The sequence below is a fragment of the Helianthus annuus genome, chromosome 10 (genome assembly GCF_002127325.2).
Source record: "Helianthus annuus cultivar XRQ/B chromosome 10, HanXRQr2.0-SUNRISE, whole genome shotgun sequence".
Classification (NCBI taxonomy): domain Eukaryota; kingdom Viridiplantae; phylum Streptophyta; class Magnoliopsida; order Asterales; family Asteraceae; genus Helianthus; species Helianthus annuus.
In genome coordinates this window covers 158,814,785-158,958,963 of record NC_035442.2, presented here as the reverse complement: position 1 = coordinate 158,958,963, position 144,179 = coordinate 158,814,785, and the positions used below count along the sequence as shown (strand labels likewise).

Below are 144,179 nucleotides of genomic sequence, written 5' to 3'. Positions count from 1 at the left end.
TGTGAAGAACATCAAGAAGACTAAAGAACATAAAGATGAAACTGAAACATAAGCTTTAAATATAAAGAAATCATGTTGTTATAGTGTTAATATACTTATTGATTATTGTTTACTTGTAGAAATAATGTTGACCATCATGTAATCTTGCTAGACTATGATTAAAAACATAATCTAGCAAGATGAGAGGATGAATATGTTAGAGGTTATGGATCATCCTCACAAAAAGTCATGAACTTAAAGAAATATGATGTTTTCTTGTAAAATCATGAACAAGTAAATTTAAAGTCTTGTAAATCTAAATGTTTCAAGTATGATTTACCAAGAAACCAAGTTAAAAATACAAGGTTACTAAATCTTGGTTCTTACATAAATAAACATCATTTTTGGTGGTTAACAAAGTAAAGAAACACATGTGTAACAAGAAAAGTACATGAAGAAATATTTTTAGAAAATATGAACATAAATTGTAAAGAATCATATTCTTTAAGAATGAAGTTTTTATAGAACTAATCACATTTTTAAAGGTAACAAGACTCACTAAGTATGCTAGTAAGTTACTACATACTTTTATAAACTTTCAATTTTATGAGTTTATGGTTTATGCTTGTTTTTGACAAGTTTGGTAAATAGAGATTGTATGTTGATGATTGAGAATTGTTTGAATGAATTTTTGAAAAAGAAAATGATATGCTAGTAAGCATGGACACCTCCATTTACAAAGGAAACTCTGGCGAAATTTTCTAAAATCCCAACACTTAGAAATATTTTTCTAAAACAAGTATTACGAGTATATTTTATAACTTGCATTTCGAATATAAACTTCGCCATAATTTTTGTAACAAAACACCAAGTATCGGAGGTTGACTTTCGTAAATAAAATTTGATAATATATATTTAAAATATATATTGTATACTAAAACTCTTGTGTGAATATTTGTTTATTTTACCGTTATATTATTTTAGGGTAAAATAATATATAACTTAACAAAGTGCGTTGACGTTTAAATTGTGTGATATGTGATAAAAGTAATGGGTAGATAAACCATGCGTGTTGTGCATGAGAAATTGATTGTTATCTGTACCTTATTATGACGTGCTTGATTTCCTGATTATTAGAGTAACTAATCTAACCGAGCAAACCGAGGTGAGTTCACACTTTTCTACAAAGCATGGAAATTCCCGGTGGGAATGGGAATGGGTTCAGGAATAGGGATTCCTCGTCCTTGGGACGTGTTCAGGAATGAGAATTCCTCGTCCTGTTGGGACGGAATTAGACTTACTGGACTAGAACTCTATCAGCGAAGTCCCTCCCTTTATATCGACTTAATCGCCGAGGCTATGGCGAGGGGGTCATTAGTTAATAGCGCTATTAGGTTTAATAAACCTCACACCGTGCCAGACGGACGGGCGTGTACTAATGGACTATGGTACGTCGGTGATGATAGACACCGACGCTAGGGCACAAGAAATTTTCGTTAGTAGTCGATATGATAAACAAGTCTGGTAGTTTAAATAATGGGGTAGCCCCCATGGCCGGAGTGCCGGGCTAGATAGCCAGGGAAGGTGGACATGGGATGGTTAACTGATAAACGTTTTCGAACTATGGGGTAACCCCCACGGTTAGATAACTGATTAAGATTAAACTACGTTTTTTGGAAACACCTCTAAAATGGACAACCAACCGTGAACTCACTCAACTTTGTTGTTGACTCGTTGTTACATGCTTTGCAGGTCGCTAGATGCTATGGGGCTTGCACATGGAGAAGGTCGTTGTGGAATGCGAACTCTTATGTCCCGTACTTAATAAATAAACTTTATGAACTTATGAAACTTATGTTTTGGGTCTTTAAACTTATGAACTACGAACTTATGTTTTGGTTTAACGTCTTATGCTTCCGCTGTTTAAATTGAACTTGGGTAACTCCCTTTTGGTCACCAATTGAATTGTGGTGGGGTTTATTTACTTAAATACGTTGTTCAGTATGATTGGTGGCTCGATCCTGGTCATGTCACGCCTCCAAGCGGTGATACTCTACATGGTGGATTTTGGGGGTGTGACAGCCGTGACTATTTTTTAACTATCAGTGGATAGCCAACAGTGATTGAAACACAGATGTTTGGTCAGTGAGTGGTCAACATGAAGAATGAAGAAACGGAGGTTGACCATCAAACAAATCCTTGACACTATTAAACCTCTGTTGACTTACCAAACAGATGTTCGGACACAATTCAACATCAACATAATCTAAATATTACTGAAACACTAAATAATAAGTAAAAATAAAACGCAACATAGATTCATAAATTTATTCATTTATTCATGACCTTAAAACTAAAAGTCCAATAATTACATCACATACTGAACAATATTAAAGTTCAAATCTAAGAATAACAGCAAGAATTAAGAAACTTTAGTTTCAACTCCATCGATTGCTGAACCTCTCGATGTATGTCCTTCAGCATCGCCATGAACTGCACGTCTCTATCACCGCACTCTATATTACTGACAACACAAATAAGAAATAAACCTAAAATGCAAAGGTCTCTTCTCAACTGTTGTAGCACATCTGAGTTTTCACGATATTGCACGAATCTATATTTTCTATAAAAGAAGAAAATCTTCCTAGCGCAAGAAAACATGACTTTCGATTTAACGAAAATCAAACAATGCAACTCTCCCATCAAAGAAGATAGCACATGCAACTTTTCAAGATAGAAGATACATATCGTCCGTTCAAGCTGCAACTCTGCCATCAAAGAAGGTAGCACATGCAACTTTTCACGATGTTGCAACAATGATACTGCAGCATCGATATTGAAAGGTTAATGTGGGATGCGAATTTTCATTGAAACGACGATGTTGGAACAATGATACTGGAACGATAACATGTAAACATAATCAACAAACATTTGAACAAAGAAGTGTAATCGGAGATTAGCGGGTGAATCAAGAGAAAGATGCATTTGAGAGAGAAAGATACGCTCACATATATGAGCGAGCGAGATTTGAATGTGAAACCAGATAATTATATCTTATTTATAGGATAAGAATATATGGTTTGAATTTTGAATTTCAAAATTACTGATATTATCAGTAATTACTGATCTGATTCGAAAGCAATTGTCATGATGTTTATTGGGAACTGATGTTTATTGGGAACTGAAAGGTAAGTAGTGTATATCCTTATATCCTGCTTTATTAAACTAATTAAATATTAGAAATGATATGCAAAGTAGGAAAAAAAAAGAGAACGTCAATTTTAAATTACCATTTTGCATATTTTGAATTTCAAAATTACTGATATTATCAGAAATTACTGATCTAATTTGAAAACAATTGTCATGATAACTTTTCTAATTTTTATTTTAACTTTAATTAAGAGATAATAACCGTCAGTTTGAAATTCACATTTTGCATATTTTAAATGTCCAAAGCTCAAGAAATTAACATTAATTACTGATTTTATTTGCAACAAATAGTCATGAAGAATTTTTTTTTATTTTTTAGTTTAACTTTAAATTTTATCACGAAAACAATGTTGGAGGAACTCTTATCTCATTGGAATGTAACGATTAAGTAAAATGGTAATTTCATTGTAATTCTAGTTTTTATTTGATAATTTCAATCTATCACTAATTAACACCATCAATAATAAAAATGTGAGCAGTGGCTGTTTTTTAGGAAAAACGCTGATGGTCAATATCAATGGATGTCAACAATAAAAAAGTGAGCAGTGGCTATTTTTTCCTATCAGTGGATACCCAACAGTTTTTTAAACATTGATGTTTGGTAAGTCAGTGGTCAACACAAAGATTGAAGAAACAGAGGTTGTATTTCAGCAGTGGATAACTTTTAACATTCAAGTCTTTCAAGCAACACAGTGGTTGTAACAGGCTTTTAAACAGATGTTGGGGCTTAAACAAATGTTTCGCCTTATATATCAGTTGTCTGGACTTAAAAAAAGGTTTGAACTTAAACAGATGATTGCCCATAACCAGAAATTTGGCCATAAACAGATGTTTGGCCTTAAACAAATGTTCGAGCTTAAACAAATGTTTGCCCATAAACATCTGTTTGCAAAAAAAGACCAATTTGAAGAATACTATACCCAAACAATCAAGATGAGGAGCTTAATAATCATCCAAGTGTACTTGATTTTTATTTATTAGTATAAAAATGAAACAACTGTTCAATTTATAGTACAGATCAAACCAATGAAGTGACGTGATAAATACTGTTACATATAAACATTGTTGCGATAAACACTGTTACATATAAATGCTGATGTCATTAAAATTGTTACATATAAAACACTGAGGTGATGACATCTAACAACCTAACAGACTATAAAACACTGTTACATATAAACACTGTTAACATAAACAAAGGTCTGAGCTTAAACAAATGTTTGCCCATAAACAGAAGTTTGGCCATAAACTGATGTTTGCCCATAAACATCTGTTTGCAAAAAAAGATCAATTTCAAGAATATTATACCCAAACAATCAAAATGAGGAGTTTAATAATAATCCAAGTGTACTTGATTTTTATTTATTAGTATAAACATGAAACAACAATGTCTTCAAATCACCGGATTAGATCATGAACCCATATTAGAGGTCAAACAAAACCACAACAGGACCACATGAATAATATCATTTCCACTTTTACTTCAATGCACTTAAATAATAGGGTGATTTGGGATTTTGTACTTGTTTAAGAAATAAGATGTTGACCAAAATTAAAACAGATGTTGACCAAAAGTCAATCAAATGTTGGCCAATAGTGAAATAGATGTTGACCTTAAACAGATGTTTGGTTTAAGGCCAAACATCTGTTTATGGCCAAACATCTATTTAAGGTCAAACATCTGTTTAAGTCCAAATATCTGATACAGAAGGCGAAACATCTATTTAAGGTAAAACATATGTTTAAGGTCAAACATCTGTTTATGGCCAAACATCTGTTTAAGGTCAAACAACTGTTTAAGTCCAAACCTCTGATATAAAAGGCCAAACATCTGTTTAACCCTGAACAAATGTTTAACTTAATATGATCTACTGTCTTCTCACATTGTTTTCCTCTTAAAAACACTGTTTAACCTAACATGGGTTTCCATTATCTATTGACCAAAATGCAAACAAATGTTCAAACCACTGTTTGTTATTGTACTTCTTTACAAATTTACATAGAATTCAAGAAAATGAAACTAAGAAATTTATGAATCTAAAAGCAACAATTTAAAATCTAAGAACAACACCAATAAATTCACGAACCTAACAGCAAAAATTTAGTGCTTTTAGCTTAAAATTTAGTGCTTTTAGCTTTAAACTCCATCAAAGTATATCTTCGACAATCGCCATGAACTCCACGGAAGTACTCAATGCATCAACAGCAGGATTTATAGAAATCTAATCTCTCGTGAACAGACCAAGATGCAGTACATGAAAACACTTCTCCAGCTGTTGAAGAGTAGCCCTATCCTCATATACTTAATCCTTAACTTTGTTCATAAAGAGCTGCTTTAAACCAAACTTTATGCTTCTTTTAATACAAAAAAGGCAGGAAAGACCATTACTCTAGTAAAATAAAATCTTATCTTACAGCAATAGCAGATGCTTTCTTGCGTTTCGTAAGAACTACTACGGCTTCTACATCATCATCATCTGCCCAGAGTCATATATAATCATCATTTAGTCACCAGCAAAAGTTATTTTAAATGCAGATTTAAAAATATTTCTTTGTGTTTAATTTAACTTTATGCTTCTTTTAATACAAACCTATAATAACCCGCAACAGACTGTATGAATTTCAAACAATTGTGATTAGACTGAAATATAAAGCGAGAATTAGAGTATATCACTTCAAAATAAAAAACTAAAAAATTCAAAATTGGTGTAGCAAAACACACATACTTTAAATGATGTTGGAACAATGATACTGGAAACAACCGTAGAACAATCATCATCATCATCATCATCATCTGCAGCAGATCATTCACAATCATCATTTAGTCACAACTCAGATAACAAAACTTCAGTAAAAATAAAAAACAAATGGCCATACCATTATCAAGGGAAACCACATATCAACAAATTTTTTTTCTAAAAATGGGTTAGAGAGAGCTTCAGTTTTCTATTATCCTTTATGAACAAATGCCGAGTATTGAAAAGAAGAGATTTGAGGGATAGATACATATCGTCCATTCAACTTACAACTCTCCCATCAAAGAAGGTAGCACATGCAACTTTTCACGATGTTGCAACAATTATACTGCAACATCGATATTGAAAGGTTGATGTGTGATGGGAAGCTTCATTGAAACGACGATGTTGGAACAATGATACTGGAACGATGATTATATAAGGAGCAGTGGTTAGTTATAACAGTCCTTAGCACATGGAACTTTAACAGGGGTTTGTCTTCAACAGTGGATAGGCCTCATCAGTCTTTATAAGGAGCAGCGGTTAGTTATAACAGTCCTTAGCATGATCAGTTGTTATAACCATTCCATAACACTTTGAGAGGAAGCAAGGGTTGGTCTATTTGATTGAGAGGAATAATTTCATTACATCCCTGTTGAAAAATAGAATTGATAAATTTAGGGAAAGTGAGGTTGAAAGATGATAACCCAACAGTGGAGGATCTCATTCTACAGCTTCGATAAATTAAGGGTATTCTCATATAATGGTTCCTGGATGCTTCCAAAGAATCCGCACTTTGGACATCTGTTGTTCTTCAAACATCTATTATCTATTATCTATTCTATCTATTATATATAATAAATTAAAGTTATTTGGTCCACATCGCCCAAATAACTTTCATTTATTATATATAATAGATAGAATAGATAATAGATAATAGATGTTTGAAGACAACAGATGTCCAAAGTGCCGCTTCATTGGAAGCATCTAGGAAGAATTATATGAGAATACCCTTAATTTATTGAAATTGTAAAATGAGATCTCCACTATTGGGTTAACATCTTTCAACCTCATTTTCCCTAAATTTATCAATTCTATTTTCCAACAGGGATGTAATGCAATTATTAGCTTATTTAAGATAGCTTCAACTGCATCTTCTGATAAATCAACATTCATTTCACTCAAATGATCCCTTCAATTGCATCTTCAATCATGAACTATCTAAAGAAATGGATGAACTCATCCAAAAATACCCAAAATAAAACTAAGTAAACCATCCAATATTCTTGAGTACTCACCATTAATGTGATGACCAATATAAAATCAAACCCTAAAAGCATACAAATCATAATGAAATATGAAAGAAACAAACCAAAAAACTTGTTGGGCGATTAAAATTAAAAGGATATCATACGCAATATTCAGGTAATTAGAATGGCCATTTTTACCTTACTTGACAACAATAGCAAACAACATCAAACAATAATAGCAAACAACATCAAACAACAATAGCAAACAACATCAAACAATAATAGCAAACACCTGATGTTGAATCCACTGTAGATGTTGAATCCACTGTAGATGCTGAACCACTGCTGTTACAAACAGATAATACCTTGGGAACTGGAAATTTAAAAGGATCGGCTTCAAAGGCTTCAACAATCGGAAGATTCAAATCTCAAGCAAATGAAACCCTAATTTCAAAAAGAATAATCGGTGAACATATTCAAAGATCAATAATCAACAGATGTTGTACTCATATCATCACCGTTAAGAAAAAAAACCCTTAGTTTCTGAACATATTCAAACATACCAGTTCATGGCGGAAATCTATCCGCAGGTAAGCGGATTTCAAATTTGATGACCATCGATGACAACAACCATGGAACCATATGATGAGATTACGAGAAGAAATTAGGGTTTAATTAAAACTTTGTATGAAAATAAGAAGAAATAAACACAGATCTATAAACATACAAATCAAACCTCAAATGGAAGAACCTTGACGACGAAGAAGATGAAAGAATCTTCACAACTATAGCTCGGGATGACAATTACAAAAGCCAGATATTACCTCTTCATGGTATAATCAGACATGAAAATTACAAAGGTTGAATGATTGATGATGAGATGATTTGGTTTGATCTTTGATTAAGAAGGGAGAAGAGTACAGGAGAAGGAGAAGGAGAAGAAGATTCAGATCTAGGGTTTTGAAAAGTAAAAAAAGGATATGGAAGGAGTATAAAAGGGATGGAAGTGTGGTACTGTTGGGCGGGAAAACAGAACTGAGGATGTCCTAATTAAGTGACACGTGACCCAAATCACTTTCATTTATTATATATAATAGATGTCTACACTAGGAAACAAAATAATATGTCAAGTTTTCAGTTATTAAAGAACATTAGAATAGGTTTAAAAGAAAATCAAACCCTTTTTATACTTAAGTGTGTCCACGTTCACACATAAGTGTTTTGATTAAGGAAGATGGTCCAGGTTCATAAATATACGTATAGGGAAAGGGTGATGAAAATAAAACTAGAAGTTATTTAATGATACTTAGGTGTTTGCTTTTTAAAAGATAAAATGTCTGCAGTCTGCGGACCACATCTGCAAACATTTGTAGAAGTAGAGATGGACAAAACCTCTGCACTTTGCAAGAAGAAGACTGTTGTTTTTTTAACGTATGTAGACTTCTAAAATAAACTAGTGGCGGACGGTAGTGGACGGGTGGTTGTGGTAGACGGTGGTGGTGGGTGGTGGACGGTGGTGGTGGTGGTGATGGTGATGGACGGTGGTGGTGGTGGTGGTGGAATGTGGTGGTGGACGGTGGTGGTGGTAGTGGTGATGGTGATGGACGATTGTGGTGGTGGACGATGGTGGTGGGTGGTGGTGCTTAACCCTCTGTAGACCTTATAAGATCTTAGAAGTGGTTGGGCCAAGTCTGCACCAAAAAGAGCTCGCGCAGACGTTTTTTAATGAAACATCATCAGAAAAACAAACAGTCTGCAAATGACAATGTTTGCGCGTGGTCTGCGCGGCGCAGACATAAGAGGCTGCACATATCTTTAAAAAAACAAACACCACCTTAAAGATGTAAGGGTGAAGGGAGTGGTTATCTAATGGAATAGGTAAACTCCCAATTCACCCAATCACATAGTGTCATGTCAATTGTTTACCTAATGCTCAAAAACGTTGGCGGTGGTTTACCTAATGGGGTTTAGGTAAACTATTTAAAAAAAAAATGTGTGATTGGTTGAGAAGGAATAGACCCCACCACACACCCATCTCTCTCCCCCCTTCCCTCCCTCTCTTTCCCATCAGTAAACCTTCACCGAAATTGGCCAACAAATCGGTAACATGTGATCGGTATAAATGTTGGCGGTGGTCACCGAGCGGTGCCGAGTGGGTTTACCGCCCCCACTTCGCTCACCCTAACAACACAAAGTTATCACATATGTCTTGTTATCGCTACAATGATTTTAAATTATACACTCTAGCATATCAACTTAAACTTTATATCTTATCGATATCTGCATCTTGTTCGGAAGCATGTTAGCACCTAGCTAATTGTCTTGTTTTATAGTTGATATTATGGTTATGGTTTCTATAATTGATTTTTAGTAGTTTGATCATGCTTGCTTGCGTAAAAAAAAAATCAAAATAAGTAAAACGAAATGTCATTTAAATTCAACCTTTATATTTAATAAACTATAGATTATATGTAAAAAAAACATTGTTACATAACATTATTATTGTAAACAATTATCATTAACCTTATCCTTCTTCAAGCTTTTGTTTAAATTGCTTCAAAACCTAATTGACACAACTAAAATCATCGATTAACCGGGTTAACCGTGTTAACTTTTCCAGTCTAGTAATAAAACAACTTGAATGAATAGTGTTTATGATCGTGTTATGCTGTGATTGGGCAACATAGGTGGTTCTTCACACATGTCGCCTTCTCTTTCCCAATCCACCTCCCATTTAAACCAGATCAAGAGCTTTTTCACCAGGTTTTCTCCCCCACCTCTTGCTTCCCACCTCCTACCTCACAACTTCCGAATCCGCCTGATCAACCATAAACTGAATGGCAAACTAACTTGCACCTAAATACTCTTATTAACCACTGATACATGAACCTTACAAAGATTTAAACACTCCACCTCGAGGATAGAGGAGAGGCACCATATCACTAGACGACAAGGCAATGGGTATGTAATAAGTAAATAAATTATACTATGTACTAAATATTAAAAACCAAAGTCGGTGGTGAATGCACATCCCCGCTTTGGTCCTTTTTTTTGGCATATTTGATCATTTTAGCTAATTATATAAATCTTGAAGCAAGAGGTGCAAACAATTAAAGCATGTTTTGGAAGTTACACATCATACCCATCTATAAATTACAAGATGAACCCTCAACTTTCCCATATGTTACTTTGCTTTTAATTAAGCAACCATGCGTTGACATGTGGCACACTCATAACCTTCTCTCTCTTTTTTCGGTTGTTTGGTTATAACTTTTTAAATATTACTAGTGGATTATCACCCGTGCTCCACGACGGGTTTGAAATGTAGATAAAAATAGATAAATCGTGACGGGACAATCTACGCGATGATAAAACATGTCATTATAGAAATCGGGGGGGCCAAAGTGTAACGAAAAGACAAATCTTATTAAAGTTGAACGACTAAACATGTTTTACCAAAATTGAGGGCTAAAGTTGTTTTGATCAAAGTTGAGGGGCTAAAGTTGTCTTGATGTGACAACTTAGCCTTTTAAGTATATATAGAATAGAATGTTTTATAAAACACTAAATATACCATTGGCGTTGTGACATGCTTATTTTTATCTATGTTTCGATATAGGTTTCGTTCAAACCTAAGTTTTGCGTGATAACGTACGAGTTAGCAAAAAACAGACGTATAAGTAGTTAAAAAGAATTTTTAAAATGCTATTTTTTTCTTTCTTGTTTACGCCTACATTTTTATTTTTATGGGTGCGTTTCTTTCTTCTTATTTGTCGGCTGTAGACCAAACGTTGTGGAGTAGTTCGCTTTGATTAGGACTTCTATAGTGTTGTCATGATTTTAACCGTCTCCTTACATTGCTTAATAAGTACATTTGACTGTAGGGTGTGCCAGCTCAGCCATTAACAAGCAGCACACCGCCCCGTGCCGTTAATGGAGGCCATTAATGGCTTCCTTGTTAACCCAATAACATAGTTAATGAGAGGAAGAAGAAGGTGATGATGGTGGGGCCCACCCTAATTAAAACCAATCACAAGTCTTACTTTATTTTCTTTTGTTTTAGTTACTGGTATTGGGTGTCTAGTTAATCTAAGACACATTGTAAATAAGTATTTAGTTACTGCTTGCGTTCTTATGTGATAGTGACAAGATGGTGATATGGCAATGAGTTCGTTAATCCACAACACATAGCCCTACACCGTCGTAATACGAAATGAAAAAAAACTAGTTATCATTAATTAAGTAATAAATTAATTAAAAAAACAAGAATTAGTATTATATTATATTATACTACATGTACATTTAGAGGGGGGGGGGATAGTGTCACTTCCCTATTGGTCTAATCAAATTTTATCCTGTTTTAAAATTACTTTTTGGCCACATTTCAAAATAAAATTATGTTTTTGTCCCTAGCTCCAAATTACGATTTTTGCCCTCAGCTCAAAATTATGTTTTTGTCTCTAGTTCAAAATAAAATTATGTTTTCCCCTACCTCAAAATTACGAGTTTGCCCTCAGTTCAAAATTATGATTTCGCCCGTTCAAAATAAAATTATGATTTTACCCCCAACATAAAATTACAATTTTGCCCCAATTTCAAAATTACATTTTCTTCCTCCTGTTAAAAATTGTGATCTTGCCATCGTTTTACTTTTTTTGTTTTTTTTTTGTTTTTTGTTTTTTGTTTTTTGTTTTTTGCAAAACTACAGTAGTGTTTTATTTTACTTCATTGACTCAATGTAACTTTTATTATGTCAAGCAGTTGTCTAGCACTCGCTCATTGATCCTGACAAATCAGTATTTTACCCCCAGCTCAAAATTACATACCTGTCATCGTTTTAGTTTTTTTCATAGCAAAACTATGGCAGTGTTTTGGTTTAATTGGTTGTTTTGATGTTTTTTTTTGAGATCGTGTTATAAGTAGTATGCACAAGTAACCTAAATACATGCATACATGTTATGAAACTAAAAGATATTCGATTTAACGCCCCGCAACACTGACGGGCATAAGTGTAATTTTTATTTGTCTAGGCATGCCTGACACATGCTCATTTGTCATAAAAATTACACTTTTGCTCTTACTTTAAAATTATAGTCTTTCCATCATTTTAGTTTTTTTAGCAAAAGTATGGTAGTGTTTTGTTTTAATTGGTTGACTCGATCTAATGTTTTTTTAGATCATGTTATGAGTAGTATGTACACGTAACTGAAACACAGACATACATGTTATGGGAGAGAAATATTCGATTTTGTGACCGGGGAGAAAAACAAGTTAGTCGACAAAAGAAATGTCCTATTTTGTCCAAGACTAACTCAAAAAAAAGAAGCAAAGTGTTTAAACAACACTAACATGTCACTCCACACCCAAAATGGCAACAACATTAACTAGAGCCCCACACAAAACACTCCCAATCATCTTCCTACTCCTAGTATTCCTCGTAACCCTTCTCCTCTTCAGCAAACGATCTATCGATCCCCATTTACCCATTTACACATCAACAGATCCATACAACCCACTTCCAGATCCTCAAATCCCCCACCCCGATTCCATTTCCACTGAAAAACCCCCAATTCTTGAACCCAAATCAACCGATCTAGAACTCCTTAACAACGACTCAATTTTGAAAAACGAAACTGGGTTTGTTGAATCTGAGTCTGTAGACCAAAACCCATTTGTGGAATCCAATTCTGATGAGTCTGAATCGGTTAAAGATGATGACTTGATTGTGGAGAAAAGTAGTGTTCTTGATGATGAATGGGTTAAGAAGAGTGTGGATTGGGGGAGGGGGTGTAATATGTATTCTGGGAAATGGGTGAGAGATGATGAGTACCCGATTTATAAACCCGGGTCTTGCCCGTTTGTTGATGAAGCTTTTGATTGTCAGGCTAATGGGAGAGCTGATGAAGATTATATGAAGTGGAGGTGGCAGCCTGATCAATGTGAGCTTCCAAGGTTGGGATTTTAATGATTGTTAGCATTCTTTAATGATTATTAGTAATTAGAAATAGTAATTATATATCATGGAGGTGGGTAATACTTAAAAGTAGTAATTATGGAGTAATTAAAGGTTTGGTAACACATTTAATGCATAATTTTATTTCTTGTAATTTTATTTGTTGTAAGTGTAAACAGTGGCGAAGCTTGAAATTTCCGACCGGGCCGTAAGTCACCGGACCTAAAAAATTCTATAAAACTGGGGGGTTGAAAACGTATATATCCAAAAATTTCTGTACAAAAACTATATAGGAGCGAAAAGTTCGGGGGTCGGCCGCCCCCTCCCGCCCCTTAAAAGCTTCGCCAATGTGTGTAAATTGTTATGTAGAAAGGTTGCATTATGCCAATGAGGTGGTGATGAAGTGGTAAGGGAGAGACTTGGTGTTCTAAGGGACTCAGGTTCGATTCCTGCACTCCCCATTATTATCTGCGGCACCTGGTGATGATGGAATACTAGGCGAATAGGTGGAGATCGCTAGTTCGATCCTTGAACTGAGCGGGTTTTACCTCACCGCACTGTCGTGCCTTTGGGCGAGTGTTCACGGGCTTCGGCCCTAGGTGAGGGTTTTCCCCGATTCGGAGGCGAGTGTATCTCGATGTGGTGAATTTCGCCAGTAGCCCATTTGGAGGATTCGTTGGCCGTTCAAAAAAAGAAAAAAAAAAAGGAAAGGTTGCATTATGTTATAATAACACTAGCGGATCTAGGATTTGAACTCAGTCGGGGCTGAAAATGGGTCAAAATAGGTCAGGTTACAACAGGTATAAAAATACTTTAAACTATAGCCAAAAAAGTTATGACACAACTTTAAGTAATAATAACAATGAAGGCAATCAACCCACAATAATAAATATTTTAACTGCACATAAGTTTGAGGTTCCTAAGCTATAACTTCATAAGGTATAACCCAAGATGTTTTGTTTGCTAAGGTGTACCATTTTTTTCAACATAAAAATTTGCAACGTATGACTGAGTAATATTGTTTAGTTCGGAGACTCGAAGTGTCTTGACTTGTATTGGACAATATAACATGGGAGATGTCAGATGATCTATGCACTACTGTAATTACTTTGCACACAATGCCACTTTGTACAATTTTATCTCGCAAGAAAATGGTTGCGGTATGCAAGGTAATTATAACTAACGCCTAATCTTAGATACCTACTAAGGGTAAGGATAGTGTAAAAAGGGCCTAAAGTGCTCAAAGTGTGAGAAGTGTATTATAACACTATATATAATACTATATAACACCATATAAACACCGTATAACAGTATAACAATATGTAACACCATATAATACCATATAACACTATGTAACACTATATATCATTATATAACAAATATAACACTATAGTTTGTCTGATAGCATGTCTATGATAGATGTATAGTGTTATATTTGTTATATAGTGTTACATAGTGTTTATGGTATTATATGGTGTTACATATTGTTATACGGTGTTTATATGGTGTTATATAGTATTATATATAGTGTTATAATACACTTCTCACACTTTGAGCACATTTTACAGGATCCTCTACCTACCTACTAATATCAAGAAAATAATATAAGAAAGTCAATATCAGCATGTTTACTTGTATTTAAGAAGTAAGCTTTAGCTTGAAACTTTGAGAAAGAAAGAAAGAGAGACTTTGGATTTATTGTGGACTATAATGTGACTACTTATGAGTTATGGATGTTTATGTATTTAGGTTCAATGCAACGGATTTCTTGGTGAGGCTAAGAGGAAAGAGATTATTGCTTGTGGGGGACTCCATGAACAGGAATCAGTTCGAGTCACTTCTTTGCATGTTATACGAAAGCCTTCCTAATAAGAGCAAAATGTATGAAATTAATGGAAACAAAATAACCAAAGGAAGAGGCTATTTTGTCTTCAAATTTGAGGTAATAATAAGGTTTAAACAAGCATCGTTATATCTGTAATTCTTTTCTTCCCGAATTAACCTTGTTGTCGAAATGCTGAGTTAGCATTGTGACGTACTCAGGGCCGGCCCTTGAGAATTCGTATACCCTGTTCGAGCTCGAAAAAACGTGCCTTTAGGCCTTAACGAAGTTGGGTATTGGGCTCACTAAAGGTCTAAACCTAATGCCAATGGACTAGTAACTAATCTAAACCATAAGAATAGTTTTGTAAGTGGGCCTATGTCGGTGTTTGTATGGGTATACCCTGTTAATTTTTTTTTACATATACATATCGGTTTTTTTTAAATAACGTGCCCTTCGAAATATCGGGCCATGGCCGGTGGTCCTCCCCGCCCACCCCCAGGGCCGCCCCTGGACATATCCAAAAGTATTAAAAGATTTTAGGAAATAGGATGTATATTTACCAGCCAAAGATTCTTAATGTTGATTTTATTGATGTGTTGTTTTACATTTTTTGGCCATTAGATTTGTCACTGAAATTCCCTTTATATAACAAGGACAAACCATCTTTCGACAGGATTATAACTGCACGGTTGAATTTGTGCGGTCCCATTTTCTTGTACGGGAGGGAACTCGGATTAATGGTCAAGGAAATTCGAATCCAACATTATCAATGGACGTAATTGATAAATCAGCTAGACGTTGGAAACGGGCTGACATACTTGTCTTCAATACCGGACATTGGTGGGTTCATGGAAAAACTAGTAGAGGGTACGTATGCCATTTCTGTATAAGCCCTATTCCATATTTTGATTAATTTTTATTAGAGGTGGCAATTCCGACCCATTTATTTTGAACGTGTGAAAGGAGTCAAATCAGAAAGTTTTTAGCTAAAACGGGAATGGGTTAATGGGCCAAAATTGACCCAAAGTCTATTTTTAATTCATACAACCTCCTAAATCTATATATATATATATATAGAGAGAGAGAGAGAGAGAGAGAGAAAGGTTAACGTACAAAACTGCTTAACGTACATTACGTACGCGACGAAATTACAACATGCGTGATTAAGTTTAGAACGTGCGTTATTATATTTTGAACACTTTTGCCATGCGTGATTATGCAGCTTATGCGTGATTATGTACAAAACGTTATTAGGGTTTTAACTTCATAACCTGCGTGATTTTCAAATGCACTAGCGTAATTTCGTCGCGTACGTGAAGTACGATAAGGCGTTTTGTACATTATACTTTCTCTCTCTCTCTATATATATATAGGGTGAGATTCTAGAGTGAACACTAGTGTATTTGCGAACTGAGTGAACAAATCCTGGCCATTGATCTACACACGTGTATGGTCAGGATCTCATCATCAAATCGTAAAATACACTAGTGTATTTCAACATCAAATCCTGGTCATTGATCTACACACGTGTATGGCGAGGATTAGTTCACTCAGTTCGCAAGCTACACTAGTGTTCACTCTTGAACCTAATCGGGTGAGGTTCTAGAGTGAACACTAGTGTCATTTTATGTTATTAATGTAATAATATTGTTTTTGTGATCATAATTAACGTACTTATCCAAATGTCATTTTCGTCCATAAGGTTTTGCCAATTTTGTGACTTTCATCCAAAGGTTTGTTTTTCCGCATTTGGATTCAAAAGGTTTGAAATCTTGCCATTTTCATCCAGCTCGTTAACTCCATCCATTTTTCTCCGTTAAGTTTGCGATATTTCCGTTTTTTTTTTGTTAACTTAAAGGGCAATTCGGCCTTTTTCAGGGGTGTTCAGTCTTTTTACATAAAGTGAAAAAGACCGAATTGCCCTTTAAGTTAGCAAAAAAAGATGGAAATACCTCTGACTTAACGGAGAAAAATGGATGGAGTTAACGAGCTGGATGAAAATGGCAAGATTTCAAACCTTTTGGATCCAGATGCGGAAAAACAAGCCCTTGGACGAAAGTTGCAAAACTGGCCAAACCTCAGGGGGGACGAAAACGGCATTTTACTCTTACCTATATAAAAGATAAAGAATACACTAATTGTGTTGTGGGTCAACTGGATTCTTATGTTTCGATCTATACATAAAAACGTTGTCAATGCAGGAAAAATTATTTTAAAGAAGGGGATTACATATATCCAAAGTTTGATGCCGTGGAAGCTTTTAGGAGGGCTTTAAAGACGTGGGGAAAATGGATTGATAAGAATATGAATCAAAATAAGTTGGTGTTCTATCGCGGTTACTCATCTGCCCATTTCAGGTATTGTTTTTCTTGTTACTCTATTGTTGAAATTTGAATGACAGATGTTTGACTTTTGGGGTCAAACCGGTTTCTATTCATGTATAGGATCCTCACGGTCTATATCACAATTTTAGCACCAATTATTCCGGTTCGGTAATATTTGACACTAAGTACAATGTGGTTATCAATGTTCTATTAAATATCTATCATAGCTTTATCACTTCGTTTGTTGAAAAATTACCTATTTGACCCCAGAAGTCAAACTTTTGGTTTTTGCCTTAGTTGTAGCATAAGCATAATGAGTTTCTACTTTCACTTTTTTTAGCTTCTATCATACTTCTTAAATTAAGGAGAGTAAAGTACACGGATGGTCCCTATGGTTAACCAAAATTTTGGATTTGGTCCCTAACTTTTCAGAAGTACACGGATGGTCCCTGTGGTTTGCACTTTGTAACGTATTTAGTCCCCAACGTTTTCCAAAAGTACATGGATGGTCCCTGTGGTTTGTACTCCGTAACAAATATAGTCCCCAACGTTAAGTGATTAAATGCGTTACAAGGTGAATACCACAGGGACCATCCATGTACTTTTGGGAAAAGTTGGGGACCAAATGCGTCACAAAGTGCAAACCACAGGGACCATCCGTGTACGTTTAAAAACAAGGGGACTAAATTCGAAACTTAGGTTAATCACAGGGACCATCGGTGTACTTTACTCTAAGTTAAGAAAACATAACGGTTAGAAATGGCGATTTAGTCTCATTTATGTAAAACACAAAAGATCGACTAAAATGGAAGCCTGTCGACAATCAGCCAAATTGTATTTTTAATGCATAAATAATAACCCGTTGATTTTTCCTTTATTTTTTTAATGGAAACAGAGGCGGAGAATGGGATTCAGGAGGGACATGCCACGGAGAAACCGACCCCATAAAAACTGGACGAATCATCGAAACCTACCCACCAAAAATGAAGATAATAGAAGAAGTGATCCAAGAAATGCGATTCCCGGTTGTACTTTTAAACGTAACGAGGTCAACTAACTTCCGTAAAGACGGTCACCCATCGGTTTATGGCAAGAATGTGACCGGATTGAAAAAGGTATCAACTAAAAAGGAAGATTGCAGTCATTGGTGTCTTCCAGGAGTCCCTGACGCTTGGAACGAACTCATTTATGCCACGCTAGCAGCAGCTCAAACAAATTAATTGTCAAACTTCATCATGTGTTGACTTTATCCGGTCAATGTACATTGGGTTTGGTTTCTTGTAGAAAGGAAGGAACAATTGTATTTGTGATTTTATTATTTATTAGATAAGCAAGATGATAGTTTCAAGTTTCGAGAATAGTTTAAGAAGCAAGCGTTCTGGTAAGAATCAAATATACGTTGAGAACTGTGAGAACTGCATGAAATATTGTACCTGTTGTTTTATTCGTGATACATGAGTGAAATAGAAACCCAACGAGTTTTGAATGCTTCGAAGTCCGTTTATTATTAAGTTCTAAAATCCGATTGTAGTCAATTAGTTTTGTCAAATTTAGGTTTAGATATCATGTGGTGTTTGTTTGTGTGGGGGTTAATCAAAGATGGGTAGTTGTAACTTGTAACCGACTCTTTAAGGTGGGCGATGGAGGTTTGACTAGTGCTATAAAGTTGAATAATGGTGGTTTAATTGATGGTCTAAGGCAATTTAACGGTCAAAAGCCAACATGATAAAGAGGCTCACCATTTTAAGATGATACATTGATACTTTTGGAAATTTGGAATTTTCAAGCGCGATGCGGCGGGAATTTGATATACGTACAAACTTGTTTGGTACCAGCAATTCAAATATATTGAAACGATCTTTTTTTGAAAATTTACTGAAAAGATCTAAAATAATTCGTATTGAAATTGCAGACCATAAAATGAATACCGGTTTAGTAAGGTATAAGTACAACACTGGTAGTGATACGGTATAGTAGCGGTACTCGATATAGTTTATAATACAAAAAAAAAAAAAAAACTTTATTTTGGATAAAATTTCGTTTTTAATAAATTTTATATCGAAATGTTGACAAAAATAATTAAATGTAATTAAATGTAACCGTATATTTATATTTCTTTGAAAAGTTAACGAACAAAATTTATTAAAGAGAAAATCAGATTAAATCGTAAATGTATTATCATTAAAACATAAAAATCTACATGACACGTGACAAGTAAACACTATTCATCTTTCTATACTAATAAACAAAAATCATTTTTGGACACGTGTCATTCTCTGGTAATTTCTCACCCTTATTTTTTATTTATCTCTTTTATTAAATAATAATAATAATAATAATAATAATAATAATAATAATAATAATAATAATAATAAACATCAATTTAACTATATCTATTTATCTCTTTTGTTTTTTATACTCTAAAATTGATTTCTTTTTTAACTCTAAAGTTTCAATATTTGGCAATTTAAGTCTAAAGTTTCAATCTTTGGTATTTTAACCCCTTTGATTTATTTGATTTTTCACTTCTAATTCAAAAGTTTTCATCTTTTGCAATTTAACCCATTTAGTTTTTTTTTTTTACTTTCAACCCAAAGCTTTTCATCTTTTGCAATTTAATCTCAACACTTTTTTACTTTCAATTTTAGTCTCTTATATACTTTTCATCTTTCATAAGTTCTCCGTTTAACGTGTTGTTCTAAATTTCCGAGTTAACACGCCGCAACGTGCGTGTGAGGTTCAACGTTTTTTCATCTATTTTTTTACTGTTTGACATGTCCGTTGCATCGCGTCTCTTTTTCCCTGTTCGATAGGTCTGTTGCAATGTGCGAGTTAGAGATCGACTTAGTTATTTTTTTTCTCGGTTTTACACACAGGCTCGTGGTCATGTGAGAAACATTTATCTTTCATCTAACATGATATATAACTAATGAATCCCGCCGCATTGCGGCGGGTGGTAATTCTAGTTTATTATAAAAAGAATATAAAAATCTAGATAGACTTAGATGTTGTGTCACATTGGTAAGTTTGGATTGACAGGTCGTATTTTTTCAAGTCAGCGAAGTTAATCGTGACTTGTAAACATTTAAAATCATTTAATCCAAACATCGTTATACCTGATTTACCATTTGAATTTGAATGATTGAGTTGATAATTTATAAATGAATCGTAAGCAAATTATAATACTAAACATGGTTAGTTGTTCTTGTTCTATTTTTAATATATATTAAACGGGTGGTATTAGACTATTAGTGCATTACGATTCAAATCGTGTCACTTGATACTAATACCAAACTTTAGTTATTTAATTATATTAAAGCCTAATAAGAAATATTATTAAGTTAGAATATGAATATAATAAAGTCGTGACTCCTGGCAACCACTTTGGCATCCACTTGCTTCTGAAAGTCAAACGGATCCTCTTTAATTTGCACATGATGACGACGACGTCACAAGTGGTTGCAAAAGTCGCATCAAAAGAATAACCTAATCAAAATAACAATCCATCGGACTTCCTTCCTTTACATACTTTTATTCGTCAATGAGGTGGTGGTGAAGTAATAAAGGAGAGATTTGATTTTCTAAGAGACTCAGGTTCGATTCCTGCTCTCTCCATTATTTTCTGTGACACCTGGTGATGATGGAAGACTAGGCGAATAGGTGAAGATCACTAATTCGATTCTTGAACTGAGCTGGTTTTACCTCATCGCACTGTCATGCCTTCGGGCGAGTGTTCACGGGCTTCAGCCCTAGGTAAGGGTTTTTGCAGGTTCGAAGACAAGTGTATCTCGATGTGTCCATTTGAAGGATTCGTTGAACGTTAAAAAAACATATTTTTTTTTTATTTATTTTGCTTTTAACAATGTTTTTAAGCACTTACATCGAAGCTTCTATAGATATTTTCATTAACCATTTAATTCTTTAATCCCAATGATCAATTTTCCCTTTTTTTCATTCTTGATTGATTTTTGTAATCTCGAGCTACATTATTGATTATTTGATTATACACCCACTCAAGTGTATTATATAAAAAGAAAAATAATTAATAAAAACAACTACAACTACAACGAAAATGTTAAGCGGACCTTAATTTAAAATATTTTCGATCTAAGATTTATATCTCGTGAAATTTCATTATTCGTTGTAAATTTAAAAGCGAGAATTTCTAAAATATAACAAGAGCACGACATTAATTTAAATGTATAAGGGTAAAAGTTGATGTCTTAAATACATATAAATTCATAGATTGTTGTATGTCTCATCAGTTTAATTCTAAAACGATTAACACCTTTAACACTGAACTTTAAGTTTGTGAAATGAAGCATAAGTTGATTAATATTAACTAATAGTTTTCTAACTATGATTTATGGTGGCGATGTGGGAGATGTGGAAGGATTGCCCTATGGACGAATATGCAAGCATACGTTTCATGCTTGTTTGAGTAATAGCAATGAGATTCCCCAATATCATGCTAAGAATAGGTAGGATTTCCAGAAGAATATGCCATTCGTTTGATGAGAAATAAAAAGGAATATCGAAAATTCGAGTGACTAAAGCTGAAGCAAGCTACTTTCGAAGTAACAGAAAGAAAAGCAACGACTCAAAATGAGAAGACTTTTAATAATTATCACATTCATTTTATAGGAACAACAAGGTTAATTAAGGAAAATTTGTTTCTTTGGATCACAGGTAGAGCAAAGTTGTGGAATGTTATGTATAGATGGGTTAATTTTAACATCCGTGATGTAATTTTGTAACTTAAGGTTTCAGTTTCTTGTTAGTCTGGTTTTGAGGTTAAAAAATATTATTTTGAGACATTATTTCAAAGGAATTATGCAATGATTTGTTTAGAAGAATAAAGTGGATGTACGCATTTGTATGCTATCCGATAAAGCAACCTAAATCCATTGACTTTTGTCATCCCAACAAACACCTTTTTCTTTTTATATTTATTTTCGGAGAATATAATCCAATAAAAAAAGAAGAAACTAAAAACTCTCAACAAAATCGAATCTTTTTAGATCTGGACCTTCTTCTCCCTTTTCTTTACACTTTACCCCCTTCTACTTTCCCTAACTACACATCACACCCTCAATATTTCACATCTCAAACAATTTATCACAAAGTTGTCAATAGCGACAGTCACCGGAGCCTTTAGTGACGGTGTTCTCTGTCGTATGTTACAATAAGCATCTTTGAATCTGTTAACGATAACTCTACACGCTTTCTCGCCGGACATCCTTCACCGGAGTTGCACTTGTAGTATACTCTGCAGATCATTATCACTTATCAGTCTCCGTCGTAATTAGGTTAACAGAAAGTCGTCGCCGGAGTAAATTTTCTGGTGAAAATGACAATAATATTTACCGTGGAAAAGGTGATCCGGTGACCTTCTTCTCGCCGTATTTCTTCCATGAGTAATCGTCTGCCGGTATACTTTCTACTTTTGATCCGATTATCGGAATTCTTCTTATTTTCCGTTTTGATCCGGTTTTCCTGAAAAGAAATAACTGTGTTATTAGATACAGTTTGAAACAGACTGCGCGCTGCTAACGTGCGCTATGTAACTTAGAAATAGAAGGGGTTGCTAACGTGTGCCGGAAGAGAAATAACTGTATTATAGATAAATTTCGAAACAGAAGCTGTGTCACTAACGTGCGCTTTGTAACTTTGAAACAGAATACGTGTTGCTAATGTGCGCTATGTACTTTGTTCATACCTTCTCTTGCAACAGTGACAACCGGTGCCGGAAACATTCTCTCTTCCAGATCCGTGTAAGGAAGCTGACGTCATCTCAGTGCTATGCCTTTTCCGATGATTTAACGGAAGCGGCGGTTTCCTCGACGAGAACGACGGTGCCGGAGCTACTATACCTAACGAAGAAACCTGCCTACCGTTCGAAACGCTTCCTTCAACACTTCCTCCAGCAAACGAAGACGCGAACGAAGAAGACGTCGGCGATTGAAACGACGCCGTTGCATCCGTAACAAATTTCTTCAACAAACCGTCCTTAACCACCGCAGCAGTTGATTCTACCGGCAGTTTCTGTTCAGATCTCGAAGAAACGGAAGGTACTCGCGGATTATCCAACAGTTTCTCTTCGGATCTGGACGAAACGGAAGGTGTTTGCGGATTATTCGACGAAACCGGTGGTCCACGGCGGAAGCGAGCGTGACCGCTGCGTTTTAAAGCGGAAACAGCTTGCTTGAAATCGGAGGAAACGGAGAACTCGTGGTTGTTCAACTGGAAGATGCGATTGAGGTGTTCAACGGTCTGAATTCCTACAAAATCAACCGCCATTGTTATAGCAGAAAGAGGTTAGGGTTTGTAGATCAGACTCTGGAAGATGAGAGTGAAGAAGATTGGGGATGGAGACTGGGGTTATAAAGATGGTGAAGTCAAAAGATGTGGAGATGATCGGACGGCGGAGATATGTTTGACTTTCTGAAAAGGTATTAATAAAACGGACAAATGAGCAGAAGGTATCTGTTCAGAAAGTCTATCAAGGACTAAAATAGTAGACACATAAATGATAAAAATTTATTAAAGTAAACAGTTTGGAATAAAATAAGATAATATTATTATTTTAATCTTGATATGATTCGGTTCATCTTCATGGTACCGACTTGCTATAGCTTACGGTTATAAAGAATAATCTATTGCAAATACAATTCTTTTTCAACGAATTTTATACCGTCATATAGACAAAGCCATAGAATTGAATATGATACCGATGTTTGTTTCAATGGTATCGGTTCGATTTGTTACAATAAAGGAGAACACATCAATTATATCTAACATGTTCGACTAAAACTTTTATCAAATCGTACAAAAAAATAAGAAGATCGGAAATGTATATTCAAAATTTTAAAAAGAGAATTAACAAAGTTGTTTTGATTGCCTGCACCAGATGCTTAAAGGGTTGCACCCATTAATAGCGTTGATGTGAGGATATTGTATTGGCGGAGGCAATGAACAAGGAGGGTGGTCCGTAGTGGCGGAACTAGAAAAAATATCTAGGGGTATCCCAATTTTTTACTGTATATTTATAGAACGAATTTTTTTACTTACATTACAGGATAGGGTCGATCCAGTAAATTCAAGTGCCCTAGGCGAGCAAAAAAATCCTTAGGCCTTGCCGATTTAAATTTTATAAACTAGTTTTTTTCATGTTATTAGTATTTATGTTAACGAGTTAATATTGAGCATTTCACATTTGGGCTGTGATTTATGAATTAATATTGGCAATAAGTTTTTAGGTATTAGATTGGGCTAGGTTTATTTTTAATTTTTAGAGCGGACTTGCATCTTCAGAGTTGTTTCATTCGGAATTGTATCATCATCACCAAAATTTTGAATAACGTAACAAAAATTCAAAATATCGAAGCACAAACTAACCAAGAAATCAAACTATCAAAGCACAAGGAGAAAAGAATACTCGCAAATAATCTAGAATCTTAACATAAAAAAATATATGAAATAATATACTTTAATCAGATAAAATTATGAATAAATTTAACAAAGCATACCGTAATTAACATAATAAACATTGAACGGCTTATATTTTACTAAGGGGTTGTTTGGCAACTTCTGAATGGTTAAGTGCTGAACCAGTAAGAAGTCTGAATCATTAAGTGTTGAACCAGTAAGATGTCTGAACTATTAAGAGCCAGTATAATGCTTAACAGTTCAATGCAAATGTCTGACTAATTCAGAGTAGAGGTCTTAACCATTCAGACTCTATATAATGTTTAAGCATTCAGAGGTAAATGTCTGAACCATTCAGACATCTGCTCCCGAAACAAACAGTCTGAACCATTAGGTGCTGAACCAGTAAGAGGTCTGAAACATTAAGAGCTAAACAAATAGCCCCTAATAAAAGTTAGAAATCGTACAAGATAAGCATGTGTTGTCATTTCAATATTGAGGCATGTCACCTATTATGTACAAATAAAAAGAAAAACTAATAAATATTTTAAAATATAGGTTTTAACTTTTCATATAGACCCCTGTCTAGAAGTGCTTTAGTTAAAATATTCAATATTAATCGTCTTCTTCCTTAAAACCCTAAACGATACATAGTGTTACAGGCAACTAATAAGCACCATGATGTCTCTATTTCCAGCTTTTTTTATCAGTTCTCTCTTCTCATTCTCTTTACTTACACTGCAAGACTCAAACTTCAATAACATGCCTCCATTGACTCTCCTGTAGTTCTGTCACTGTACACTACCGATACGAAGTTGAGCCGTAGCCCGTGGTACTGGTCTGGGCACCCCTCAACTTTGTCTTCCTAGTGTAAAAATACCCTTCAATTCCGCCTACGTAGTTTAAAAATTTTATCTTTTTATACAAAAAATATCCTAATCTCCAAAAAAAACGGGATACCCCAGAATTTTTGAACTAGTCTCGTTAGTGGGATATTGTAAAGTTTAAGTAATATAAACCTTATATAAATGCTGAAAATAGTTTTAAAAATAGCTTATGATAAAATGGATGTAAATAATCTCAAATTTAAGAAAAAACAATAATTGAAGTGGTTTGCAATCAAATCTAAGCTTCATTTAATAACCGGTGAGGATGTTAAACTAAAAGTGTAAGAAATATTTATAGTATTTTAATATTAGGTGGTTTCGTTGATGACATAATTATATTCCAGTAATTCATCAGTGATTTAAAATCATCGTTCAAAAAAAGTATTTTAGATAAATACATAGAAGTAGTTTGGAATTTTTTGGATAACAATACATACTCTCTAATTTTACATCACTAAAAATTAATCTAAATACATCTATACATATAATAAAGTAAACCAATGTGTGACACGTGTCATTCATTGGAGGCGTCTATTTTTTGGTTTTCTCGCCTTTCTTTCATATTTATCTTCTAACAATTTATCTTTTAATTTGTAGATAATCTATACATATAATAAAGTAAACCAATGTGTGACACGTGTCATTCATTGGAGGCTTCTATTTTTTGGTTTTCTCGCCTTTCTTTCATATTTATCTTCTAACAATTTATCTTTTAATTTGTAGATAATATTAAATAGAAAAATATTTTAATAATTGTAAATAATATATTAAATAGAAAAATGTTTATCTGATAACTATAACCCTTTTATTGAAGTTTTAAAGGGTTTCACGCTTTTTTACACCTGGTCTTTTGTGTTTTAAATCTTAGGATTTGGCTAAAACACACTTTGCCATTAATCACATAATTTTTTTGGATTTATTAAAAATTCATGACTATATTATATACTTATAAGCTTGAATATATATGTCAAACTTAAAAATTATTCTTCAAAAATTCAGTAACATCTATACTCAATATATAGTGACACGTGTCAGTTATTGAAGACACATATTTTTTAAGTTTTCCCGCTTTTCTTTCATATATATCTTCTAATAATTGTAAATAATACTAAATAGAAAAATATTAATTGAATACAAAAAATATAGGATAACATCAAATGTATATCGATTACTTAAATGAGTATACACATGTATGAGATTTTTTTACTATTATTATTAGTTTCGTTATTTATCAAATATATATAAGTGTTTCCGTCTTTGATTTGCATTTACAAGAAATATTAATTATACAGGGTCGGCTCAACCATTTTAGAGGCCTAAAGCAAGTTTCAAAATCGGGGCCCTTCTTGCCTATTTTTTTTCTTATCCAAAAAGAATAAACAACGGTCGATTGGCCTAAAGGAGATTCAAACCCACCCCCTTAAGGTACACAGATGACATGCGCGCCAACTGGGCTACAACCTTTTAATAACAAGGCTCATACCCATATAGTATATAATTTTTTTTTTAATCTTGAGGCCCTATACATTTGGTGGCCTGAGGCCCAAGCCTCAAAATACTTGGGTTTGGGCCGACCCTGTTATTATACAGTTTAAATTGTTCAACCCGTGTAACACACGGGGAACTAACCTAGTATAATATAGTTTAAACCCTCAGCACTTCGTCCTTTGGCTGAAAGAAATTCACCAAAACAAAATAATAAATCAGATCGACATAAATTAGATGTCTATGTTTTAATTGAATTTACATGAAATTCATATATAAAATAGCAGTTGGTACGATCTTACAACCCATATAATACACATTTTAAATTTCTCTACCCATGTGTTGCTTTAAATGTAACATTAATAATGCGGATGTTCGTAGGTGACTATCGACTCTCCCTCACCTCACCTCCAAGTCTCCAACAAAAACCTCAAACTCACCCCCCCTCCCACCTCAAACTCACCCCCCCCCCCTCCCAAACTCAAGTGTTTAAAAGGTTTTGTTCTTGCCAACGGATCTGTTTGAGGTGGATTTGTTTCCGGATGATTGAATCTATCCTCGGATGGATGGATGGTTGATTGGTGATGATCAATTCTTGATGAAGAAAGTAAGGGTATTTTGGTAACGTGTGAACATTATGTTGGAATGTAACGAATTCCATTAAGCAGTCAAAGGAATTTAACTTTTGTCAAATGCGGGAATACAATAGAATTAATTCCGATTTAAATTCCATCGTGGACCAACCAAACACGTTTTTATACCGAAGCTAGCTATTAGGTGTTTCTAATCATAGTTGATAAGCCTGTGATTAGGATTTAGTTTTATTACAATTGTAATTAGTTGTAACAAATAGTTTGATCTAATCATAATTATCTCTTGTAGTTATGATATATTTCGAATGGTTGTCGACCAATTATAATAAATAATTATACGGTAGTTTGAAGATATTTCTTAGATAATTATAATTAATATGTATACGGTAGTTATGATATACTAGATTTTTAATTATATATTCATTTATAGTGGTTGGCTGTGGCAATAGGTGGTGGTTGACGGTGGTGATGTATGGTGGACGATGGTGGTGTATTCTAGAACACGAATTCAAATGAAATTTTTAACTGTCATTAAAAGTTCTAGAACAAGAATTCAAATGAAATTTATAACTGTCATATGTCATAAGAGATAAACTTAGGAATGATATTAGAATACCCATTGGCTAAAGTTAGCAAAAATGAGCACCAGGATTCAACCTGTAATATTGTTTTATTTGGCGTTGACTAGGCACTGGTTAAAGCCACTGCTGAAGCTTTATCACTCTGTTGTGGTCCAGGTGAGCAGTGGCTTGAGCGAATATTTTTTATTTTTTGTTTATTTTTCTAAATTTGTAAACTAATATTAAAAAAATAGAAAACTAATTTTTATAAAATATCACACAAAAATAAATAAAAGACTACAAGTAACAAATAATACTAGTCTAATACAAGATCATCGGGTCGTCTAGCCCATAAATGCTCGACCAACTCATGGCAAAGGTTTCCGTGTGTCTCACGGTTCTTGATATTGTTTATGTTTTGGAGTTTTTGAACATCAGTGATTGTCGATTCACCACGTTGAAAATCACCTTGGTAGTTTATATAGTTTTTTTAAAAAATAAATCTGGATTTTTTTTTATTTAATGCCTTCCACGAATCTAATTCAAACCCCAAAGCCCCAACGTTCAAAAATTCTCTCGTGACCATGCTCACCTTTCGTCCTTGCGGTGGCAGTCGCGACGACATGTTGTGGTGTTTGCCACTGCAAACTGCCAGCGTAGCTCGCGGTGGCCTTGCTCGCGTTAGGGGTGTTCAGGATTCGTTTCGATTCGAAAAATTCGAAATTCGTTTAAATTCGATTCGATTATCAAGAATTCGTTTTGATTATAAGAATTCGAATTCCATTCAATTCGAGTCAAGTAAATCGAATACGAATTTATAACTGCAAATTCGATTCGAAATTCGAATAAAATTATACATTTTTATTTATTATGTTTATATATAATACATATATAACTTTTATTAAGCTATACTATAAATTATTTTCTAAGTTTTTTCCAAGTATTAAAATTACCCATTACCAAACCCATTACATGACCCATAAGTAAAACCTAATTAACAAATCTATCAATAAATTTCTAAACATAAAAATATTAACTTGTAATGTGGAGTGATTATTCCCGACTTCTCGTGTTGAATTTTAGACTTGTGGTACTTTATTTGAAACTTTTAAATATGATATCGTGCTTTATGGCTGCTTTGAAATATATGTTTCATTTTGATAGTTTTTTACATGTTTTAAAGAATCAGAATTACATCAAATTTATTCGAATTCGAAATTTTAATCGAATACGAATCGAATACGAATTGGGTTTTTTATTCGAATACGAATTCGAATCGAATTCGATAGGTTTTAATCGAATTTGAATCGAATACGAATTCAAGGAAAAAATAAAAATTATTCGAACAATTCGATTCAAATAATTTGAAAATTCGATATTCGATTCGATGAACACCCCTAGCTCTTGCGTACTGCAACGTACACTTTTATAAATAAAGTTACTTCACATGAAAACTTAGCCGAAAGAGACTTCGGGTGGTACATCATTTCTAGATTCTTATGGGTACGGTACTTTAAATAAAATATGCATATAATATAAAGTCAAAAGACGGTGACCAAATATCCACAACAAGGTGTTGTAGTTCCAACATGGAGAAGTGGATGACCAAATAATGCAATTTGTGTTGTTGGCCATTGCATTGCATGACACACTTGATTTAAACTATGATTGACCCCCCACCACCCCATTTCTAATTTTGACTTTTAAATATTAAAGTCCACCATCAACGTTTGACTTTATGTCTTTATTTTCATTTATATTAAAGAAGAGTTTTTAGAATACTATGATGTTTGAATTTTATAAAAGACTTATACGATATTTGATTATTTATACTTCATCAATATTATTTAAAACCACATTTAGTGTGTTAGTGTGTGATCAATATTACTTGAAACCACTTTTAGTGGATGTGTGGTTATACACATGCATGTGTATACCGTATCACATATGTATGCAGTGGTGGACCCAGAATTTTTTTTCTTGGGGTGCAGATGAAGGGTTCAACCATATTTCCAAGGGGTGCGATTGGGCTTTTTGCCTAAAAAATATACTAAATTTTTTTTCAAGGGGTGCGCCCGCCCACCCATCGTTAAAGGTAGGTCCGCCAATGTGTGTATGTATGTATGTATGTATGTGTAATGGCCTTTCATTTTGATTCAAAATAACTAGAATGATAATTTTCGTAACAAGAATGATAACTTTCGTAAACACAAATATACAATTTGACAATTTCCCTTCCTTTCAACCTTTTTGGTAAACTATAGAACTTAGAAGTTAGAAGTGCAATCAATGGGTGTTGGTTCATTGGCAAAGACAAAACCTTTAAATATGTAGGTTTGAGAAGAGGTGTTGGATTCAAGTCTCATCGACGATAGGGGTTTAAAAAACTGTTCAAAAAAAAAGAGTTAAATGTCATTCTAGTCACTGTGATTTGGGTCATTTTGCCAGTTTAGTCCATATGTTTGAAACGTTGCCATTTTAGTCCAAATAGTTTCAAACGTTGCCATTTTAGTCCACTGGGTTAACTCCGTCCATTTTTTCTATTAGCTAGAAGCGTAATCCGATCATTTTATATGGTCGAATTGCCCTTCTAGTTAACAGAATTACATATAAAATGACCGAAATGCCCTTCTAATCTATACTATATAATAAAAGAAACCACTTTGAGGACACGTGTCACTCATTCGAGCCATCTATTTTTTAGATTATTAAAATTAAATAATTATTTAAAATTAAATAATTATTTATGAGATATACGTAGAGATATACTATTTAATATATATATAATTATGAGATATACGTAGAGATATAGTATAGATTAAAAACTTATTTAGAAAACATACCATTAATGTTAAATTATTATTTTTATAATATATTTCCTTAGATATAGCAATAGGTTACATTATAGTTTTATTATATCGTAGAAAGATTTTATTTTAATATTTACGTTTATACTTTTACATCCAAATTTAGGTAACATATTTAAATTGTCTATGACTCTTCATAATCAGTAATATGTTTTAAATATATTTAACTCTTTATAATCAGTAAATATTTTAAATATATTTATTTTAAATAAAATATTATATATTTTTTAAATATGTTTTATAAAAATAAGAATATGACTTAGGATGTAATTTTAAGGAGAGAAAAAATATTATTATTTATATATAAAATTTGATTTATTCAACCCGTATAACACACGGGGTTTTTTAAATATATAAATAATTTATTATTTAGTATTTTTTTTTTCATTATTTGATGTATAAAATTATATTTATTCAACCTGTTTGATGTATAAAATTATATTTATTCAACCTGTACAACAATACAAGGGGTTTTTAAATATATAACTTTTTATTTTTTAGTATATAAAATTATATGTATTCAATCCATGTAATAAACAAAGTTTTTAAAGATATATTATTTTATTATTTAGTATATAAATTCACATTTATTCAGCCCGTGTAATACACGGGGTTCTAATCTAGTTAACAGAATAAAGGGATTGAGTTAACCTAGTGGACTAAAATGGCAACGCTTGAAACTATTTTGACTAAAATGACAACGTTTCAAACCTTTGAACTAAATTGACAAATGGCCCAAACCATAGATACTAAAATAGCATTTAACATCAGTTGAATGTGATCAATTACAGTCTTCCGTTATCGTTGGATCTTTGTTAACCAACTTAACAGTTGTTGCGGTTAAACCTACAAAAAGCAGGCCATGAATTGGCAACATAAAAAAATGAAAAAAATACAGTTTGTTTTGATTCAGTTCAAGTCCGACCTCAACTGATTCCTATCGGTACAAATTATTTTTATTCAAAACCAATTTGGATCCGAACCGGTTTGGATTTAAACCGGTCTTGACTTTGTTTTTATTCAAAACCGGCCCAAACGACATCTCAGGACTCAGACTACCTTTCTCTAACTATTTTGGTGAGTGATCACACAAATAATTCTTCAAGTCTTGACATCTCATGGGCCAAAAGTTTGAGGCCTAAATTCCTTCTCCGTGTACACACAACTTCAATTCCAACATTCCAACAATCCTTTTAATTAAAAAAAGCTCATTTCTCTTTTTCCACTTTTTTATCAGTAGTTAATTACACATATAGTTCTTTTGATTGCTTAAGTTGAAAAAATTAAGCCATTAATCTATGAGTAAGCTTTAATCAAGTTTAAAAAATATTTATACATTTTTTTTCCATTTTAGTTAGGGAGAATTGCATATTTCCCCTTAGAAAACCCTCCTAATTGCATATTTACCCAAGCCCAATTTGAAATTGCGTATTTCCCCTGGTTATTTAAAATGACTAAATTACCCTTTTCAAAACCAAAAGCTACTTAACATTCAGGGGGAAATCTAGCTTCAAAATACTCTCAACTACTCACGATTCTTTGGTGTATTCTCTATCGTCTATGTCACGCTTTTCCACGACCGGCGAATCAACAACTGGCGGTTCCGTCTCTCTCAGCAATTCTGACCCCGTCTCTCTCGGCGATTCCGACGGCCGTTTCTATCAAGCGATTTCGACGGCCGTCTTTCTCAGGTGATTCCATTCAATGACAATGACGATTAAAGGCCCTTTGTAAATATATTGCGACAGAGGATAATTCGAGTCCACTCCATATTACCAAATATTTATCAAATATATTGTTGTAACTCTCTGTTTGTTTTGATTTATTATCTATACTAGGTTAGAGCCCACGTGTACACGTGGTTTAACAAATGAAAATACTTTGAATTTGTTTGGTTTTAATTAAAATAATAAAAATAATTTTAATATAAATAAAATAAACTTAAAAACCCATATGATAGGTAAAAAAATACAAAGAATAATTCAGATTTCACTAAAAAAAATTAATACACCACATTGGTTGTCTTATTTGTAATATTCTCATTGTTATCTAATTTGAATGTTTAATGGTCTTGATTGAAACTAAAATTAAACGTGCATAAAAGAAAGTTGCATATACATACTACATAAGTTTAATGACAAAGTGAAAGTATCTCAGCTCGTTTGTTGCTCGGTTGTCGCATCCCCTTACCATATGGAAGTATACGATCTTGCCTATAAAAGCAACCAATTAAAAATGATTAATTTGTAAAAATAACTAACAATAAAAAAATCCAAAAAAAATCTAAACAAAATAATCTCATATGGATTACGCCTACCAACTTTAGTTCTTATATATTTATTTTATCATTACTTATATTTTATTGATATTTTTACATTAAAAGTCTAAAATGTTAGTAAAGCCATTAGTTATTTACATGTTTATTTTATTGTAATTGAATTTTATTAATCTCTACTATAAAGCAAAGTTATGATAAATATAAATGGAAAATGAAATAGTAAAAGATAAAGTTTATGGATTAAAATAATATATTTTTTATTTGAGATATAATCTATATCTATTTATTTAGGGTAAAGGATAAAAGGATAAAATTTATGTATTAAAATAATATTTCTTTTATTTGAATCTTATTAAAAAAATATTATCTATTTCTATTTATTTAGGAGGGAAAAACTAATTGAGATCAACTCATAAAATGCCATGTGTCCTCCTATGATTTACTTTATTATATGTATAGATATGGTGTAATTTTTCAAATGGTTTGCTTAATCAAAATAGAAAAAAATACCAATCATTACAAATGGTTTGGTTAATAGCTCTGTTTGTTTAGATGTTTATGTTTCGATTAGTTTGTGTTTTTAACTCCTGTCATTGTCACTGTTTATCGATAGATCTTATTATCATGTCTTATGTGGATTTTGGTGGTTGGTTTTTTAGGACGATTATTTTGGTACCGTAATGGATTAAAGTTTTATAGAAGATTGTCACTCATAGTTTTTATGATTGTTACAGTAGCTCGTGACAGAAAATTAATAAAAAACAAAAGATATTAGTACAGACCCAAGAAACATATAAAAATAAAACTAACTAGCGAACTTAACAAAAGTTAATACAAAAAAAATTGAGAAAAAGACACAAAAACTAGTAAAAATTGGGTAAATATGTAATTTTTCCAATTTTTAAGGTTTAGTAAAAGTTAGGGTAAAATAGTCATTATATAATCTAATTGTAATAAAATAAATCAAAATGGATAAATTTACAACTTTATTAGTTAATGAAGGGGAAATATGCAATTTTAGTTTAGGCTTGGGTAAATATGCAATTAAAAAGTTTTATAAGGGGAAATATGCAAATCACCCTTTTAGTTACATTAGGTTTAGCCTTTTACAATAATTACTAAAATAGAGTAGTTTAAACACTACCACAATAGTTGATAGTTTATAAATAAACGGTTACATAAGTCCTTAAAATATTGAGTTATCTATACAAATTTTGATAAAGAAAATTCTTAAGTTGAAAAACAACAATTAGACGATATTTTACATTCAAACGTTATTAAAGCTAGCTTTAAATAACTAGAACTATACAATTTTTTTAAAATTTATTACTTTTTCACCATTTTAAAAATTGTTTGGTTAAATAATTGAATAAAACTTATTTAAAAAATAGAAAAAAGTAAAAATTGTGATTTAAATATTATGAGAGTTAATTGAAGGGACAATCACTGTGGTTTTTTCAAAGTAACAAAGTTAGGTACTAAGTTCTGAAATGACGAAAAATACTTTTACTCTAAGTTCTCAGTTAGTATTTAACAACGGTTAACCTTATGACCCTAGAATGTTACAAAATCAAAAGTTAAAATCTCAACTTGTTACTTTAAACTATTAGTACCTGAGCTTGTTACTTTTCACAAACCATAGGAACTAACGATGTAATTAACTTTTTTATTTATAAATATGACTTTTGAGTAATGTGTACCCTATGAAACATTTTATAAATATTAAAAATATATTTTAAAACTAAATAAATTTAAATATAAATATTAATAATATAATAAATGAGCATACACCTTAAGATATTAATAAACGAGAAGAAATATTACTTTTACACTAATGAAATAAAAATCTTAAGTAAAATAAAAACTAAGGACTCTACTCACTCTAGTGAGCATCTTCTTCTATCAAAATCGTACGGAGAGTTTTCCGGTCCGTCAACTAGAGGGTTTTCTAGTGTGTCAATCGGATGGTCTTCATGTTCATCTACAGGAGGGTTTTTCAGTTGGTCAATCGTAGGTGGTTTCAGATAAACAAGTATACCGATTTATGCAAAAAACACAAACACGAGTACAAATATATAACTAGTTCGTTATCAAATCATTCTGCATCAAACTGAAACTTCAAAGAATAGTTACTCTCGTTGTAAATTTGGGATCACACCTTATTTTTGCATCTCATGAATTGCAAATAATAATAAAGTTATATAAAAATGTTTTGTGAAATATTAAGTCACAATGAATACTATTATAAGGCATATTAAGTCAAAATATATTTTAAAACTAAATAAATTTAAATATAAATATAAATATTAAGTTATATAACATTATAAGGCCTTTGGGTATACTTTAACCTAACTTAACTCCACCTAAGTGACACATCAACTTTTTTTTCCTCATTTCACTTTGTCTCACTCTAAGGAAATGGTTTAACATGTTAACACATAACTCATTTAATGCACTTTACAATTGGGTTTTTGTCTAAAAAAGAAAATAATAATTAATTTAATCTCTTAAAATTGGGTTAACATGTTAACACATAACTCATTTAATGCACTTTAACACAAGGAGGAAGGAAAACAAACCTGGAGTGGAATAATTGGCTTAGGTTCGAATTTGGTTAGGAAAGGAAAGGTCTGTTTTGATCTCTAATTGTTTTCTTTTATATGTAATTTAGTGAGTTTTGTTCTTTAGGTGGTTGGCTAGTTTCTTACTAACCATTTGAAAATTTTCTGATGTAATTTTGGTGTGGAATAAAAGTATCCTTTGCCGTTCAAAAAAAAAAAAGTTAACATGTCATGTCATTGTTAACACTCTAAATATTAGAGTACACCCCATGGCCTAACATTTACGGTTTTTTAACAACATTTATAGCATTTATCATCATGTATGTCTTAAACATTTACTTGCGTGCACCAATTTAATGCCTTACAAATTGTATTTTTTAGACAACATAATATATATTTATGTTATTGTATATTGTGTGGTTTAAAAAAGAAAAATTCTTCTAAGAAGAAAAGAAAAGAAATTTCGACTAATAAAAAATGCTTAATTTTGCTTCATTAATATTTATATAATGTTATTGTAAGGCTATATTGGTTAACTTACATAAATCATTAATTTGTAGTCTTCTTTTAATACCTAACTATATTAAATTCGGAATTTATTTTTAAAATATATATTTATAAATAATAATTTATAGTGTAGGATAAATTACGAGCTACGTAGGATAAATTTCGATATGTGTAGAATAAATTTCGAAATGAAATATTGGATTTTAATAATCTCAAGTATTCGTCGTTGGCCGCCAACAGTCCCAACTTTAAAAAATAATCACTGGCAGTCCTAATTTTTAACAAATTGGTCTCCAATGGACCCTAACAGAACCCTAACACCGTTAGTCTCCGGTTACTAACGGCGTTAGGGTTCTGTTAGTCAGGGTCCATTGGTGGTAGGGGTGTTCAAAACCGGATATCCGAAAATTCGGATATCCGAATTTCGGATATCCGAAATTTTCGGATACTAGATTTCACTATCCGAATCCGTATCCGAAATTTCGGATATCCGAAATTCGGATATCCGAAATTTCGGATACGGATTCGGATAGTGAATCGGATATCCGAAAATCCAACTTTTTATTTAATTTTTATTTTTTTATTATTTTTTTCATATTTGGAAACGGATATTCTGGATAGTTTCGGATATCCGAATATAAATTTTCGGATATTTCGGATATTTTTCGGATACTTCGGATATTTTTCGGATATTTCGGATATTTTTCGGATATTTCGGATATTTTCGGATACTTCGGATATTCGGATATCCAAAAAAAATGAAAATTAAATTTTTCGGATATTTCGGATATCCGAAATATCCGAAAATTTTGAAAATCACTATCCGAATCCGAATCCGAAAAATTCGGATATCCGAATTTCGGATATCCGAAATTTCGGATATCCGATTTTTCGGATATTTCGGATTCGGATATCGGATATTTCGGATCGGATTTTCGGATACGGATACTTTTGAACACCCCTAATTGGTGGCCAATATGTCAATAATTGGGACTGACAGTGGTTATTTTTGAAGTTGGGACTGTTGGTGGCCAACGGTGAATAGTTGAGATTATTAAAATCCAATATTCCTTTCGAAATGTATAGGATCAATCTTGATGTGTGTAGGAAAAAAGTTTTAGTGTGGATGATGATAGTCTTTATGACTATTTAATTAATCAGATATAATAATAAATAAATGAGATTAGAGAAAAACTATTTAATATTTTACAATTGTATCCTTTGTTCTTTTTCTTCTCAGTTAATTTTTCTTATCAAATGACACACACACACACACACACATATATATAGTTCCATTCATGTGGTTGACTCCCGATCGCACATTCAGTCCCTAAGTGCCAAAATTGACCATTCCCGTCCCTGTGGTTGTCGATTTGAATCAATAACATACTTCTTGATTTTTGTCGTTACCCCAACGTTACAGAAATGCTGAAATGACCTTAATACCCCAGGGACCAAAACTGCAAATGAGAACCTTCTTCTTCATTATATACCGTGTTTGAAACCCTAGCCCCTTCTTCCACCACCACCTCCCATCTCCACCATCTCCGGGCATACCCCTGACCCCATTTCGCCTAAAAGACAATAATGGTTGTCAAGGAATCATCTCAAAAATTGAATTGTTGTTTATAGAAATCTTCGATGATGATCCTTTACTGTTCTCATTCGAAGCTTCGCCATGAACAACATTATTTTCAATGAAAAACACAGGCTCTAATGGTACTTGGAGATTCAGGGATGAGCTATTGAGCATAAAAACAACCTCAGACATTGTTGGCCTATCTGTGGCATCTTTTTAAACACATAAAAACGATATATGAATGCTTTTGACAATGTCGGTTGACGAACTTGATCCTTTACTTTACTTGCATTCGCATCCTTTGTTCTTCGATTCTGGATTTCATTACTTTGTTTTTTAGGTTGCTTTTGTACTATTGAATTTTAATTGAGAGCTTCAAATTGAATGACTGGTGGGTTTTGTTTATTTCTTCAATTTTATTCAACCCCCAATTCATAATTTCATATCATGCGATTAAAGCTCCAAGATTTGGATATTACTAGCTTATTAGGGCTTTAAGAAAGTTTGTAGTTTACATCTGAAATTAAGTTGATTTTGTCAATGGGTAGCTTGCTGATGTGCGTAAAATATAACATATAAATTATATCAAATAAGGCAGAAAATCAACCATTTTTCAGTACTAATGTTGGAAAAAGCGTGTTTCTTTGTTCCTTTTTAATTTACAAGTCAAAAGAGCTTAAACGCACAAAGGAAGCAAATTAAGAATAGAAACCAACATAAATACAAAGAAGGAGGATTGACACGACTCGCCAAGCCCCCATCCACATCCAAACCAACAAAATAACAAGATCAAAAGCTCTGGCACGGGGCCGCGCCCAGTGAAGATTCTCTACAGAAGAAAAGACAACAGCAAAAGACAAACCAGACACCTCAACACGGGGCCGTGCTAAGGAAACACGGGGCATGGTCAACTCTAAGATTCGCAGAATCTGAGATAGTACAACAAGTACAATGGCCACGGGTCGTGCCGTTGACACACAGGGCTGTGTTAGTACAAGGTCGGACACTGCAGTTAATAAAGATGAGAGAGAAGGAAGGACACCGGGCCGTGCCAGGTGGGCACAGGTGTAACGCCCTAACACGTTTTAACCTAAGATTTGCAGCGGAAAATACATACCTAAAATTTCCTTCATGATATTCTTTCTTTCATTAAAATACATTAATCTCTTTTTATAAATTAATCCAAAACTAACATACATGTCTCAATTTAAGTGACTACGTACACACCCACATACAATCCATGTCTTGACTCGATCTTTAACCGCGTACACTTCATGATGAAACATCCAAACATGTATAACCTGCAATCACCACATTCAATCACATTATTAGCAACCGATGACATAATGCAAAATCTTAACACGTGCATAATAGCGCGTCAACATATCATGCTTTCTCTTATACTAGCCCCTTCATCCATCCATTCGATTACTCTCATCGGATTATGGAGTCAACCTTCTCTTCTTTTGTTAACATGCCTATACTTCACATTAATTCTCAATAGAAAACGATTAGTACATTAGCTTCCATTTATATGAACATGTCCTCAAATACAAACAACTCATCTTATTTATTCAATCATAATTTCATTATGTAAGTTCCATTCTTACCCAAACTTAACCGAATCTCTTTCTTAACCACTTCCAACCCATTCCATTAAAACTTAAATTAGTAATAGCATTGACCCATATCTTCTTACATTACATTCAACAATTAACATATATCATAAATACATTACCAAACAAAAGGGTAAGTTCGGAGTTCACTTACTTTGCGCGCCCGTATTTGCGTTCGCTTATTTGATTGAGTATTCGTAGCCCGTTAGCCTTCAACGCTCCCATCCATCTTGACATGATTCCTATACACTCATGTCATTACATTCACATTCTTATTAGCATATATGCTTATACTTATGAACAACCATAACAAATTCACATCTAACATACGACCTACATAAAGCATACTCAACATCATCAATCCATTTAAACAAGCATAAAGCATACTCGACATCATCCCTACATAATCTTCACATGAACTATATATGTTTACCCATTACTTGCATACAATTTCACTTATTATTGTCTTTTAGACATTTTATCAAACACTTGGCGTGCGTACTACTTCCTAAGCATAATGTACAAGTTCTTTAAGCATGTTCTTCATTATTTCATCTTATGAACTATCACATTCAAACAAAATCTCATAATCATAAATTTCACTTCAAGTTTAACTATCTTAGTCATGCAACACCTTATACAACACAAGATTACACTATAGCATCTTCAAGTTCATCATGATCATCATCTTCACACTCATGCAATGGGTTTCATTCTAAATCACCCATTTACTTGAAATTATTCATAACACAAGTTCTATTTGGTGTTTCTAACACCTCTACATGCTTAATTTCATACAATTTCATGGATTGATTATAACCCACTTCAAACAAGGTCACCAAATCTAAGTTTTAAGACATACCTTATGATCCCCTTGTGAAGGTGATCGTTAATTCACGTTCGGTTGTGAATTTGGGCTTCGTTTAGCCTTTCAATTTGGAGATTTTTATGAAGTTTAGGGTTTTGGCTCCATGGGAGCTTTCCCTGCTCGTTCATGAACACACACGATGTGTGTGTATGTGTGTGTGTTGTTTTCTTTTAACACAACAACTTTCAAGTTATCCCACTTTGGTCCCTCATGTTTCGTTTTAATTAAATAAGGCTTCAACTCTTCGCTTACTACTAACGAGACCAATAATCAACAAGGTTAATTATTCCTAGTAAATCCTCATTTTTCAGGTTAACTTTTCTCATTAACGGTACCTTACCCGTTTCTTAATAGTAACCGGGTCTAAATTACCAAACCCGTTTTTGGGGTGTTACAACAGGGCCATGGTGATGCTCTGTTTCCAGCTATAAATAGGGGTGCTTGGTTTCATTCCAATCCATCCCTTGGCAAAGCACTTCTCTCACACTTGTCACCACTCCACCACCACTACAACACCAACATCCACCACCATCATCCATCTTCCATCTTTTAGAATGTGTAGTAGTTTCGGGATCCAAGATCGATCGTAAGATTTCTTGTCAAACAAAGGCAATGCTTGGCTAAACTCTTACATCACTTGGTGAAGATAAATCTTTTATGTATTACTTTTGGGTTATTGGATTTTAATTATCCTAAGTTTCACCTGTTGGCTGATAATAATCCCAACTTTAAAAATTCCCTCCAATAATTAGGGGTGTTCATGATCCGATCCGATCGAGGGTATGCTCATGCTTGGATTGAATTACAACCGATCTGATCCGATCGGATCGAATTTGCAAAACCGAGCACAAAAGTGATGCTCATGCTCGGATTGAATTTGAATCGATCGGATCGTTTTCGCTCGGTTTTTATCAAATCCTAACTAAAATCGAGCAGATCGTTTTCGCTCGATTGAATTATAAGGTTGTGTTCAACAAAAACAAATCCTAACTTAATTAAAACATGTCCAACACTTTACTAACAAAAGCAATACACTTTACTAACTAGCAGCGGCGATATGCAGATCTTCAAAGTTCGAACAATCAGTTTATGAGTATTGTTTTAGGAATTAAGGATTTCGGGTTAGATAACTATTAAGTTGGGCTAGTATATATTTTGGGCTTTTAATTTTTTTGGGCTTTTAATCTATAAAATCTATATATATAAATAATTCGAGCGAAACCGAACGATCGACGAGCGAGCGGATCTTTGCTCATGCTTGGATTGAATCTGAATCGTACCGATCCGAGCGGCTCATTTACAAACTGAGCGGGAATCGAACGAGCATTTTTCGAGCATTTTTCGAGCGATCGTCGAGCAGTTTGGACAGCCCTAAAGGGGTTAACTAGGGGGATTTTGGGTAGGTTAAAAGAAAAAGAAAAATAATGGTGTTGAAAGGAAAATGGGTTAGTCCTAATGCCTCCGTCATTTACTTACTTGGGTTTAAGTTGGTAAGGAATGGGAATGTATTGTCGTGGCGAGTTCTAGAGTCGTAAGAAACCAAGCGGCTATTCACATAAGAAACGAAAAATGAGCATTTAGTTTAAAGATGTATGCTTGTATGCTCAATAAAGGCTCAAAACTCACTTTTTGTGGGAATGGGTTTTAATGTGATCAAGTATATATAATCAAATTTTAACTAGATTTGTCATGCCGTTTCATAATTTTCTTATGTTGGTTCTTTTTATCACGACGCTATCGGTTGTAAATTTGTAAAAATATAACCTTTTTAGAACTTGGTTCTTTTTACCAAGTGATGTAAGAGACTTAGGCAAACATGGCCCTTGATTGTCAAGAACTCTTATTATCAATCTTGGATCCCGAGACTACTACACACACTCTAAGATGGATGATGGATGATGGTGGTGGATGTGGGTGTTGTAGTGGTGGTGGTGGAGTGGTGGTGAAGTAGAAGAGAGGTGGTTTGCCAACGGATGCCTTTGAAGTGAACCAAGCACCCCTATTTATAGCCTGCACAGAAGCCCGGACACGGCCCCGTGTCCATTGGACACGACCCCATGTCCATCCTCTTTCTCTTTCTCCATTAATTGCAATTGTCTGTATTAGGCTCCACACGCCCCCGTGTTCGCTGGGCACGACCCCGTGTGCAGAAGTGTATCTGTACTATCAAGATTTGCAAGATTCTGCGAATCTTAGCGTTGACCACGACCCGTGTTGAGCTGGGCACACCCCCATGCTGGGAATAGAAGCTTCTATAGATTTGTCTTTTCTGAAGGCACCTGGCCACGCCCCCGTGTCCGCTGGGCACGAGGCCATGGTCAGCCTTCTGTTTCTTTGTTTTTGCTTGGGAATATGCTGTCGAGGGGTCGGGCATGCCACGTTTATTTCTTTTCTTGTATTTATGTTAGTTTTTGCTGCATATTTGTTCCTTTTGTTCATTTAACCTAAATTGGCCCTGAAAATACAAAAGGAAGACAAAAGCATACTTTTTCCAACATTAGTACTAAAAAATGGTTAGTTTTATGCCTCATTTGATGTAATTTATATGTTGCATTTTACACACATCAGGGTCTTGGCGAGTCGTGTCAATCACCCTTCTTTGTATTTATGTTGGTTTCTGCTGTTAATTTGCTTCTTTTGTGTGTTTAAGCTCTTTTGACCCTGTAAATTAAAAAGGAACAAAGAAACATGTTTTTTCCAACATTAGTACTGAAAAAGGGTTGATTTTACGCCGTATTTGATATAATTTATATGTTGTATTTTACACACATCAAATACCCCCACACTTGAATCTTTGCTTGTCCTCAAGCAAAACTCTATAATGTGGCTTAGACACCCAAACGGAATAGGTAGAAGAGAAAGTTTTTAGACTTATTGTCACACCCTCAAAATCCACATGCGGAGTATTACCACGAGGCGTGTGACTGACCAGGATCATACCACCAATCATAATAAACATTAAGTAAAGTAAAGTAAAACCATTGCAACTAAACGTTAAAGTTCACCAAACCAAAGTCCAAAACCAAATTTAAAAAGTCATCGGAAGCATAAGTTCAAAAGCCAAAATACAAGTTAAACGTTTTATAAGTTTATCATGAACACACATCGGTTCATGTCCCACAACGACTCCTTCCCCATGCAAGCTCCAACAAATAACCTAACGACCAGCAAAGCATGTGGTAACGTGTCAACAAAAAGGTTGGCGAGTTCACAGTTGGGTTGTCTGTTTTAATGTTGTTCCAAAAAGCCATAAGTTGTTAAGTTGTTTCAAAAACCAAAAGTTATCCAGTTCCATGTTCCCATAACCATATACTGTGGGGGCTACCCCATGGTGTAAACCACTAGACCCGTTACCATATCGACTACTGACTTAAGTCATGTTTATGTGCCCCGCGTCAATGTCTATCATCATTGACAAGTGCCCAAGTACATTAGTCCACTCCCGTCCTCTGCGGCACAGTGTGAGGCTTGTCAGACCTAATAGCGTTATTTAACTAATGACCTGTTCGCCAATGGCCGGGCGATTAAGTCAATATTAAAATGAGGGACTTCATGATAGAGTTTTGTCTAGTAAGTTTAAGGTTGTCCTACCCAAGGAGGAGCGAGGTACGTATTCTACCCAAGGAGAATACGCAGGTTGCATCCCACCTAAGGGGGATTGTGGTTAATTAACCCATTCCTAAACCACCGGGATATCCTTATTTAACTCATTCCCAAACCACCGGGAATCCTTATTTAACTTATTCCCAAACCACTGGGAATCCCATGCTTTATAGAAAGTGTGAACTCACCTTTGGTTGCTCGGTTGGACTCCTAAAAATAGCTAACAGTCAGGGTTGGTCAATCACGTCCTAGTATGATTACCATTTAGTCCATTAATGGTTTCAAATAGAGCACAAAGTTTCTTCACGCATCTACCACATTACATTACTTTGACAGTTCACGCCCATATATACAATCCACCTATAACTACTCAAGAGCAAGCATACGATATTTCACATAACACTTTCATTGACATATAACAAGTTGGATCATTATCAGATAACATAACCGACATTTAGACACGCAAATCACTACTTATATTGTTTCAGCTTTAACATCCAAAACTGGGCTGTTTTTGGGTATTTTAAGAAAATAGTTAACTTGTTCCAAAAATTCCCAAATATTTACAGAATGTTATAAATAGCCAAATATCTTTGTATAAGAATTTCGGGATCTACTTCATTACCAATTATTTTATAAAAATCATTTACTGGGTTGCAATCAGATTCGTCACTTTCTAACTACAGTCCACGGAAAAATTCATTTAAAATTCATTGTAAATCCGATTAACGAAATTACAGTTGGAGAATTACAACGACACCCGTAGCCACCTATTGTATGAATTTCATGACCCAACTCTATCCAGATTTCAATTTATGATGAAAAACATAACACACATTTTCTGCAGAAAAAACGCAGCTTTGCTGCTGTACAAAACGGACCTTTAAAAATAGCAAACGACCTCAAAAAAAATATGATTCCAGTGCCATTTGAGTCGTTTTTCAAAAACATACAATTTAGACTTCAGAAAATCAATTTTTCAATTTATAATGGTCTGTTTACAGCAAACTGAAGTTGGCTGTTTTCATCAATCAGCATGCAGTTTTGCATTTAAACGACACCAAAACGCGTGTAAACGACCCCGACTCTTCCTAATAACAACTAACAGCAGGCTAATCATCAATTACCATCTAACCATATCAATAATCACAAAACCCTAATTATAAACATCATGATTTTCACCCAAAAACACAGCCAACAATCATTTACGCATACATATCATCGACTAGTTAAAGAAATCACATACTCAACCGAAATAAATCATGCAATATCAAAACCCTAGCATGTTAACTAAAAATCACAGCCATGTTTCTACAAAATCACACCAAGAATTACAATCCAAACCAAGAATACTAACATTGGAGCAAGAGAAGGGATTACACGGAAGTGAAAGGCAAATCAAAAAGCTGAACTAGGGTTTGATTTTCGCAGGGGGGGTCTCTTCTGGTCGACGAACACAAGTGTGTTTAGGGTTTTTGATTTCTAATTCTTGATCCATGCATACGTATATATTGAAACACAAGGGAATTGGGCTTAATGGGTTGCAAGGAATAAGAGATGTGGGTTGGGCTTAAATTTTCGCACCAAGGGGTAAGGGAGTGGGGTTTGGGCTTGTTTGTGGTGCAAGGAAAGGGTAGGGGTGGGTTTTAATAGGTAACGGTTACGCACTAAGCGACGGTTTCGCAAGATTCACGAAATAACTAACTAAAACGATTCGTATCGCAAAGCAATATATTACAACGCTTCGTTTCACAAAATAATGTATTCCAATATTTCAGTTTCGGGTTTCGGTTTCACATAATTCACATTACACATTTCCAAGCACACAATCATTCAAATAAAATAAATCACTAATTCAATTCATTTAACGTACATGAAATTACACAGTAAAACGAAACGTTCAGGAATTTGCACGAGTTGTCACGTCATCCCCAAGTTGAAAGAAACTTCGTCCCGAAATTTAGCACATAGCCACCGGAGAAGCTAGTTGTGTTGTGCGTTTTCCTGGGGTATCACATCATCCCCCTGTTGGTTTGGAATTTCGTCGCGAAATTCCGAAGTAGCTTCAGTACTGGACTCACCTTTCTGGAACAACTGGGGTACTGACGTTTCATCTGGTCCTTTCGCTCCTAAGTGAACTCTGGGCCCCAACGGGAGTTCCAACGAGCTCGAACAATAGGTATCTTGGTTCGTTTAAGAGTCTTGATTTCTCGGTCCATAATTTCCACCGGTTCCTCGACGAAGCGCAACTGGTCGTCGATAGTGAGTTCCTTGAAAGGAACGATGAGGGTCTCGTCTGACAGCCACTTCTTCAGATTCAACACGTGAAAGACGTTGTGAACACCACTGAGCTCTTCGGGCAGATTAAATCTGTACGCCACCTTGCCGATTTTCTCAGTGACTTCAAAAGGTCCGATAGATCGCGGATTAAGTTTGCCCCGTTTACCAAAACGGACCACACCTTTCCAAGGTGAGACTTTAAGTAGCACTCACCCCAACCTGGAACTCGAGCGGTTTCCCACGTTTATCAGCGTAGCTTTTCTGACGGTCACGGGCTACCGCATTCGTTGTCGGATTTGGGCAATCTTTTCCTTTGCGTCGAGAACGAGTTCTGGGCCAGTAATTTGGCTGTCGCCAACTTCTGCCCAGCATAGAGGTGATCGGCGTTTCCGCCCGTACAAGGCCTCGAATGGAGCAGCTTTGATGCTGGTGTGGTAACTGTTATTGTATGAGAACTCTACTAAAGGTAGGTGTCTTTCCCAACCGTTACCAAAATCGATAACACACGCTCGAAGCATGTCTTTTAGGGTCTGGATGGTGCGTTCAGTCTGCCCATCCGTCTGAGGGTGATACGCTGTGCTCATGTCTAGACGTGAGCCAAAGGATTTGTGTATCGCCTGCCACAAATCAGATGCAAAGCGCGGGTCACGATCGGAAATGATAGAGGTTGGCACCCCGTGCCTAGCAACCACTTCTTTCTAGTAGATGTCTGCGAGTGTAGAAAACTTATCAGTTTCCTTGATTGCCGGAAAGCATGCAGACTTGGTCCGTCGATTCACGATCACCCAGATGTTATCGTTTCCTCGCTTTGATCTAGGTAAGCCAATGACAAAATCCATGGAAATCTGCTTCCATTTCTATGTAGGAATCTCGAGTTGTTGCAGTAATCCTAATGGCTGCTGGTATTCCACCTTAACCCTAGCACATGTCAAGCATTTACTAACATAGGTCGCGATGTTAGCTTTCATGTGGGGTCACCAGTTGATGTGCACAAAATGCAACATATAAATTACATCAATTGTGGCATAAAACTAACCCTTTTTAGTACTAGTATTTTCAGGATTAAATGAGCTCAAATAAACAAAAGAAGCAAAAAGGCAGCTAAATCTAACATAAATACAAGAAAAGGAACAAACGTGGCATGCCCGGCCTCCCCGACAGCATCTTCCCAAGCAAAACAAGAGAACAGAATGCTGAACCCCCGTGCTCAATGAGCACCGGGGCGTGCCCAAGTGTCAGCAGAAAAGACAAAGTTGTAGAAGCTTCTATCAACCACCACGGGGGCGTGCCTAACGGACACGGGGCCGTGGTAAACTCTAAGATTCGCAGAATCTGGGGAAATCTTGATAGTACAGACACGCTTCTGCACACGGGGTCGTGCCCAGCGGACACGGGGGCGTGGTCAACTAATGCAGACAAACTGCAATTAATGAAGAAAGAGAAGGAGGATGGACACGGGGCCGTGCCCGAGCTTCTGTTCAGCCTATAAATAGGAGTGCTTGGATCACTTGCAACTCATCCTTTGGCACACCACCTCTCTCACACTTCACCCACCACCCACCACCATCACAACACCATCATCCACCACCATCATCCATTGTCCATCATAGAGTGTGTAAGTCGTCTTGGGATCCAAGATTGATTGTAAGAGTTCTTGACAATCAAAGGCCATATTTGCCTAAGTCTCTTACATCACTTGGTGAAGACAAGTGTTTAGTGTAATACTTTTTATTTTTAATCTTTTCGCACTTTTTATTTAGCTATGTATTAATGACTTTAATAACTAGTTTCTTATGTTGAAGGTGATTCTTCCTTATCGTTTGTCCGTGGTGTCTTGGCATTATTTTACTGTCTATATAAAATAAAAGATTTTCACCATTCATATCTCCACGGTCTATATGGAGATATGTTGGCTACCTGGTCGGGGGTTAAGGGAACAGTTTGGTAAGAGTCTTGCCATTGTTCAGTGTATAGATCCTGCAAAGGACCTGGGTCAAATTTAGTAGGATCTCCTTCAATACCCACCAGTATTGGATGGCGGGGGTCCAAACTCTTTGATCCCCTCATAAGTTAAACTACTATTAAAACTTTAACCTGGCTACTTAGGACTGCATCCCTGCTGACTCAGACTACTTAGCCGAGGGTAACGTCACCTTCAAAAGAGGGGCCTACCACATTATGCATTAATAACTTAATTAATTATCTTTCAATAATCCGACCCTTTAGGATTGTATCCTTGCTGACTCAAACTACTGGGTTGAGGGTAACGTCACCTTCAAAAGAGGGTCATACTACAATAACTAAGATAATCTCTTAAAAAATGAAAAAGTGCGGAAATAATCAAAGGTTACACTACACACGAGTCGGATCCAAGTGATTCATCTTGTCTATCTGTTTTTACTTTTATTTTATTTTTCAGCATTTTAGTTAGTTTTATTTTTCTAGTTTAAAACCTTTTTCTAACTTTTTGATTTGATTAGACATTGAGGATAAACCGGTACTAAAAGCTCTTGTGTCCTTGGACGACCTCGGTATCTTACCAACACTATACTACGTCCACGATGGGTGCACTTGCCCATATGTGTGTTTAGTGTTAGTAAATATCGTGTTTTATTAATTTAAAACTTGGCTAAAAAGTGTAAAAGAGCTTAAAAATATACACCTAAAATATATTACACTTCACGCACATCACCAATACAAAGTTTTGAGATCTTGGTACATCTTGTCAGAACCAGGATGCACCGAGTAACGAGACTTATGCGCTTCGTCCTTCACAAGCTCTCATAAGTTCCCATAGAATGGGACCCATACACGATCTACAAAATTGTAAGTTCCGTCTTCCTTGAGTTCAAGTCGCCTTTCCATACCCCGCAGGGACTCAGCTTTAAGGTTCTCATCCTCCAATGCTTTAATCTGAGCATCACGGATTTGGGTAGGAAGACTAGAGTTGATAGTAAGCTGTAACGCACGTACACGCTTAGGTTTGGTTTCCTTACGACTGAGGGCATGAGCCACAACGTTGGCCTTGTCTGGATGATACTTGATTGCGCACTCGTAGTCATTGAGGAGTTTGACCCATCGATGCTATCGCATTTCAACTCCTTCTGATCCAAGATATGCTGGAGACTCTTGTGATCGGTGTAGATGGTGCATTTGGTACCGTACCGGTAATGTCTCCATATCTTGAGCGCAAACACTACTGTTCCCAGCTCCAAATCATGGGTAGTGTAGTTCTTTTCGTGGACCTTGAGCTGGCGTGATGCGTAAGCAATGACCTTTTCATGTTGCACCAACACTCAACTAAGTCCTTGGATTGACGCGTCACAACACACAACAACGTCTTACGGGCCTTCAGGTAATGAAAGAATGGGGGTGCTGCAAAGTTTCACCTTCAGTTGTTGAAACGCGGATTCCTGAGCAATCTTTTGAGTTAGAGTTGTGAGGGTTTGTGCATACGATCAAGAAAAGCGGGCTTCGCAACCTCAAAAGTCTTTCGTTGGAAACTAAACATAAGGTTGTTTGTGTTGTAGGGGCTCCATGGAAAGGTGTAGGTATCGTTCGGATTTCTACTAGTTCTTGGAGTAGTCTTGGATATCATCGGAGAGAACAAGTGGTATACCCGTCAAGGTAGGCTAAATTCGAACGTCGTGACTGAGAATCTATATCAGTCGTACCGAGTTCCAAGGTCAGTGCTTGTGATATCATCATATCTGTTATATTCATGGCCCATTGCTCCTCGAGTAACGTTCGTAGAGAGTAACTCTTCCAAGCGAGAGTTCGCGGAGAATGTTGTTAGGATGAGGATCATAGGATTTGAGAAGTTTATCGCGACTGGATGTGGATACACACAAAAAGGGTAGTCACAATCGATGCGTAGGCGTTTAAGAATCCGTAGTAGGGGTTTACCTGTTGTCGAGGGTATAGCTGGTCGTACACAAGTTGCATAAGGTTAAAATGAAGAACGTCGTTTGCCGAATAGAGGTGCCACGTTGATATATTAAGCCTAACAAGAATTAACCAGAGAAGAATGATTGTCGCACAAGTTTGTAGTGTTAAGGTTCGCTGAAACTTTCGTGAAAGTTGTTGGGCTCGCCCACATGTGAAGGAAGAATAATTCACCTTGGTCCATGATCTTTGATGAGTTTGCGGTTTATCGAGTCGGTAAGCAACCAAATTCGGAGGAGTTTCCTTAGGTCGTGTGAATGAATCTGAAATATGCATGCGTAGTCAAGAGGTTTCAAAGGAAGAACGCGAAAACATGCTCAAGAGGGTATGATCGTATCAATAAAACATCACCATCCACAGGTTTCAAGATGTGATCACCAATGATCGAGGGTCGAGCCTTCCAAATTCTCTAAACTAGAGTGAGTTCGTCTTAGTGTCTCGGCATGGAGAAGCGAGGACGTAGTGTCACTTTGGTAAGGGAATGATGGTTTGGTCTAAGTCAACAGTAGGATTTAGGCATTGCATTAATCAACAAACACAGGTCGATGCAAAGGCTAGCGAAAAGGTTTCACATAATTAAGATAAACTATCGTAGAATCAAAATGCGACTCTTGTAGTGTAAGGGGAAAAGTGGTAAGGTAACAACTCAACACGAGAAATATCTTTAAAACAATAAAATAAAAGAAATCCTTTCAAATTAAACCATAAAAGTCACTACTACGAATATTCGCCAAACTTTTAATCCCCACGATTGTTTATACGAAACAAAAGAAAGAAATAATTAGATCAACAAGTGAAAGACGGGTCAGTCGTCCACGTCTCCATCCCCGAGGTCATCACCATCATCATCGTCTCCGTCACTATCTAGGACCTCCTCCGGCTCTTCTTACTCCTCTTCTGGCTCTTCCTCCTCTGGCTCGGGAGGTGCCGGTGTCACACCCCAACCAATGGCAGAATCATCGGGGCATGGCACTGAGCGAAACAGATTGTCCAGAAGTTTCCATAACAATTATTATCACTATTCAGTTTAAATAACACGTCCCATACCGTGTCCCAAATAACAAACAAATTATTACAGATAACAACTAGTCAAATATTCTGTTCCGACAACTCAGATTTAAATAAGACAAATAAATATTGTTCAAACGCTCCTAAAGACCCAGCCTGACAAGATCTACAGACAACTATGCTCTAGTTGTTTTTTCCTGACAGACAACTATTTGTTGGTGGCCTCTAGAGCTTTATTCTAGCCTCGCATTCCTAGCAAGCAAACATCTTATACACCTGTCACATACGTTTAAATAAAGTCAATACATATAATGTAAAGGTGAGCATACAAGTTTGATAATAGCATATGGAGTTCGGAATAGTTTACGCATAACCAGCACGTACACAGGGGAAAACGAAGCATGTTAATTATCGACATGGACCCATCGATACCAATGACTGCGGGTTGACCATCCGAGACAGTTCGCAATACATGATTACCACCGTAATCCATGCAAGTAATTATCCTTAACAACCCCCGTGTGAACGGGTGCTGAGTCCAAACTATAGAACTACGTCGTTAAGGCAGGTAGACAACATTCCACGCGTAAACACAATCAACAAGCATTCATTTAGTCACGTAATACATGCATAACGGTTAGCGTTCAAATAGTTGAGTAGTGTGTTCGATCATGATTTTGATAGGTAACGTATGTAACACCCAAAAGTGCTAAAAGCAAAAAGGGATCGAGTATACTCACAGCGATTGATTGATGGATTGAAGGGAGCGCTTGAGAGTAGGGTTAGCCTGAATAGTTCGATAGCATAACGATGAGTAACACGTAGAACGGGATCAAGTGTAAGTGGGTCGAACAGCCTGGTCGATCGAACAACAGGTTCGATCGAACGGGTCGCTCGTTCGGCTAGACAATCCGTTCGGACAGTCTGTTCGATCGGCTGGACCGTTCGAGTGGTTTGTTTCTTCCTTTGAGTAAGATGTGTTTGTGTATGATGGTTTCAGCTTTTGAAGTTTTCGTTGTAGTATTTGAGAACACTGAAGTGTTCTTACCTTTCAGGTCGATCGATCGAACGGTCTGTTCGATCGACCGGCTTAACCGATCGGTTAGGAACTTCAGTAGTAGTCCTCAGAAGGATGTCACTCAATCGAACAGCATACTCGATCGAACAGCATGCTCGATCGGGTGGCATTCCTATACGTCAAACGAATTGGAAATCGATTAAGTGTTGAAGCATAATATCTCATGATCCGAGGAGTAATGTTGACAAACGGCTGTTCGATCGAACAATACCTCGTTCAATACCATACTTCATGAAATTGTTAAGGTGTGGGGCCACATGCTAGCCGATCGGCTGGCCTGGTCGATCGGCTGGCATGTCCGATCGGTTGGGCTGTTCGTTTGAACAGCCTAACCGTTCGACCAGCATCCTGACCTGGTCGGTCTGTTCGTCTAACACTTGGCTGTTCCGATTATTTGACGTTATACTGAGGTAGTTTGACAACGAGCTGAACCAGGGAACCTTCGTCCTTACTTGTTTCTCCTGCTCGGACAGGAATCACCCAAGTTCGGCCGGTGAACGGTTCGGGATGGCAGTTTGACGTTTAACCTGAAGTCGGTGAACCTCGTAGATAGAATCTGAATCTTGAACCACTCATCCACTAGAATGTTTTGGTGAGTTGACTCAAGCTCCGTTTCTACCGGTTTGAATGCATTGAGTGTAAAAGAGTTGAAAGAAAGTTGGAAATCCTCCTTTCAATCCTTTACATCATGTAAATGTTTAGATTTCTGATAGATCTTGACTTGTTTATGTGGAAATCGGTTAGATCCGAGCGATTCATGGTGGATTGAAGCCAAAACATGATGTTCTTGAAGAACACCATGATAACATCATCCAAGAATGCTTAGATCTTGGTGATTTCACGGTTAGAAATCAAGATTTGAAAGATAGAAAGGTGTAGGAGCATGTTTTGATCAAGAAAGTACAAGATTTAGGATGAAAACTTACCGGAATCGGAAGAAATATGAGAAAAGGTGAGGAGCACGAGCTGGTCGGTCAGAGAGTTTCCAAAAGTGGAAAGAATGACAATGACAGCCCTATTTATAGGCTCCAAAAGAGGAAAGGGCTGGCCGATCGGCCAGGCATCCCGATCGGACAGCCTGCTCGATCGGACAGTCCGTCCGATCGGCTGGGCTGTTCGATCGGCTGACAGCCTGATTCGAGTGTTCGGTGCGACGAATTTCGATATTTCGATTTCGATTGAAGATGATACGGATACGATAGAGTTTCCTTTTCAAATTACTTTTAATCCCAACTACTATATCTAACATACAATCATCTATATTTCACCCTATCCTTACGTTACCATTCGTCATAATTCGATTCCGATTGCATTCGAGTTGAGATTCGAGTTTCGATTTGAGTTTCAATTAATTCGATTGAATACCACACAGAACATAAAGTAAGCACGCACAGGTAACACTGTCACACCCCTAATTTCCACGTGTCACCGGTGGGCCCGGTGTATCGTGACGTAGTTGATATCATCATAGTCAAACAACACAAATATATATAAATGCACAACGGAAGCAAAAAGATAGATTTATTTCAACCAACATGTTGTAATATCCAAGTATCACAAGTAGTCGAAACAAATCCACAGGCGGATCAAAATAAAAAGGAGAATTGTTCAACAGATGCATCCAAGCTTGCGAGATTCTAAACGATGCTAAGGAGAGGCCAGCCTATTACGTGTAGAACCTGCCCTTAATCTTTTTGGGGAAAATACGTCAGTTTACACTGGTAAATACAATTTAACTGACTCATTTTGAAAACATTTTAAAAATTGATTTGAATGCACATGGCACAAAACTTTTTATAACTTGGGATAATTAATCAAATCTAAACTTGTAAAAGAATTACATGTTTGTTATGCGTTCAGTCGCCCGGTTCGTGCCGGGTTTAAGATTAATAGACACACCACATAGTATAAATCCGCGACGGGAAACCAACGGTTATACATTAATAAATATGGACACATTGTCGGGTGTACGCCTACACCTGCGTGTCAAGGTCGTGGCCATTTCATGAATGATGTCAAGGATATCCAGGACATGGTCATTAAACTCCCAAAGGCGTAAAACAAAACAAAACCAATTTTCAAATGGGTCACATTGATAATACTTAACTACTAATGAGTTAAGGTCAATTGCCCGACCAAGCGGTATTTTATATACCGTACCCCAAGCCCGTATAAGGGAAAATAAGTTAAAAGTATTTACCTGAGCAAGTATAACCACAACAAGCAAGTGCACGTTTCTTTTACTGGATCTCCTATTCTGGAACGAAGGTTTATAATAACCTATTAGAATCCTAACGGGTCTTTTACTTAGCCTAAGCTTAGACCGGTTAGTTTTAAAGAATAATTACGGTTTAATCGCATGAGAGGCGAAAAACCGGAATGGAATGTGATTTAGACCCAACAAGTTTGGAGACTTGTATAAGATGGCTAAACTAAACACATTCTGGATTTTGAGACAAAGATGATATGGTTTGACCCGTTTCGGCTAATATGCGTAAACTAGTTACATAAGCCGATCCGAACGCGAAAGTGCGTAACGGGTAACCATATAAATCATATACAAGTTTTCTGAGATTATATGCACTAAATATGTTGGGATATCAGCAAGGTATCTACTATTATGTCCAAAGTAATTTTAAACTCACATTATGCCTCAAAAGGGCATTTTGGTCATTTTAAAGGGTATAAATGAGTTAAACTAGTAACCTGAGTTACATATCTGAATAAATCAGTAAATATGCTTAATTTACTATGTTATAACAGTATAGTACCATATATATGTGAATTTTATTAATTATAACCATCTTATGTACCGAAAGGGCATTTTGGTAATTTCACATAAGTCTAAAAGGTTAAAACTGGAAACCTGAGTTTGGAACTTTAGTTTACTGTTATAATATAGAAATTTACTGAATATATATAAGTAGGTATCAACTCATATATATATATATATATAAACTAGTTTTGATACATACTATATCGTAAAAATGCCTAAAAAGGCGATTTGGAGCCATTTCCGGGTTTTGAAAGAAAAGCTGATATTTTTATAATTCCAGAAGGCTCAAAATATTATATTTAACATAATAAATCAGTAGAAAAAGGTTTGAGGTCAAAAAGATTTATAAAACTCATTTTATAGCCTAAAAGGGCATAACCGGCAATAACCGAATTAAGCTTAGAACTCTAAGTTATGCTCAGCCTAAAAATAAATAAAAATCCCTAAAAATCCCAAAATATTATTATATATCAGTGGGTATAAAGTTTTATATAAAAATTTGGGTTTAGATAGGCTACATGCTAATTATGCTATTTAATTACTAAGAAAGCTTCTAATTACGCTAATGAGCATAACTCTTAACTTATACCTCAAACTGATCTCAAATTTTAGGTGCAAGCTTATAAATCAGTAGCTAAAGTGTCTACCCTTTTACATTTTCAAAAATCATATTTTAAGGTCATTTGGGCATAATGGTCAACATATGGGCATTTAACGGAAACTCGCATAATAATTAGACAACTAGTAAACCAAGCCGTATAATCACAGAGGGTTAAACTAACATGTAACTAGGTCCAAAAGAAGCTTTAAGGCAATCCTAAACTTGGCTTAAACTGTTCAGAACTGAAAGTCAAAGCGAAAGTCAAACTATGCGACTTTCGGTTCCAAACCGGGTCTAAACTGAAAATTGTCGAGTTGAACATGTTGGGACATGTTCTTACATTAGTTACCAAGTTATATTAATGACCAAACAGGTTGCATGTATCCTACATTGCTAATTATGAGTTAATTTGGATTTAAGCATTCTGTTGACTTTTTAAAGTAAGCTTTGACTCGACAATTATCATGGTTAGAGTGGGAATCTGGAAATACCATTTTAAGGGTTTGTTACCCACATAATTACCTACTTATAGGTATTTTTAATTCGAGATTTGACTGACTAATTATTCCTTAATCTCGAAGTCAAACCTTAATTACGACGGTTTGACTTTTAGCTAATTAACTAAGCTAAGCTGAAATGTAGAGGATTAAGGACACTTACAAGAGTCCTAAAAGTAATTAGGGACCTAAGAGAAAGTGGTTGCTGATCAGAGGAGCTCCAGGAAGCCTTGAACAAAATTTGCAAATGAACAAGGAAAATGGTCACCACTTCTCCTCCTTATATAGGGATCAAGGGAGCTCAAGATCATTCCATGCAACTCTACAAGTGTTGCAAGATCACCCCAGGTGTCCCTAGCATGCTAAATACTGCCTAGCAAGTCCATGATTTCGAAAACCACAATGCTAAGGCGGTGCAACAGGCTGAACAGGCAGCTGTCCATTTTCTGCTGCCAGCGACAGGCTTACGGACCGTAGGCCTAAGCTCTTGCGGTCCGTATGCGGCTATTGCGGACCGTATGCTTGAAAGGTTGCGGTCCGTAACCGACCTTTGCTGAAATCGCCCAGATATGCACCTTACGGACCGTAAGCCTAGGGCCATACGGTCCGTAACCGCTGACCAGAACCAAAAATCTTGCAAACTTCCAAGCATTGACCATGCATCTCCACAATTCCGAATGTCAAGCCATCCTTTTCAGTTATGGGACCTATTTGCTCAGCCATTGCATGCTTGCATGCCCCTTACATGTTTTTGGATCTTGTGGGAAGATTTAAAGTGACGGAAATTTCAAGAATTGATCTTGGATTCTCATAAAGGTTGAACAAGCTTAATTAAACTATTTCCAACTCCCTTTATACTAGGATTTAAATCAGGATTCTAGTAGTAACATTCCTAATGACCCAATTTCCATATAAAAGATGGAATTTTTATTTATTTAGAAACAACCGGTTAATATATGAGATGTTTATCAAACGATTTAAGGATCTTGGGATTTATAATTTGGGTCGCTCAGAGGTGTTTTAATAACATGTCGCCCTTGGGTCGTTCAGAGGTATTTTAATAATGTATAGCCCTTTTTAAAATCCTACCATACATCTTTTATTTGATCCGGGTTTCTGACATGTTTGTCTCACATGACACGTGTCTTTATTTTATTGGACAGGAATTTCCGAGGTGTTACATCCTCACCCCCTTAAAAGAAATCTCGACCTCGAGATTTACTGAAACAATTGAGGGTATTTTTCTTTCATTGCGGACTCTAACTCCCACGTATACTCGGGACCTCTACGGGCATCCCATTTGACCTTGACAATAGGCACATGCTTCCTTTGAAGCTTCTTCACCTGTCGATCCTCAATCGACACAGGTTTTTCCACAAACTTCAAGCTCTCGTCTATGTGCACATCTGTGTGTGGTACGACTAGCGATTCATCAGCTAGGCATTTCTTCAGATTACAGACGTGGAATACATCATGGATACCACTGAGCTCTTCAGGTAAGTTTAACTTATAAGCCACTGACCCATCACATTCGATGATCTTGAATGGTCCTATATACCTCGGGCTTAACTTACCTTTCTTGCCAAATCGCGTCACTCTTTTCCAAGGTGATATTTTGAGCAAAACTTTATCGCCAACCTCGAACTTGAGAGGTTTTCGCCTTTTATCAGCATAGCTCTTCTGCCTATCCCGGGCAGCTTTTAGGCGGTCGTGAATCTGGACAATCTTGTCCGTTGTCTCAAAGACTATATCGGGACCTGATAATTGAGTGTCTCCTATTTCTGCCCAACAGATGGGCGTTCTGCACTTCCTACCATATAGTGCTTCAAAAGGTGCAGCCTGAATGCTGGTATGGTAGCTATTGTTGTAGGAGAACTCGACCAAAGGTAGGTGCTTATCCCAGCTACCTCCTAAATCAATCACACATGCACGAAGCATGTCTTCCAGAGTTTGTATGGTACGCTCACTCTGTCCATCCGTCTGAGGATGGTAAGCCGTACTGAAGTTTAAGTGCGTGCCCAAAGACTGTTGGAAACTTTTCCAAAAGTGTGACGTGTATCTGGTATCTCTGTCCGAGATAATAGCCACTGGTACTCCATGTAGCGACACAATCTTATCAACGTACAGTTGGGCTAACATGTCGGAGCTATAAGTTTCCTTAATGGGTAGGAAATGTGCTGACTTAGTCAGTCTATCAACTATGACCCATATAGTATCATTCCCTTTCTTTGTCTTTGGCAATTTGGTGATGAAATCCATCGTCACCATTTCCCATTTCCAAGTGGGAATCTCTGGCTGTTGTAGCAAACCTGACGGCTTCTGATGCTCAGCCTTGACTTGAGCACACGTCAGACATTTAGCTACATAGGCAGCTATAGACTTCTTCAAGCCTATCCACCAATAGTTTGCCTTCAAATCCTGGTACATCTTGTCAGCTCCAGGATGAACGGAATATTTGGAACTGTGGGCTTCCTGAAGGATGACGTCCCGAAGTCCTCCATAAACAGGAACCCATATTCTTCCATTTAACCTTAAAATTTTGTCTTTACCATAGGATAACTGCTCTTCAGTTACTCCTAACTTTTCCTCAGGATAATTAGCTTCTAGCACAGCTTCCTTCTGTGCAGCTAACAACCTCTCATTCAAGCTATTCTTGATTTCAATGCTCTTGGCATTGATCCTTATCGGCTTTACTCTTTCTTTTCTGCTCAAGGCATCTGCGACTACATTAGCCTTGCCTGGATGGTATCTTATTTCACAATCATAATCGTTCAAAGTTTCCATCCAGCGTCGCTGCCTCATGTTCAAATCCTTCTGATTGAACAGATGCTGAAGGCTTTTGTGATCAGAATAGATCACACACTTAGTTCCATACAGATAATGCCTCCAAAGCTTAAGTGCGAATACAACGGCACCCAACTCCAAGTCATGGGTGGTGTAATTCTTCTCGTGCACCTTTAGCTGTCGCGAAGCATAGGCAATGACCTTGCCTTTTTGCATTAACACACAACCCATCCCGGTGTGTGATGCATCACAGTAAACTACAAACTGATCGATTCCATCAGGCAATGTTAGTACAGGAGCATTGCTCAACTTCTGCTTCAAAATATCAAAAGATTCTTGCTGCTTAGGCCCCCAATCGAACTTACTATTCTCTCGAGTCAGAAGAGTCAGGGGTGCTGCAATCCTTGAGAAGTTTTCAATAAAGCGTCTGTAGTATCCTGCCAACCCTAAGAAACTGCGAATCTCCGTAGGCGTCCTCGGCTCTTGCCAGTTCATGACAGCTTCAACCTTAGCGGGATCTACTTGGATACCACGCTCACTCACAACATGTCCAAGAAATTGGACTTCTCGAAGCCAGAACTCACACTTAGAAAATTTGGCATAGAGCTTTTCTTGTTGAAGCAGTTTCAGAATGCAACGGAGATGCTTCTCGTGGTCAGCTTGATTCTTCGAGTAGATGAGAATGTCGTCAATAAATACGATGACAAATTTATCTAGATAAGGCTTGCAGACACGAATCATGAGATCCATGAATGCGGCAGGTGCGTTAGTGAGCCCAAAAGGCATCACTAGGAACTCGTAATGACCGTAACGAGTCCTAAACGCAGTTTTGTGCACATCTTCATCCTTGACCTTTAATTGATGGTAACCTGACCTTAAATCAATCTTGGAAAAGTAGCTCGCTACTTGAAGCTGATTGAACAGATCGTCGATCCTGGGCAAAGGATACCTATTCTTTATAGTGACCTTATTAAGCTCACGGTAATCGATGCACAAACGCATCGAACCATCTTTCTTCTTGATGAACAAGATTGGCGCTCCCCATGGAGATGAACTAGGTCTAATAAAACCTTTGGCTAGCAGATCATCTAGCTGCGTCCTCAATTCCTTCATTTCTGTTGGTGCTAGTCTATAAGGCGCTCTTGCAATAGGTGCAGCTCCTGGAATGATGTCGATTCTGAATTCTACTTGTCTATCTGGTGGAAAACCAGGTAGTTCTTCTGGGAAAACTCTGGGGTAGTCAGAGATGACTGGAATATCTTCAATCTTGGGCCTCTCATCACCAATGGTTACCTGTGCCATATAAATGACACAACCCTTCTTCAAACATCTGGATGCCTTTAACATAGTCACTTGCTCAGGCAATCCATGCTGAGTATCTCCCTGAATGGTAAGTGGTTCACCAGACGGAGTCTTGATCACCACTTGTTTCTTGTTGCACACTATCTGAGCTTGGTTACGCGATAACCAATCCATGCCTATTACTATGTCGAATCCGACTAGCTTAAAAGGTAATAAGGACAGAGGAAAAGAGTGGTTCCTAATGGATATGGCACATCCATCTAACACAGTCGAAACTGTTTCCATGGTTCCATCAGCTAATTCCACCTCATATTTCACACTTAAGGCTTTAACAGGTAATCTTAACAACTCACAAAACTTATTATCTACAAAGGATTTATCTACTCCAGAATCAAACAATACTCTTGCGAAAACATCATTAATGAGAAACGTACCGGTTATGATGTTGTCGTTCTGGATGGCCTCCTGAGCATTCATTTGAAAGACCCTGGCGTTGGTCTTTTTCCCTTCCTCAGCTTTCTTTGCCAGTTTTGGGCAGTTGGTCTTGATATGCCCTTTTTCATTGCAACTATAGCAAGTTGCATCCTTCAGCTTTTTGCATTCAAGGGTCCTGTGCTAAGAGGACTTGCAAATCCCACATGCCTTAGGCTGGGATTGGGACTTCTGCTCAAACCTACACCTCCCGAAATGGTGCTTCTTGCAAACTTTGCACTTGGGCCTATCACTCGACTGTTGATCGCCCTTCTTAGTTTCAGACCCCTTCTTGCGGTCATGGTTCCCTTTGTGCTTCTTGTTCGACCGACGTGAATTATCATCTTCACGTTTCCTTTTCTCCGCGTCAGTATTTCTTAGTGATCTCTGTCTCACTGCATCCAGTGTGAGGGACAGAGATATATTAGTTGCGGACCGAAATGTAGCGGGCCGAGAGGCTTTCACGCTTGCTTTAATTTCTGGGGCCAAACCCCCAATGAAACGTGCAATTCTTTTGGGTTCCGGGGTCACAAGGTAAGGAACCAATCTTGACATGGTGTTGAAGCTCGTGAGATAAGCCTGGCAATCCAGGTTCTTCATGACCAGAGATAGGAAGTCAGATTCTATCTTTTCAATCTCATGCCGAGGGCAGTAATTTTCTTTGATAAGAGCAACAAACTGTTCCCATGACATGTTATACAATGGAACTTTTCCCGAAGCTTGAATCAATGATCTCCACCATGCTAGGGCTTCACCCTTAAATGACTGGGATACAAACTTTACAGTGTCCCTTTCAGCACAACCACTAATGTCCACAACAGTGCCCATTTCATCCAGCCAGGTCATGCAATCCACAGCGCCCTTCTCCCCGGTAAAGTCTCGGGGCTTGCATGAAACAAAGTACTTGTATGTGCAACCCTTGGCGTGAGGTGCATCATCGAACACTATCTTTTTAGGGTGAACACTGTTCTCATTTGATGAGTGTCGATCATCATCTTTCTTAGACTCATCCTTCTTAGACTTAGGTGGGGTAGGTGGTGGTTTGCTGTGAGCCTCAGAATGGGTCTTTGGCTTAGAATGTGGTGTAGACAGGGTTCTACTTTGGGTTCCAGAGGGCTCACTGTACTGTCTATCCAAAGCTTTTGTGATAGCATTATCCACTAATGCTTGCAGCTCCGCACCAGTTAACTGTATTCTAGTGTTATCGTGGTTTTCCACCGGATAACTATTGACTTCATCCGACCCAGCCATGTAGCTTCAATTGCTACATATAAAAATAATGGGCAAGGTTTTATTTATAAGCTTTTACAGTAATTTATATTTTATTAACCATGATTATAAATTGCCATTTTAGGTTAATTTGGTAAGATTTTAGGGTTTTTATCATTACCCTAAATTTTAAATTAATAACAGCACATAAGGCCTAGTCACAAGAACAATTTAATCTGATTATAAACCAGGATTTTTACAGTATCTAGGTATTTAGGTTTGAACCACAGTTCATCACCTTTTATTGACAGGGAGTCGTAAGCTACCACTGTCCTTAGTCCCAGAGGACATTTAATTATTGCCCACAGGCACTTCGCCTTTAAGGGGCGGTTATATAATTAAGGGAATTTAACTTAACCCCTTTTTTTTAAAAGATGGCCTGTGTGACTTTACTGATTCACAGTTTGCCAAGAACGTTAACATACTCAGAGATGTTAACAAAATTTAAAATCCTTTGGACAGGTTCTACCGTCTTGGCCATGTCTACAATGACACGTGGCTAGGTTTTACCCCCAAGGTTCTTTTAACAATTAACGCAGAGCAATCCTAATTTGAGATGTTAAATTGGATCTAAATCTAATTATGGAACTGCCATCTTGGCCTTGTCTTAAGATGACACGTGGCTAGGTCTTGTCCTTTTTTTTAGATTTTTGCCACTTTAACATAATGGTAGATCTTTTATAGGAATGTTATTTTCATATGTTTTAAGTTTTATGCATATACTTAATAATAAGCAAATATGAAAATTTAAATTCAATCATCTCATAAATAATTTCTCAAACAAGTACATTTTCCCCTAAACGGGACTTCTACAAAAAGACATGCCCACGCAGGGGCGAAACAAACAACAAACCCACGCAGGGGCTAACTAAAAGACATGCCCACGCAGGGGCAGAATGCAAAAAGACAAGCCCACGCAGGGGCAGGGTACAGAAACAAAAAGTCCACACAGGGACTGATTACAACTAAACAAATAAATAACAAGGTCTTTAATGACCCCTTCTTTTGGACTTCCCCTTGCGCAAGTCTGACAGACCCTTGAAGAAGCCTCGGTTGCTCTCGCGGTCTTCACGAACCACTCGCTCAACTCGGTTCAACCTATCGAGAACCTCTTGTTGGCACTCCGGCGGAATTAGCTGCGGCTGCGGCGGCTGGTACAGAGGTTGAGGAGGTGGCGGACGCTGGTACCCATAAGTTGGGTAACCAGTGGTCCAAAGACCACCATAGGGTCCCTCTGGGTGACGAGCATTGTAGTCCCATGCCTCCTGGTATGGGTCCACATTGGCACAGTCATAATGGGTATGAGCCGGCTGCTCAAAAGGGTTATACGCTGCTGAACAGGCGTATGCAGGGATTGGGTTATCAAAACCCACTGGTGGCGCCATAGGCGCAGAGTTGATCTCTGGGATGGGGTTTGATGGGCCCCCCATCAGTTGGTCTTCTTCTTCTTGGAGTGGCGGATAATGACTGCCACTCGAGGGCTGAGGAGTGCTAATGCGGACTCCTCCTCACACGGACATCCGTGCGTTTGATCTTCTCCGCCTCGGTGGTTCCAGAGGCTGTTGCTGTTCCACTGGTGGTGGTGGTGGCGGAGTGACTGCCACAAATCGGTGATCCTCGGAAGGATCCTACTGCTGTTGTTGCTGCTGGTGGTATGGGGACGAGTGTTCAGAGGGCGTGAAATACCAGTCCCACTGGTTAAACCTCGCCTGGTAGCTGTCAGGACCACGGTAAGGTGATCCATGAAAAGATGACCCATCGGAGATTTCGATGGGGTGGTTCGGGGTCCCGGTAGCAGGCTCCACGGGATCCGTATCCTCGTCCATGTCATTTTCACCCGAGAAGTGATCCTCGGGTCCTAGTGGGTTAAAACCCACAGGTTCTTGAATAAAATTAGCCGGGTTGAACCGGCTTTGGAAAGCAGGGGTAGGGTCACCAAAAGAATGGTGCGAATTCGACCTCTGCAAGGGTATGAAAGAAGGTGGTTGGTTGTCGGGCTCGTTCTCGGACTGCGGCCCGAAAGAATGCAAATACGAAGGTGAGGAACTGAGGGAGACCGACCGCCTCCCGGGTTCGACGTAGAGCCTCCACGGCTCCTGAGGGCTTGTACTCATGGTGATCGATGGCGTTCGCCGGTGCGAAGGCCCGGCTTCATGATCATGGCCCGTAACTGGGCCCTTGCCTCGTCCTCTCAAAAACCTTGGTGGCATTGTTGACCTGCATACATGATTATGATAACAACAAGAAATATAAAATAAAAGACAACACAAAATAAAACGAAAACAGAATTTGTCCTATGTTCTTTGTCTAGACTCGGAACTCGAGGAATGTGCAATTTGTGCACTGAGATTAAACACAAAAGGCTAGTGTTTAATTCAATCAGTGTTGGCTCTGATACCAACCTGTCACACCCCTAATTTCCACGTGTCACCGGTGGGCCCGGTGGGGGAGTATCGTGACGTAGTTGATATCATCATAGTCAAACAACACAAATATATATAAATGCACAGCGGAAGCAAAAAGATAGATTTATTTCAACCAACATGTTGTAATATCCAAGTATCACAAGTAGTCGAAACAGATCCACAGGCGGATCAAAATAAAAAGGAGAATTGTTCAACAGATTCATTGCATCCAAGCTTCCGAGACTCTAAACGATGCTAAGGAGAGGCCAGCCTATTACGTGTAGAACCTGCACTTAATCTTTTTGGGGAAAATACGTCAGTTTACACTGGTAAATACAATTTAACTGACTCATTTTGAAAACATTTTAAAAATTGATTTGAATGCACATGGCACAAAACTTTTTATAACTTGGGATAATTAATCAAATCTAAACTTGTAAAAGAATTACATGTTTGTTATGCGTTCAGTCGCCCAGTTCGTGCCGGGTTTAAGATTAATAGACACACCACATAGTATAAATCCGCGACGGGAAACCAACGGTTATACATTAATAAATATGGACACATTGTCGGGTGTACGCCTACACCCGCGTGTCAAGGTCGTGGCCATTTCATGAATGATGCCAAGGATATCCGGGACATAGTCATTAAACTCCCAAAGGCGTAAAACAAAACAAAACCAATTTTCAAACGGGTCACATTGATAATACTTAACTACTAATGAGTTAAGGTCAATTTCCCGACCAAGCGGTATTTTATATACCGTACCCCAAGCCCGTATAAGGGAAAATAAGTTAAAAGTATTTACCTGAGCAAGTATAACCACAACAAGCAAGTGCACGTTTCTTTTACTGGATCTCCTATTCTGGAACGAAGGTTTATAATAACCTATTAGAATCCTAACGGGTCTTTTACTTAGCCTAAGCTTAGACCGGTTAGTTTTAAAGAATAATTACGGTTTAATCGCATGAGAGGCGAAAAACCGGAATGGAATGTGATTTAGACCCAACAAGTTTGGAAACTTGTATAAGATGGCTAAACTAAACACATTCTGGATTTTGAGACAAAGATGATATGGTTTGACCCGTTTCGGCTAATATGCGTAAACTAGTTACATAAGCCGATCCGAACGCGAAAGTGCGTAACGGGTAACCATATAAATCATATACAATTTTCCTGAGATTATATGCACTAAATGTGTTGGGATATCAGCAAGGTATCTCCTATTATGCCCAAAGTAATTTTAAACTCACATTATGCCTCAAAAGGGCATTTTGGTTATTTTAAAGGGTATAAATGAGTTAAACTAGTAACCTGAGTTACATATCTGAATAAATCAGTAAATATGCTTAATTTACTATGTTATAACAGTATAGTACCATATATATGTGAATTTTATTAATTATAACCATCTTATGTACCGAAAGGGCATTTTGGTAATTTCACATAAGTCTAAAAGGTTAAAACTGGAAACCTGAGTTTGGAACTTTAGTTTACTGTTATAATATAGAAATTTACTGAATATATATCAGTAGGTATCAACTCATATATATATAAACTAGTTTTGATACATACTATATCGTAAAAATGCCTAAAAAGGCGATTTGGAGCCATTTCCGGGTTTTGAAAGAAAAGCTGATATTTTTATAATTCCAGAAGGCTCAAAATATTATATTTAACATAATAAATCAGTAGAAAAAGGTTTGAGGTCAAAAAGATTTATAAAACTCATTTTATAGCCTAAAAGGGCATAACCGGCAATAACCGAATTAAGCTTAGAACTCTAAGTTATGCTCAGCCTAAAAATAAATAAAAATCTCTAAAAATCCCAAAATATTATTATATATCAGTGGGTATAAAGTTTTATATAAAAATTTGGGTTTAGATAGGCTACATGCTAATTATGCTATTTAATTACTAAGAAAGCTTCTAATTACGCTAATGAGCATAACTCTTAACTTATACCTCAAACTGATCTCAAATTTTAGGTGCAAGCTTATAAATCAGTAGCTAAGGTGTCTACCTTTTTACATTTTCAAAAATCATATTTTAAGGTCATTTGGGCATAATGGTCAACATATGGGCATTTAACGGAAACTCGCATAATAATTAGACAACTAGTGAACCAAGCCGTATAATCACAGAGGGTTATACTAATATGTAACTAGGTCCAAAAGAAGCTTTAAGGCAATCCTAAACTTGGCTAAAATGGTTCAGAACTGAAAGTCAAAGCGAAAGTCAAACTATGCGACTTTCGGTTCCAAACCGGGTCTAAACTGAAAATTGTCGAGTTGAACATGTTGGGACATGTTCTTACATTAGTTACCAAGTTATATTAATGACCAAACAGGTTGCATGTATCCTACATTGCTAATTATGAGTTAATTTGGATTTAAGCATTCTGTTGACTTTTTAAAGTAAGCTTTGACTTGACAATTATCATGGTTAGAGTGGGAATCTGGAAATACCCTTTTAAGGGTTTGTTACCCACATAATTACCTTCTTATAGGTATTTTTAATTCGAGATATGACTGACTAATTATTCCTTAATCTCGAAGTCAAACCTTAATTACGACGGTTTGACTTTTAGCTAATTAACTAAGCTAAACTGAAATGTAGAGGATTAAGGACACTTACAAGAGTCCTAAAAGTAATTAGGGACCTAAGAGAAAGTGGTTGCTGATCAGAGGAGCTCCAGGAAGCCTTGAACAAAATTTGCAAATGAACAAGAAAAATGGTCACCGCTTCTCCTCCTTATATAGGGATCAAGGGAGCTCAAGATCATTCCATGCAACTCTACAAGTGTTGCAAGATCACCCCAGGTGTCCCTAGCATGCTAAATATTGCCTAGCAAGTCCCTGATTTCGAAAACCACAATTCTAAGGCGATGCAACAGGCTGAACAGGCAGCTGTCCATTTTCTGCTGCCAGCAACAGGCTTACGGACCGTAGGCCTAAGCTCTTGCGGTCCGTATGCGGCTATTGCGGACCGTATGCTTGAAAGGTTGCGGTCCGTAACCGATCTTTGCTAAAATCGCCCAGATATGCACCTTACGGACCGTAAGCCTAGGGCCATACGGTCCGTAACCGCTGACCAGAACCAAAAATCTTGCAAACTTCCAAGCATTGACCATGCATCTCCACAATTCCGAATGTCAAGCCATCCTTTTCAGTTATGGGACCTATTTGCTCAGCCATTGCATGCTTGCATGCCCCTTACATGTTTTTGGATCTTGTGGGAAGATTTAAAGTGACGGAAATTTCAAGAATTGATCTTGGATTCTCATAAAGGTTGAACAAGCTTAATTAAACTATTTCCAACTCCCTTTATACTTGGATTTAAATCAGGATTCTAGTAGTAACATTCCTAATGACCCAATTTCCATATAAAAGATGGAATTTTTATTTATTTAGAAACAACCGGTTAATATATCAGATGTTTATCAAACGATTTAAGGATCTTGGGATTTATAATTTGGGTCGCTCAGAGGTGTTTTAATAACATGTCGCCCTTGGGTCGTTCAGAGGTATTTTAATAACGTGACGCCCTTTTTAAAATCCTACCATACATCTTTTATTTGATCCGGGTTTCTGACATGTTTGTCTCACATGACACGTGTCTTTATTTTATTGGACAGGAATTTCCGAGGTGTTACAAACACATAAGGCACACACACAAGTAATATAACACCAAATTCGCATAGTTCGAGATTCGAGTTCGATTGATAATTTCGACTAACTTGATTACTGATTGATTAACTTTATCGCATTGTTACTTCCTACTATTCACAGTCGTAACTCGGTTCGCGTCGATCAAACATTCGATTACTTCGATTATTTCTTGATTACAACACTTACTCCACATAATGCAAATAAAACATAAAATAGACTAATCATAGTCAAAGAAAGTCAAAGTTGACTTGGACTTTGGCTTTGACTTTGACTTTGACATTCGAAAACACGGGGTGTTACAGCCGGGGCTGGGGCTGGCTCGGGCGCAGGTGCAGGTGGCATTTGGGCCTCCTCCAACTGATGGATCCTCCAATTCATCATAACAAGCCTCTCGGCATGCGAGTTAAGCCTTTCTTTATCCACCTGAGTGTCTCCCATTATATAACCTTGTACCTCACGCCCCTTTAAGGCTTCTGTCTTCAAATCATTAGTTCTCCTATAGAGTTCCCGTATCTGCTCCTCCTGAGCTTCCACTCGCCCCTCTAGGGTAGCAGTTTGTTTCAGTAAGGTCTGATTTTGTTCCATTAAGACTTGGTTTTGCTATATCAAAATCTGGTTATAATCCCGAAGAGCCTTTATCACGGCAGACTCGGGTTGGGCGCTGAGCGGGTTAACTGGCAGTGCATGCATAGGTCGGGAGGATGACTCCCCGCCCTGCGTGAGTCTCTTTCGATAAGCCGCACGCGTCTCCACCTGACGCGGGAGTGAGTGAGTAGCTGCGGGTGCCTTCCCTGGCGCCCGGGACTGGTCGGATGATGTAGACATGCCTATCGAGTTAATGACGTAACACACGTTAAACGAAAGAACACACACTCACAACATACTAAAAGAAAATGTTGACGCAGAAGGGTGGGAAAAGAACGACAGAAAAGGGTAAGCACATAGGGTTTCATGCAAACAGTCGAGTGTCAAAGTGAGCACATGGGGGCTAATAAGGGTAACATCCTACAATGTTAAGTGAGTACACCATAAGCAACACACCATGCAAATGCAAACTAACAAGTAAGCTACATAATTCATACCATCTAAAGTGTTGAGCCTTGGACGTGGAGCGAAGTGTCGTTGTGGATCGTTGAGCACTAACAAGTTATAGTCTGGTTTTTGTCAAAAAGATTTTTCCCTTTTTAAAACCAAGTTCACTATAACCAATGGCTCTGATACCAATCTGTCACACCCTCAAAATCCACAAGCGGAGTATTACCACGAGGCGTGTGACTGACCAGGATCATACCACCAATCATAATAAACATTAAGTAAAGTAAAGTAAAACCATTGCAACTAAACGTTAAAGTTCACCAAACCAAAGTCCAAAACCAAATTTAATAAGTCAGCGGAAGCATAAGTTCAAAAGCCAAAATATAAGTTAAACGTTTTATAAGTTTATCATGAACACACAGCGGTTCATGTCCCACAACTACTCCTTCCCCATGCAAGCTCCAGCAAATAACCTAACGACCTGCAAAGCATGTGGTAACGTGTCAAAAAAATGGTTGGCGAGTTCACAGTTGGTTGTCTGTTTTAATGTTGTTCCAAAAATCCATAAGTTGTTAAGTTGTTTCGAAAACCAAAAGTTATCAAGTTCCATGTTCCCATAACCATATACCGTGGGGGCTACCCCATGTTGTAAACCACTAGACCCGTTACCATATCGACTACTGACTTAAGTCATGTTTATGTGCCTTGCGTCAATGTCTATCATCATTGACAAGTGCCCGAGTACATTAGTCCACTCCCATCCTCTGCGGCACGGTGTGAGGCTTGTCAGACCTAATAGCGCTATTTAACTAATGACCCGTTCGCCAATGGCCCGGCGATTAAGTCGATATAAAAATGAGGACTTCATGATAGAGTTTCGTCTTGTAAGTTTAAGGTTGTCCTACCCAAGGAGGACTGAGGTACGTATTCTACCCAAGGAGAATACGCAGGTTGCATCCCACCTAAGGGGGATTGTTGTTAATTAACCCATTCCCAAACCACCGGGATATCCTTATTTAACTCATTCCCAAACCACCAGGAATCCTTATTTAACTCATTCCCAAACCACCGAGAATCCCATGCTTTGTAGAAAGTGTGAACTCACCTTTGGTTGCTCGGTTGGACTCCTAAAAATAGCTAACAGTCAGGGTTGGTCAATCACGTCCTAGTATGATTACCATTTAGTTCATTAGTGGGTTCAAATAGAGCACAAAATTCCTACACGCATCTACCACATTACATGCACTTACTTTGACAGTTCACGCCCATATATACAATCCACCTATAACTACTCAAGAGCAAGCATACGATATTTCACATAACACTTTCATTGACATATAACAAGTTGGATCATTATCAGATAACATAACCGACATTTAGACACGCAAATCACTACATATATAACCAACTGGGGTAGCCCAGTTGGCCACCGACACCCACCTCTTCCCAGAGGTACCGGGTTCGAGCCTTGGGAGTGGCATATGTCGCCCAGGGTAAGAACTCGGCATGGGGAAGTCACCGCGGAGCTAGCTTGGTCGGGTAGCGGCTCCCGGAGTGAGATCACTCCGGCGGTTGGGAGGACCGTGCACTATCCCCCTACATATATTGTTTCAGCTTTAACATCCAAAACTGGGCTGTTTCTGGGTATTTTAATAAAATAGTTAACTTGTTCCAAAAATTCCTGAAATTTTACAGAATGTTCTAAACGGTCCAAATACCGTTGTGTAAAAATCTCGGGATCCAATTAATTACCAATTATTTTATAAAAATCATTTACTGGGCTGCAATAAGATTAGTCACTTTTTGACTGCAGTCCACAAAAAAATTCATTTAAAATTTATCGTAAGTCCGATTAACGAAATTCCAGTTGAAGAATTACAACGATACATGTGGACACCTACTGTACAAATTTCATTACCTAACTCTATCCAGATTTCAAGTTATGACGAAAAACATAACACACATTTTTTGCAGAAAAAACGCAGCTTTTGCTGCTGTACAAAACGGACCTTTAAAAATAGCAAACGACCTCAAAAAAATATGATTCCAATGCCATTTGAATCGTTTTCCGAAAACATAGAATTTAGACTTTAGAAAATCAATTTTTCATTTTATAACAGTCCGTTTACAGCCAACTGAAGTTGGCTGTTTTCATCAATCAGCATGCAGTTTTGCATTTAGACGACACCAAAACGCGTGTAAACGACCCCGACTCTTCCTAATAACAACTAACAACAGGCTAATCATCAATTACCATCTAACCATATCAATAATCACAAAACCCTAATTATAAACATCATGATTTTCACCCAAAAACGCAGCCAACAATCATTTACGCATACATATCATCGACTAGTTCAAGAAATCGCATACTCAACAGAAATAAATCATGCAATATCAAAACCTTAGCATGTTAACTAAAAATCACAGCCATGTTTCTACAAAATCACACCAAGAATTACAATCCAAACTAGGTATACTAACCTTGGAGCAAGAGAAGGGAATACACGGAAGTGAAAGGCGAATCAAGAAGCTGAACTAGGGTTTGATTTTCGCAGGAGGGGGGGGGGTCTCTTCTGGTCGATGATCACAAGTGTGTTTAGGGTTTTTGATTTCTAATTCTTGATCCATGCATACGTATATATTGAAACACAAGGGAATTGGGCTTAATGGGTTGCAAGGAACAAGAGATGTGGGTTGGGCTTAAATTTTTGCACCAAGGGGTAAGGGAGTGGGGTTTGGGCTTGTTTGTGGCGCAAGGAAAGGGGAGGGGTGGGTTTGGGTTGGGTTTTAATAGGTAACGGTTGCGCACTAAGCGATGGTTTCGCAAGATTCACGAAATAACTAATTAAAACGATTCGTATCGCAAAGCAATATATTACAATGCTTCGTTTCACAAAATAACGTATTCCAATATTTCAGTTTCGGGTTTCGGTTTCACATAATTCACATTACACATTTCCAAGCACACAGTCGTTCAAATAAAATAAATCACTAATTCAATTCATTTAACGTACATGAAATTACACAATAAAACGAAACATTCAGGAATTTGCACGAGTTGTCACACTTATCTTTAGAGTGTCGAGAATCAAAGTTCTAAATTTATTTTGTTTTTATTTTATTTACAATCTTATTCGTCATAATTTATTTAAAACACAAATTAAGATAAATTACTTGTTTCGGGCATAACATGCCTTTATAAAATTCTATTTAGTTATATACAAATTTACACACCTCAGAAGTGGTCACTCAACACTCGGCCGAAGTTATTTAAGTGGAAACGCTCGTGCCCGGTTTGAAACTTACTCTTACTATAGGCTTGACAAATAATCAAACCTCATCCTTTGTGACGTTTAATCCTCATAAATATCTAGAGGGCTTTAAAGGGTAGGTTGTGGTTCGGGTAGGTGTGTTTGGTAAAAACGGTGAAAAAGCGTAAAAAGTATCGGTATTTCCATTGCTTTGTGGCTTAGCAAAAAAAATTCTTTGGTTTTTTTTACCAAAGTTGAAACTGAGCCATACTTGTAATTTTTATAACCAAACTCTTTACAAAAATAAAGGGTGTAAAATAAAAAGGTTTGAGGATGTGGGTGGTTGTTTTTGCAAAAGTGTGTATTTTTGCGGGTTTAGAAACGAAAGGGTTAAGTCTCAAAGGGGTTTATCTAGGGGGATATTTTTGGTGAAGAAAAGAAAAATAAAGGCTTGAAGTGAAAAATGGGTTTAATCCTAATGCCTCCATCATTTACTTACTTGGATTTGTGTCGGTAAGGATTTGGAACGTATTTCTTTGGCAAGTTCTAGATTTCTAAGAACCAAACGACCTATTCACACAAAAAACGAAAATTGAGCACCTAGTATGGATGTGTATTTGTATGCTCGGTAAAGGCTCAAAACTCACTTTTGTAGGAAAAAAGTTATAATGTAAAAACGTATATATAATCAAATTTTACAAAGATTTGTTATGCCTGTTTTTTTAATTTTCTTAATTGGTTCTTTTTATCACGACGCTATCAGGTGTAAATTAGTAAAAACATAAATTTTAGAACTTATTTTACCCAACTAAATTGAAATAAGTAAAAGAAAATAAAAAAAAATTGAAAAAGTTTGGGGTGATTAGCGGTTTTCCAAGGCGAGTTTTGTGTAAGGCTTGTTTTTGGGACAAACAATTAAAGGTTTTAACATCCCCCCCCCCCACTTAAATTACACATTGTTCTCAATGTGTCCCAAATAGGATTTGTTTTGATTAAATGTGTAAAAAGTGGGTAAAAATACAGTTTTTATGGTCACTGGCACTTGCAGCACGGGGGCCTGCCATGGGGACACGACCCCATGGCCAAAGTGCCAGTAATAATATTGAACAGAAAACTTACAGTATGGTGGACACGGGGTCGTGTTGAGTTGACACGGCCCGTGCCACCTTTTCGGCAGAATTTTTTTTAACATCAAATAGTTGAGCACGGGGGTGTGCCTGGTGGGCACGGCCCCGTGCTGCAGACACTGTTCTGCAATTTTTGAAGCGGGAGGCTCTGGTTTACGTGCATGGGGTCCCTTTTTCAATGTCCCTTTGGCATTTTCAATTTCATTCACACATTTATTAATACCACCATCCAAAATACCTTTCATTCCATCTGAAATAAAGAAAATAAAAGGAAAATAAAAATTACAATCCTACATTAACATAGATTAGATAGATAGATTTTTGAGGTGCCCCTACGAGATCTTATTTTAAAACCCCTAATAGCTACTCCCTAGATCTACGAATGGTTAGTGAAAAAGGTTAATCTTCGGAGGGCTTCAAGTTATTTCCGGAAGTACCCGCTTAGAGATCGTTGAGCATTTCCTCTATCTCCCTCGGAAGGAAGATAAAGGGTTCCTCATTAACCTCTTCTTGAGGTAGGGGAGCGGGATTGATCGGGACCTCAAAGGCGACGCTAAAAGGGGGAGGTTTCGGTATCTCGTCTTCCCATCCGGTGGGGTGGATGATCTCGTTAGCAAGGTTCCAATCTTCTTACGGCCAAATTGGTTCCATTGTAGGCACAACCAAGATGTTCAACCTTTGGTGTAAAGGGTTGATTGATTTCCCTGAAGCAATCTTCCAATCCCATGGAGCGGTAGTTCACTCGGTCGATTAGAACCTCTTCCACCGCGATCATCTCCTTAAGAGACTCCCTTAAAGCACTCACATATCGAACGGGAGTAGCTTCAAGAGAAAGTCTCCTTACTCGGCGGTTATTCCTTGAGTTGTTTGATGATGTTCCGCTCTGTTGGCTTGACATTCTAGGAAATATGACAAACCATTAACGATTTTGGAATAACAGAAAAATTAGCATGGCCCCGTGCTGCACCACCAGTTCTGAAATGTTAGCTCAAGAGATTTTATTTAAGTTAAATGTGTTTGATTTCATGCTTTTCTGGACGTAAATAACTTAAAATAATGTTTTACTATAGTAGATTTGCAAAACATTGAGCTAAAAATCATGATTTAGATCCTCCAATTGAAGCATTTTGAGCTTGAAGCTTCAAGCTTCAATGGAGGTTTTTGTGGAAGGAAGAAGAGGAAAGGACTATAAGAAGTAAAGACAAGAAGGTTATATGAAACCTATTCAAGAACATACCTTTTAGGGTATGTGTGCAAGATCTGCAGGATCTTGGTCTTTTTGGAATGGCTCCAAACATTCTCCTAAAGGCTGACTTTATAGACAGTGACAGCATGTCGACATGGCCCCATGTTTGGGTAGCACGGCCCCGTGTCGCCTGCATGAGTCAAAGAGTCCGTTAGTGAGACACGGCCTACGTCATCATTGACACGGCCCCGTGTTGGAAAATACGAGGGGCAGGGCCCCGTGCTAATCCAACACGCCCAATGTTTTGGAAGAAAATAGGACACGACCCCGTGCTTCAGGGTATTTATGAAGTTTTGTCTAGGGTTTTTAAGGAATTGTCCGTTATCGGGTGGTTCCTTACTTGTTGGAACAACACCTTATTGCCGGATATACCTTAGGTTCCGGTAAGAGGTACGAAAACGCAAGAGGTTGTCGGAAAGATAGAATCCAACTTTAAAAATGGGAAAACAGAGCCATCCCTTATTTACCTTATCCAGGCTCTTGTTAAAGAAGGTATGAGTCGGCTCGCTCTTGTCCAAACTATCGATGTGAAATTCACACACTGTAAAGAGGACCGTCATCGCGAAATCGAAACAGGGACGACTATCGCCTTCATCTTCGCTAGTGTCTAGGGTAGGTTTGTTGGTCTCGGTGTTGTTTGTACCTGATTTTTCTTCCGTCGATTCTCCTTCGTTTGAACTCCTTGATGAACATCGCGCCTCATCATGGATTCTATTTCTTTGAGTTTTTGGAGAATCATCTTTTCTATTTGACTTACGTCTTCTAAGTCTCCTAGATAAGAGGGTTGATGGATTTCAGGTGGATGGACGTTTTTATCATTTTTACTCCTGCCGATCTTAAGGTGATCGTTACAGGAAAACGATGGGGCTAAGTAGTGGGGAGTGAAGTTTAGAACGTCACGTTCTAATTCTTCATACTCTTCTCCACATAACTCGCACCATTAAGAGTAGCGGGGGTAAAAATAATCATAAAAATCCATGTTTTCCAGAAAGTTCTTAACCGTCGGGATCAGGCGGTTACTATTTTCCTACAAACTGTTGATCTGACACGGCCCCGTGTGAAGGTCACACGGCCCCGTGCTGCAGTCTGTATCTGGCAGAAAATAGTTCTGAGATTACTGGAGAGATGACACGGCCCCGTGTAGATCACACACGGCCCTGTGTCACTTTGCAGAAAGTGAAAATTTTATAGAAAAAGAAGAAAACCCTAAAAAGAAAAGATAAAAATGATTAGGCCATTAATTCTAAGCTTTCTCAAAATCCTTGTGTCCTCGACAACGGCGCCAAAAACTTGACGTGTGCGTGTGAGGTTATAATTTTTAGATATATTTTAAGCTCTTTTTACTCGCGATCAAGTTTTAAATTTATAAAACACGATATAATACTATCACTCTACACACGTTAGGGCAAGTGCACCCATCGCGGACGTAGTATAGTGATGGCAAGATACCGAGGTCGTCCAAGGACATAAGAGCTTTTAGTACCGGCTTATCGTCAACGTCTAATCTAACCAAGTTTTGATAAAAATTTTTGAAAGTTATAAAAAGATAAACTAGAAAATAAAAATAAAATATAAGGAAAAAACAAATAGACAAGAAGGAATCACTTGGTTCCAACTCCTCTTTTATGTATCCTTTAATGATTTTCGCACTTTGGACATTTTAAGAGATTATCTTTAAGTTATAGTAGTAGGCCCCCTTCCAGGCAGCGTTACCCTCAACCTATTAGTCTGAAAGTTTCACCTGTTGGCCGATAATAATCCCAACTTTAAAAATTCCCTCCAATAATCCCAACTTGTAAAAGTTTGGCTGTCATTGATCCTTTTCAAACATATAAGAATTTGGTCTTCTCAATAGGTTTAATTACATCTAGAGACTCCTTAATTGATTTAAGTTTGGCTGCCATTGATCCTTTTACAAGTTGGGATTATTGGTAGGGCTGTCCAAACTGCTCGACGATCGCTCGAAAAATGCTCGTTCGATTCCCGCTCAGTTTGTAAATGAGCCGCTCGGATCGGTACGATTCAGATTCAATCCAAGCATGAGCAAAGATCCGCTCGCTCGTCGATCGTTCGGTTTCGCTCGAATTATTTTTATTAATAATTAATATATATATATATATATATATATATATATATATAGATTTTATAGATTAAAAGCCCAAAAAAATATACTAGCCCAAAAAAATTAAAAGCCCAAAATATATACTAGCCCAACTTAATAGTTAGGGGTTGTTTGGTAGCCTCTGAATAGCCATTAAGAGGCTACCTCTTAATGGAACCATTAAGAATTTTACCAATGAGAAGGTAGAAGAATGTGACATGTGATGATTTACCATTCAAAGGTTACCTCTTAACCATTCAGACTTGAGGTTACCTCTTATTCATTCAGAGGTTTTAAACCATTAAGAGGTAACATATGAATGGTCATTAAGAGGCTACCAAACAACCCCTTAATATCAACATCTAACCCTAAATCCCTAATTCCTAAAACAATACTCATAAACTGATTGTTCGAACTTCGAAGATCTGCATATCGCCGCTGCTAGTTAGTAAAGTGTATTGCTTTTGTTAGTAAAGTGTTGGACATGTTTTAATTAAGTTAGGATTTGTTTTTGTTAAACACAGCCTTATAATTCAATCGAGCGAAAACGATCTGCTCGATTTTAGTTAGGATTTGATAAAAACCGAGCGAAAACGATCCGATCGATTCAAATTCAATCTGAGCATGAGCATCACTTTTGTGCTCGGTTTTGCAAATTCGATCCGATCGGATCAGATCGGTTGTAATTCAATCCAAGCATGAGCATACCCTCGATCGGATCGGATCATGAACACCCCTAAACCCCTTTGAGCCTAAACCTTTTCGTTTCTAAACCCACAAAACAAACACCCTTTACCCACCAAAACCTTTTTCTTTTAAACTCTTTATTTTAGTAAAAAGCTCAGTTTTCTTGTGACGATTCCTTATCAAAAAAAAATGAAAAAAATGAAGTCTAGCAACAAACAAACAAGTTCCTCTAAGAAACTTTGTTTGAAAATGCTTAGTTTGAATAAAAGTCACAAAAACAAAAATTTTTACGACGACCGACGCTTTTTACGCTTTTATCCCTTTTTACTAACCATTAACCCAAAACCCAAAACCACATACCTTTAACCCAAGCCTAACCCTTCCCCAACTCCTCTTGATATTTACAAATGTTTATAGTCAAAAAGGAGGAGGATTGATTGTTTGGCAAGCATATGGTAGAAGTAAGTTCCATGCCGGTCTCGAGTGTTTCACAAAAAGACATATTCGGCCGAGTGTTGAGTGATCTCCCGTGAGGTATGTGAACTTGTATATAAATGGAATTTTAAAGAGACATGTTATGCCCAAATAAGTAGTTTCTCTTATAAAACGTTCTAAATAAATCATAACGAATAGGATTGTAAATAGCATAAAAATAAAACCCAATAAAGATCTTGGATTCCTGACACTCAAGACAAGCCCAATAAAGATCTTGGATTCAAGTGTGGGGGTATTTGATGTGTGTAAAATGCAACATATAAATTACATCAAATGAGGCATAAAACTAACCCTTTTTAGTACTAATGTTGGAAAAAATATGCTTTTGTCTTCCTTTTGTATTTTTAGGACCAATTTAGCTTAAATGAACAAAAGGAACAAATATGCAGCAAAAACTAACATAAATACAAGAAAAGGAATAAACGTGGCATGCCCGACCCCTCAACAGCATCTTCCCAAGCAAAAACAAATTTAACAGAAGGCTAGCCACGGCCCCGTGCCCAGCGGACACGGGGGCGTGGCCAGGTGCCTGCAGAAAAGACAAAGCTATAGAAGCTTCTATTCCCAGCATGGGGGTGTGCCCAGCTCAACACGGGTCGTGGTCAACGCTAAGATTCGCAGAATCTTGCAAATCTTGATAGTACAGACACACTTCTGCACACGGGGTCGTGCTCAACGAACACGGGGGCGTGTGGAGCCTAATACAGATAATTGCAATTAATGAAGAAAGAGAAAGAGGATGGACATGGGGCCGTATCCAATGGACACGGGGCCGTGTCCGGGCTTCTGTGCAGGCTATAAATAGGGGTGCTTGGTTCACTTCAAAGGCATCCCTTGGCAAACCACCTCTCTCCTACTTCACCACCACTCCACCACCACTACAACACCCACATCCACCACCATCATGCATCATCCATCTTAGAGTGTGTGTGAAGATTGATAGTAAGAGTTCTTGACAATCAAATGCCATGTTTGCCTAAGTCTCTTACATCACTTGGTAAAAAGAACCAAGTTCTAAAAAAGTTATATTTTTACAAATTTACAACATGTAACCGCTAAACATAAGTCAAAACATTTGTGTAATCATCTAACCTAGACGGTGACAAAGTTTAGCCAAGAATCATATTTAAAACAGAAACAAAGCTAAAAACAAGTTTGCAAGACATGATAATAATCAAAGATAACAAGGAATTGATAAACCGGGTGTCGAACACGTGAGTAAACTCGATCCCTTCGCTTGAAATCTTTAGCCTTAGCCCTCCAAATTCGTCCCTTCTGATCTCTGGATTTGCGTCTGATCTCACTTCACGTCCAAGATAATTCTAGTTGATGTCTTTTCCTTCAATCAACATTAGGGTATTTAAAACAATGCATATATATGTGTTTAATTAAAAGCCCAATTCCATGATTAGTATAAAATTTGCTGGGCTTGTCCGCTTTTCGCGGCCCCAAAAATAAAAGATAAGGACATATGCTCAGTCAATGTGGGGAAGGTTCATTTGAGAAGAAAATTTTATTGAGAAGAAAAAAAATAAAAGGGTATAATTGTAAAACATTAAATAGTTTTTTTTTCTCATCTCATTTATTATTATGTTTGACTAATTAATTAGTCATTAAGACTATAAGCCTCCACACTAAATATTTTTGCCTACACACATCAAAAGTTATCCTACACATTTCGAAATTTATCCTACACATATTGAAATTTGTCCTACACAACTCGTAATTTATCCTACACGTCTCGTATTTATCCTACACTATAAATGAATTTTTATTTTTATTTTTTGTGAAAAATATATATCTTAAAAATAAGTTACAAATTTAATATAGTTAATTATTAAAGATGAAACTACCAATTAATGATGTATGTAAGTTTACTAATATACCCTTATAGTTACATTAAGTACAAATATTAAATGAAGTCTAATGAAACATTTCTATTGGTTGAAATTTCTTCTTTTTTCTTCTTACATAGAATTTCTTCTCATTTGAACCTTCCACCAGTCAATGTTTTAATTTAAGTCACCAGTAGGATAAAACATAAGAGCTCAGTCAATGTTTTAATTTAAGTCAACATTGGGATAAAACATAAGAGCATTCACATTCATTCCACCATATTTTTACTCTAAATTACACTAGAGAACACTACATTTTCTCTCTTCTTTTTAATTAAATAATAATTTTTTATATCTTTATCATTACCTTTTCTCTCTCCTCCACTCACAACCATTTTCAAAATATGTTAAAAAAAATATAGGGGGTGAACAGTGCCCCCCCCCCCCCCCAAATATACAAATAAACAGTAATATTTTCTCTCTCATCCACTCACAACCACTTTTTATACTCTTTATTTTATAAAAACTCTACATAAAGACTTTGATGGAATTGATGTGAATTAATTAAATTTCAACACTTTGACAATAATAGTCCCTTGAAATTAATGGACTATTCTTAAACAACCTTTCACCTTATGACAATTTTAGTCCCTTGAAATTTAGTCCCAACTCCTGGTTCTTTGTTTATTTATCATTTAAGCTCTTTTCGATTTCTTTTTCACACTAGGACCCGTAACAATATAAAATAATAAAATATATAATAACACTAATAAAAACGACTCTAATTAATTACTAAAGTATACAAAATATATAGGATAAAAGTGTGTGTTTTACAACACATCATTTGTCATATTAAACATAATAATAAATAGAAAAAAAGGAGTATACACACAACCAATATATTTGTCATATTAAATATAAATAGAGAAAAAAGTGTAGAAAAAAGAATAAAGCATTGTACTTTTGTATTTACAGAAATAATCCTTGTAATTAATTTTTTATTGTGTTTATACAAATATAAAAAGACAAAAATGTTTTTATATGCAATGCATATGATGTGACTTAATTGAAATGCTTAACATTCGTTAGTGGAAATGACGAAATCCATAAGACTGACCGGTGTGGTAGGTGAGTCCACCGACGCCAACAACAAGCTCATCACTGATGTGGAGGACTTTTTTTCCAGAAATTGGGGCGCCAAATATTAATACTTGAGCGTCATTTGGGGCGTTAAAGGCGCGCCATGGTGTTGGTCGTTATCTCAGTAGCGAAAGAAGGGGCAAAGGGGATGGCGTCATGGTGAGATTGGAGGCTTTTTAAACGTGGTGGTGGGTAACGCGTTGCGGCATTTAGCCACACCAAACAGCCCAAAACATTTCAATTAAAGGGATATGAATGAGAGTCAATTTTTCAAATGACCAAAATATATAACCGGAGATAAGATAATTGGAAAAAAAGACTATTAAAAGGATCCATAAAGATGTGAGAATAAGAGTTTCCAACTTATAAAATTAGTGTAAAATTGTCTCAGAAGTGTCATACCATAAAAGAAAATATTTATTAACTTTGAATAAAAATTATTTATATACAATTATTTAATACTCTTAGTTAACCTATTAATTAATTTATAGAAAATTTATTAATATAGCAATTATATATTACTTAATTAAATAACAAAAGTTTAAACCTTCATACGTTTCTTCCATTTTAAGCCATCAAACTATGATCAATGGCCTAAAAACTCAAATGACATCCTTAACACATTCATTTTCTTCTAATACCCACCAGAGGTGTCTAGCCACATCTTTCATTCCTATAGCCCAAACATATTAAAAACTTGTAGCACACAAAAGTTAATTGAAGCGCGTGACACGTATTGTGACTAATATAAGTATTTTGAAAGTCCGTAAATGTAATTACTTCTTAGGACACGCGTCATCAATTTCGAGGAGACGTGTCCTCCTTAGTCGTTATCCAATCACGTATCCTTCTAAATACAGTCTCCCTTCACCGATTAACAATTAAAGCTCTAACAAATTTCACGGCGAACATTGCCTATTCTAGAGAAAGCCAACTGGCTCATGAATCATGCAAGCTGTATTCGTTGTCCGTATACCAAATTTAAGCTCCCCCCCCCCTCCTCTTCGCCATTACTTCCTCTGTTTATCGGTCGACGTTTATCTGTATTTCACTATTTATGGAACCGAAAGACCAAAAGTAATTTCACATACATGTTATATACCCAAGACAAGACAAGATCACTATCAATACATAGCAAAAGAAAAGGAGACAAGCCTTGGTTCTTAATCTTTGATCTTGGCTTTTATATTTGTTTCCTTTTCCATGGATTTAAGGGAAGTGATGGGAGCGATTCTTACTTTTTCTATGTTTGTGATGCTTGGCAACATGATCAAAAGAGACCACTTTGATGGTGATGTTTTGGTAAGTGTAACGAATATCATATCATATCATATCATCTTATATTATTAGCAATTCATATTCTTTACTAATTACAACAATTTTGTTGATACCCTATATCAACCAACAAATCAGATTCTTTACTAACTAGAACATTTTCATTGTTTATGATATAAATGATTTCATATTCACAAACGAATTAATCATTAAGTGTGTTACATTATATCATATTATAATTATATTACAAATTCCTCTAAATTGCCATATTATTAAGTGTGTTACATTATATCATATTATAGTAATTATATTACCAATTCCTCTAAATTATCATATTTGAAAATCCAGAGTCATACAAGCCTTTTATTACATTTTTAATTAATTTTATTGATATAATATGTTTTTTGTAAATTAATAATAACCATATATATACACACATATTAATATTTTTAATTAAGATACAAAAGATGTGATTAACCGTGTATGTTGTCTTTTTTTTCTCTCTCTTTCACTGTTATTATGCAATAATTTTAAAAACATCTTCAATATGCTTAAAAAAGCACATACATGCACACTCTCTCTCTCAAAAATTCTCTCTTTCGAGTCTCATCTCTCCTCTCTCCACTCATACTCCATCTTACACATCATATCTCCTCCATATCCAATATTCACGTCTTAAAAAACACCCTCAAACTTCTGTATTATACAGTTATTGTGGTTCTACACTTAAAATTGACTTGAGCCATGTATCAATAATCGTACTAATTCAAATAACCAATAATTTGATTTTTTTTTTAAATCAAAAAAAGACTTAATTAGGCGGTCTGACAATGATAATATCGTTCCAGTTAGATGTCCCAGCAACATCAAATGTTGGACAGGACACGACAATGGCAAGGCATAGTCTTGCACAACTTCCCAATGAAGAATCAACAAACTCCGCTCAACACTTGAAGCTTTGTTTCAATGGTTCATCACTCCGTAAGTACAATAATTAAGCGGCTATTAGCGACTAACATTTTACGAGTCGCTAATATCCCCAGCGACAAAATACGTTTAAGTTTAGTTTAGCTTAGTTTTGGTTCTAAGTTACGATTTTATGACTCGTTTTTGTTTTATACACAGGAAAAGCGCAATCAAAAGGTTACGTTACATTCTCGCTAACAGATGGCCCCGAATATCACATTTCACAGGTGTAGTCTCCTTTGTTTTGTTTTTTTAGTTTTTTTTTCGGGGTTTCTATAGGTTTTTTGGGTTTAACATAACTCCCGTTCGATCAGGTTGCTAATGCGGTGCTAGTTGCTAAACATCTTGGTGCAACTCTTGTGCTGCCAGATATCATTGGGAGCGAAGGCGAAAAAAGGTGAGTGGAATTAGACCAAACCATGACTCATATCCAACACCATAATCTTTGAACCATGTTGAGCCATACCAAACGAGTTGGTCAATACTCAACCGGCTTGCTTTGGTTAAACTTACATCTTTGATATGATGTATTTCAGGGGTTTTGAAGAAATTTACGATGCGGAGAGATTCATGTCAAGCATGAGTGGTGTGGTTCAAGTAGAAAGGCGTAATCATCCCGACTCGTTTATGCAAAGGCTCGTTAGTGTAAAAGTTCCCTACAATGCGAACCCGGGCTACATCATGACACATGTTGACCCTCTATTTCGAGCAACACGAAATGTGCGGGTTATTACCTATTTTCCATCGGTAACCATGCAAGCAGGGAGAGTCGATAAAGATATGAGCCCGTATTCGTGTTGGGCTACTTTTGAGGCTCTTCGTCTCAAGCCTGAATTGCAAGAAGTAGTGAACTCCATTGTCGGGAGGCTAAAAAGCCATGGACCAGATCGCCAATTCGTTGCGGTCGACTACAAGGGTGAGATGTTGGGGACGAGTACTTGTCGAAGCAATGCAAACAAAGGGATGAAAAATTGCTACAATCCAGTCGAAATTGCACAGTTTTTTCAAAGAATCGGTTACCCGCAATATTCGACAATTTACGTGACACAGTCAGAACCCGGTCATAGCCTACGCTCGTTAAAAGACTTGTACCCGAACACACTAACGAAGGTACACGTATCTTTGAAAGTAACAATTTCTATCTTATTTAGTTATATCAAGTTGGCTTATAGTTCTGAAAAAACCTAAAACATTTCATTTTAAAAAGTTAAAAAGAGGTAACGAAACTTGTTCGACGGGACAACCCAACCCGGTCCGTAAAAAAAGTTTTTTTCTTTAACTAACACGCTCATTTTACGACCTCTGACAGGAAGATATAATGCAAGAAGCCGAGAAGGGGGGACTCCTCAAGTCTAAATTGGAACAAGAGCTCATCGACTTCCACTTATGTTCGGTTAGTGACGTATTCGTGCCGGCAAAGTCGGGTCTTTTTTATGCAAACGTGGTCGGAAACAGAATTGCTTCCGGCAAAACGGACATTCTTGTGCCAGCACAGATAACATCAAACTTAGCACAAGATCATGTTTCGTCTTACATATCGAAAAGGAGCCACCCGGCGTATGCTTGTTTCTGCCAGTAAACACAAAAACTAAGTTTGTATGGAAACTAAAATAAGTCGACTCTAAGTCGCGTGTGTTGGACATCAGAAGTTTAATCAAAGTGTCGTTTTTTATGTCATATGTATACTTTCGAAGGTGTTTAATAGAATCTAGATTACGGAAGTCTAAAACAAGTCGATATAAAATATGTATAATCGTTTATGTGCAACTTCGACATACAAAAAACCAGGTCATATGAGACATACCGAAGATCAAATAGTTGCAAAACACTCCCTACTACAAACTATATTTGTAAGTACGGTATGTTAGAAAGTTGTGGTCGAAACACAAGAAAACCTTAAAAAAATACTAAGTGTCGTCCACATTTCCTCTTGATGAACCTGCGACATAACAAGAGGCGTAATTTGCAAAGTGACCATAAAGAAATGACCAAAAAAGACGAATGTAGATAGATAAGCTTTTATCGGAAAAGACGTACCTCGATTTCTCCCAAGACGAGATGGCTTACATGACTGGTACAAGTTATAGAAGTATTCACTGAAGGGGCGCTCGGAAACAGGTATCAGTTTACCAACAACCGCAAGAGGCCAACTGGTCATATTAAACGATAACAGTAAGCAAGAAAACAAAAGGACGGCATAAAATATGTTCTACAATCGCATGAAAGTTACATAAACCAGACCTGACTAGACCAACTAAAATCGAGATTAGCCAATATTGCCAACTCAGCCTAACGGTCGTCGTGAATTTCCCCAAGAACATGATTATAATGACCTGAAAGAATGTCAATAACGCGATATTTACAAGATGAAATATGTTTTGAGGGAGAACTAGGAAACAGAATGACAGATTCATACTTGAAGTCCAATAGTAAAGCCAACAATTCCCATAAAAAGGCGGTTTTTTGTAACTCCTTTAAAAACATTCATCTCGTCAGGCTTCCGAGCATTAAACTCATTGAATATCTGCAGTTAGATTGAAAATAAACTTGTTTAGTAATCAGGTCAATACCCATTTTGTTTTGACCCGTTTATAAATATCACCTGAGAAAAGACGAAAGCATTGAAAATGAGTGTGTTCTTCTTTTTGTCGGCCTCCTTAATGTCCTCGTGCTCTAAATTCAGAATCCGTTTGCCATCAAAGTTGAGTACGAGGAGAACTGTAACTTGGTACATAGCCTGCAGTTTTATTCAACAAATATTACGACATTTTAACTTTACATTTATTTCACAAAAAAAAAAAGTAGTTACTGATATACCTGAATTAACAAATTCCTCCACATAATGTTTGTTATAAGAGGTTCCCTGATCAACAAGGAATAGATTGTTATTTGATCACATAATTTTACACCCGAACTGGCTTAATACTTAAATATTAAAAAGTCAAAGTCAAACCTTCTGCCAACTGGGGTTCGGTCCATGAGGTGATCGGTGGGTGGTTCAGTGGCTAGAGCAAGTGCACCGAGTGTGTCCATTATAAGATTCACCCACAGGAGCTGCAGAGAAACGAGAGTGCCCGTAAGGTGATCTGTTAGTAGTTTGGTCCGTGTGTGTGTGTGTGAGAGAGAGAGAGAGAGAGAGAGAGACCTGCACGGCATTCAATGGGACATCACCGGAAGAGACGGCTGCAACAACATTAATCACAAGGGCCGCGACATTTACGGTGAGCTGGAACTGAATGAATTTTTGAATATTGGCATAAACAGACCTCCCCCATCGAACCACCTATTACATATAATAACCAACACATTTAACAGGAATACATAGAAGTGAAAAAAAGAAAAAAGTAATAAAGAATACCTTGACAACTGAAGCAAAATTATCATCTAATATGATAATATCACTGCTTTCTTTTGCAACTTCAGTTCCTTGGATTCCCATAGCTAGACCAATATCAGCCTACAATTAAACAAACATCAAATTATATTTACGCCATTCGATATCATAATATAACATGTCAAAAAATAAGATAATCTTTAGGGTATTAATGATTATTATTAATTAACCCTTGTTTCTAACCTCATGCAACGCAGGGGCATCGTTTGTCCCATCACCAGTAACAGCAACAACGTGACCGTTCTTCCTTAACGCTTGCACGAGTAATAATTTGTCATTAGGGGAAGATCGCCCCATCACCTGTTCCAAAAGTTCAACATTAATTCCATAAAAAAATATATTATGTAATTAATAAACATACCGATATCTTGTCAGCAATTTCTAGTCTTTGGTCTTCTGATAATCCCCTAAACGTTTTCCCTTCGATTAAATTGGGTTCCTTCGCATCTGCATTCGATTCTAATATTCCACATTCAAGTGCTATTGCTCTTGCTGTCTGAAGATTATCACCCGTCACCATTCTTACCTTGACACCAGCCTTTTTGCACAATTCAACTGCATCTTTCACATTCGGCCTACATGGATCCTTTATATTACAATAACGTCACATGTGTCAGTACAACATAAGCTATAAATCTAAAAAAGTAATAGAAAATGAAAGAGTAAAATGCCATTTTCGTCCCTGAGGTTTGGTCACTTTTGCAACTTTGGTCCAAAAGTTTGTTTTTCCGCATCTGGATCCAAAAGGTTTGAAATCCTGTCATTTTCATCCGGCTCGTTAACTCCATTCATTTTCAGCGTTAAGTAAGGGGTATTATTTTTGTTTATATTTTGTAAGGGCATTTTGTACATTATGCTAAATGCTTGCACATAAAGTAAAAAAAAGACCAAATTGCCCTTTAAGTTAACAAAAAAAGACGAAATACCCCTGACTTAACGGAGAAAATGGATGGAGTTAACGAGCCAGATGAAAATGGCAAGATTTCAAACCTTTTGGATCCAGATGCGGAAAACAAACCTTTGGATGAAAGTTGCAAAACTGGTCAAACCTCAGGGACGAAAATGGCATTTTTACTCATTTAAAAAAATGAAAAATGAAATCTAACAACTACCTTTAAACCAACTATTGCTAGCAAAACAAGATCATCCTCAGGCATTTGCCAATGCTCAACTTCCTCTTCGGTAACCGGAAGATTTTCACCTTTCATTGTTCGGTAAGCAATTGCAACACAACGCAGGCTTCCAGCAGCCATTGTTTCTATTGCTTTTTGAAGATTTTCCACCTGGCATATCAAAAATATTAATGTAAATAACAGATATTAAAAAATGTTAAACATTTAACAAAATAGTTATAAACCTTATTGTTATCCAAAGGGACTACAGTCCCATTGGTATCCATGTAGCTGGTACATGCAGCTAACACAATTTCAGCAGCTCCTTTCCAGTGTATATGAACTTCAGAATCGGACTGCGGATAAAAAGGAATAATTAAACCCAGCAAAAAGAACACCTTATTAATATTACAAAAATGTCATCCAATGGTTTATTTTTTTTTTTTTGTGTGTGTGTATTCAACCCTTCAACCTTTAGCATTGCCACTTACACCCCCTCAGCTTTCTAAAAACTTTGTAAAATGTCATTTTGACCCCCCCCCCCCTCGAGTTTTACGTGCTTATTTTTATGTACGTGAGTCAAATATAATACGTTTCCGTGCTATTTTTATGTACGTTTTTGGTTGGTCTACGTATTGTTCGGAAATGAGTCGGGTCAAATATAATATGTTTTCACTACGCGGTATAAATTTGAGTTGCTTTACATTTCGACTCTGCCGCGACGTGTGGTACCATTCTTTAACGTTAGAAACGATATTTTCAAGTACTTTCCGTTATAAATCCAAGTTGGTTTACGTATTGACGTAAATTTTCTCGCTAATGAGCAAGGTCAAATATAATATGTTTTCGTGCTTATTTTCATGTGAGTTTTTAGTTGGCCTAGTGACGTAAAATTTGTTCAAAAACGATTCAGGCCATATATTTGACGGTATAAGTTCAAGCTACATTAAGTTTCAACGCCGCTGCAACGTGCGACGGGTCAAAATACTAGTTTCATAATAAAGAATAAAATTACCAATTTCACAGCAACTCCGCCTCGTTTTTTCTCTGAGTTGAACGGGAATGCATGAACTATTGTTGACTGTGACCTCACAACGTCAAAATTCATTCCAAGCTGCATAATATTATCAGGAATAACATGCATTATTGATCATAGGATGAGCAAGACATAAAACCAAAAAAAAAAATATAATAATAATAATAATAATAATAATAATAATAATAAAAAGACAAGCATGTGCACTAACATTAACCCCCCATTGAAGAATAGCTTTCTCAGTTGGAGATCCAGAAACTTCAATTTTTCCACCACCCTATCGAAAATCAGAAACAATTTTATACAATATCTTGTTTGAGAAAGGCAAAATAGCATTGATTATTAAGAAGATAATATACCTCAGGTAAAAATACACTTCCAGTTGTATTTTGAGCGATGCCTTCAATGAGAAGATTAACGAGTCCAGAAGATAATTCTGACTTGTTATCTGGTGGATCAATTTTCTTCCCGCAGATATAGGCCTCAGATACGGTCATCTGAAAACAATTAGCAAAAACATATAATTAAACTATCGACAATAAAGATAATATAATATAAGTATATAAGCAAACAAAAAGACTTACCAGGTTTAATGTTAATGTTCCAGTTTTATCACTGCAAATTGTAGTAGCAGAACCCATTGTCTCACAAGCAGAAAGTCTTCTAACCTGCCATTAGTTAAAAGCTTAGTATTATAAGACTTAATATATACACACTTAATACACACACACACATATCTATATATATTATAGATGAAATGTTGAGAGAAATTTTTAAAAATAAAAAGTGATAAACTTACCAGTGCCTTGTCTGCCATCATTTTACGCATAGAGTATGCAAGACTGTAAATAGATAAAAAAAAAATACACAACTTATTTAAGCCTGATCTGATTTAACAAATAAATCAATAACGAAACTGATAATATAAAGACAAACTTACGTTAATGTGACAGCTAAGGGAAGCCCTTCAGGCACCGCAACAACAACAATAGTGACCTATACCAATTTCAAGAATCTATAAGCTGGAAAAAGAAACCAAATGAAATTAACAAGTGTCTTTGTTGGTTATAAATTAGTTTGACAGAGACTAAAAAGTCAGCAAAGACACTTGTTAAACAGGTGATTGAGTATGAAGTTACATACTGCAATAGTGAAGATTTTAATTGCAGCATCCACAGCATCACTAAGACTAGTTTTTCCAGCAGTAAATTTAGGATAATCTGAACTCTTCGACGTGTTCCCGGTAAAATACCTACCAAAATAAAATTTACGGTCTCAAAAGTTGCCATTTTGAAACAAAAATACTATCACCATGTGACATTGTATTACCTGATTAGAAGAACAACGAGAACAACTATAGCCACCGCAAGCCCAACTATACCAATAAAAGTGGCAACTCCATTCAACCGCACCTATATAAATCATACGTAACGGTTTTTTAATTTCTAATATAAATTTGTTTTCCAGTAGAAATGAGGTTTTGTATTTCCGAGACATAACCTGTAATGGTGTTTCCTCCCCGTTATCTTCGGAGATGCTAGCCATAAGTAATCCCCATTCTGTATTTATTCCAACGCTCATGACCTAAAAACCAAATGTATGTATGCGATTAGAGCTAGAAAAAGTAATAGAAGAAAATTCATATCTCTATTTCTTTTAAAACTAGTATTTTGACCCGCCAAGCATTGCGGTGGCGTCGAAACTTGAAGTAACTCGAATTTATATAGTCAAATATTTGACCCGACTCGTTTACGAACAAAATTTAAGTTAGAACGTAGACCAACTGAAAAACGCACATAAAAATAAGCACAAAAACGCATTATATTTGACCCGACTCATTACCGAGAAAAATTTACGTTGAAACGTAAACCAACTTGGATTTATACCGAAACATACGTAAAAATAAGCACGTGCAAAATAGTGTTTTTAAGTTAAAGAATGGTACCACGCATTGCGGTGCATCGAAACGTAAAGTAACTCGAATTTATACCGCCCGGTGAAACATATTATATTTTACCCGACTTGTTTCCGAACAGAATTTATGTCAAAACGTAGAACCGAAAATGCACATAAAAATAAGCACGAAACGTATTATATTCGACTCATCTACATAAAAATAAGCTCGGAAAACTTGAGGGAGTCAAGATGATATTTTACAAAGTTTTTAGAAATCTAAGAGAGTGTAAGTGACAATGCTGAAAATTCAGGGGCTAAGGTATAAAAAAAGAAAAAAAAAGTGATGTGACAGTTGCTACAGTAACTTTTGTTCTATAATTGTTATATTTATAATATAATTACCAGCATAGTGCCATAGCCATCTGCAACTTTGCACCCCGACATTAAAAATGGTGATTTTTGATCTTTATGAACCTGCTCCATCAATAAGGGGAAAATGAATTGCGGCCAAAAAAACATGTGAAAAATGGTTTGTATACATGTCAAAAAATAAAAATAAAACTCACAATTTTACTCTCGCCAGTCATACTAGATTCATCAATAGCCAGTGAGTGGCCAGATATTAAAATCCCATCAGCAGGAACCTGGTTCATAACGGTTTGTAAGCATGTCAAAAAAATTTAATAAAACATAGGTCACAACAAAAACATATGTCGCAACAAACGAACCAACATGTTTTTTTTACCTGATCACCAATTTTTAGTGGTATTACATCACCGACAACGATATCAAAGATTGAAATTTCAAGCCTTCTCCCGCCTCTTACAACCTATAACATTCGTATATGTGTCAGCATGATTAATATGCTAATTACGTAGAAAAATAAAAGCATGGTTGAGAAATGAGAATCCACCTCCAATTGTATATTCTGCTTCTCTTCATTCAGATTTTGAAATTGAAGTGATTGTTTATAATCACTTACAGCTAAAAGACAATAAACAGTAAGATACCATAAGCGATAAAAAAACTGAAAAAGATTCAATACTTAACCCTAACAATGATGTAAAGATATTTACTGAAGTACCTGTAACAACTATAACAATGATAACAGCCATAGCTATACTCCCACCATCATACCATCCTTCTTTGATCCCCTGAAATATATAGAAATGAGATATTGAGAAGTTTAAATATTAGGGGTGCAAAAAAGCTGAGCCGAGCCCGAGCTTGATTAACTTATGAGAGCTTGAGCTCAGCTCGGTTCAAGCTTCGTTTTCAAAGCTCGAGCTCGGCTTAAAAATAATATAAAATAATAGACTCGATTAGACTCGAGAGCTAGATAAGTGAAGCTCGGGCTCGGGCTCGTTTACTAAGCAAGCTTATTTTTAGGTTCGGGCTCAACTCGTAAACAAGTTCAAATAAGCTCAGCTCGGCTCTTTTACTAGACAACTTTAAATAAGGGGTAAATGTTGTTAAATATTCATAAAACTAATATTACACTAGGCTCGACGAGCCTGATGCCAAGCTTGAGCTCGGGCTCAATAAATAAACGAGCTTTGTTTTAGGCTCAAGCTTGTCTCGTTTTGAGCTTTTTCTCGAGCAGCGCGGCTCGTTTGCACCCCGTAAGTTTAAACTACAGTTTTAGTAGTTGTGAATGGAACTAATTAATTGTATTAATCGTTTTCACTTACCTCTGTCTTTATACCCAATGCCAAAGAAGCAGCTGCAGCTACCATCAAAATGATCAAAGTGGTATCTCGACAAGCATCAAGAACAAACCTCTATCAAATCAAACATAGCAAAAGCTTCAAAATATAGAAAATCCCAAAGGCTAATACAGAAAAAAAACTCATTACGTCTAAAATCTAAATACATACCCAAAAGCTTCTTCCTTTTTTTCGTGGGTATGTGTTTGACCCAAAAACATTTTTCCTCTCCAATATATTTGACTCATCATCATGAATTCCCTTATCTGGATTTGTCTTTAGCTTTTCTGACAATCCGTTGACCTGATGTTGAATACCAAAACTTTAGTTTTATGATAAAATGTCATGCTTGATATGATAACAAACGTGTTTCTAGGCCTGTAAACGAACCGAACGAACACGAACGCGGTCATGTTTGTGTTTGTTCATTTAACTTTAACTTTAACCTAATACGAATACGAACATATAATCGAACACAACTTTTTGTTCATGTTCGTTCATTAAGAAAATGAGCATGTCCATGTACGTTTATATCTGTTCGTTTAAAATCTGAACGAACAGTTCACGAATGTAAATGAACACAAACAAACTTATACATACGTAATTTTTAAAAACATAACGAACACAAATGAGCATAATTGCCCAAATATAAACGAGCATAAAGTAGTTTTTTATTACAAATTAGTGATTAATCACGATAAGTTCAATTCGAAAGCCCACTTTTTATAACTTGGAAGCCCAATTACTAATTAGTTATTCTTATATAAGTAGTTAGAAATCCCGTTTATATTTATATAACTGTAACTATTTTTGTATTTATTGAAATTTAAACAAACGTAAATAAACGAACATAAATGAACGAACATAAACAAACGTTCACGAACATAAATGAATGAACAAAATGTGTGTTTGTGTTTGTTCGTTTATTTAAATAAACGAACATAAACAAACTTCCTGCCGAACAGTTCATGAACGTTCGGTTCATTTACAGGCCTACGTGTTTCTATAATAAACTTGCCCCTCCATAGTTTTGCAAAGCGGAGAAATCATGATCTCTAGTCATTGAAGCAAGTTGATCCGGGCTAATACTATAATCACCCGTAGGAATAGGAGTTGGAGGTGCTTTCTCTGCCCCTGATAGAGAAAAGAAAAGGCCATTAAAAAGCCCAACAAAAAAATCGCGAAATCTAATCACATTGCAATAACGTAATAAGGATTAAGTACCATTTGATTGTGCTCCAGCAGCTTGGAAAAGGTAGGCTGCCTGAACAGCAGCAACGATGAATATGACGAATGTAATGAAGTTGCATTAAGCTATGAACAAAAAGTGAGTGATAAAAAGAATTACTCGTATGACTTGTGCATGGGTCCTGATCTTGGCTATAATTTGTTTCTTCTCTTCCTCCCTTTTCAAATCTAATGTGTATCGAAATCTACGCGAAGCATTCAGCACAAGAGCCGCTTGCTATAACAAAATTCATTCGTTAAGAAGAGGTCAGTGAAAATAGAACTAAATTCAGTATCCGTGCTATTGCATGATATTAAAGGTACAAAAGTAAGTATAATTAACTAGCTTAACAAAAATATGTCACCACAAACCATATTAAGTTTGCAATCTGCATAACCTACCTTTTCAGTCAAACCCAAATTCCTTATCAATAAAATTACAAATTTTAGTAACAATGACGAAACATGTCCTGTGAATTTTAGGAACAACGAAGGAACGTGTTTTGTGATATGGTACGTAGAAAAAATATTCTCCACTTGTCCCAAAGAATATGCAACATAGGACTTGACACCTAGCTTAGAAGTCTTTGACTAATGTGTACACTCCTTAATAAGAAGCCGATATCTGATAATTTATTCTTAAACATGTTCTCATTAATAGATTATTATTCAGTTTTTGATGATTAGATATAAGTTATTCTTAAACATGTTCTCGATGATTAGTTTCGTATCAACTACAACGAAATAATTATTGAAGGTTTAAGCAAAATTTCACATTTGCCCCTTCACTATTTAGCGTAGCTTTGAACTTCCATCCCAATTCTATCTAATAGTTGTTCCTCCACTGTGAAAATATAGCTTGTCGTGTTCTTCTCGAATCAAAATATGCATTTGTGTAACCGTTTAGTTTGAAACAAAGCGCTACAGTAGATGTTCCTTTCAAGTAATGTAACAACCATTTGACTACTTCCCAATGTTGTTTCTCTGGGTTTGACATGAATCTACTAACTGCTTCTATTAAACGAGCATACGGGACCTTGTGTGTAGCATATCATACATCAAACTGCCTATGATGCATAAGGAGCTTTAGTCCTCTCCTCTTTGACTTTTGCGTCTGTGGTGATTGTTAATTTGTTTCTTAAAATGCTTAAGGTGGCTTCCCAAAATGGTACTTATGATCTTGGCACCATTAAGACTAAATCTCTATTCCCACCTTTGTTTTTCCACGTAACATTCTGATAACTCTCACCTAATGCTTGTAACAAAGATTTGTTTCCGAGACAACTGTTTCTTAAATGTTTTGGTTCGACTATGTCTGATCTTGCAATCAACATGTCATTAACATACAACAAAAGTATGATATAAGCGGATCCGAATTTCTTCAAATAGCAACAATGATACAGCTCCAGTGGCAACAAGAAGAACAAAGTGATACATGGTATCGTTCTTATTTCATATTGGAACAAATGGAAGATGGTAAACGGTGTTATTTTCGCAGGCGAAAATCCAAATGCGACTACAACATTGGAGGAGATGAAATCCTTGGGCTATCTTTGGATGAAGAACAGGTCCACTTTTAGATGTATGTCATGGAATGAGTTGTGTAATTTCTTTTTGTAATTTTGCTTGTTCTTTGCCAGCTTCCTGCTAGTCTTTTTAATGGAAGTCGTCGTTCCAAAAAAAAAAAAAAAAAAAGCAACAATGATAATTGCACATCTCATGTACTCAATCCTCTTCATTAAGTCAATAAACGTCAAGTACCACAGTCTTGATGTTTGCACTTTGCATTAACCGATATACGATTTTCTTCAACCAGCAAACCATCTTTCCAGGTATTGGAAAAAAGCCTTTTAGTTGTGCGGCCATATAGGTGTTTTCATCAAGATCACCATGCGGGAACAATGTCTTAACATCTAACTGTCCCAGATCAAAATCTTCTACCACTATAACACCGCAACCCAATCTAACTGTAGTCATCTTCATAACTAAAGAATACATCGGATCATGATAAACCCTTGACCACCAATTTTGCTTTGTATCAGATCTCCCGTTTGCCAATATGTCCTTTTACCCTGAGAAGTGAGAAGACTCGCTTATTTTGCAAAACCATCTTTCCTGCCGGTAACTTTAATTAACAAATGGTTTGTTACAAACTATCAACCATGTATGTTTCTCATCCACTGTAAGAAATCTTTCTAGTGAAGCCTTAGATTTCCTAATGTGTCACTACATCTACATTCCAAAGTAGCTGAAGAAGCTTAACTATAACGTTCCGTTGCCGTACCAATTATCTTGCAACTAATTCCAAATTTAGGGATCTCAACAATTAAACCAACACATTGTTAATTAATTAATCAATTAAAACACATCTTCACAAGTCACAACAACATTCCTTTTATATCCAATAAATAACACAAAAAAGAAAAAAATAATAACAATAATAGAATTGAGAGACATTCTTACCCTCCATCTTCTAAGGCTATGAACTGAGGCACTTTTGGTGCTAACAATATCAAAAGGATCCGAAACCGACTCATTGTCCTCCTGGTTGCCTGCACCACCACCGCCAAACTCCACATCGTTCTTATGCCGCCGGTACGGCGACGCTCCGCCGCTCATCACTGTAAATGAAAACTAGTAATTACTCTCGCAGGTGAGATGACACCGTCTCAATATCTCGATCAGATTCACACACAAAACTCTCTGAAATCAACAACAACAACAACATACTTCCTCTCAAAATCATCGATCTACTAACCACAACTGAACACACAATTGAATAATAATAATAATAGTTCATTGATTCTGTACGAGACCTAGGGTTTTGAACAACAAATATTATTATATTTAAACCTAACACCGACCAATTTAGAGTGCGATTTTCGAAGAAGTATCGTATATCAACATCAGGATTACTAAAATACAAATAATAATTTATAGAGAGAGAGATGAATAATACAGACCTGTAGAGATATAGAGAGAGAGATGAAGAAGAAATGAAGATAAGAGTTGTGAGATTGGGATTGTTTGGTGAATTGTGAGGAAGATGTGCAGGAAACTTCCTCGAAGGTGTTCAGTATGATGTTGAAGTAAGAAAGGTTGGATAATAAGTTAATCTTTTCAAATTATTTTGAATTATTGTTTTGTAATTATAACGTTTAGAACTAATAATTTCTTTTAACTTTTACTTTCTCAACGTTTAGAAATAATTTCTTTTAACTTTTGCTTTCTCCAAAATTCTTGGACTCATTAGTCATTTTTTGTTTATGTTTTCCTTTCTTTTTCTCTAATGAATTTACGACTAGGAAGCTCGATATATATAATACAAAACTAATTTATATTGGATTTAAAGAGTGAATTTTAAGGATTGTCTTTTATCATTATGCCCATTTTTAAGCGTTGTCATTTATGTTTAAAATTGATAAGTTTTGTCCTTTATGTTTTCATATCATACACGTTTTGTCCTTTAGGCCTAACCTAGTTAGTCTTTTCAGTTAAATTTAGTCATGTGCTTTGCACATGAGGGCATTTTTGTCAATTCAAAGGTTGCAAAAGCTTTGAGCTGTAAATCTGTCGTTGAACTTACCTTTGAATTGACAAAAATGCCCTCATGTGCAAAGCATATGATCAAATTTAACTGAAAAAACTAACTGGGTTAGGCCTAAAGGACAAAAAGTGTATGATAGAAAAACAAAAAGAACAAAACTCGTCAATTTTAAACATAAAGAACAACGTCTGAAAATTGGTATAAAGATAAAGGACAATCCTTAAAATTCACTCGGATTTAAATAACCCTAATTTTCACTCATTAGACGATAACACTCTCAATGAATTTGTACCACACCACTCCCAACTTTCAACTTATTTTCCTACATCACTCCCAAACTAACTGAACACTAACATAGTTAGTTTTTTATTGATGTGGCATTTGTGTTGGGACGTGATATCTGACATTCCTCACTGGTAGGCAATGATAGGAGACCCAGGGAAACCTGGGTTCAATCCTTCAGCCAAACGGGCTTTATTGGTAATTTACCGCCGTGTCTACGGGTGGGTGGGTTACCGGGTTTTCCTCGGAATTAGTGGTGGACTCGGGTTACTCTCGGAGTACTCTGTTTGGTCCAGTGGGTGTCTCAAGAGTGCTCGGGATTGATTCTATTAACCATTAAAAAAATAGTAGAATTATACTATTATAAAGAAAATTGGTTTGGTCTGTTCCTTATAGTTTGGTAGGAAGGATATTAATATACAAGTATTGTATCAACGGTACAAAACATGAAAACTCAAACAATAGTTTGGTAGGATATTATTAAATATATAAGTATTGTATCAACGGTACAAAATATGAAAACTCAAAAAAGAAACCTAACTATTATTGATTAACATAAACATTTTGAAACTAAAAGACTGTATGTATCAAGAATGTTAATATGTTGTTTAAAGCATATAGATAACTTTTAAAACAATACAAATAATGTATATATTGCTATTAACCATACTTATCACATGAGATGGAGAACAACATTTTCTTTAAACCCGATTTTCAAAATGTGTGTGCCTCCTTCATAACCTCATGGGCATTTTTCAAACTTTCTTTAAAGACTTCAATGATTAATCTTCATCTTTTTAAGAAAAAAAATACCAGCCATGTGTTTTGTTTTAATGTCATGTCTATTTCTAAATAATATAAAAAAATACATTGATTATTAGTATATTTAATCAAAATATGTTATGAAAAGCATTTTCGTTGGAAAATAATGCCAGGGAATATGATCTAAAAGAATTTATAAAGTTCAAGGGAAAAGAATGCCAGGGAATATGATCTAAAAGAATTTATAAAGTTCAAGATTTTCTAGTCAATAAAATTTATTATATTATCAAAAAGTAATAATTAATTGTATACAAACTATTATTATTGTAATTATTATATTATTATTGTTATTATTATCATAGACAAGAAATATAAATGCTGACCACTAACCCACGAGAATTACATGCCCATATACCACCTTTGATGTTTCCATGTGAGTCTCTAGTGGCACTCACACCTTTGTTGTGATCAACTGACAATACATATTAAAAATACTTTTATATCTCATTTTTGTGTTACCTTTAAAATTCTTGGTACTAATAATAATTTAAAAAGAGCATAACAATAAAATTATGATTTTACCTCATTACCTCTTCTTCAACTCTAGTAGATACATTACATCTTTAGATGGATTTCTAAATTACAAATAAATTTACTTGGTAAACTCTTACTCGTATAGAATTCAGAGAAGCTGGAATAGTGGTAAGCATTTTCTTTATCCTATAAAATGGAAAGATTGCTCCCACTAAAACCTTCGATAAAGAAACATCTTTTTTTTATCGTGTATGTAGTTAAGGGTAATCAAAATCAACAAGACATAGGTACTAAAATACTGCTAGTAATCATCATTGTCTATAACATAAAAATGAGAGAATTATATTAGTAATAGATGGAAGAGCAAGGAGCAAAGAAACTATGGAGAATAGTACCATCCCCTAAAAAGCCTCTGCAACAAGATGGATCTTAGGCAAAGCTAAGTTAAAGATAAGACTAAGGCAGGCAAAAGTATAAGAAAAAATAAATTTATGCAAAATTATAGGATCCTAATGCAAATCTACAACAAAAACTATTCACTGCCCTACATAACTTTTATCCTACGCTGAATAACTCTTATCCTTGATTATCTCTTTGTAAATGTGCAAGTCTAACAAATCCTGCGTAATTTGCTCATCCCTATAATAGTTTGGGAGTGCCTATACACCTCCTCTCCTCCATTGTTAGGATTATTTATTCTACGCTGACAATAACTCTTATCCTTGATCATCTCTTTGTAGATGTGCAAGTCTAACAAATCTTGCTTAATCCGCTCATCCCCATAATAGTTTGGGAGTGCCTATACACCTCCTCTCCTCCATTGTTAGGATTTCTACGATTCTTACTTCCCCCTTCTTTTGTCTTCTCCTCACGTGACCAAACCAACTCCCCTCCGCTCAGTTATCTTATCCACGATACACCCCCCCCCCAACTTCTCCTTAAAAATTTATTTTCTTATCTAATCCAGTCATATGTGTCCAAACATCCACCTTAGGATCCTCATATTTGCTTCATATATCTTTCACGCGTGTGTCTTGTTGATGGCCCATTAATTGGTTCCGTATAACTTAGTCGGTCGAGCTGCAACCCTATAGAATTTCTGTTGGTGCATATGTCTGTCGACTTCGTCTTGTACTAAGAATGTTAGATCAGGGCACGTAGTTCGAGAAAATAGGTTTTAGAGGTAATTTCGCTTGGAGTACATAATTCCGCTTGAAAGTGTGTCTATGTAATTCCGTGCGGAGTTAGATTCCGTTGGGAATTCTAATTTCGTTTGTGTCCTGTTCAAGTGGAATTAGACCACTATATAAACCCTTCAAACGAAATCATTTGTAACTTCTGCGATTCCGGTACCGAAGTGCTGCCGACGCGTCGTTTGATCTGTATTGCTGTTAAATCAATAAAACAAGACGATTAAGTGTGAAACAAGCTGTTTTCAAGTCTGTTTCTTTGTTTCCACCTCTGAAACAAATTAGAACTCTTCTGATTGACTCATTTGGGTCACAATTCGATCCTACAAGTGGTATCAGAGCTCAGGAAGAAGAGTTCTTGCCAAAACAGCCTTAAAATCTGTCTTCTACACCTTCTTTTCTAAATTGAACAAGTTTTCTTGGTCAAAATGGCTTGAATTTTAAACATATCATGCGTAACAGTGATTTAATGAATCCTTGAGAAAATTGGACCTTAATTCGAATTAAAATTGATAAAATTGGTAATTCCGTTTGAACTACATATCGAAAAAGATGACGTCAGCCTAATTCTGTACGGAATCACAGCTTGATTTCAAACGAAATTACATAATTTCGCTTCTGAGTGTAATTTCGTTTGAGCCAGTTCACACGAAATTACCTAATTCCGCATGAAATTACTTAATTTCGCTTGAAATAGTTAATTTCGTGTGAAGTAATTCCGCGTGGAATTACTAATTCCGTTTGAACTTGGTATTCCGCGTGAGATCTGATTTCGTGTGAAGATCTAATCTCGTTTGAAGTTGTTGTGCAGGTAATCTCGTTTGAGGAGTATTTTCGTTTGGATTGATATTTCGTTTGAACTTGTAATTTTGCAAAAAGAAATTGTCGAAACATGGAAGAGGAATTTTACAATGCTTTTGCGACACCGATTGCTCCTGTTACTGCTGCCGAAACATTGTATAGTGAGAATGAGACGGGAACTTACCAAAAACCGCCTAAGCTAATGTTCATTGAAGATTTTAAAGGTTGGCAAAATCGATTTGAGAACTGGGTTCAGGTATATAAGTTTGACGCATGGTGTGCTTTAAACAAAGACTACGAGAAACCGAAAAACGAGCGTGGGCTTGAGAAAGCTTTTTGTGATTTTTCAGAGAGTGATAAATTGAAGTATACAAGTGAGAAAATGATGATTAGTCTTCTACAACAAGCGGTAAAGGAAGATATCTTTGTTTTGCTTCAACATGAGGGTACTGCTAGATCGATTTGGAATGCATTGATTCAAAAGTTCAAAGGAAGTGCAGATATGATTAAAAACAGAAAGGCATTATTGAAGAAATCATTTGATATGTTTGTAGCTTTCGAAGGTGAATCAACAAAAACGACAATCGATAGATATTGTCATCTTGTTTTGGAAATGGGAAAATTGGATATAAAGAAAGATGATGAGGAGTGGGTTGATAAACTAGCTGAAGCGCTACCACAACATAAGTGGGGAACTTATTTGATGATTGTGAAACACATGAGGAAGTCTGAGAATATGAATTTGGCACAGTTCATTCAGAAAATTGAAGAGCATGAATTAGATATTCAGAAAACTGCTATCATGACAAATCCAAATGCTCAACAAGATGTCAGTTTGTATTATAGGGGAAACAAATTTGAGGCTACTTCAAGTCCTAAAATTCAGACTGGTTTCAGTGCTGATAGTTCGTCTGGAACAAAGAGCAGTAATGTGACTCAAAGTGATGGAAAGTTGTCTCCGTATTCAAGTTTTGATCCGAATTTTACAGCTTCAAGTTCTCAATCAAAAACCTCAATAAATTTCAACAGTCAAAATTTGCAATGCAATGTCACTTTGAATTTTCGAAATGGTCACAATCTTTCTCCAGAAGTTGCAAAACAACATATGGCATCACTTGCTACTATGTTAGAGTCATATGAAAGTCTGATTGCAGGAAGAATTGGAAATCCTATGCTTACCAAAGAGGATTATGACCAAATTGATGCAGAAGAGCTTGATTTGATGGATATCAAGTGGTGTTTAGCCAGTGCATTTAGAAGAGCAGAAAAGTTTACACAAGTTACTGGTAGAGATGATCTTCGGGATGTTGGTAAATCTCCAATAGGATTTGATAAATCAAAAGTTACGTGTTTCCGGTGCAGAGAAAAAGGACATTTTAAGCGAGAGTGTAACAATGAAGCCAGAAGACAAGATCAGAGTGAAAAGAACAATTATTATCAAAAGTCAACTTATCATCAACTTGTTCAACATCCACAAACTGCACATGCTCGGGCCATTGATGATTGAAAAAAGAAAATGATAGAAGATGCAAATAAGAAAGCTTATTTTGGTATCATTGATAAGATGATGAGAAAATGGCTGCAGGTTTTAGCTGGGATAAATACGTTCAAGAAAATCCACACTTAAGCTTAGCTTTTGTTGCTCAAATATTGGAGGAAACGTCTGTCAAATCTAAACCGAAAAGAATACCGATTTTTCCAGAATTGGAAGTTGATCTAGATACCGATGATGAAGAAGAATATATTGATAAAGCTAGGAGAGGTTTAGATATTGATAGTTTTAATTTGTTTTTTTTTTGCAGAAAACATCGAGATGCTGAAAGAAAAAAGAGCTGCTCGTTTGAAAAGAGAATGGGAAGAGACAGAAGCAAGAAAAGCTACAGAAGAGAAAGCAGAAGTTGAAGAAAGTTCAACAAAGGAAGCTGAGTGACAGAAAGCTGAAATAGACTCTAAAGAACCAGTGGCTGAGAAAGTAAATAAGAAAATCGTTGAAGTGGAGAAAGTGGTAGAGAAAATTGTTGAAGTCGAAAAATAGTCGAAGTTGAGAAAGTTGTCGAAGTAGAGAAAATCATCGAGGTTGAGAAGATAATTGAAAAAGTGGTTGAAGTTGAAAAACCATGTTTGAAGTGTTTAGAATCTTGCAAAGTTTGTGAGGAGAAAGATAAGAAGATTGCTGAATTAGAGAAGATTAAAGAAGATTTACTGTCTGATGTGAAGTATGTAAAGGAATCATATGATGTGCTGAACAAAACAGTTGATAGTCTGAAAAGAACGAATTCAGAAATTGAAAATGCAATGACAAAAATGAACTCGACATTAATGATGAAGCAGAAGGTCATCAATGAGTATATTGAAGACTGTGCTAAGCTGAAGCAGGATTTAGAGCTTGAAAAGATTGAGAGTGAAAGGATTAAACGATTACTGTTGAGTTATACAACATGTGATTATTTGATTGATCGTGTGTATCCTACTGTTGCAGGTCTTGAAGCATTCAAGGAGGAAAAGACTGAAGATACTGATACTGGTAAGAAACAAAGTGTCAAGTATAACAGATGTCCGCCCCCAATCTATGAAAGTTATTCTACCAGAAAGCCAAATGAGGAACGCGTAAATAAGGCTCTCAACATCAAGTTAAAGTCTGAAATGATTGATGAATTACCAGACAATATTGATGTCACATTCACAGCGTCTGACACTGATCATGAGTCTGAGTTGTTAAAGAAAGTGGTCGATCAGGTGTTGGATATGGATGAAAAGTCAAAGTCGGAGTCTAAATCTGAAAGTTCGAGTTCATCAGAAAAGAGTCTGAATTCACCAGTCAAACGGGTTTACAATAAAGCATTCATGTTGTCAAAATCTAATTTGAATGATGGACCAATCAAAGCGGCTTATACTTTGAATGATTCAGACAAATTATATTCTGATGAGGAATTTCCAATAAGAAGTGTCAAAACTGAAATGATCAAACAGGTTTTCAAATTAACAGAAATTAATATCTCTGAAATAAAAGATTTAAATCTTGATGGAAAACCTAATAAGTACACTTCTTCAAGAATTCAACAAAGAGTAAACAAGAAAATGGGTTACGATTGTGGTTATGGTTTTCAACAGAAACCAAACCATAATAGTAATTTCAAAAAGAAAGGTCTTGGTTTTAGTTCTTCAGAAAATTATAAAAATGAGAAAAATTGTAAACCAAAAACAAAATTTGTTGCAGGAGGTAGTTCTGATGAAGAACAGAAGAAACCATTCTGGAGACAATCAAATCAAGAGTTTCTTACTGAAATAAAGAAGAATGTGAAGAAATTTGCTCCAAGAGTTGACAGAAGAACTTGTTTTAAGTGTCAAAAAGCTGGACACATTGCTTGGAATTGCCACAAGTCAACTGATTCAAAACAGGGAGTTTCTTCTAACTCTGAAATGAGAAGGAAATATGTTGACAAATCTGAACAATTAAAAGAAAAGGTCAAAATGTTTGATAAATCGACTTTGGAAGTTAGTGAAACTTCAAAACGGTTTTACAAAAGAAGAGTTGATGAAAACAAACAGAAATGGGTTGTTAAAAGTTCAGAGAGTAGTTCTGACAATGAATCTGATTCCATAAAATCAGAGGAGTCATCTGTTGAGAAGAAGAATGAGAATTCCGTTCCAGAGGTGAACGATGAAAACTTTCCTAAATTGTCGAAGGAAAATTTGAAGTTGAAGGTTGGTAAAACTGAGATTTCAGGTCAATTCTTTGCTGGTAAGAAAGAATTTGATACTTAAAAGGTGTTTAATGGAAAAGTTAAACATATTTTCGGGAAGATGGTTGATGGGAAAGTAAAAGGTGCAAAAGAATTTTACAAATCAAAATGTTGGTGGGTTAGATGTGTACCAGAATCTCCCAAGGCTGGTCAGGCTTGGGGGAAAGTATTTCCTAACTGAAATCCTGACTTGCCGGAGCTCCCAGGTTGGTAAGAGTGGAGCATAAATCGGCATCATTCTTTGTATCAAGTTCGATTATGCATACCTACAAGTGGTAAATCAGGGACATTAAGTTGTACTTGATTTTCTACAAGTGGTATTTGATGGTGAAAATCCTAAAATTGTTAAAATTATTCCAAGAGGTTGAAAAAGCAATGTGATGAATTAACCCCAACTTTACAAGTGGTAAAATCAACAAAACTTATTTTCCGGAAAAACCATTTTGATTATAACAAACTTAAGTGTTTTGAAATCATAATGGGAAAATAGTTTGTTGTAAGGGGGAGTTCTGATTGTTTATGCCAAGTGGATGGAGAATTGAAGTTTGAAACATCATGTTTTCATTTTTCTTGTAGAGTTTGTTTTCAAATTTTTGTTAGATTTTGAATTTCAGGGGGAGTAAGAAAATTTTAGAAAATCCAAAAACATTAGAAATTTGAAAAAAAAAAAAACAAAAACATGATAAATTCAAAAATTGAGTTTTGTTGTAAAAAGAGGAAATGATAGTACATCAGTGGACTATCACAACATGCCAAAGAATTGGAAAGTTAAAAATGTAATAAACGGTCTCACTGAGAATGTGCCAGTAGGTTTTTGCACATTTAGTAAATTGTTTTTGAGATATAAACATAAATTCAGATACTTACTTATCTCGTGGGGAACGTCTCTCGGATATATGGGTAACCCCCGAAATCTTGTTTGAAAGATCCCTCTTTCTGAGATACTAGGTCTTTATGCTTAGTGATATCTGGGGTATTATCCCGGGACTTCTGATTTTGCGGAAGCAATGGCCTAGTCCCCGTATAATACTTTCTGCTTGTTTGAAATATAGTGCTACCCTCAGTACAAAAAATGATGAAACATTGCAAAATGCTAATCATGTGCTGTTGAAAAAAAAGATTCTCTAAAGGGAACACATCAAAAGACGAGCCGTCATCTCTTTGCTGAACGGAAGTTCTGACCTGAGCTCTCACGGTTTCGCATTTAACCCTTTACAGATATCATCTAGGTATACTCACCTGTTAGACTGAATATTGGGATCTGGATGCAGGAGTATATTCTGAGGTGGGATACTCGAATAAGTTTAAGTGCTTAAAACATTAATCTCATATCTCGGAACAGTTGAACTTTGTGTGAAAATTTAAGTGGACCAATATACTGACAATCTAAGTGAATTGTTTAGAACTTAAAATGTTTAAAGCTTAACGGTGTTAGTGATTTGTCTCAAAAACTGATATGATCCTCTTACACAAACTCGTAAAAATATTGTCTGTAAATATTTCTTTACAAGCTTTCTGTTCAATGTTTAAAAAATCCAAAAAGAGTTTCAGTGTGTTTTAGCTTAAATTTTTGAAAAGTCAAAAAGATTTTCGACAACTGATGTTGGAGAGCTGATTTTCAAAATTCCAAGTGCTAAACATGACGAACAGGTTTGGGAAGAGTTTATTTGAAAGTTATACTTACAAGTGGTCATCTAATAATGTTAAATCATTTTGAGTTTATTTCTTCAAGTGATAAGTAAACAATAAAATTTGTCAAATTGTTAAATTTGTAAATCTTACTTTGAGGAAGAGGATGTGCAGGATAGCCAGGATTCTGATCCTGAGCAGACAGAGAGCCAGGTTTCAATCATTATCCTGATTCTGGACAATACAAGAGAAAGTTAGAGCAATGTCCGAGGGGGAGATTATCTGAAGAAAGAATTAGAGTGAGATAAGAGCCAAGTCGATATTCTGGAAAGAGCCCGAAGATTGATAAAGACTGAAGACGTTGAAGACTCGACACTTAAGACTCGTCAACATTCGAGGGGGAGTCTGTTGGTGCATACGTCTGTCGACTTCGTCTTTGTATCGAGTCTTGTACTAAAAATGTTAGATCAGGGCACATAGTTCGAGAAAATAGGTTTTAGAGGTAATTTCGCTTGGAGTACATAATTCCGCTTGAAAGTGTGTCTATGTAATTCCGTGCGGAATTAGATTCCGTTGGGAATTCTAATTCCGTTTGTGTCATGTTCAAGCGGAATTAGACCACTATATAAACCCTTCAAACGAAATCATTTGTAACTTCTGCGATTCCGGTACCGAAGTGCTGCCGACGCGTCGTTTGATCTGTATTACTGTTAAATCAATAAAACAAGACGATTAAGTGTGAAACAAGCTGTTTTCAAGTCTGTTTCTTTGTTTCCGCCTCTGAAACAGATTAGAACTCTTCTGATTGACTCATTTGGGTCACAATTCGATCCTACAATTTCCCTTTTAGTCTAGTATAGACCCTCATGAGTCATGTCACATATTACTTCGGTGGCTACTATCCAATTGCATGAACTCGCATTGAGACGATTGGCTACATCACTATCTATGCTCCCATCACCAGGAACACACTACCCTAAATTTTTTAATTAAGTTGTTCACGAGACAACTTCACCTTCATTAGGGATTAGAAGCAAGTTAACTGATATGCCAAAAGTTGGGTGTTAATTTGTACATATCTTATTTAAAAAACTGCCATGTGAGAACATTGTGGGAACATGTAAAGTCAGGTACATAAATAGTCATTAGCTTAAAGATTTTAAGTTCTGCTAACAACTAGTAAGCTAAATATACTTTATAAGGAAAGTTTCAAAAGATTACACCTACCTATCTTATATAAGACTCAACTATTTGAAATTGCATCGTGACAATTGTATGTTCAATCTACACTCATGTGGAGGATTAATGGGAAAATAGTGAAAATGAAAAATCGGAAATTTGCGAGCAATTCTAAGATGTGGGTTTTACCAACTTTAAACAATCAAACATGAATAAATTATACGTGATTATCATCTAAATTTCATCTTTCATCCATAGACTTAATAAATTTGAGATATCGTCTTTACTTTTTATAGAGTCATCACATGTAACACCCCAAATCTAGAGAAAGATGGTTAGTTAAATAATTTGGACTTAAATCAATTTAATAAGGCTATTAACCAAATAAATGGAACAAGGCCCAAGCCCATGCATATAAGGAGTTCAAAAGGATTGGGGAACCCTAATCCGCTCATTTGTCATCTCCATTTTGCATGAATCTAGAGAGAAGTTAAGAGAGAAAGTGGGGTTCTAGAGTGAGAAAGGGAATAACTAGGGTCAAAAGCTAAGGGATTGAAGATTTGAAGATTAGAATCTATTATTTATCACTCATAGACCATCATAGCAACGATTTGGTTAATTATTCAGGTCTGAATCATTCCAGATCTAGATTTTTATGGATTTAGGGTTTCTAATAAAAAGGTTGGATTTTTACATGTTATTAAGATAATGAACCATGGATTTTTCTTCATGGAAGTGAAACAAACATTTTGAACGTAAAAAGTTACGATTTAGTCTGGAAACTGATCCGGTTGGTAGAAGAAGATGAATTAGCGACACTAGTGTTGAAGTCGGTGAAACTAGCGGTGATAATGACGTGGGAATGTTGAAGATGGTGGTGTTAATCCCGAGGTTTTCCAACGATTGGTGACACGTGTCATGGTTGAAATGGTCATTAATCAGCGTCACCAGGAAGGAGGTCGCCGACATTGTTAATATCAAGTGCTAACAAGAGTTAGGTAATAGTGTGCTGATCAGCCTTGTCACCAGTGACACAAGCTGGCGACATTGCTGGCTACACTGCTATAACAACCCTCCTAAAACATACTTGGACAACCCTAAACGTCCTAAAATATACCCCGGATGCGAGAAACGGACCTAGTATACCCTAATATTTATAAAAATCAAGAAAAACAAAATATATGGGGTTGTCGCAGGCCGCGACCCGGACCCCCTTGGTCTCTCGCGGAGCGCAAGCCCTGGCTGCTTGCCGGACACCCATGCCGCCACATGTCGACACGTGGCAAGGCTAGGTTCGCTGACTAGCCAAGCCTAAGACCTAGTCTACTCTCTCGCGAGCCGCGAGAAAGTTAGAAGAAGGCTTCGCAGGTCGCGAGCCGCCTTCGAATCACCCTATAAATAGGGTGGTCGAGCTCATTTGTTCGACGTTCAAAAATTCAGATTCTCTCTGAACTTTCTGTAGTATAAATACTCGGGTATTATACCCCTATAAAGCGAAGCTCTGCCTCATTGTAAGTATTATAACCTTGCTATTACCCTACATGATCGATCTAGGGCTGCGTAACGCATGTCAAGGCTTTGCTTGACTCAGTCGTTGGAGTTCGTCTCGTGTTACACCCGGTTGATCTAGGACTCCGTACTGCATGTCAAGGCTCTGCCTGACTCAGTCATTGGAGTTCTGTCTCGAGTTGTACGGTTAATGTGATTTGGGTTATTTACTAACACGTGTGCATTGTTTAATTTTAATAGATAATAACCAGGAGATACACCAGGAAGCTTTAGTTTTATCTAAGTAAACAATGTGAGTACATTCTCTTTTTGTAAATCTTTTTGTGAGTCAAAATGTTTTACCAAAACCTCAAATGTTTTAAATTACACTTAACAGTAATTGAGTATTTGTGATTCTACAATTATTGTCGGTATGTTGGGGTTTTGTGTACAAAATGTGAAAGACGTTACCATTGGACAAAGAGTTAGGCAATGAGTAATATGACCTACAAGTCAGGTGTTGACAGCACTGGATGAGTAATTGAGTAGATATAAGCAAATGTAATTGCGGATGCCCTCAATACTGTAAAGTGATAAACTGTTTTGATTAAATTGGGATGCACTCGCCAGTATTTCTTGCTGATAAAATCTTTTTAAAACGCGTTTTAGGTAACAAAATGTGAAAGCCATAGAAGCCAGCTGGAGAGCACTGAAGGCTTGGAAAAGTGGCTATAAAAGTTACCTAAATAAAAAGGAGTTTTTGTTTTAGATAATTAGGGTTTATCCCTACAAATGTATTGTCAAATGAACTTGGGTTTTATCCCAATGATTTATTATTATAAAAGTTTGGTGTTTAACTCTGATAAAAATACTTCCTAACTATGGTCCTGATGTATTCCGCTGCCAAATTAATAAACACCGATACCATTGATCTGATCTCGTGGCACCCGTTCCCGAGCAGGGGTCAGGGGTTGCGACAACCGCCTAAAGGCCACCTGAGGTCCTCGTGACTATATGGCCATGACCATGTCGCTGGCGACATTGTTGGTGACACTCTTGAGATAGTGTTAGAAAGTAATGGGGTTTTCCTGTTAACTTTATGCAGATCGTGTGGCATCCATTCTAACTAAGGCAACTTAGCATTATTAAGTTAACAACAAATGAGTTGTAGATGCCATATTTATCGTTTTAGCCATTTTGGTTGATCTGCATGCTACCTTAAACTGATTTACGAACTAAAGTACTTGTTTGACACTATGTGACTATTTATTGGTTAATGATACATGTTTAGTACTGATTGATAGAAAATTCATTGTTAATTGATGTTTATTTAAACCTTTAAAAGGTTAACTGATCGAAGTATTGTTGGGAACCTGTGAGCGGGATGACGTAGTAGGTAGAGGAGTCGTATACCGGTGTAAGCCTGCCCGACGAGTCCTAGCAGTTAAAGAAGAAGTGTATGTTTCTATTTTATTGATGACTGATAACTGACATGCATGTTTGATGTTAAAAGTGTTAAAAGTTCCCAAAACTGTCATTTCATTGTCTTACTAAAAGTTTGGGCTCACTCAACATAGCTGAATTTTAGCATATATGTCAAGTAAGAAGAAGGTTGATGCTTGATAAGAGGTCACGACATGGATAGGAAGACTACCCTACTCAAGAAAAAACTGACATTCTATAGACCCTAAATGACTCTTGATGTTAATTTGATAATCTGATTTAGAAACTTGATGTTTTGATGTAATTCGTATTTGATGGTTTCCGCCGCTAATGAATGTTTTATCGGTTTAAGAATTGTGTTTTCTTGTGATGAGCTAACTGGTGGGGTTTTTAGGTTCGGAGCTTTACAAGTTAGTATCAGAGCCATCGTTTGAGAGATTCATGCATTATTTGATGCCTGAACTTAAACTGATAAAACATTAAAGGATGCCAGCAAGGGGTGGCCTGAAGCCATGGATAACTAATTTCATGTAGAACATAGGATGCCTTAGCCTCTAGGGTGGGAACTTGAATGTTAATGTCGTTATGATATGAATAGTTAGAACCTAAAAGGTAAAGTAGATGTTAATGGAAACTGGCCACTGTTATTAGTTGCATACTTTACTCGTAATGTTCTCGATTATTTCCTGGCATCATGATACTGGTGTTTCCTTTTATTGATAGGAACTTAATAGATTGGATGGCTCGTGGTGGTGCACGTGGATCTAAGAACGGTAATAGGGGCGGTGGTCATGGAAGAGGCGGTGGTGGGCCCCAAGTTACCCAAGGAGCAACTAAGCAAGCAGAACGAGAAAATGAATGGTCTGTTTCGAGTGATGATGGGTGCACACTCCATGCCATTACGAAGAGTTTACTCTGGATAGGTTATTGCGGATAAAGTCTACAAGGTCATCCATGATATGATGCCGTCAATGATGATAGAAGCCCTTCAAGCAATGAAGAATGAGGAACGTGAGAAATTCAAGGGCGTTAAGAAACGCAAGTATGAGAAACCTAAGGTTATTATGACTGATGAAGAAGGTAGTGGTTTGAACAAAAGGATAAGAAAGAGTGCACGTACCGAGATGTTAAGTCATACAATCCCACACCTTTTGGTGGAAAGGAAGATGCTATAGCTACTACTCAATGGATTTCTGAAATGCAAGCAATCATATCCATCAATGAGTGTAAACCCGACCAAGCTGTGAAGTTTGCCCCTCACTCTTTTACTGCTGAGGAAATTCACTATTGGAACACAGTTAAACATGCCAAAAGCGCTGAAGAGTTTGAGAAACTAAAGTGGGAAGATCTGAAAGAACTAGTGATGAAGAAGTTTTATCCAAAGATTGAAGCCACCAAAGTTGAGAGAGTGTTTTTCGGGTTTAAAGCTGAAAAGATGACACATCACCAATATGTATCAAGATATGTCAAGTTCGCCAGAACGATTCAGTACCTTGTCAAGACTGAGAAAGACGGAATGCTTTATTAAGGGATTGTCAACTAGCGTCGAGCGTTGACTAACTCTAGTGCCCCTCAAACATTTGATTCTGCTATGGAGTTTAATGGTATTTTGTGGGATGATGCTATCGTAGAGGAACCCGCTCGTGAAGGAAACAAGAAACAATGGTCAAAACCTCCTAAGAGGTTCAGAAATGATAAAGTGGGTCCCCCCTGAGAAGAGGATTAAAGTTGAGGAGTCTGATGTTTGTGGTAAGTATGGAAGGAAACACTCATGAGAGTGTTGATTGGGAACAAATTTGTGTTATCAATGTGGTTAAACGAGGCACTTCCCTCGTAACTGCCCGAACATCCTAAAGTGTTACAAATGTGGTGGTTTTAGGCACGGAGGGAAAGATTGTAAGAAGTCCGGAGGGGGTGGCTCTAGGACAGTCCAAAAGGATGAAAAGAAAAGCCAATAGAAGCTGAAGGCCCAAACAAGAGCTTTTACCATGACTATAGAGTATGTGGTCGCTAACCTTAACGTGGTAACATGTACGTTTTTTGATAAACGGTGTTCTCGCATTGGTACTCTTTTTATTCTAGCGCAAGTGTGAGTTTTATTGCTACTAGATTCTGTGACAAGTTAAATGTTTATATTACAATGATAAAAAGAGTACTTGATGTGGAAGCCACCATTAGTAAGCCTACGAGAGTATCTAAAGCTATTGATGACTGTATGATCGAAATTGAAGGCCATAGGTTTCCTACTAGGTTTCACCCTATGATTTTAGGAGGATTTGATGTAGTATTAAGAGTGGATTGGTTATACGAGTTCGGAGCCAACATAGTGTGTCAAATGAGGATGATCTGCCAAACGACACCGGATGGGAGTCTAGTCAGAAAGTGTATGCAATACCTAAGGTCATTTCCTTGGTTAGGGTTGGGATTGATTGATGGAGCTAGAGTGCAGAGCTTACTTTGCATCTGTTATTGATGATAAAGCTATTTTGATGAAAATGGTGGAAGTGGTCGTGGTGTGCCACTTCCTAGACGTGTTCCCTCAGGACCTGTCGTGAGTACTACCTAATCAGGCAATTGAATTCCAGATTGATCTATTTCGTAGAGCTCAGTCCATCGCCAAAACGTCATAGCATTTGGCCCCAACAGATATGAAAGAATTAATGCCCCAGCTACAAGATCTTCTCGGCAAAGGTTTTATATGACCTAGTATCTCCCCATGGGGAACGCCGGTTTTGTTTGCTAAGAAACAAGATGGAAGCATGAGAAGGTGTATTGACTACCGTGAACTGAATAAGCTCACAGTGAAGAATATGTACTCCTAGCCCAGGATCAATTATCTATTCGATCAATTGTAAGGAACAAGTTGGTTCTCTAGGATGGACCTCAGATCAGGTTATCACCAATTGAAAGTTAGAGAGCAAGACATTCTGAACATGTTACGAACATTACGAGTTTCAGGTAATGTCGTTTGGATTGACCAATGCTCCTACAACCTTCATGGATTTGATGAACCAGGTGTATTGGCCGGTGCTGGACCGCTCGGTGATCGTATTCATCTATGACATTTTGATTAACTAAAGAAGTGAAAGTGACCATGCGTGTCACATAAAGGAGGTAATAGAGACATTAAGGAAAAGAAGTTATATGCAAAGTTCTCTACATGCGCCTTATGGTTACAAGAAGTGTAGTTCTTAGGCCATGTAATGAACCCCGAGGACATAATGGTCGACCCTGAAAAGGTCTAGGAAATAATGCAATGGAATCCTCCAACTACACCTCGGAAGTCCGTAGTTTCCTTAGTTTGGCTGGACATGACAGACGATTCATTTAGGATTACTCCAAGATAGTAACGCCATTGACGAAGTCGACAAGGACAGAAGTTAAGTGTGAATGGGATTCAGCTTAGGACCTTGCTCTGAGAAATTGAAGAAAAGATGAACGAATGCCCCAATATTAACATTGCCATAAGGGTATGATGACCTAGTACAGTACTCTGAGGCTTCTTACGAAGGGTTGGGATATGTGATAATGAAACGTGGAAAAGTGATAGCTTATGCATCACGCTAGGTAAAACCACACGAGGGTTACTATCCCACTCACGATTTAGAGCTTATGGCGGTGGTCTTCTCATTGTAGATCTAGAGGCATAAAAGTTTGAAGTATTTCTTTGAGCAAAAAGACTTAAACATGAGGTAGAGGCGATGGCTTTAACTGATAAAAGACTGTGATTGTGGTATTCTGTACCATCCAAGAAAAGCTAATATTGTAGTTAATACCTTAAGCCGCAAGATAAGGCATGAACCGATTCGAGTGAAATCTCATCAGTTGATTGTAACCCTATATAATGAAGCAGATTAGTGATTCCTAAACCGAAGCATTTAAGGCAATTAACATAAAAAGGAAAGAATGAAAGGATGTGAGTCAAAGTTGATAAAAAAATGTCGATGGCGTAAGAACCAATTTTGGTCATATATGGATCCCTATGTATTGGGAATTACAAAGTACAATATTTGGATAAAGCGCACAAGTGATGGTATGCGATTCACCGAGACGCCGCTAAGATGTACCTGGATATACGATCTACGAAAGGACTACTGGTGGCCGAGAACGCAATAGGAAGTTATGACCTATGTAAATAAATGTTTGAGATGCTTGCAAGTTAAGGCCAAACACCATATGTCGTATGGGTATGTTAACAACCACTTGACATACCAGAATGGAACTAGAAACACACTACCATGGATTTCATAACCAAGCTACCCAAGACAACTATGGGTCATGACACCATTTAGGTCACTGTGGATCGATTGACGAATATCGCCCATTTCCTACCAATCCGAGAGACTTATACGTCAGAAAGGTTAGCATAGTTATTTATTAAAGAAAAAGGTTGCACGACATGGGGTGCTCGCTTCGATTGTCTCGGATCAGGACACGCAGTTTACCACTAAGTCCTGGAAGAAGTTTCATGAAGAAATGGGGATGAGACTGCACATTAGCACCACATATTTTCCATAAACGGATAGTTAGTCCGAAAGGGCCATCTAGTCTCTTGAAGATATGCTTCGCACATGTATTATCAACTTTGGAGGAAGTGGGATAGCCATCTGCAGCTGGCCGAATTCTCCTACAACAACAGTTATCACGCAAGCATTGGTATGTTGCCATACCAAATGTTATACACATTTGTTGGCGTGAGATTGGACAAAAGGAATCCGGAACCTTAGAAATCGTTGTGGTTACGACCGAAAAGCTTGATAAGATCAAGGCATACATGAAAGTAGCTAATGATAGACAACTGTCTTACGCGGAAAAAAACGTTAACCTGTCGAGTTTGAGGTTGGGGATAGAGTTATGTTAAAGATTTCGCCATGGAAAGGAATCATCAAATTTCGTAAAAGATGAAACTTAAGTCTGTAGTATATAGGACCCATTAGAGTCATGGCTCGAGTTAGAGTGGTGGCTTATAGACTGGAACTGTCTAATGAGTTCAGTGGCTTCAAATCGTCTTTACTCTTTATAGAGTCATAACATGTAACACCCCAAATCTAGTGTAAGATGATTAATTAAAGAATTTGGGCTTAAACCAATTTAAGAAGGCTATTAACCAAATAAGTGGAACAAGGACCAAGCTCATGTATATTAAGAAGTTTAAAAGGATATGGGAACCCTAATCAGCTCATTTGTCATCTCCATTTTGCATGATCAAGAGAAAAGTTAGAGAGAGAAAATAGGGTTCTATGGTGAGAAAATGAAGAACTAGAATCAAAAGCTAAGGGATTGAAGATTGGAATATGTTGTTTATAACTCATAGATCATCATAGCAACGATTTGGTTAAGAATTCAGGTGAGAATCATTCCAGATCTAGATTTTTATGGTTTTAGGGGTTTTAAGGGTAAATAAGGCTTTTTAACTAAAAGGTTAGATTTTTATGTGTTTTTGAGGTAATGAACCATGGATTTTGCTTCATGGAAATGAAACAAACGTTTTGACATAAAAAATAATGATTTGGGCTGAAACGGTTGGATGAAGGTGATGAATTGACGACACTACCGGTGACAATAATGAGAGAGTGTTGAAGATGGTGGCGTCAATCCCGTGGTTTTCCAATGATTGGTGACACATGTCATGGTTAACAGTGTCATTGGCGACACTCTCAGTGTCACTAGGAAGGAAGGAAGTTGGCGACACTGTTGGTATCAAGTCCTAATGCGAGTTAGGAAACAATAGGTTGGATTTTTACATGTTATTAAGGTAATGAACCATGAATTTTTCTTTATGGAAGTGAAACAAACGTTTTGAACATAAAAAAGGTACGATTTTGACTTAAAACGGATCCGATTAGGTGAAGGAGATGAACTGTCGACACTAGTGTTGAGGCCGGCGAAACTAGTGGCGATAATGACGTGCGAATGTTGAAGATGGTGGTGTCAATCCTGAGGTTTTCCAAAGAGTGGTGACGTGTCATGGTTGGCAGGGTCATTGGTGACACTATTCAGGAGGTCGATGATATTGTTGGTATTAAGTCCCAACGTGAGTTAGGCAATAGTGTGTTGATCAACCTTGTCACCAGCGACACTAGCTGTCGACACTGCCTAAAGGCCACCTAAGATATCGTGACTATGTGGCCAAGACCTTGTCATTGGCGGGACTAGTGAGTTTTTCCTGATAACTTTTATGCAGATCGTGTGGCCCCCGTTCAAACTGAGGCAACTAATTATTAAGAAGTTAACATCAATTAGGTGAGTTTTAAATGCCTATTTTACAGTTTTAACATTTTAGGCTGATATGCATGCTACCATAAACTGATTTACAACCTGAAGTACTTGATTGACAGTATGTGACTATTGTTTGATTAATGATACGTGTTTAGTACTGATTGATAGCAACTTCATAGTTAACTAATGTTAATTTAAAGCTTTCAAAGGTTAACTAATCGAAGTCTTGATGGGAACTTGTGAACGGCGTATCAGGTAGAGGAGTCTTATACCGATGTATGCCTGCCCGACGAGTCCTCGTAGTTGACGAAGAAGTTTACACTTCTATTTGCTTATTGATGATTAATAACTAATGTGCATGATTAATGTTAAAAATATTTAAAGTTTTCAAACTGTCATTTCCTTGTCTTATTAAAAAGTAGGACTCGCTTAGCGTAGCTGACCTTTTAGCATGTATGTCAGATAAGAAGAAGGTTGATGCTTGATCGAAAGGCACAACATGGATCAAAAGGCCACCCTACTCAAGAAAACTAGCATTCTATAGACCCTAGATGACTATTGATGTTAATAATATGATAATTTCACTTAGAAACTTGATGCTTTGAGTAAGGAATAAACAAGTAAGGAATTACTCAAATATTAAAGGAAGTTTTTATCATCAAGGTCCTTACATCACATATCAAAAATAGAAACAAGTGATGAAGTTTCTATCATCAGGGTCTTACATCACATATTTTGTTTTTGAAATGGATGTCCTTGAAGAGTTTTGTGTTAACTTCAGATAAAATTTCTATTTTTCCTTTAATATCAATAAATAAAATAAAGAAATAAATAATATTTAAATTTTAATCTACTATACTTTAACACACCCACAATGAAAAGCTCTAGCTGCAGTATACACCATTCGATCTTCTTTTTCGGCCCATCAATGATTTGAATAAAACTATTGCTAGTTTTGCTTATACACTTGAGTTTCAATACATGTGACACGATTGACTTTGCCACATAAATGTTATATTAATTCGCCATTTAATTAGCATTCAAACATCTTAATCGATTCAAACTCAAAATGTGGAACTTGTGTTGAAGCCAAACTAACAAGATCATCATTTAAATAATTTGATGAAAGACTAACCAAACCAGTTAATATAATTTATTTGAATGTGTGTGATATGATTTAAAGTCTAATTTCACAAGATGTGGAAATAGAAACTTCATCACGTTTGTAGATGATAGTGTGAGATATGGCTATTTATACTTTGCTTAAAGTAAGGAATAAACAAGTTTGTCTTGTACAAGAATGAGGTTGAGAATCAGCGCAACAAGAAAATCAAAGTTGTAATGAGTGATAGAGGAGGTGGATATGTTTCACCATTTAGGATGTGTACGCAGAAAATGGAATTATATATGAGTCTACCACTCTATATTCTCCTCAACGAAATGACATTGCAAAAAGCAAGATCCGTACATTGAAATAAATGATAAATGTCATGTTTACAAGTTATGGGATGAGGCGAGACATTTCGAGGAGTGGTTTTGTTTTACTCTAATTTCACAAGAATGAGGTTGAGAATCATCGCAACAAGCAAATCAAAGTTGTAATGAATGATAGAGGAGGTGGATATGTTTCACCATTTAGGATGTGTACGCCGAAAATGGAATTATATATGAGTCTACCACTCTATATTCTCCTCAACGAAATGGCATTGCAAAAAGCAAGAACCGTACATTGAAATAAATGATAAATGTCATGTTTATAAGTTATGGGATGAGGCGAGACATTTCGAGGAGGTGGTTTTGTTTTAGTCTAATTTCACAAGAATGAGGTTGAGAATCATCGCAACAAGAAAATCAAAGTTGTAATGAGTGATAGAGGAGGTGGATATGACTAAATTTAGGATGTGTACGCAGAAAATGGAAATATATAGGAGTCTACCACTCTATATTCTCCTCAACGAAACGGCATTGCAAAAAGCAAGAACCGTATATTGAAATAAATGATAAATGTCATGTTTATAAGTTATGGGATGAGGCGAGACATTTCGAGGAGGTGGTTTTGTTTTAGTCTAATTTCACAGAATGAGGTTGAGAATCAGCGCAACAAGAAAATCAAAGTTGTAATGAGTGATAGAGGAGGTAGATATGTTTCACCATTTAGGATGTGTACATTTATATAAATGATAAATGTCATGTTTATAAGTTATGGGATGAGGCGAGACATTTCGGGGGTGGGGGTCCATAATGTTAGCTAATTATCTTTTGAATAAGATACCACAAAAGAAAAAAGATTGTCGGAATTGAGAGGGTTATTTCTTTATATAGATTATATGCTTAACATCGCAAAGATATAGGTTTAGCGGGTGTGATTCTTGGCAATGAAGATCACATGTACCCAGAGTGGACACAAGTCAAACTCATTATGTGGACAAGATCTTTGAGAAATTCGGTCATGAGACTCGAATATGGCTCAAACTAGACACTATCTATCGAAAAATAGAGGTGCAATGTTGATCGGGTCAGTCAGAAGGTGACTCACAATCCTGCAAAACTCATGACATTCTTGTGTTGCGAACCGCCACCGCTCTTTGCTGTAAGTTAAAGCTAGTCACTGTCTTAAAATCTTGATCGGATTCAGATACCACAATCTCTGAAAACCATTCAACTTATAACTACGAAGATTGTATATCATTTATTCACCAACCATATATCACAGTCTGACCTCATGATTACAAAAAAACAAGTAAAAATATCGCAGTTTATGGTTTAGAGATGAACCTGTATGAGTGAGAGAAGATAGAAGTTCCGAGATTGGGAATGTGTTTTGGTGAGTTGGGAAGAAATAACAGGAAGCTTCTCTGAAAAAACAAAGTGCAAAATCTCTATGATACCCCTTTATATACTAAAGTCAATTTAGGGGCATAAAATAATATAATATTATAACTATTACCTTTTCAAAAGTCCAGGACACATGTAGTATTTTTTTATTCATTATGTTAGTGTATACTTATTCTAATTTGCATGAGGATTTCACCGGGGTGGGGTAAATAGGTGGTGGCTTTTTATTGGTGGGTGAATTTTGGGTTGGTTTTGATTGGTTAATGTTTATTTTTTTTAATAAAAAACGTTATTTTCCACGCCCCGTTCCATTCCTCTTTTTTTTTACATCACGTCATTTTTCTGACACATGCTGACGTGACTGCCACATATCGTATAACACCCTCTTTTCATGCCCCTTTACACAGAATGGAATGTTCTAAGTAAACATATCACCCATGAAGAAAATTGCTAGATTTGGTGAAGCTGAGCATGTCACCATAGCCGGTCCGTTAGGCTTATCAATCTAGGCACGGGTCTAGGGCCTTCAAAAAAATAAGGGCCTCCAATTTTTAGTAAAGTTTTATATATTGATATGTATCAGGCTCAAATAAAAAACAAAACTAAACAACGTTTTTTAATAAAGTTACACAGATAAAAATTGTTTAGGAAAAAGGGACTACATTCAAGACTCAGTTTCGAAATTAAACCACAGACATAACTGCAGTTTGTAGCAACCATCTACCACTCGACCTCATCCGAATTCCGTGAATCGGCGCCAAAAATCCCTAAAATTGAGCCGCAGTCATCGTTCCTACCTTCTATCGCAACTTGCTCTTTCGATTTTCTAGCTTATCGGCTATCACTAACGGTAATCACTCATGGCGCCAGGTCTGTCGGGATTGGAGGAGAATTTATCGGCAAAATTAGGGCTAATTACTAAATGTAGGTTAACTTTAGCAGCAAATTTTTCTATTAATCTCTAAATGTTTTGCAAAAGAGTCTTCACTTCATAGTCCGTTTAGGATCTACAAAAACATTAGAACGACCCTGAATTGTCACTAGAGGAGATAAGGTGTGTTATTTGGTTTAGAATTGGCAGTGTGAAAAAGCGTAGTTTCTATTAGAATATATGATTAGTCATTTAATACAGAATCAATTTTAAAATACTACAAATCAATCAATATAAAACATGTAGTTTCTACTAGAATATATGCATAATTTTTACTACAAACAACCTTTTTATTCTCTACGACAGATAAACAATTTTTTTATTCCCTACAATAAATAGATGAAATTTTGATCTCATCTCACCCTCCTCATACGCTACTTTTCCTCTCCATATTTTTCACACCATTTATCAAAATTTTAAAAATCCAACAAAAAGCATTACTACTGTCCACTCCCTAACTCTATCTACACCGCGTAAATTTTATAGAAAAGCCACACCCACCCTTCAAATATAAAAAAACTATTAGACTATGAGTCCGCAGGCTTGGTTACTCTATATATTGTAACTAAGCCCGTTGACTCATAGTCTAATAAAAACTACTATCCTCCTCTATATCATCTCTCTCCCACACATAAACACACACAAATAATAAAAAATAAAAGAGAAAAATAATAAAAAAAGAATACAAAGATAAGTATTAGGAAATATAGGTGGCTTTTTAAAATAAAAGATAAATTTAAAAAATAATTATTTTTAGTTAAATTATAGTGCTAGAGATAATTATTTAGTACAAGTGCGAGCTTACCCGGAACAATAAAGAATGCATGTGTATGCTATAGTAAATGACTAAATGTGTTCAAACCTCATACTTACTTTGGCCATGAATCTCCTTCTCTTATATTTTTATAATATAATAATTCCATCAATTGAATATTATGTCAACAAGATTTTCTAGTCGGCAACTAATTTGATTATTATGTCAACAAGATTTTCTAGTCGGCAACTTCTATTTTGCTATTATTAGAATAAAAGAAATCTCAAATCCAAATGAAAAATAAGAGGTCATATTAACACTAAAAATAGTATACAAATGCTTTTTAATTATTATTATTAGTATGTATAACATTTCAAGTAGCTCTTGGCTAGAGTATCGCTAACTCTTATTGATGACTTAATTATTAAAATGTCATCCTTTAATTTTAACTCTCTTTGTCTTTTTGTATCATATAGAGAATCGAATGACGGATTGGTGGAGAGTTGTTATTTTTGTTAATAAAATGTCATCCATTTGATTTTTATCTCTTTTACTCTTTTGCACCATAGAGAATCAATGGTGGACTGTGGAGGCCTGGAGGGTTGTTTTTTGGTTGTCTTGGAATATATTTTTTCTTTTATTAAAGTTTATATTTTTAATCCCTCATATTTCTATATTTCATTTTTGTCTTGCAAGTTTAACTTTTTTTTTATTTAAGTTAACTTTTTCCATATAAATTCCAGATTGTCCGTGTTTTACGTCAGCTCACGACATAAATTCGTTTTTATCTTTGTCTATGTTTGACATCACATGACAGTATAAATTCACATTTTTGTTTTACCATTTTTCCAGTTTTAGTTGTTGTTCGCTTACTACCTAGCATGATTTTACGACCTACATCCCGCAACACGGGGATAAAATACTAGTTATAACTATATTACGTTTGCCGGCAAAGAAAATAATTTCGGTGCCGACCACCCACCCATGAGGTTTACATGTGTCATTGTCTCATTGAATGTTCCCACTACCAGCTTTCTATATTTTCATACCAAAAATGTTGCCGTAAAGATCTAAATTAATATTTATATTTATACTCTATGGCGGATCTAGGGGTATTTTGGTGGTTCTCGGGAATTCTCTTAATTTGGAAAAAAATGAGAAAAATAGTAGAAATTTTGTATGATTTAAAAAAATAGTGAGAATTAGTGAAAATCTACCAAAAGTAACCTGATGAGAAAAATTCTTGGATTCGCCACTGCTTATACCACCTGATAGATAAGAATATCTAGTGTCCAAATTTCTTTTATCTAACTAAAAATTTGAAAGAAAGTATTTTCATGGTATCACACGTTCTAATCAATTCCATTTTTATCAAAACTATATAAATAACAATTCATTTGAAGTTTACATTTAATCTAAATCACATATCTATTGATGTTTATCTTTGATAACCTTGGTTTGTGTTTGTGATTATTGAAGGCCTGTTTTTGGATTGGATCTACAATACGTGGAATCTAAACGTACGTACTCGACAATCACACACAAGTAAATAAACGTTTTCGATTATATTACACTTCCGAAAACATCTTACAAAACATACACTCATTTGGCTCTATGATTTGATACTGAACAGAACAACTAACTAAAATAAACTGAATAACCAATTACCAATATATATAATACTGGTTACATTAGCTAGAACAGCTCTAATGTATTCAATCACCGCTACATTCGCTAGAACAACTCTAATGTATTCAATCACCCCAACCTTGTTAGTGAATGGGGTTCCATTCGCTACAACCAAAACATGTGTTTTACATATTTTACAAGTAAACCAAACAACTATGTTCCAGACAGGGGCAGACCCACATAGAGTGGGTCGGGGTCCACGGACCCCAATCTTTTTTAGAAAATTAGTAGATTCGGTATATTAATTTTTTTACGGACCCCATAAGAATATTCAATTGGACCCCATAGTATCAAAAGCAAAGCTGTTGTGGTGGTTAATCCCTTGTTTGCTAACAAAGAGGTCATGGGTTCAAGTCTAATACCAGCCGATTTTTTGTTAAAATACACTTTTAAAATGTTAAAATGAACGAAAATTTACTCAATTTATGCCTTTGTGATTAGAAATGTGTTGTTTTGTTATTTATTTATCTTTTTTAAAGGTTCCAAGCTCAATAAATCACCCCGATCCGACGCAAACGACGACCGACCCGAAAATTCTATCGTTTGGGTGTAAAAAATCCAAGTATCGAAAAAACTGGACCCCATTGGAAAAAAATCCTGGGTCCGCCACTGGTTCCAGATACAATACGACCAGTGGCGAAGCTTGAGATTTTTGACCGAGGGGTCGAAAACGTATATACCTAAAAAATTCTATACGAAAACTAAATAACGAACACTACTGAGCGAAAAGCTCGGGGGGTCGCCCCCCCCCCCCCTCCGGGCCCCTTCTATCATGCGTCCCTGAATACGACCCATTACTACCTACATACATCTTAAAGACTAGGCAACTATAGACATTTTGGATCTACAATTATCAATGACTTGGTTGGGTAGTCCTTATTGTTAGAAGATAATCATTTGCTCAAAATGGAAATGTGTATCCCTTGAGTTGAATATTTATAAAACATGTGATAATGTTGACCCTTTTGTTTGTGTTGCCATATGTTAACAACGTGTGTTGCATTTTTTTTTTGAACATTCAACTTCATTAAAAAGGAGAACCAGTCCGTAAAACACGGATGGAGGCCAAACCAATTACAACATGTACATCGGGTTTACATACCAATCACTCCATTTCAAACTATTACAGCCAAACTTATTTTGTACCAAAAAAACGTTCTCGACTTTATTTGGTGGATTATGTCCATTACCTTTACCTCCCTTTGGTTTACTTGTATAATTAAAAAAACGTGTGTTGCATGATACAATTAAAAAACGTGTGTTGCAAAATATTAAACGATACTAATAACAAATGTAAATTTCAAAGAACGAGGAAACCGTGTATAATTCTTAAACTACTGTTTTTCAAACATAATAGATAATCATGCTTATTTTCAATTCAAATGAGCGACGGTTATGAAAAAATAGTTATGTTGTCAACTTATGATTAGGGTAATGAATTCTTGATACGACTTGAAACTATAACAAGACTTGTGAGTTTGGGTCGTTTTTGTGTTGGACCCGGGAAATATTAAACTAAACAGATCGTGTTCGAATGAATATGGTGGATTTGATGAATGACCCGTTTAACCTATTTGATTTTATACTTTAGTTTAAACTTTTACTAAGCCCCATGCTTTGCGGTGGTGATAGCATCAATGTCACACCGTCGCCAGCGACCCTTAACACCGGAAACGCTCGTAAAACAAAAGAAATAAAAAAGGAAAACAATAAAATCGAATTAAATGTAGACATAAAAAGGTTGAACCATGCACGCGCGTTGCGACGTGTTAATGCGCAAAAAATTAGACCGAAACGTAAAACACAACGTGACCGTTAAATGGGAAAAGATAAAGGTAAAAAGTTGAACCACATACGCACGTTAGCGTGTTAATTCGAAAAATTTAGACTGAAATGTAAAGCTAAAGATTTGTAAAAGATAAAAAATATATGGAAACAAAGTTGAAAGTGAAAAAAGTGTTGGGGCTAAGTGTAAAAGACGAAAACTATTAGGTTTACAAGTATAAGATGAAAATTTCCAGGTTTGAATAAAATGTAAAAGATGAAAATTATAGATGTCTTTAATATTATTTTATTATTATAATTAATTTCGACCACATTTTTTTAAATTTTAACATCTAGTGTTTTATATAATTTAGAGTTTGTTGTGGTGACGTACCTATCTACGTTTTGATATAATTTTTTTCGAAATCGAGTTGTGAGTCGTAATGTTTAAGTAATTAAATCACAAATGTACATTTTACAAAGCAACCTCACATTTATATAATTTGATGTCCTTTACTCTTTTCATTATCTTCATTTTGATAAAAGTTTTACTTAAAACAAACGGGTCAAAATATATATTTTTGTTCTTTATCGTGACAAACCAAATTGGTATCAATATAATTTATTGATATCCGTTTTTATGGTTTCGATCGATGTAAAACAAGTGTCGATATTATACGATTGATTTCATATGTCTAACACGATTTTTTATGGGCATATTACAACTTTATTTTTTAGATTTTTTCTTTCGGTTGCTATATACGATTGATTTCATATGTCTAACACGATTTTTTATTCGTGTGGTGTTCGACTTAGTTAACACCCTTAGCAAGTACTTAATAACTTAAATATAATAACTTACGAATCATATACAAAATGGCATTCGTGTTTTTCTTCGGAGTGGAGTGACAAATAAAGGAATACTGGATTTTGTTTGACGTGAAGGAATACTGGATTTTGTTCGTACTCGTTCAAATGGGAAAAAATTCTAATAAATCCCCTTTTTTACGAAGGAAGCTTTGATTACAAGCAAAGGTAGAAAAATATGTCAAAAGCCGGCGTTAATTTGTCAACGTTGTCGTCTTTGAAATACTTTAGTGTCGCATCTTATTCTAAAATTCGTAAATTCCATTATATTAAAACCCTTTAGAAAATTACATAAACGGGTAAAAAGTTACGCCATAATCCTTTTCTGAATGGCAAACCCAATTCTAACAAAAACAAACTTTGGTTTTCCGGCGTCAAGAAATTGTTGTGCACGACCTTTTGCACTATGTCTAGGAAAGCAACATCTTTAGGAGAAAGGTAACCAAAAGTATCAAATAAAGACATGTTAATTCTTAGCACAAACTATTTCATTCTTAGTAATTTTCCCTAATTCTGCCTTTGACACAGTATGGTCAGTCACGAAACAGTTTTCCTTTAGCCGAACAAAGGGGGACACCTCGGTGTGGTCCACACAAGGGTGTTTCCCATCTGCCCAACCGAACACAAGAACATCCGCTGGCCAAATAGTAGGGATGGCAATGGGTCGGGTTTGGGACGGGTTTAGGTAATCCCAACCCCAAACCCGATTAGATATGTTTGTCCCAAACCCGTCCCAAAACCCGTCGGGTTTCTAACGGGTAAATACCCTTCGGGTATACCCACGGGTTTCGGGTAACCCATTAATTTTAAAAAGTTTACTCGTTGGGTATACCCGACCCAAAACCCATCGGGTAACTACTAATAAGTTACGTTTAGTATTATCACTAAATAAATATATTAAATAACTATAATGTATACGGGATAAAATGCCTATGTATATAGAAAAAAGGATGTATTATATATTTACGTATTTAAAAATATAAAATAAATTATATCGGGTAAACGGGTTTACTTTATCGGGTAATTTGGTCGGGTAAACGGGTATATCACCAAATCCCAAACCCATCCTAAACCTGCGAAAAAAATAAAAACTAGTCCCAAACCCGTCCCAAACCCGATTAACCGACCCCAACCCGTCCCAGATGTGTCGGGTTTCGGGTTTACCAATCGGGTTCGGGTTCGATTGCCATCCCTACCGAAGAGTGGACCTCCCTTCAAGCAGGTCTGTTAGGAAATTTACACAAGCCTCTTTTTTGGCGAAAATTTATGTTTGCTTAAGCCCATTACATAGGACATCCCTGGCCAAGTCATGTGTGTTTTTGAAACTCTGTAGCTCCTTGCAATGGGACCGTATGCTCCCTAAAATTATCCAAACAAACCTTGCGGCAAACTGGGTAAGGCCCATTATTTGGAAACGAGAGGATCATTAAACAACATTTAAGAATGGTCTGATACTCCACCACTGACATGTGTTGGCCTAGACCTTCAATGAGAACAACGGTCAGAATATCTTGAGCATAGGGCCTTGAAGATATTCTAAAACCGTTTTCTGGCTCATGGATAGGTTAAATTTCTCTTCCAAATTCTAGGTTGCATTAATATATAGGGCATTCGACAAAGTATTTTAAGCATTTGGAGGGGCGCTATCCTTATTAGCGAACCTACCAAGATCAGGGAAGGACTTGTGCAAGCTACCCAACGCACACCCATAATTAGTATCCCACCAACCAATTGTCGGAAAGAAGAGAATAAGTGAAGATTTTTATGAGGATTTCCAGCCCAATCACAACTGTTTTGCAACCAAGACTCCAGCTCAACTATTTATTGTTTTTCCTTTTATTCTTGTTTTCAGTTTTCTATAAATTGGGCATATGTATGTGTATTCTAATGAACTCAGTAATCAAAAACATCATTTTATCTCTATACCTGATGATATGGTATCAGAGCAGTGTTTCTGATTCTTGAACACTTTGCTCATCATCTACAATCTATCCCAGCCAATCCAACCTCAAACCAGAAAAACCCAAAAATCAAAATCAAACTCCGAAAAAATCAAACAAACAACCGCTGCATCAACTGCCTTCGCCGCATCTTCTGTCTTCCACCATCACAACTCCAACCATCATCACTATAGGAACAGAAAGGTTCCTAAGTTTTTTGTTTCGGCCACACGTCATAACCGTACAAACCCAGTCTCAACTCCTACATCTGGTCAACCTCGGAGAAAGCACTCAGCCCAAAACAACCACTGTTCCCGGTGACTACAACGTTAACGCCGTCAACGGCGGCGTTGCATGATCCGTTCCGACGATTAGAATCTGAACCGAACCGTTGTGGTTGTTGTTATTGTTGCCGGAATCGCACACGTCAGGTCCCGACGGAGAGCCAGACATCATAACCGTAACATCGTTCTCCGACCGCCGCGGAACACTCGCCAGCCTCTTATCTCCGGCGTCAACCACCACAACACACTTCCGCTTCTCTCTGATTCTCCTCTCTCTCTAAAAGTGCAGAAGTGTTGTGTAGAGAAGAAAGTCTGGGGGGGGGGCTAGGTTTTTTGGTTCTGTGTTTCTTTTTTTCTATGTGAAGAAGAAAGAAAAACTAAAGGTGTGGCGAGGTGAGAGAGGCACGTGAAGTAAGGAAAAAGGGGATTGTCACCTTTTTTGGGAATCTTTTTTCTTGTTTAAGACAACATTTAAAAAAAGGATTTTTGCAAATGATTAATCACAAGAACTATGAGTTGTTGAAGGACTATCCGTCAACAAGTGGGGAAACCTATTTAACAACACAGAAAAGCGGTGATCAAGTCAGTTCAGGGATTTTTGATTTTGGAGCCACTGATACGATGACGTACGAGCCATCGGACTTCGTGTCTACAAAGAAACCAAAAAGAACCCACATCAAGACTGCAAATGGCGAAAATGCTTTAGTAAAGGGAGGAGGAACTGTCGAAATATCTCCCAATCTGAGATTGTCTAATTGTTTATATGTTCCTTCGTTAACACACAAATTGTTATCAGTAAGTCATGTTACAAAGAAACTCAATTGCACAGTTCTAATGCATCCTCGTTTTTGTATCTTACAGGACATCAGATCTGGAAAGATAATTGGGTGTGAACGACAAGGCTTATACTATGTGGATGAGGTGACTCAGTCAGGGACTGCGATGCTTGCTCACGGAACAAAGAGTAGAGAAGCATGGCTTTGGCATAGGAGATTAGGGCATCCTCCCGCCGGGTATCTACATCTTTTACTCCCTAAACTCTTCCCGTCAAACAGTACATTAGACTGTGAAACATGTGCCTTAGCCAAAAGCCATAAAAAACCTTTCAAACCAAGTAACACAAGGGTCAGTGAACCCTTTTCACTAATACATTCAGATGTTTGGAGTCCAACTGAAACGAATGGAGGTCAAAATCTTCGTTTCTTCCTATTATTTGTTGATGACTGTACCCGGATGACATGGGTATATTTTTTAAAACACAAATCTGAAGTCTTTGACAAATTTAGACTGTTTTACACCATGGTCCAAACTCAATTCAAAACCAACATTCAGATCTTATGATCTCATAATGGAGGGGAGTACGTTAATACCTCCATGAAACAATTTATTCAAGAGAAGGGAATGATTCACCAAACCACTTGCCCAAAACACCCAGAATAGAATGGTGTAGTTGAGAGAAAAAAATGGCATTTTGGTAGAAATGGCCCGAGCCCTTATGCTTGAATCCAAAGTCCCTAAATCTTTTTGGCCCGAAGCTACAAACACAGCTGTGTATCTTCTTAATCATTTACCAACCAAAGCCCTTGACCTGAAAACTCCCCTAGATACCTTATCCACATTCACCAAACTACCCCCACCTCTTACCTTACCACCTCGTGTCTTTGGGTGTACCATTTTTCCCCATATACCTAAAACCGAATGATCTAAACTTGATCCATGTGCCGAAAAATGTGTCTTTGTTGGTTATGGGGTGAATCAGAAAGGATACTGATGTTATAACCCATCATGACGTCGTGTGATTACTACTGTCCACTGCGATTTTCTTGAAACAGAATATTACAATCAGTCCCATCTTAGTGGTCAGGGGGAGATAGAACATGAAGACTCACTGAGCTGGTTGAAGTGGATTCCATCTGCAAGAGAAAATGAGTCATCTCATACATCCACACATACTAAGCCTATCGAAAGTCTCACCCAAGAATCATCCAGACTGGTGTTCGAGGTAAGTGACTCTCCAAACCTTGGAAATGAGTCTGAATCTGATCCAGATACCACTAACAATCAGGAAAGTCCCGAGACAATGGAACAGGTGGACATTGCTGAGCAAAACAACGCAGTCCAAGGAGAAGTCGAATCTAATGAACAACATGACGGAGGTTCTGGAACAACACCGGGAACATACGTTTTACCTCCTAGAGCCAATAGAGGGGTTCTTCCAAAACGATACTCCCCAGAAAGGGAAACCAGAAATTCAAGGTATCCTACAACCAATATGGTTAATGGGAACTTATCTAACAGTGCGAAAGCATTTGTTACCTCACTATACTCTGAACAAATACCGAGTTCCGTAAAGGAAGCCCAGGGTAAGAAGAACTGGAAGGAAGCAATGGAAACGGAGATGCATGCTCTTATGAAAAACAACACGTGGGAGAAGTGCGTTCTTCCTAAAGGAAAGAAAACTGTTGGATGTTGGTGGGTGTATTCAATCAAATATAAACCAGATGGTTCCATTGGAAGATACAAAGCTCGGCTCGTAGCCAAGTGTTACATTCAGACGTATGGGATCGATTACTCTGAGACATTCTCTTCGGTTGCAAAATGGACACCATCAGAGTCCTCTTCTCCATGGCAGCCAATAAGGAGTGGCCTCTCCACCAGTTTGATGTTACAAAAGCATTTCTCCATAGAGACCTAACGGAAGAGGTCTACATGGAAGCACCTCTAGGTTTTTCAGGGAGTTTTAAAGAAAGGGAAGTATGTCGGTTGAAAAAGTCATTATATGGGCTAAAACAATCTCCTCGGGCATGGTTTGGAAAGTTCACTTTGGCCATGAAAGAATACGGGTATAACCAAAGTAATGCTAATCATACTTTGTTCCTCAAGAGAAGAAACGGCCTTGTAACCTGCTTGATCATATATGTAGACGACATGATTATTACCAGAAATGATGTAGAAAAAATAGCACAACTAAAAGAGAATCTGTTTTCAAAATTTGAAATGAAAGATCTAGGGAATCTCAAGTATTTCCTCGGGATTGAAGTTCTCAGGTCGAAACGGAGGATCTTCATTTGCTAAAGAAAGTATGTCCTTGATCTTCTGGCAAAAAGCGGGTTGATTGATTGTAAACCCGCAGATACTCCAATGGTGGTGAACCACAACCTTCACATGGAACTTAATGGGGAGCTTACGGACAAAGAAATGTATCAACGGCTCGTGGGCAAGCTAATTTATCTCTCTCACACTCATCCTGATATAGTGTATGCGGTTGGAGTAGTAAGTAAGTTCATGCACCAACCACAAGTTGCCCACATGGAAGCTGCTCAGAGAATTTTAAGGTATCTCAAGGGGACCGTAGGCCATGGAGTGTTGTTCAAAACAAATGGACATCTGAATGTTGAGCTCAACACTGATGCAGACTGGGCAGGAGATAAGGGAAATCGAAGGTCAACATCAAGGTACTTCTCCTTGGTCGATGGAAACCTTGTTACTTGGAGAAGTAAGAAACAAAAGGTGGTTGCTCTGTCGAGTGCAGAAGCGGAATTTAGAGGTATAGCTCGAGGGTTAAACGAAGTTCTTTGGATCAGGAAGCTACTAGAAGACATTGGTTTTTTTCAAAAGGAACCCAGTAAAGTTATGTGTGACAATACGGCTTCAATACAAATCTCAGAAAACCCAGTACAACATGATTGAACAAAACACGTGGAGGTAGACCGACATTTCCTCAAAGAGAAACTGGAAGAAAGAATCATAGAGCTCCCATATGTATCGTCAAAAGATCAACTCGCAGATATTCTTACAATGGCCATCAACGGGAACGCTTTTAGTAGCTGATTGAGCAAATTAAGTATTGGTTACCCCACTACTCAACTTAAGGGGGAGTGTTGGAAAGAAGAAAATAAGTGAAGATTTTTATGAGGATTTCCAGCCCAATCACAACTGTTTTACAGCCAAGACTCCAGCTCAGCCATTTATTGTCTTTCCTTTTATTCTTATTTTCAGTTTTCTATAAATTGGGCATATGTATGTGTATTCTAATGAACTCAGTAATAAAAACACATCATTTTATCTCTATACCTGATGATACCAATACCACTGTCCCGCAAAATGTGGTCTAGTAAATTACATGATTGTGCTCTTGAGGCCACGAAAGCGTTTGCTGATACATCTTCCACCGCATATAAGCTTAAATCCCTAAAACGGACCAGTAAGAATGCCAACAAGCTCCATTGAAAATTCCAAAAAGGACCCCCACAAACCCCAATGTCCTCAACCACATCCCTGATTTCCTTGTCGAAAACAGATACAACTTCCTTAACAAACATGCGTTGGCAGGTGCATAGAGCAAACAACAACTCAGAAACCCCCCATACAAGAATGAATCCAAAAAGGAGCTCGCATTGAGGGTTCCACAAGTGAGGTAGGCATCTCATACAGTCCACCGCACACGAGGCCCTTTTCAATATATACTTTTTAAGCATCTATGTGTTTGAAAATAAATTCTCTGTTTCATACATGATAAATACTTAGGAATATTTGTAAATTTTAAGTACCTTTTGAGCAGATAAAATGTTTTTATTTCTTAGTCTAACATAAAAATCTATAAGTTTATATTTTTAAGCAAAACAATAACACATATATCATTAAATGTTGGTTTTTAAGGGGAAAGGCCTAAACGATTTGCATTTTGGATCACATCGCAACGTAAGGTTGGGTGGTGTGATGCTAGTTAAGACACCATGTAGACAGTGAGGCTTTAAAGCCCCACTCACTCACTAACATAGTATGGAATAAAGATCAGTTAACTATTAATAAAATAAAAAAAGGAATGTTGTTGTGATTTGTATTTAAACTAGTATTGGATCCCGTGCTTCGCGGCGAGGTCGTAGGGTCGTAGGAGGTTGTTGGCAATGATGTAGTTGTTTCATGATATATCAATAAATTATCATAGACCATGCAAGCTTTAATCTAAACGATAGGAAAAATAAGCAATCAACACAGTTAAGTAAATATCTCTAATCTATAAGGTAAATTAAAAAAAACGATTGTATTTGTTACCTAATATATTAAAGGGTTAATATAGACTATGTATACTTTAATCTAAACAGTGGTAAAAATAAACACTCAACACAGTTAAATAAACATGTCTAGAGTTAAAAGTTATCTTTAATTATAATAAGTTAAATAATAATGAGAAAAATTAAAAATCAAACTTATAAAAATAATAAAAGAACAAATACTTGTTAAAAAAGAAAAAAAATAACTTTATTAAACTTTAAGAGTTGTATGATAACTCGTCTGTGGGTCAAAACATGAATCGTTTATCGAAAAAAGATTATTATTAAACTCTCGAATGATAAATTTGTTAAAGTTCAGAGGTATACGTAAATCGTTTATTAAAAAATTATTAGAGTTCAGAGAACGTATGACAAATCTAGTAAAATTTAGGGTTAGAAAAGTAAATTAACAATATAAAGAAAATATAATAATATTATAGCCTTATAATTTATATTATACTAGCAATAGAATAAATATTTAGTTTTAAAACCATTGTAGAATAAATAAATATTTAACATTGTTCAAGATTTGTTTTGTTACTATATAAAATATTGTAAGGAATGAGGTTACAAGGGATTTGTATTTATAGAACCCATATTTACTCAATACAACCTTTAATATTTACGTAATGAACCTCTAACTATCTATAATTACTCTCTTGTCTAATAATTCCTTGCAAGCTAAGGCTGGGAACAACATGTAGCTTGGATCGTAAAAACGTGAATCTATGAATAGGCAGAGGCTTTGTAAAGATGTCCGCAATATGATATTATGTAGATATGAACTGGGCGTTTATTTTTCCCTATGCAATCTATATCGTATGAGATGAAAGTCAACTTCAACATGCTTTGTTATGGCATGGAAGACAGATTATTCTTGGATAGATATGTAGTGCCAAGATTATTACACCAGAAGGCTAGAGCAAAGTTATGTAGGGGGGGGGGATATTCCACGGTCCTCCCAACCGCCGAGGTGATCCCACCTCGCAGACCGCCACCCAGCAAGCCTGAGTCTGGGGGTAAATCCGCTACCGTAGGGGCATTGGGAACGAGCAAGACTCGAACCCGCCACCTCCGGGTTAGAATGCGGGCTGGTGGCCATTGGGCTGACACTCAATGGTTAGAGCAAAGTTATGTATGTTCCAAGTACTTTTAATAAAGCTTCTAGCCAAGTCAGTTCAACTAAAATGTCATCTAGAGCTTTGTATTCAGACTTTGTGGATGAACAAGAAACTGTTTTTTGTCTCCGTGCGATCCGGAGATCATAATAGTGCCCATGTATATATGGTATTATCCCATGGATTGACAATCGTCTGGACAACCAGCCAATTCAGCATCCGTGAAGGCCCGAAGTATGAACCCTACCAGGGAACATCTGTAAAGGCTTGCAGATGAGAACTAGAGTCATGGGAAAGAGCAAGCCATGATCAAGGGTGCACTTGAGATATCAAAGAATGCACTTTGCAGCCGATCAATGGCTCTCGGTAGGAGCATGCATGTATTGGTACGCTTTGTTAACTGCAAAAGTGATGTCAGGACGAGATAGAATGACATATTGATGTGCTCCAACAAGCTTAGGGTATTTAATTGGATCAAATAGAAGCGGACTGTCGCCATGAGATAACTATTGGGACGAGCTTATTGTAGACGGTATTTGTTGGCAATTAGTGAAGGCATTACGTTGTAGAATGTTCGAGATGTACTTATTTTGTGACAAAAAAATATTACCTCGAAAATAGTCAAGAGTGCGAAGATCCTTAACACGAAAGGCTTGACTGAGCAGTTGTATGATACAAATGACAACGGTTGTGTCATTGGTAGCTTTAAAACGAAATGGAAGTGTAAAGAAGGGTTAAATAATGTACAAGATACGGGGAAAGGGTAAAGAAAATGAAACTCCTGCTAGCTTTGCATGCATGGACTGTAAAATGCTACATCTGTTGCAGGCAAAGACCGTAAAGTTTTGCACCGGTTGGTAAAAACTTCTGTCGCTTGCAAGAAGGAATGTAACATGAAAATGGTTATGGGTTATAGTATGGGGAATGGATTATGATGTTTAAAAGGTATAACGAGAATTGATGGACGAGTTTTTCGAATGATAGTTAATGAGTCTAATTGTTGAATGTTATGGGTTTTTTATGTGATTACTTACTTGGAAGAGTTTGACTATGAGTTAATATGTTTTTGTAGGTTAAACAGACAATTGGGAGGCTTGCACCAAGAAATATAAGGAAGGGCCATAAGGCAATCTCCAAGGGTCGTAACCCTTGGTAAGAGTCGTAAGGCTGTTTCAGCTGGAGCCGTAACCTACGACTTAACCGTAGGCCGTGACCTACAGTGGGTATGAGAACTGTAAGCCACTATTGTAAGGAAGTGGTGAGTCAGCGTAAGAAATTTTCTCGAGAACCATAAACTACAACCCATGGCGTAGCTTACGAATTGGATACGTATCAAAGGGTACGAAACGCAAAAAATAGGGTTTTGGGATCCTTTCCATTCCATTCGTTTGGGCAACGTTAGAGGTGATTTTTGAATTAGAGATCAAAGCTTTATCACCATTCTAAACCATCCAATTGATCTTCCATTATAAAACATGCAATCCAACATCAATTTTGAAGATTCAATCGAGATCATGAGCGGCTAACTTTTTTGTGGTTTCCGCCGAGTGGAGGATTCTTGTAAGTGGATGATTTAACTTGGTTTTCTTTGTATTTGGGACACACAATCTAAGCACTTGATGCTTGTTTCTTATTTATTTGATTTTATTGATTAATTGTAAATGGTTTAACTTTATTTGAAACCTAGTTTTTTATCTTTCAATTCCCTGAGAGTTCTAGTAACTGGGATATATATATATATATATATATATATAAGAAAAGGGTTTGGTTTTTGTAATTGTAATTGATAATCAAGCGATAAACCTTTTTGTAACACCTCGAAAACGGGTTTGATAATTAAAGCACGTTAATGTTAAAGAGCGGGTAAAATACCGTTAGTGGTAAAAATTAACCCGATAAATATTAGGATTTAAATAAATAAACCTAATATTAAATAGAAGGAGAATGAATGCTTTTGAGGAAATAAAGTTTACAAGAGGCCTGAGTTAACGGGACTTAAAATAAAACGGGTTGTAATCTCCCCAAACCCATTAAGTTAACTAGGAATGTTTAACCTAGTTAATAAGAGAAAATATTGTTGGATAAGTGGGTTGTGGCCTACTTAAGAATTAACCAAACATGAGGGGCCAAAGTGGGATAACTTGAAAGTTGAATTATAAAAAGAAAAACAAAACAAAACACATACTAAGTGTGTGGTCTGGAACGACCAGGAGAAGCTCCCTTGATCCAAAACCCTAATTCAACCAAAATGTTAAAATTGAAGAGCTAATTGGAGCTCAAAATCATGAATGAACGTGAATTAACGATCACCCAAGCTAGGGGATCATAAGGTATGTAGAATTTTGATGTTTATTGAAGTTGTGAAATTTGATGAACATCACAATTTGCGATTTATGTATGAATCGTAGAGGTTATGGCTGAATTAGTGATGTATACTTTCTTAGGAACAAAACTCTAAGTGAAAATTTTACATATGTTGCCATGATTTGAATGTTTAGATGATTTACCACACTAGGATAAGTGGGTTTTAATAATATGATGAAACTGATAATATAATTATGTTTAGAATCATCATACATGAGAGTGATAAGATGATGCCTGATCGAATAAATTATGAATTCGGGTATATATTCATACTCGCCGTAGAGTGGGTTTTGAATGATAAGAAGGGATAAATGTTATATTCATGTGAAATGATGTTTGAGATTATCATGTGTTATGAATGATTAAGGTATTTGGCTAAACTTGATGTTTATGTGAATTATACATATATATATATATATGATATAATGAATTGTTTCATATTGATAAAACAATCCCAAATCTTTGTATGATATAAATAGTTTAGCATGCAATGATTAATGTTATGTTAATTCGATGATTTACGGTTACATGAACTTGGTTGAGAAAGTGGTTAAAACGGTAGCGTGAGAATGATGCTTACCAGATATTTGACAAAGTGCTTAAACGAGTAGTTGAGCTGCATAGTGCAATTACTTACGTTAATAGGCAAAGTCAAACTGACCAAAATAAGATCGAATAATAATATCGACATAAAACTCGTAAGATGGAATAGTCGTGATTGATAATGACTAATCTAACCATCTTACGAATTATAATGATAGTTTGACGCTTGACAAGTTAGGTGGAAGCTTGGGAAGGAAGTGGGTCAAACGAATCGAGTATGAAGGAAAAGCATAATTTGGATGCAAGGTAAGTAAAGCTTACACCCTTTTATTTTGAAGAACATTCCCTTATTGTATTGAGTACAAATAAAGTAAATAAGTGTTTGGAATATGACGTTCCGACGTGTAGTCATAAGGAACGAAATAAATAAAAATAATAAGAAACCATATTTAATGGTTAAAAAGGAGTAATACGATAATTCGGTCATGCAATGACGAATAGACAATGAGTTTTGAATTAAGTTACCTTATGGTGTAACCATAATGAGAAAAAGAATAATATGGTAATTGGTTACAAGTTAACGGATATACCTCAGTTTTTGAGAAAGACACTCTATGGCGTAAGCCTTGATGGGTTAAAAGAATTAAGAAATGATTTAAGTAATATGATGGTATGGTGTAAACCGGAATGGGTTACATGGATGAGATGGTAAATAAATATCATCTCACAAGGATAAAACGGTCATTTAGACCAAACGGGTCAAAAGGTGATCATATCACCATTTGACAATATCCACTAATGATTGTTTGTCTAGTCATATGCTCACAGAAGTGAATAGCGAATGGATATTTGCGTTGCTATTAATTAGCGGTTATTAAAGCAAGATATTAAAACGGGTCTATACTTTGACCCAAGCCAGGTATGTGTAACTAAGATTATAGCTAAAATGTGCGATTTTGGTCAAACATGTTATTGAAAGTCCTTCGTCGTTAAGGAAGGGCTAAAGTTTACCAAAACGCCCTTGTATGAAAAACTGGGCAAACGACCCCTAAAGGTAGTTTGATAATAAGTTTAACGATCGAGTAAATCCTTGGGATAAGTACAAAAGTGAAAGGTACGAACCTTTTGGGTCAAACATCTCGAAATGAGTCTTTTCCGTAAAATGACAAACCGATGGGTAGAACTCGGAATGAAAAGTTCATCACATTAAATCCACCAGAAATATAGTTGTGGTGGAAGACAAGTCTATATTTAAATGTGGAAATAAGATGTAAGCAAAAGAGGAGCGTGATTTAAGTTTAAAAATGCTTAAATCCCTTAACGGGTCAAAATGAGTATACACGCAAAAACGGGTTTGGGATGTATAAAAAAACCCGTGAATAGAACCTTGGATAATAGGAACATTTATAGTATGATGTTCATGAGTATTTGAATGCAAACAAACAAGTTTGTTTGATAAATCATGAACGGGTCAAAAGTTTTGTAAATAAATATAAAGCCGAGGGCTTAAAAACTTAGAAACTTGTTAATCCGGATGTCGGATTTTAGCTCCACGTGATGGAGGAACAAATTACAATCACGTAGAAAGAAACGAGTCGTAAAACGGATAAAAATTCGGAAAGTTATGACCAATTACGTAAACATTGGCAAAGCTGGGAAAAATGCAGCCCAACTTAAGAACTGTCTGTCGAAACCAGGTTCTCGCGCCCCGCGACAAGATTAATAAACTCGGTCGCGGCCCGCCAGAGGCCCTCGCCGCACGCGAGGGTGATGTCTGATCTGGTCGCGGCCCGCGACGGCTTAAAAGGCTGATAAAAATTTGTTGTTTGCTTGTTTTTGGCTTACGGACATGTTTAAACGTATTATAAACTCTCATAACTAACTCATTTCATGTTTTATGAAACGTAGGTATACCGTAAAGTATCGGATGACGATCAAGCTCAACAAAGAACCGAACACCATCAAGTTTCACGCTTCCGCATTACGTTTTGTCGTCACGCCTAAACGACAATATTATATTTGAAATATTTTAAATTTCAAAAAGTTTTTAAGAAACTCATATTTTCATACTTGAATGTAATTGTATAAACACGATTATGTACGAAACTTATATGTAATATCGATAATCAAAGTAAGGGTTCTTACTCTTTTATTGTTCCGCAATGAGAGTAAATTGCCCTTCTTATCACAATCAACTAAACAATTTTTGTAACCATGTTTATTTGATTTCTCAATTGAAATTGAGTTTTTGAATCTAAACCCCGGAGGAATCACTTCTCCTTCCAACTATTTACAACTTTTTCAACTAACTGTTAATTTAGCTCTTAAACAAAATCTCAACTTATCGATTTTACTTTTTGTACAATTTCATTATTACTAAAGAAGCTATTAAACAACACTTTCCACTGTAATTCTCGTGATTTGACACCAACTTTCCTATAATTTACTAGTTGTGAGGTCACCCGAGCTTGGGGCCTTACATCTTGCCGTAATTGGTTCACCCCTACATCATTGTTCATTTTATTCAAGTTTGTTCAATATGTATTTATTAACTTTTGTAGGTCTTCTCTCGCACACCATGTCCAAAACACGTTGATGGTGTTTAAAGCAGAATGGCTTATTTTAAGTTTCTATTTCGTAACAAACGATATAATATTAACGTAAGTTTTCTTAGTTAGTTATTAATTATCCATGTAGTTGTATATAATAACAAAGTTGATTAAATCATGTTGGCATGCTATTGGAGCGGAATCACATCGCACAAAGCAGCCATGGCTAATAATTTCATGTAATCAAGCATGTTTTGTGCCTTCATCATCAATGATATCTAATCTATCTGATTCATGAGGTTTTATTATATATCATATTTTTAAATAATTTTTCACATATTGATCAGTTAAATGTAGGGGTGTTCATCAAATAACGAATTTTCAAATTATTCGAATCAATTTTTTTGAATTTTTATTTTTTATTTACCCGAATTCGTATTCCATCCGATTAGTATTTGAAACTCGAATTCGAATCAAATTTGATTTAATTCAAATTCACCCTAAACAATAAATTATTTTACTTTCTTTTATTTAAACTACTACTAACTAATTGTATTCAACATAAAATATAATAATCTGTAAAATTAATTAACTCTCAATATCTCAAAACACCAAAATTTAGAAGATATGTTGGTTAATGGTAGCGATTTAAGTTAGGTAAAAATTTAGAAATAAGTAGTATGGACTATTTGTCGGTCGGCTTGGTAATGTTATGAATAATAAAGTTATAGTTGTAGTTCATACTTTGACCAAGTTTAAAAGTTATATGTGTGTGTATATATATGTTTGTGTGTGTGTATGCATATATTAAAAAATTATATATAAATTGAATTCGAATTTTGAATCGAATCGAATTGAAAATCATAAATTCGTATTCGATTACTACACTCGAATTCGAACCTTATTAATTGAATTCGAATCAAGTCGAATTTCGAATTTTTTGAATCTGAATCAAATTCTGAACACCCGTAGTTAAATGGTTGATTGTATATTCCTATATTCGTAGACAAGCATAGATACTTCTTCCATCCAAGTTCAGTACGATCTAAGAAAACAAAAAAATAATACCGACCATGAAACTCATGAATGACATAAGCGAGTGCTCAATACAAAATCAATCTTAAGGAGAGAACCATAAGTTTTCAACTGCTCAATACAAAATAATCTTAAGGAGAGAACCACAAGTTTTCAACGGTTTTTGTCCGTCTCCTTTTCTTTCTCGCACTACATGTAATAAATTATCTCACATGCACTACGTACAAACAAATGTTAAATGTTTTTACTCTTGTGTATCGTACACGCTTGTATTAGTAAATTAGAAAGTATATAAGATGATAAAAAGATAATAGTAACCATCACTTAAACGTAGAGGTAGAGGTAGACATAGACATGATAAGATTATTAAATAAATGAAGTGTTGTATACGACATACGAGAGAAATTTCCAGGAAGCTGGAAGAACGTGATCTATCATGAGTCACTGATGATGACTTAACTACAAGTTGCATGACAATCGACATTGGCTGACGTGCAAGTCAAGTCAGATTTTAATAAATAATAATAATTCTTTATTGTTGCTTAAGTCTAACAACTTACAACTTTTCCTTTTTATCTTATATTTGTTTTCCACGATTTTTTTAATAGAAATTTTCAATCATCTGTTAAAAAATATAATTTACTCCCTTCTAGTTTCATTAATTAATTATTATTAAGTGTTTGTTAGTATGATTTTTATATAAAAAAAGGTTTTTGGTGTTGCTAAACATCACTCTACTAAGTTAGTCATGTTATCATTATACTTTTTTCTTATAGATAGGGGGTGCATTAAGCATAAGAGGCCACTGGATTAGGATAGATAGGGTGTGCGTTAAGCATCAAGGGGCCAGTGGATTAGGGGTGGACCCACTTGTATGGGTCGAGTTCACGGAAACTTGTTGATTTTAAAAATTTTAGTAGATGCGATGAATGGCGGACCCATAAGAATTATTAGAGTTAATCCATAGTAACGAGTTCAACGGTGTTGTAATGGTAAATTAAAGGTCATGATTCGTGTCTGGATAACCTTGTTCTTTTTTTTAGTTTTTGTTTTTTTAGGATGGATTACTTTTTTCATTTCGATAAAATATAAAGACTACAAGCTATATGAGGAAGTTGGTGAAGGAGTAAGTGCCTCGGTATAGGGCACTTCGTGTTCCACTAAATGATAAGAGTTGCAATCAAGGTTCTCGATTTGGAAAAATGTTCCCGGCCCGACTTGACTCGACGTGAAAACTTTAGTGTTCGGTTGTGAGAAATCTGACCACCGAAAAAGGTGAACTTACAAGAAAAAAAAAATCATAGGTTTGCCACGAAATATGAAATATTTAGCCTCACTCATTTTTGACTTCGCTACTGGTTTGCAATATAATGATTATATAATATAATAATAATAATAATCCTCCTCCTCTCTCATTTTCTCTCTGCTCTCTATACACCCACACACGTATATTCATACTCTTCGATCATATCTAACTATAGTTGCGCCGCTCTGTCTCTCCCTATATATGTGTGTGTATATATATTCATAAACATATATAATACGTAGAGTTGTCAAGAAAGTTAACTATAGCTTATATTACATATATAGTAAGTGAAAGTTTTAAGAGAATTAAAACTGAATGAACGTAGATAGATAATGGTGCACAATATATATAAAAATGATATAAGTGATTAGTTGAAGTATGAGTCTTGTTACCTTCGTAGCTTGTTAAAATGCCAAAAGGAATGAATAAGTCACCAGCTTGTGTCCTATCTCATTAACATAGCACCAACTAAAAGAAGAGAGAGAAATAGAGATTGGAGAACAAAGGAATTCAGTCCAGCTGCTTATTACTTATAGGGGTTATCTATTTATTATTATTATGATAATTTATATATTATGATAACAAGAACCATACCCAGTAAATCCCATTAATATCAAAGCTACCTGTAAGATTTGTGGAGGTTGGGTGTAAGCAAATCTTATCTTCATACGTAGGGATAGAGTGACTGCTTCCAGAGAGACTCTCAGTTCCAAAATAAACAATAGACCAACACACAAAATTCTAGAATATAGAAATAGGAAGTTACCAATACTAAGGAAGTGGTGAGATAGTAACATAAAAAAATATAAACATATACAACATCATACAACAACATATAGGCATACGTACAAGAAGGCAAACACTTGTAAGGTCACCCTAAAGAAAATGGAAAAAATCTAAGCCCTTAACGCCCAACTAAACGGACCAACCCTATAAGTCTTTAACCATAATCCTACGCCTCCACGAAGTCCTATCTTGGACCATGTTCTCAGAAAGGTGCAACTCTAGTAAATTCTGCCTAATCTGTTCATCCCATGTCAGTTTGGGTCTACCTCTACCTATCCTCCCATCCACAGTAAGGGTTTCCACTGCTCTAACTAGCTCCGTCATTTGCCTCCGCTTTATTAGAAAATTAGTGAATGGATACTTAGTTAATTTATAATTGAGTGAAATTATAATTATTAATTAAACTCTTCATATGGTGAAACTCTCGTGTAAAGTTTTAATGATAACATTTGATGAGTTTTATTAGATTTTAAATCTATAATTATTGAGACTCTTAACTCTTCATATGGTGAAACTCTTAAGTAGAGTTTTTTTTTTTTTTTTTTTTTGAACGGCAAATTTGGATCACTGACGGACCACTGGAGTATCATCGTGTCACCAGCAGAACCACCCGATCATATCCTTCTCCACTAGGTATAATGCCTATACACCAATTCAGGGGGAAACCCAACAAATATGGGAAAAACCCTCTTGTGAGAATCGAACCCAGGACCTATTTGTCCCAAAGTCTTATTGATGATATTTGATTAGTTTTATTAGAATTCAAGTATATAATTGTTAAGACTCTTAACTCTTTAAAAAAACTCTTGGATATTTAAAAGTAGGCTATGTGCCTAACTTGATGATATTAGAAAAATACAGGAGAAGATACAAGAAAAATACATGAATATATGGAGAGTTCTTGAAAAGAAGAAATACTTGAAAACTCATGTGTTGGGTACTTAGAGAGATATGTTTTCTCTATTCGATATCTTCATATCATTATTTTACACAAGTTCTAACACTATAATTTTATCCGGTGTAACCTCGGGCGCGTGGCCATCTCTGGCAGTACAGACTGCTTCGGCTGTTGTACCCTGGGAGACAGACGCGTCGTCTTTAGTAGAGGCGCGAAATCTGTTTTACGATTGTAGGATATGGGTCACAATTATAATAATAGTTATATAAATAAATATAAAAATTGTAAAGATACACTCTTTACATAATTTTAGGAAATTGTAGTACCCATACCGTGTACAAATCCATACAAAATTAAATATGAAATACAACATATTTAAATAAATCGATTCAAATCGTTGTCTTTGACAAGAGCTTGAGAAGCGTCTTTTTGTACAATTTCCATTACGAGAACTTGAACCGCGTTTCCTTGTGCGATCCTTCTTGGCTACAAAAATGAACAAACTGATGTTGACGGTTGTGGCTGGGGCACGTGTTCAACACGCTTCCCTTAAAACAGATTTCGCGCCTCTACTAAAGACGACACGTCTGTCTCCCAAGGTACAACAGCCGAAGTAGTCGTTACTGCCGGAGATGACCACGCGCCCGAGGTTACGCCGGATAAAATTACAGTGTTAGAACTTGTGGAAAATAATAATATGAAGATGATGAAATCGAATAGAGAAATCATATCTCTCTAAGTACCCAACACACGGGTCTTCAAGTATTTCTTTTTTTCATGAACTCTCCATATATTCATGTATTTTTCTTGTATCTTCTCTTGTATTTTTCTAATATCATCAAATTAGGCATATAGCCTACTTTTAAATATCCAAGAGTTTTTTTAAGAGTTAAGAGTCTCAATAATTATATACTTGAA

At 36.2% G+C, this 144,179-nt stretch overlaps 5 protein-coding genes and 2 long non-coding RNA genes across 10 annotated transcripts; 3 read left to right on the top strand and 4 right to left on the bottom strand.

Annotated features, from left to right (window-relative positions):
• Positions 1-7,315: 7,315 nt before the first annotated feature.
• LOC110883117 lies at positions 7,316-7,829 on the bottom strand. The gene is made up of 2 exons (XR_002560369.1): positions 7,738-7,829; positions 7,316-7,618 (listed from the first exon to the last, which is right to left on the bottom strand). It is a non-coding gene; the product is annotated as an uncharacterized LOC110883117 (long non-coding RNA).
• A 4,686-nt stretch (positions 7,830-12,515) lies between these two features.
• On the top strand, positions 12,516-18,682 carry LOC110886185 (protein trichome birefringence-like 5). The gene is made up of 5 exons (XM_022133949.2): positions 12,516-13,126; positions 14,877-15,069; positions 15,626-15,819; positions 17,154-17,309; positions 18,172-18,682. The coding sequence occupies exons 1-5, from the start codon at positions 12,543-12,545 to the stop codon at positions 18,494-18,496; spliced, it is 1,452 nt and encodes a 483-aa protein (XP_021989641.1). The 5' UTR covers positions 12,516-12,542; the 3' UTR covers positions 18,497-18,682.
• A 3,483-nt stretch (positions 18,683-22,165) lies between these two features.
• On the bottom strand, positions 22,166-23,745 carry LOC110886183 (probable WRKY transcription factor 17). The gene is made up of 3 exons (XM_022133947.2): positions 22,996-23,745; positions 22,644-22,772; positions 22,166-22,545 (listed from the first exon to the last, which is right to left on the bottom strand). The coding sequence occupies exons 1-3, from the start codon at positions 23,574-23,576 to the stop codon at positions 22,431-22,433; spliced, it is 825 nt and encodes a 274-aa protein (XP_021989639.1). The 5' UTR covers positions 23,577-23,745; the 3' UTR covers positions 22,166-22,430.
• A 15,413-nt stretch (positions 23,746-39,158) lies between these two features.
• LOC110883116 lies at positions 39,159-40,637 on the bottom strand. Its single transcript, XR_002560368.2, has 3 exons — positions 40,500-40,637; positions 39,792-39,879; positions 39,159-39,322 (listed from the first exon to the last, which is right to left on the bottom strand). It is a non-coding gene; the product is annotated as an uncharacterized LOC110883116 (long non-coding RNA).
• A 42,583-nt stretch (positions 40,638-83,220) lies between these two features.
• On the top strand, positions 83,221-85,074 carry LOC110886182 (protein MANNAN SYNTHESIS-RELATED 1). Its single transcript, XM_022133946.2, has 5 exons — positions 83,221-83,371; positions 83,516-83,583; positions 83,671-83,753; positions 83,893-84,466; positions 84,666-85,074. The coding sequence occupies exons 1-5, from the start codon at positions 83,221-83,223 to the stop codon at positions 84,933-84,935; spliced, it is 1,146 nt and encodes a 381-aa protein (XP_021989638.2). The 3' UTR covers positions 84,936-85,074.
• On the bottom strand, positions 85,070-142,111 carry LOC110886181 (calcium-transporting ATPase 9, plasma membrane-type). 4 transcript variants are annotated; one of them, XM_035978723.1, is made up of 35 exons: positions 141,970-142,110; positions 119,320-119,399; positions 96,191-96,430; positions 93,849-93,965; positions 93,725-93,764; positions 93,519-93,634; positions 92,672-92,803; positions 92,486-92,575; positions 91,879-91,948; positions 91,708-91,778; positions 91,540-91,623; positions 91,361-91,438; positions 91,197-91,268; positions 90,399-90,482; positions 90,228-90,310; positions 90,042-90,150; positions 89,839-89,894; positions 89,698-89,740; positions 89,483-89,566; positions 89,258-89,395; positions 89,110-89,175; positions 88,878-88,976; positions 88,108-88,218; positions 87,863-88,033; positions 87,112-87,336; positions 86,934-87,050; positions 86,715-86,813; positions 86,502-86,639; positions 86,310-86,410; positions 86,174-86,219; positions 85,959-86,093; positions 85,773-85,880; positions 85,598-85,689; positions 85,394-85,506; positions 85,070-85,295 (listed from the first exon to the last, which is right to left on the bottom strand). In XM_035978723.1, the coding sequence occupies exons 3-35, from the start codon at positions 96,344-96,346 to the stop codon at positions 85,264-85,266; spliced, it is 3,276 nt and encodes a 1,091-aa protein (XP_035834616.1). In that variant the 5' UTR covers positions 96,347-96,430; positions 119,320-119,399; positions 141,970-142,110; the 3' UTR covers positions 85,070-85,263. The 4 variants fall into 4 exon arrangements, 3 of the variants coding, with proteins under 3 accessions (XP_035834616.1, XP_021989637.1, XP_021989636.1); XM_022133945.2 differs by having other exon boundaries at positions 96,191-96,348; XR_004869843.1 differs by having other exon boundaries at positions 85,276-85,295; positions 85,394-85,492; positions 141,970-142,111.
• Positions 130,750-131,298, top strand: LOC110883016 (secreted RxLR effector protein 161-like). The gene has a single exon (XM_022130883.1). The coding sequence runs from the start codon at positions 130,750-130,752 to the stop codon at positions 131,296-131,298; it is 549 nt and encodes a 182-aa protein (XP_021986575.1).
• Positions 142,112-144,179: the final 2,068 nt, after the last annotated feature.

Bases quoted from the DNA above. Each gene is read 5' to 3' on its own strand.
- LOC110886181 (XM_035978723.1), bottom strand. From the start codon at position 96,346: ATGAGCGGCGGAGCGTCGCCGTACCGGCGGCATAAGAACGATGTGGAG. The intron at 93,966-96,190 runs GTAAGAATGTCT...ATTTTGTTATAG, and splicing joins ATAGCCTTAGAAGATGGAGG to CAAGCGGCTCTTGTGCTGAA. The intron at 88,977-89,109 runs GTTAGTGCACAT...AATATTATGCAG, and splicing joins TTCTTCAATGGGGGGTTAAT to CTTGGAATGAATTTTGACGT.
- LOC110886182 (XM_022133946.2), top strand. From the start codon at position 83,221: ATGATAATATCGTTCCAGTTAGATGTCCCAGCAACATCAAATGTTGGA. The intron at 83,584-83,670 runs GTGTAGTCTCCT...CCGTTCGATCAG, and splicing joins CCGAATATCACATTTCACAG to GTTGCTAATGCGGTGCTAGT. The intron at 84,467-84,665 runs GTACACGTATCT...GACCTCTGACAG, and splicing joins ACCCGAACACACTAACGAAG to GAAGATATAATGCAAGAAGC.
- LOC110886185 (XM_022133949.2), top strand. From the start codon at position 12,543: ATGGCAACAACATTAACTAGAGCCCCACACAAAACACTCCCAATCATC. The intron at 15,070-15,625 runs GTAATAATAAGG...ATCTTTCGACAG, and splicing joins ATTTTGTCTTCAAATTTGAG to GATTATAACTGCACGGTTGA. The intron at 17,310-18,171 runs GTATTGTTTTTC...TAATGGAAACAG, and splicing joins TACTCATCTGCCCATTTCAG to AGGCGGAGAATGGGATTCAG.
- LOC110883016 (XM_022130883.1), top strand. From the start codon at position 130,750: ATGGTGGTGAACCACAACCTTCACATGGAACTTAATGGGGAGCTTACG.
- LOC110886183 (XM_022133947.2), bottom strand. From the start codon at position 23,576: ATGGCGGTTGATTTTGTAGGAATTCAGACCGTTGAACACCTCAATCGC. The intron at 22,773-22,995 runs GTATGAACAAAG...ATTTCTTTTCAG, and splicing joins TGTCACTGTTGCAAGAGAAG to GAAAACCGGATCAAAACGGA. The intron at 22,546-22,643 runs GTAAATATTATT...AATGATCTGCAG, and splicing joins ACCGGATCACCTTTTCCACG to AGTATACTACAAGTGCAACT.